Here is a 144179-nt window from a genome sequence, read left to right as displayed (position 1 = left end):
TTTTCTAGTATTTTTTACATGTCCTCATATTCAGTTGCCACTAGCAACATAAAAATAGTGATTCAAATTTTTTCTGCAAGGAGACAGATTAATATAATATATACTATATTTTTATATATATATAAACTATATAGGTTAATCTATATCTTTCTTAATCTAAAATAAACATGGAGATTTTTCAAATAAAAAAGAACCAATCCTCCTCCCTCCTATTCAGTTGGATGATTGTGTTATTTCACTCTTTCTGGGACTGGAAAGCTTGCTTCCCAAAGTCTGTTTAGCAGGATAAGATGTTCTCTGTCCATTACATGGTCTATACGCTGCTTGTTACGGTGTAGCTGATAACTCGAGCTGGGCAAAATATAGTAACGTTTTTGACAAATGGAAAACTTTCCAGTTTTTTTAATGAAAAATGCAAATATTCTATTTCTATCTACTGTTTCAATCCCAAACACGTCTGTGTGGGTGTGTATTTCCAGCCTCCCCGTGGGCATAGCTGCCCAGCTTGGAATACCTTGCTGTTATTCCCATTACACCTGGCTCCAGGCTTCCCAGCCTTGAAAGCGAATACTGAAGTCGGTCATCCCAAAGAAGACTGCTGCAGCCGCGAGGAGAGCAGAAGGGGAAGGGGTGAAGCTTGCACAGAGAGGGGCAAAGGGGGCGATTGCTGACCTCAGGGTCCGGAGCCTGGTACTAGCAGCGCTTCCCTGCGGTCCCAGTCCTTCCCAGAAGCTGCAGCAGCCAGCTGTGCTTGCCAGGATTATCCCACAGGTCACTTAGGTAGCAGGGTTTAGCTGTTGTACACCACAACCACCTCTAACTTCATCACAGATCACAGATTAGTAAAGATCTACTGCAATGCTCTATGGAGATAGAGGACTATCCTGAGGTCATCCAGGAAATGAGCCTATCTCAAATGGCAGTCATTGGCTAGATCAGGCTGCCGATGAGAAGATACATCTTCATCTGAGAGCAAAGTGAGAATGAAGATCTATCCACACACATTGCTCTTAGTACAGTGCTCTCAACTGATTCACATCCCTGTTGTGTCCATACACCTTACTTGTACAGTCTTCTTCAACATCTAACAACTCTTATAAGGACTCCAGTTTTCTGTTTATTTCATTGAAAGTGACCTAAGGTTGACTCAGTCGTACACCTAGTAAGTCTGAAAATTCTGTATTTATTTTCCACAAGATGTAAAATAGGGTATGCTGTGTGTCTTTCTGGCTTACTGAAGAGTTACAGGAAAAAAATCTTTATTATTAAGACTCAAAGAATTTTTCACTTTGACCCCATACTGATTTGCATGCAAATGACTGACTTTCTTTTTGTCATATAGGGCAGTATCAGTCTCTTTATTTATCAAACAGGAAGAGAATTTTGTGTATTTTTTCTTGTTTTGGCTATTATTTATATTTGCAAGAAAAGAATGGGAGGAAAGACAGCTGGCTTCACAAATGATTATTCCACTATCCAGATAAATTTGTTAAATAGCCAGGAACCTGATATGAAAGCATCACAAGGAAAGCATCTTTCCTCTCTGAATACAATACTCTGTGCATCTATTTCCATTTAACGTGGATTACAGATTAAAAGAGAGCAACTGACCATCATTATTAAATCATAGCAGACGCACGCACTAATCTTTCCAAACAAACCTTCTTCTCATACCCAAATGAGTCTGTCATGAAAAAGATGAAAAAAAACCAGTTGCACACAAATCTTGACAGTGAATTTTAATAGGAAACAGTGCAAACTGAGATCAGATACTCCTTTTAGGTCAACAACATAGAAATTATTCAGAGTTTGATTAAAACTCTTTCTCCTGTGCAATCATTCTCTAGTTCTTCCTGTGGGATGCTAGTCCAGTAATGTTGCTGAAGAATATATGCTTTAATTATTGCGCAAGAGAACTATTTTGAAAGAATATTAGCTAAGTTGGAAGGCCAAGCATCAAAAATCTAGGAAATGACAAAGTTAAGGTTGCCTTAACTTATCTTTCCGGATAGTCAATGTGCTGTAGTTAAAGATCATACTGATTGTGTACCATGTGCCCCATTTACACTGCTGGAAACACGGTGTTCATCTGATAAGTACTCAGTAGGCTCTTTGGTGCTCAGTACAGCCTTAAGTCATTTGTACAGCACTCTACTCAAGTCTTGCTCTATTGTCATTACTCCTGACTTCTTTGCAGGCTTTTTCTCCCCCATCAAGACAGAAGATCATATTAACCCTAGTTTAAAACAAGGAGAATGAAAAGAAAAGAGATTTCATCCCATGGCAGTGATAGACTGTTATCCTTTGTGCAGAAGATATCTCATTCACAGGCTTCACAGCTCTTCTCTGACAGCATAGGACCACCTCAGATGCGGGAAGCCCATCTTCTGCACCAGGTCCGAGGACCACGTGCATGTGTGCTGGTCTGGCCTCCTTCCCAGATCCCAATGCTAGCTGGGGCCAGTGAGCTCACTGGGGAGATAGTCCCTGGCCCAAAGGTCCTGGGCAGCCTCTTGCAATGCAAGAATCAGCAATGCAAATCAGTAGCTGTGCAGCGTGGAGTTGGTTCTGTGCAGGCAGACTCCTCCAAGAATGTGGGAGCTAAGGAAATCTATGATAAGAGTATAGTTCAGGAGATTCATGAGGATCCATAACTTGTCAAAATCAAAAGTCTGTAGAGATTGTTGATGGTGAGCAGCCCTTCAGTCAAAGCTTCAATCCCAGTTCCAAACTGTGGTGATATTGATGTTTTTCAGTGAGATTGTTAAAGATTTTCTAACAGAGGCAAAATATTTTCCTCGTAAGTTGTTCGAAAGATTGGGCAGATAGCACCCATTCCTAAGACAAAATAACAGAAGAAAAGCAATTCACTCAGGGGCAGATGTCTCTAATGAAAGAGTCCAGACCAGAAAGTAAAGTCTGGATCCAAAAGACTATAAACCAGAGAACCTTATGACAGAGTGTTTTGGAGGCCTCCTTGTAACATAAGCATTGTTAACTGTATTGCATAATGCATGAATGATAAATATGATTGCCACTCATGATACAGTATTAAAAAAGTTACAGCACCTAGACATCAGGCCTTTCTTTTGGACAAAGGATATTGACTTTCTTTAGCTGAATACCAACTCTTTAGCTCAGACCCATCTCCAAGGTATTTCTCCAGAGGAAGGCAGCTTTTGGAGGAAAGTAGTCACTACAGGAATTAGAGATTTGAGTTTAGTGGTATTTTCTTGTGCCTTTGGTGGTCAGCATGCTACTAATATCTGACTAACTGCAAGACACATAGATAGCTGCTTGATACCGTATCTTGCACTAGCAGAGATACTATTTTATGCAGAAAACTTTTCCAGGAAATGTTTAGCCCCCATTTTTATCTTGGTGCGTTCACAAGAAGAGTATTAGCGTGATACAAGGGTGATTTTGATTTCCTTAGAACAGAGCAGCAAGAAGGGAAATAAACGATACTTATTCTGTATCGAGTAGTCACTGAATCCTATAATATGTTATTCATGAAGGGCACAGAAGAAATGTGACTTCAACTTGCACTTGGCACCACTAGGTGTGGAAGGCCAAGCACCCCCAGGACACAAGATTCAACATAACCTGACAGGATAAGAGAGAAAGAAATTGTTTAAGATACTTAGGCTGTTGACTTAGATGGTTTTCTCCACATGAGGGAGATTCTGTCTTTTTGCTGAATAAATTGAATATCACAGATGTGACTCATGCTTTTAATCTCTCTCCTTCTCAGGCAAATTCTAGCTTCAGATGCACCCTCTTGAAATCAAAGGCTGTGAAGGCTATGTGTGGTGCTAGCTCCCTGCTGAGGTACCAAATGTCCCATTTAAAGGCAGCTCCAGGTATCACCAACCCAGGTAGCAACCGAACTGTGCAGTGACACCCCTCCTCACTGCACAGTGGCAATGGCAGGGAACAGCCCTCTTCAGCATGTTGCAGCCTGTTTTTCAGATCAGTGATGTGATAGATAGATTTGGCTCATCACATTTCCAGTTTGCTCCAGAAGAAGAGCCCTGCACTTCTCTCTGGGGTTGCAAGCTTCATGGGTCCTTGCCCGAAACTGAATTAGATTGTGGCGCAAGCAATTCCAGCACAGGAATGAATGGGTCATAATCACTTTCTGCCTGGGCTTCCCAGGAATCAGGTATTACTTTTAAATCCTTAAATCCTTGTTCTTAAATAGACAATTAAAAAAAAACCCTTCTTTAAAAACATTGGATGCAAAACAAGTTACCTAAGTAGTTTTGGTATTAATGATTTATTTCTTAATTGTGAATTATTTTTTCACTCTTCTGTCTAAAGGATACAATGATGTTTTTGGAGATATATGCAACATATGTGAACAAATACTGTCTAGTACTTACAAGAATTTTGTAACTGGCTGACAAACTGCCAGGCTTCATTGGAGAAAAATCTATTGTAAAAAAGGAACGTACTGAAAATGACAGCAGAGGGACAGACCATACACGCAAAATGGAAAATGAGAAGTGTGTTGTGTTGGGAAATAGCATGCTATAGTTTGCTATATTAATCATCTTGGGATCTAATATTTCTCATTTACATAATCCTTAGCTTTTTAAGTACTACCAAACCAAAGATAGTTATTGCTAAATGGCTTGTACTTGATTTCTTACTGTACATACAAATGTAATGTTGGCAGTTGCTGGATGATTATTTTCTGTTTAAACAAAGAAGCCAGTTTGATACCAAATAGGTTGGTTGCCTGAAAGTTCCAGTTCCCAGTAGAGTAGTATTATTAAACCCTCTTTACATTTTCTATCTAAAAATGCAGGAATCACATGTGTGATAAAGATACTGTACTTTAGGCAAAGCAGGTCGTACTACCTGATATTTGAGTTGTTGGACTCTTCCCAATGTAAGACCTTTTTATAACCCTGTCAGACTTAAACTGTTCAGCTTTTCCATGCAAGAAGCCCAATCCAGAGTGTTTTGGGGTTTTTTTGATTTCATCAAAAACTATTTAGTCACTTCCAAGGAAATACTAGCAGAAAAAATGTATTTCTCTGCTAATATTAACAGAACCTGCAAACTTTTCTAACAGCTCTTGTGCCTCTCTGCCAGTTGAAACATAGTAGTGGGTACACTTTGTGTCATAAGAGCCCTTTTTCCTGCTGCGATGAGAGTCTGACCAACTATGGCCATGACAGGAACATTTCAAGAAATTGTGGCTTACAAATCATCAAGAAAGTGCAATTTGCTTCAATTCAGGAAACATCTATTTTAGTAGGCAAAAAATCTGATGAGCCTCTTACCTCACTGAGCATGCTGCAACCTCTTAGTTTGTCTAGCTCAGAGCAAACCACATATGTACCGTCATGGAGCTCTTGAAGGTGACAGGACTGTGTATGTGCCAGCCTTACAGAGCAGCTAAGTAGTTCTTTCTGGTTCAGGCTCAAATGACAGTAGCAGGATGTTCCCTATAATGGTTGTTTCCAGCTTCTCCAAACTAGGACAAAGCTCAACACTGAACATCCCCCCAGCTGAGACTCATTCAAGTGAGCTGAATTCATTGGAAATAGTCCAGTGAAGCAAGGGGTTTTGGCAGAAACTTGTCAATTTTTCGTGTTAAAGTATTTTGCAGACACTATTTGGCTTTGACAAATCTGCAGAACTCAGAGATCACTGAGATGTCTATCAAAATCTGGCAACTTCCCTGCCACTCATCACTCCCATACTCTCCCCTCATTCGTAGCCACTGAGTTCCTGTAGTTTGCTCTGCTTCCCAGTCTCCCAGGCTGCAACCAGCCCAGCTGGAAAGTGCTCAGGCTGCAGGATGCTCATGTCTCTGATAGATCACCCCTCAGATTCCCATGATACCAGAGGCTCCAAAATTCATGGTAAGTGAGAACTAAAACTGATTTATCTCATTTTCTTGCTTCTCACTAACGATAAAATTTACTGAACTCTTCTAAATTGACAAGAAGACCCTGGTCACCAGCTCTGCTGCAGCCAACCAAGGATGTGTTTCGTGTTGGGAACAGTAGCACTGGCATCTCTGAAATGAGTTATTGCAGGACTTCTTTTCTGTTAGCATTGCCATGTGTTTGACAGTCTGTTCTGATCCACAACAAACTCATGTCTGAAAATCCACCACAACAGTGAGGATTTATTAATTTGTTATTATGCACACGTGAGATACCCTCAGATACTGAAGTGATGGAGCAGCAAATATAAATCAACCAAAATAAATCGTCCAAAATAAATCGACCAAAAGAAGGGCTGAGCTCTGACACTGCAGGCCCTGCTGCACCAAGAGGAGGGAAGTGGTCACTGACGGCTGCTCATGGTGTGAGCGCTGCCTGCACCTGGCAGAGTAGCTGGGCCAGACCCCATTGTGCTGAGGAGAGGGGACAGAGGCATGGTTTGGCATTTCCAGCCATAACCATCCCACAATCCAGAGCTTTTGCCGCACCAGGCACGCCAGTGAGCGTATTCTCAGTCCCCTATTTCCTCCCTCCTTCCTGTGAACTTGTTTTTGCATAGCACATGATTGAATCTTTAAAGATCACTATCTTTACTTTCCTAGCTTGTGAAGCCTTGTCTCAGCAACTTTAAAAATATTCTTTACAAATGTTCTCGGATGCATAATTTGGCAGACTTCATGACTAAACACAGCCTCATGGGAATGGCCTTGCCACAGAAGTGATCTGATTTGACTGATCTTTATTACTACCAGGGAGACACAGTGGGTGCAAAGCCACACATAAAACAGACCTTGTGGGAACTGCAGAGTGGTGCTAAGGGAGGTCCCGTTCCCACCAGGAAACCCAGCTTTGGCGGGCTCTGCTGCAGGCTCTCCGCCAAGGAGCGTTTCTCTTTCAGAGGATCTAGGTGCACCTGGTAACCGAAGCCTTTGAGAGCAGGCTACGGGGCGAGAGCCAGCGAAGCAGAGCCGCCAGCGCCTACGAAATCCCCTCTGTTAGACGGCCATGCAGATCCACAGGGGACAGCTGCTCTGCTGACCCTAGGAAAGCAGCAGGAGAGGAGAGCTACACAGCCCAACACATGCCTCAGCAGGGGTTTTTTTGATGAAAAACTGGAAAATAGCAAGAGAACAATCCCCTTTTTCTTATTATTCAGAAGCAGGTAATAATGATTTGAGTCATACGTTCCAGGTACGGGAAAACACATCTGTCATCTCCTTTCAGCAGCTCAAAGTCGAGTTTGCGATAGTTTTGCTATCTTCACCTTAAAACTAACCAGCATGGTGCTTAGGAGCACATTTAAAATTTTGAAGTCCATAAGAAAGGCACTCTGCACTCAAAAGAGGCACCTGTGTGCAAATATTAACTTTCTTCCAAGATTACACATACTGAGTGCCAAAACAGGTATCAGCAGCTTACTATGTTGAAGCCATAACCTAAGCAGTAGTCACTGGGCTTCGTCATTTCTAATACCTGTCCTCCCACCAAGCCTACTTTGTTTTACTAGTAAGCACCATGAAGGGTTAGCATTTATCTCCATCCCAGTCCAAAATTGCATTTTCTGGGCCAGGTTATACCTTACCTTGTCCTGCACAGCAGTGCACCGTTCCTGGAGGATTTAAGGACTGCTACAGAGGATGGAAATGTTTCTGGTTCGGTGGGCACCACCTGTGTACATCAAACCATGTTACTTCTAGGCTAGGTGCTAGGTTACTTCTAGGTTAGGTCCCACCTAGAGGCTCCCAGAGCTGACGGAGCGAGGCAGCAGTGCTGCAGCAACCCAGCCAGGGCACAGCAGTGCTACTGTCAGGTTTAAAACCTTGGCATGGGCACGAAGGAAATACACCTTATGTGTAAAGATGAGAATTTATTGTTAGTATAATTGAAATCTTAATGGTGCAATCAAAGAATCACTATTAGTCCAGACCTAAATATTATGGAAAAAGAAGAAAAAGAAAGTGAAGAATGCTGTTACAGAAGAAAAGTTTCAATAATAACAGCATGGTTTAAATTGCTATATCCGCACCTCCTAGCAGCTACCCCTTTCCCTCGTGTTAAGCTCAGCCACCCAGTGCCCCTCAGGGTCCTAATGTCAATGGCTTCAGCCATGTGGGCAGGGGGGTTGGTGACATCCCAAGACCTTTGCTGGGAGGTCAATGTTGATGGCTTCCTCTAGGATCCATTTGGGGTCATTTTTATGTCCTACACCTTTTTCTTTCTATTCTGGCCTGCAAGTCCACTACGCATGGCATGTTTTACATTTGTTAGATGCTTTTTTTTGGGGGGGGGGAGGGGGGTGGGTGGGGCCTCCCTGTTATCCGTAAAGCCAGTTTTGCCCAGCTCCAGGTCTGAATTTCTGTAACACACCATTGGTGAGTTGTTCATAACTGTGGGGTTTCCAGTGCCAAGTCTGTGCCCGGTCTCTTATCATCTCATGCCTGCAGCCCTCTGTGTTGCATCCCACATCCCCACTCCTCAAAGACCTCTATTTCTCAACATCAATATCATTATGTTAGAGTCATAAATACCTTGTTCTCCACAGGGTAACTCTTTGTTACTATTGTCTATATAAAACTATGGTCAAGACAAGTTCAGACAGTGCAAGTCCTGAGGCCTTGCAAACTCAGGACAAAACCCGTGGCCTGTTCTTAGCAGTGGCAATACTGTATATACCAGGCTACACTACAACAGGGGTCTGTGTACCAAGGCCAAACGAATGGTATTTCCCCATGCAATCATGAACGTCCTGAGAACAGTTTTGCTGTTACACTGTAGCCCAAGAAACCCCATTCCCACCCCCCACATACCCTGACAAGGCCCACTGAAGTCAATAGAAAGACACCCATTTATTTCTGTTGGCTTCGTATAGCTTTTGACCCTTGGTGCAATAATGGCACTGGAGCGGGAGCTGAATGCGCAGGGCATGGCTGTGCGTCCTGCTTCCCTGCCACTACAGATACGAGATTTTGCAAGAGGTTAGAAAGCTGTGCTGTACATAGGGCCCATCCTGTCATTGCTAATTGCAAAGCAGGAGAATTCAGGTACAGTCATTTGAAAATCACAACAATAATGGTGGTGATGATGAGGACAACAGTGACTATGAGGGTATTTTCATTTTGCAGGAAACTACTGTCTTTCTGCAAAGATGAGTTCTGCAGCTGCTAACTGGTGGGTAGCTTTAGTCCAAAGCCTTTGAACTTACGGTGAGTAATTTTATTATGATGATGAGGCAGGAACTCATTTTCAGTGAAACAGATGATGAGTAAGCTGAAGCAAGGCAGTTTTCAAGGAAACACCTCAGTCATACATGACCTGGTGCAGCCACGAAGGTATAAATGACTTTGCTGGGTTTCTCAACAAAGAGAAATGCATAACCACAGGAAATATGTGCCCCATTTCATGTTAAAAGTTTATTCTTGCTGTGCCTCAAGTCTTCTACAGATGAGGGACGCGCAGGGAAGACCAGGGGGGTATTCTTTTCACAGTGGGTTTTATTTTACAGCAAAGAAGAAGTGAGAAATCCCAATCCAGCAGAAAGGCTGTAGAAAGCATGGACCCTGCCTCTCTACGTTCGGCTGCTGTCAAAGTTACACTTCTTGCATACACCTCAGCTTTTCTTTTACCAGAAGTGAAAGCATTTGAGAGTGCACAAAAGGGTAGTAGCAACATGGGAAAGTCTCAGAAGGAGATTATTTTTTTCATTTTAACATTTTTACTGCAAATTTGTTTGTTTGTTTTTTAAGGAAAACAAGACTGTTGTCCATTTGAAGCCTGTGCCACAGGCTTCAGACACACCCACAGAAATTACTTCCATTCACATGGCAGTTACATTTGCATCACTTCCAAAAGTAATTTCCTCCAATCAGGACCTCACAATCACCATATTAAACCATTAGGTCCCAGTGTGGGTGAGTTTGACCTCCTAGCAGTTGCCATCCCGGTGGGGTGCACTGGCATAACCGGGCACCCGGCTGTATTGCCAGGCTGATATTGCCCAGCTGCCTCTTGTTTAGCTGCCCGCTGCTCAGCTTTCCATCTCCCCTAAGTGACTCCTGCCGACATTTTGTAGCTGCTGGAGGCAGAAATTTATGAGCTGCTTTCTGTCATTTGGATGTTCGCTGTAAGGCTATATCACGCTGGCAGAGGAGAGAAGCAGTGTCCTAAATTTAGTGAGGCTCCCCTCCCATGACCTAGCTGTCACGCTGGCAAATACAAGTTTTTTTCACCAGGGAAATTAGCTTCTGAAAAATTTGGCTCTTGTAGGCCCATGAAGGGCTTGCATGATGGCCAGCCAAGCCTTCTGGCACAAAGGAGGAACATCTTTCTATTCCCAAACTTGCAGGTTTGAAGCGTCACTAGCTCCTGGTAGGAACCTGAAGCAGGGCGGGGGGGGGGGAGCCTCTCGGCAGGTTCCTGGGGTGGGAGGTGTCGGGGTGCTCTGCCCAGTGCCCCAGGGTTTTTGGCCAGTGCCCGCACACGGGGTGGGGGTACCACTGTGCTGGGCGCTGTGCTCGGCCCCCTCTTCACACCAGAGCTCTGCAGTGGCAGAAAACCATTCAGTCTGAAGCGGCTCTTTCAAGGCTTTTTTATGCATTTCCAGGTGAGTTTGCTTGTGTGAACTTGCCTTTTGTAATTCAGCTTAATTGTAATTTTTCATCTGTGTATTCCTTCCCTAACATGCCCTCTGTAAAGGATTGTATGAGGAAAATCTCCTCCAAAGCTTTATGAAATTCTACAAAATCAAATAAATTACACCTGGTGACAGGTAGAAAACTCTTCATTCGTTTTCCTTCTGGAGGAGCCAGAGAGCTTAAAATGAAAGTTGATGCAACAGGTAGGATGTACTTTCCATCTTTCCCTTTCTCTCCTAAAGAGGGAGCTAAAAAGCTGCTGCTGTTGGTTTTTTTTCCCCCCCAACAGACCTCCTAACTGCTGCTTAACTTAATTTGATTAATTTTCTATTTTTTTTTAAATATTGAGGGAGGCAATAATTTTGCACTGAATTACCTTCATTAAGTGCTTCCTTTAATCAAGTTTTAGGCTGACAGGAGAAAAGTTGAGTGACCAAGTGCTAAATAAAAAACATATGAATAGGCGTTTGATTTGTCTCCAAGCTCGACTTAAATGTGGCATATGTATTTTTCTGTAACAGACTTTATGTCTTAAAAATACTAAGCAGAAACAAGGAAAGCTTTCCTCAGTGCCAAGCCAGCATCCCCATTCTGACATTAAAGATCAGATGGTGCATTGCTCTAGCCATACCCTGATCCCCTGTACCACAATAATTCCCAGTCTCCAAGACGTCAGCTCGTTGCCAGAGACATGAAAATCATACTGCCCTCTTATCTTGAGTGTGATACACAGTTCAGATCACTCACTTTCAAGAAAGATATATTAAAATTGGAATATATTCAGAGACTAGCTATCCATGTCCATTGCTCATGAGCACAAAGAAAGGAAAAATACTATTTAAGCTAAGGAAGGTATTGGTGGAAGACCAAGTGGGTAAAACTGTCTTTAAATGTATTTAAATCAAAGATGATTTCTAAATTTTGGAGCAGTCAGGCTCTAGAGCAGCCTTCAAATTGAAGAGCAGAGACAACATTATTACTTCCAAGATCAATATCACCATTCCGAAGCCTTTATGAAGGAGAAGGCAGTTGTGGTTTTCACCAAAACAGGTCCTAGAGCCAATGACATTAGACATGCCATCTAGTCCCCTATTTCTCAACAGGAGGTTTTTTAAAAATATATAATTAATGCTAGTATGAGGATAAATGAAAGCGTCATTCCCAAGAGCTTTGGTTCTTGATCTTTTAACCCTTTATACAAAAGGCCAGTGGTGGCAGCACATGCCACAGGTGAGCCCGCCCTGGGTGGCTGGCAATTTCTTTCAAACAAAACACTGTCTAGAATGTACTAGTATCTAATAGCATGAAAGTCTTTTCTATGAATTTGAAAGGAAGTTTATTAAAAAAGAATATGAAGCCATTTTAATTACTAGCCTTATATTCCTGTATCCTGGGCAATTAAAGTGAATTAAATTTTCCTCTGCTACTCTGGTGCAGATCATGGCTTTTATTAATACAAGTATCTAACTGAGAGATGAAGCTGAGATGGGTAATAAAAATATTATCAATTTTTATTTTGATGGTGGTAATACAGCCTAAGGAGAAAACACGCAAGTTGAGGTACTGACTGAAATGGGAGTCAGCAAACCTGCTGACCTGTTCTACTTGGGCTTTCCTCTACGTCTTTTGCTAACTATTTTACCCTTTTCTATTTCCATTTCTTCTTCTGAAAAGTGGGAGTAATAATCTCTACCATCTCCTATAAAGTGCTCTGAAAACTGACAAAGAAATCTGCTGTGTCTGAATGAGGAGTTTCTATTTCCTATGGCATGTTTGCTTAAAGAAAATCCCACCTGTAAGGTGTTGTAGATGCAGCATCTGATAAAGAATTGCCAAAACTCTTTGGAATTTTAATGTGGTTCAGCATGAAGGAAATTCAGTGGCAGCACAATCAACCACACTTTTAGGTTTCTTGAATAAGAAAGTCAAATACTTCCTCTTTCAGGGATGCAGTATGAACCTACTCTTCTCTCTCTGAGAATCTTCACACCTTCACCTAAAGAAAGATATGTTTCAACAGCTTCTCTTTCCTGTTGAAATTACCTGAGTTATGCAAGTGTTGATTCAGCCCCTAATCATCCTTGATCACTTTCAGTTTCCTATTAGCCTGTTGGTATTTTTGCCTTCTGCAAAATCAGCTGGGCAGTTTTAAAAAAAAAGATAGTAATTTTAAACAGGTATCTCTTGACACAGATACCTTGGGCCTGATTCTGACAAGCAGTGCAGACTGAGAATATTAATGAAAGCAGTTCAGAGCAGTTGTAAGTGAAACTGAGTCAGGCACAGGCTGGCCAACCTGCACTGAACTTGTGCCGTGCCTGAGGGAGGTTTGCTGAGGGCCTTCTGCTGCTGCCCTTCCCTTCAGGGAAGCACATCTCACCACCTCAAAGCCTAAGCAGGCAAACATATTTTTATTATTAAGTTTTTATGCATTTTAGAGCAGCAATCAAACATGATTTTCCCTGGGGTGAGGCTGTGCTTAAGCACTACGGGATGGCAGCCCTGTTGATTTGTACCCGCATAGCCCCGAGGTGGCACCAAGGCACCCGTCTCCACGGGCTCTGCCCACGTGTCAGCTGGGCCAGCCTCTGTGGGAACCACACGCAGATGCCACAGTTTGGACGCACGCCCTGGTTCCCCATCCTTGAGCGAGGGGGGCACAGCAGAGCTCAGTGCTTCACCGAAAGCGCCTTCCCGCAGTCCCCTGCTGGGCTTTCCCACGGCCGCCGTCTTGTTCGTGGCTCTCTGCGAATCGCTCCCGGCAGGCAAAACATTGACGATTGCAACATAATTCTCCTTGCAACTTTGTTGAAAAAATCTTGTAACCTTGTCCCAAAGGAGAACCCAGCCACGTTTCGTTTTAGGAGGTTTTTGGTCAGAAGGCGCTGAAGCTTAGATCTCTCCCTCATTTCTCATGAGGGAACACGGTACTAATGCACAACCTCTTTCAACGTTTTTACTCTGTTAAACTTTCTATCCCTTTAAATGCATTTTTTCCAACCATTTTAATCATTGCCATCTTTCTACCATATCATCTTTCTACTTTGCTATCAGTATTTGAAGTTCAAGCTGCATTAGTCAGTTTGACCAACTGTATAGTTAGCCTGGTTTTGTACTTGTTTCCAGGTGAGTAAGTGTAAATCTTTAAGCCGGGATTCTAGCTCAATGCCAAGGCTAATCAGTTCAGAATTTGCTTTCAGTAAGCACTTTTTGTCTCACTGGAGGCTTGAAAATGGGCTAAGGTAGCTGGATGCCCCGATGAATTTCAGTGGGATTTGAATACTTTATACGTTCCTTTGGAATTAGAGTATTATGGGGTATTATTGAAAAATGAATACAAAACACTAAGAAATACCCAAGAAATATACTTGAAGTCTTCCTGTAACTCAGCTAACTTCTATAACCATTTGTCTGGCAGGCTTTGTTCTCTGTAAATCTGTGGTTTGCGTTGTTTGATTTTATTTACATTTGATTTACTAGAGAGTGTATTTCTCTCAGAAAAGCAATATTCTAACATAAAAACAATATTGGCCAAAAACTTATTGCTTTACTTGACTGCAGAGAAGCTATTGGTAAGCATAGGTGTAGAATTTTTTATACTCTACGCCTATGATACAAATAATACACCTTTTAAATTTAAAAATGAGTTGACTTCTTTTCCATTTTGCTATCATAATGTCCCTGTTGCACACCTTCATTATGGGCCTGACTCAAAGTCTGCAGAAGTAAATGGATCTCTTTCCATTGAATACAGTAGCTACTGGATCAGTCCTTAGCTGATCTAACAGAGATGCAAGACTCTAATAATATTCAGAAAAATAAATAGCTACCATATATGCCTTTTTGTGGTTAATTTTCACACAGTCTTGCTGCCACAAAGTTTGTTCAAGAAGTCTTATTTTTTTCTTTGACAAATGAGCTTCTGTACTGGAATTTGGAATTCTACTTGAAGATAACTGGATGAGATTTCTCCTGGTGACTACCACTGCTGCAGGCAACTTGCCCATTTAAAGCAGCCAAAGAATATTAGAAGTGTCTTCCTTTGGTTGAGAAATTATCCCTTATTTGCAAATGAACTCCTTTACTCCAATGAAGTACAAGTATTTGTATAGTACAATGCACTACCTCATATTAATAAACAGAGAGGGAAAAAAAATAAACTAACTAACTTAAGTGCTAGTACAGCTATCTGATGATGTGAAAAAGCAAAGTAAAGTAATTGCATTCCAGTTCTTGGTGTGTGGGGGCTTTTAGATATTTAGATTTAGAAATCTTCAGGCATGTAGGAGATGGGAATGCTGAGCTCATTTGCAAATGAAAAATAATTTGTCAGTCATGGAGGGAGATCCCCAAAGGCATGCCTGTTTTAGAAAGTCACCCTTTGCATTTCTCATCCCCTTTGGCTGGCTGAGCCTGATCCTGTGATCAGGTGACAGCTGTGGTTATTCTCACATTTATAGCATTTTCTTATGTTTCCTTAAAGAGTACCTTTGAGCTGAGTAATCCTATCCAGCCAGAAAAAATAAGTGCCTTCTTTTGCATGGCATGCCCTTGTCTGTTGCTTCTTACCCCCTGCAATTCTTATACATCTCAGTCTACAGTACACTCACTTAGCTAGACATATCTGAGATCCTTACAATCATAGTATCATTCATCTTAGCATTTTTCTGAGGTCAGGCCTGCTGTTGCTTCTCAGCTCATTAAGGCTATTGCTGTTTCCACAGAGCTAGTGGAAAAAATGCCTTTGAAAAAGTTAGAACTCTAGTGATCTGAGATTTGTGTAAGCTTATGAAAGGGGGAGATTAAAGCATCAAGAAATCCTATTTTCCACTGATGACATTCTGGTACATTACAAATAGCCAAAATGAGACTACTTTTTTTCAGAGGGTTGCATTCCCACAGTCTGCAATGGCTTCATGAGACTGCTGCCAGCACTTCATGGTTGCTCTTGGATGAAGACTTGCCTGTTGTTCATCCTGAGAGCCTTCAGCCCCACTCTTAGTGATTCTGTCCACTTGGGTCCAGAAGTTCTGGCTGAACACGAGGTCTGAGGTGAAACCCCTCGTGCCTGATCGCTCCAGCAGGAGTTTAGATGTCATTTGGATGTTCGCATCCTGAACATCCGTCTCTGAATTCTCTGGTCTTCTCTTTTTGCCCTTTTGCACCCAAATTCTTGCCTCTTCCAAGGCAAGTCTGGATGAGGGAAACACAACTGATCCCTCAAAGTCTGTTGGTCAGGGAAGACGCCATATGTGTTCACCATGGCACTGCCTCTTGGGTGAGACGCTGACAGGACAGGGGTGATTCATGCAGCTTAAATATCAGTGTAAACATATCCTAACACCTGGCTCTAATACTTCAGTGAAGAAGATAGGGTGAGATTCTACTCCAGACATCTAAAAGAGGTCATAGGAATCATATCTAAAAATGCCTTTTCTCTCCCTTTGCTACAGAGTAGTGCTGATGTAGATGAAGTAGGCTCCTGAAGTGAGGTGAGATGAACCTCAAATAGTGTCTCCTCTCTAAACAAGGATTCGATTTAGCACAACCCACTCTGACCAAGGCACAGACAAAAAACTGCCAGAGGAAACGGAGCCCTGGGTAGTCCTGAATGACTTTGGAAAATATAGCAGCTCTGGCAAAAAGTGAGGGAGAGAAACAATAATGTTCATCTCTCCAAAAGGATCCATGTGCCGGCTTGCCGTCCTGGCACCGTGCTCCCACCAGCAGTGCTGTGCCCTGTGGCCAGCTGCTGTCCTGCATGCTCGCCCCCTCTGCACCCCATGGCCTGGCCCGGTGCATGTCCCCACGCACCCGAAGTTTGATCGCACTCACCAGCAACACCCCAGGGAGATTCAGCTTGCAAGTGAAAATAAATTAACTGACCAGTCCAAGGAAGGAGTGGAACAGTTTGGGAGACAGAAATAGGAATGCAGGTTGTGTGCTGCTTCTTAGATCTATCTTGCAATGCCTAGTAAGAATTTAATGTGGGGGTACCTTAATGTAAGCTTGTCTCACCAACCTTGGGGTCTTTGCATTTGTTTTTCTTTACATTGCAACATTTCAAGCTGAATTCATCATATTTGCCTTGATAAATATTCTCATCAGGAAACCCTGAAGTGTGGTTTACAAGGTTCATGGAGAAACTGAAGAAGTAAGCAAACTAACAATTTTTAAGAATAAATAATAGGAAATTTGTTTTTCTTTCCCAGAGTTTTCCATTAGGAGCATGTGTGCTCAGGGCCTTGATCTGTATTTTTCACTCCTCAGCCTGACTTTAGCTCAGAGAGTCAGCTTCAAAAGTGCACACAATTTTTTTGTACCTCAGGATCGGGACCTCAGGGACTCCATAGTCTGTGAGATTTGAGAAGCTGTGTGTAAATAAAAGGTCCCTCCCTCTCCCTTTCATTGTGCTGTTTGTATTAGAAGTTCATATCATTCGAACGGCCAAAGTGACCATGTTAAAAAAGTCAGAGAAACTCTCTGCCCAAAGACTTTACACTTAGTGTAACACTAAGAAAAATGCATGCGAGTGAACACCATAAAGCAGGAAAGCAGACACGTGCAGACAGCAAACTGTGGAGCGCTGGGCACCACATAGGAATTACCTTTGTATGCACGCAGCAGGTAGAACATATAGTATTTGCATTTCACATGGGGGCACTTTGAGCTACATAAACTGATTTCCTACTAAATTAGTCTCACCGAGCTGCTTTGGGGTGGCACACAGTAGCTCCCAACAGGCAGGCGGCCAGATGTGCCGATGGGCTCTGTGCAGAGCACGCTTCGTGCCTGCGAGAGCACAGCCTGAGTGCATGATGTGATGGAGAGGTGAGGATGGGGTGAGGAATGGGTTAGGGAGAGGGAGAGAAGCAATCAGGCCAGAGGAGGTGGGCGACAGTCATGGAGCAACTACTGACCAGCCTTTAATGAAATGATCATGTTGCAGCAGGGGATTAGGAACAGTATACGTCTGGAGAAAGACCAGTGATGAAAAACTGATGAAAGAAATTACTCTGAGGAGAGTACAGGAGGCTACTGAGTGCTTGGCACATACGAAGACAAGCTATTTTAGACATAGTGGATGATGTGAGAAGACAGAGGCAGCACAATCAAAGCAGAATGGCCAAGGGCATGGTAATTAAGGGTGCAAACAGGCATTTATGAAAGAAGAGAGTCATGATGACTGGACGGTGTTGCTTGTCCACTGTCGCTTGCAGGTGACAAGGAGAGCCCTACAGTCACAGCACTGGCAGAAGAGCACTTCTGTAGCTGAGCCACATGAACCTACCATGCAGCATGTGAACTTGAACTTTAGCGACTGCCTGAGTTGTTCAAATCTTATGCTTTTCCCAAGGATCAAAGAGAAACTGTATAACAGCTGCACCCAAGTTTGGTGTCCAAGCTCAGATTTAGAAGATATGTTTTGGTTTTAGGCCCCAGCTCTACAGCTCTGCTTCTTCCTTCAGGATAGCACTACGGCTCTGTGGTGATTGCAAAGGCTTCAGGAACAGCACTTCGTAGCCCCTGCTGGAGGGAAGTCCCCCTAGCTCAGCCTTTTGCTTTGCGTGCTAGGAATAGGCTACATCCCACCAGCCTACAGAGCAGTATAATATAAGGCAGCAAAAAAAAGCATCATTTTTCCTGTAATTTATCTTTCTCTACCATATGCCTTTTTGCCTGTGGGAATTTCATTAGAATGCATGGCGTTGTAGTACAGGTTTTTCTCAGAGTCACAGGCTTAAAAACCTGTGGTAGCATTAGGCAGGTTTATTTCCTGTCATTTATTGCCCTGCTAGTATGAACACTTATTTTTTCTAAAGTGTGTATCTTGTGGTCAGCTGCATCTGGTGCTAATACACAATTACGGTAAATTTACATTTTACCAGCTGAAATTTCCTGTAAGCCTTCTGTGGGCTAGCAATACAAAATGAAACTAAGCAAGCAACTTCTAACAGATGAGAAATATTATTTGATTTGATTTATTTTTCTTTTTTTCATAGCAGTAGCTGGACTGACTGCTACCTGACTACAAGTTGCAGCAAGCATGAAAAAAGTATGTGGCAAATAATAATTTTTAAGATGTTTACAGACATTTTCCTCTGTCACAAAAAAACCCTTGCTGCTCTGCAGGGCATTATGGGTGGAGATGTTCAGCAATCAGTCAGCTCTGGAGGAGCTTGCAAAAGATGTGTTTTGCTCCGTGTATTGTTCTAAGCTGTGCATAAGAATAAGAACCTCACAGCTTCCTACTTGCAATCTCACACTGAGGTGCGCAACTCCTAGCGGCACATCTCCAGATGCAGAGGGGTTTGCTTTCCATGACTTGAATAGAAGTGGACGGTGCCATTAGGTATAAGTAGTATATGGTATGAATAACTATTAGATCGTGTGTGTAGTTCAGCATCTATTCTGTCGGGTTTCAGCTGTAACTGGAGATTCCCTACCATGACGCAAATAAGGAATAATGCTGGTAAAGAACATTGTGTTTTTTCTCCTTTCCCAGGGGAAAAAGAAGGTAATCAGAACTAGCAGCATCCCTATTAGTTGGTCTTTTCTATGCAAAATGCTCCCCTATATCCTCCCCACGTTAGTCAGCCAAAGGAAAGGAGAAGCCAGTTTGTTCAGCCCTTTGCTATCCATCCATCAGACAAGCCAAGAGATGTTCAAGAACTGCCCCTCAGCTAGCAACCTTTCCCCCAGCTGAGTTTTAGCCATAGGGCTGGCCGGGAGCCCACCCCATCTGCAGAGGCATCCTAACAGCCCCCCCAGGTTCAGCGCCAGCTGCCTACACTGACCCATGTCCGGGGAGCTGGGGACCCACCGTTTGACCTTGCATGGCACTTTGTGTTACGGCTAGGTAAAGTGTATGGTATGTGCTCATTCGGTAACCACTCATGCGGGTTTGCCTTGGTATTGCTGAGGCGGGAGAAGACACAAGCTGCATGGCACTGGGTAGCCCCACTTCTCTGCTGAGAAATTTTCTTTTGCTTGGAGGAAATTATTTCTGCAGTGCAAAGGTACCTGGGAACACCAAGTGTTTCCTTTAGCAGGAGGTGCTTCATTAGGAGAGCAGAAAGTCATGTGGCCAAGGCACTAGTGACCTTTCAGGCAGGCTGACAGGAAGCGGGGGGTAAGCAAAACTTTCAAAGTACAAATTTCTGGGGTACATTTGTTTGAGTTTTAGATATCTTTCCAACCTGACCTTTTGAAAACCAGCTGTTTACACATCCCACACACAGCTAGATCAGAAAGCTGAGAGACAGTGATGGGCGGGATACAGTGATACAGCCCCTCGCTGGTGGCGCTGCCCCGCTCACCCAGCGCCGCTGTCCATGGCCCTCAGCCCGGCTTCCCACCCTGGGCCAGGGGTGATGTGGCTCCTGCACCCTCCTGGGGACACTTTTAACTTAGACACCCATCACTGGTAGTGTGGTTCCCACGGCATCAGCAGTCCGTGTGCGGAGGATGTAGGAGACCTTGGGGTTGGGGAGAGTTAGCAGCTGGGCAATCTGGACTTCGTTGCGGTGTCACAGACGTCACGTTTGTCAAAGAGTTTTTGCTAATAGTGTCACCGAAATTGGCCTTTGGTAACAGTTCGAGCCTTCTGTAGTTTTGCTGTATGCCTAAAAGCCCAAAGACAGACAGATGGTCACTGTATGGATATGCATGCATATATGTGTTTGTATGAGTAGCCCAGACTCCTCCCAAACCCTGCAAGCAGTGAGTTTTCTAGACGCAATTTCCAAATTCCTACTGTGTTTTTTTCCCATAATACCACATAGAAACATCTCTAGCTTTTCATAAGGGCCCTACTAACATTGCTCAACTGAGTGAGAAGTTATTACCTATGTAACTACTGAGACACTTCAGCAAACTTTACTTGCAGGGAAAATTTCAAAGTGGGAAAATGACTATGGACATTTAAAATCCAGCTTGGATTAGGACAAAGCTAGCTCCAAGGTTTGCTTGATCTCCAGACTCTTTGCTTTGCTCAAGGTGCAACTTCTCAGCATTCAGAAGACCCGTGCATGTGTGCAAAGCCCTCACTGAAAAAAAATCTGCAAATCAAATTACTCTTGATCTGAGTGGAGGTGCAAGTAGGTAAAGTTGTAGCTGTATTTTTAAATAGTAGTCTAGAAACAGCTTTATCCATCAGAAATCTTTGAAAAGTTTTAGTATTATTATTAAAAAACTAAATGTTGGTACTGACCAGAAAATACCGCATCTTCTTTTGCTGGGTTTGAAATCTAGAAAGGATAAAGCCATGTATTTTAGCCTTTATGAAACCTTGCACTGTCTGAAATCATGTAGCACAAGAGTAGGATTAACTGGAATAGCGAGTTTTTTGTTTTGGTTTGGGAGTAGGGAGGAGGCATCTGTGACAGCTCACTGGGGAAGATAAACTAGGTGAGAGCACATTAGGAAGGTCATGCAGTAAAGACCAACACATCATGAGGAAAAGGCCTAGGTGGGAGAGACAGAAGGTGCCTCATTATTAATGGCACAATGGTCTGAGACCTGGCAGTGGTCTGTTGGCCCCCAAAGTTGGTAAAGACTACACAATAGCATACAGAAAGTGTTCAGTAGTCCTCTCCCTAGTATTCTGCACGCAAAAGTAAAAATGAGCTACTTGTGACTGGAGAGCACAGGTGATTTGCATTGCACCACATGGAGTCTCAAAGGAACAGTTTTGTACTACGCCAACGGCCTCCCCTAAACACAATTCAATGTTCAGCATTAAATCAGAAAGCATGAGTCTGTCGTTTGAACATAGAGCTACAATTTAAAAGAACTAGAGACAAGATCTAGCAGGGCCCCTGTGCCACAGGCTAGATGTGCAATGTCAGACTGACCCTTAAAAAGTGGAATTAGCAAATGTGAAATTCATCTGATCACACCAGTTCTGAATTTCAATGGTTTTATCCTTCCCCATTTAGCTTTCATTTTCACTCACCTCAGGTGATTGTTATCATTCATTCTTAGATTCTCTTTATCTGATATTTGTTTAGTCATACTCTTTACATTGTTTCATGTCACCTTGGTTAAATTCTTTGAGGGTTAAGATTTTCATGAAAAGACAACTAAAGAGGTGATACTATCCACATTTAAAACCCTTTGTTTGCTTTGAAACTTTCCACTTTTCAAATGGTAGACACTGTCCTGTGTCATATTCTTCTTCCTGCACTCCACTGGAACGGCCTTTCCCAGTCTTTCCTGACTTCTCCCTGGCGAGGCTTGTAACCAGTATCCCAGACTCACCCAACACAATTAGCTGCCATTTTTAGTCTTGGTTTCTTGGCTTTTGGGATGCCCAGCTTTCCCTACATAGAGATTCATCTGTTTTTCAGACTGAGGATCTTCCTCATAACCTGCTCCAGCTTTCTGTGGGGGTTTCTCCAGCTGTGCTGGGGACTTCTGTTCTTTCTCCTTCAGTAGTTTATTGCCTTCACTCTTGCTTCTTAGTAACCTCCTTCACAGGCATGCTTTCAGCTGTTATCTGTGTGCTGAGGAATATCCACCTCCCCACTCGAACTTGTCTTTTTTCTACTCGAACTAAAGTCTTTGCAATCTCTTTGTGAATGACTAGCATCAGCTTCAATTTAGTATGGTCAAATGGAATCATAATTTTCTTCCTAAATCACTTCCTTACAAATCCAGGCCAGAAAACCTTTCCTCAAGCCTGTAAGTCAAGTATCTCCTTCAGATCAGCTCTCTTCGGGTCCTCATACCTGAGCTGTCACTGAGTCTTGCCAATTTTACCCATACAATACCACAGAGATCTCAATTTGTCTTCCAGCTACGCAGTTAAATTAACAGCCAGGTTTTTATTTTATCTTCACTTTCATTTTTCACCTTATTCTGTTCCAGCACCCTTTTTCTGGCACTGAGCAAGGCAGTCTTGTCTTGTTTGTGCTAGCTCAAAATGTTTCAAGCTTAGTTTTTTCAGTGTGTCCCATTAACCATGCTGCCATTCCCACTGCATCCCTCAGCAGATTATACTTTCTCCTTCATGTCAAATTCTACCTATATTCATTTGTATGGCTGTTTATCCTCCCTCTCGTCTCCTGTGCACAGTAGAGATGTCTCCTATCTGCAGACCGCTGCTAAAACATGTTTGAGCAATATGTCAATTCTGAAAACACAGACAACAAAAAAATTCCAAGCCTTTCTCACCAGTGACATTTCACTCACAGAGAGAAAAACTAATTTTTCCTTGAGGTTTTTCCTTCCTTCTACCTAAGTGAAAGCTGCTAGACATTAGATAGGACAGAGCAGGAGAAGAGCAAAGGTAAGCTCTTGATAGCACATCCAATCATAATTTGTAAAAATGCATATACGCTGACAATCATCAGCTCTGACTAAGCCTCTAAGCTCCCCCTGCTTGCCTGCCTGCATGCTAATTGGGGATACTTGGGCATGCTTAGATTTTCTAATCCAAGAGATACAGCCAAAGGAATCTATGCTTCACAGACTAAAGTAATAGGTTTTGTTTGCTCATTAAAGGCCAAATGTCTTACTTGGGAAAACTAGGAACCCTAGGAAACATTGCTTTTAAGGTTTTAAAGAACTGTTCTATGGCTGCTGCTTTTGTGTTTGTTATTCAAATGGCAAAAACATTTGAGTTAATTATTTCCATTTTCCTGAAGTCGTAAATTGTGAGTGTCTGCCTGTGTGTGTTTGTGTGTGTGTGTGTGTGTGTGTGTGTGAAAGTGAGAGAGAGAAAGAGAGATCTGTAGCTGAATGCATGCATGCTGGATCCCAGCATTATAGCAGAATGGAAAAGATCAATATTTTATTTTACATTTTTTTCTCATATATTTTCTAGAAAATTTTGGTAGCAGCTCCCTGGACAAAGATTATGGTTATCTGAGGCATCGGTACTGAAAGAATGAGACATTGATACCGATTCATATACCTATTAGTACCAAAGTCAGCGCTGGTCTCTTTGAAGCGCCTTTGACCTCACAGCCTACGGTATATGCAAGAGTTAGGAGCGGCCTGTGGTTTCACTAGCTATTTTTTCTAACAGAAAAACCTCTCTCAGAACTGCAGCCTCCACTATGGGGAAATTGGTTAGCCTCATATGGCACACCCTGATCATGTTTCCCAACAGCATAAGGGTGAAGCATACTACCAAAAGATTTAACAGTTTCTAGCTGAAATGTCCTGTGTCTAAGAGCTGAGGCTGCCTGTGCAAGTGGCACACATGAGCTCAGGCCGTTTGTCTACATGAATTTGAATTTTTATAGCCTGTAGAAATAGCCAGTTCAGCAAATCCATGGTATTTTCTGTAACTTTCTCATTAAGAGGAGAGTAGAGCAGTGAAACTCAAAGCTCACAAGGTTCCTGTTTGATCTATATATTTGTCTTGTAAATGATCCGACCAGCCTTGTTATCTTCACTTTGAGATATATATCTTGCTATTTCAAGAGGAATATTAGTATAATATTAAATATTGTACCCCACTGCATGAGCAACTTGGAATGAAAAAAGTAGGAAAAAAAGCTCCCTTTTTATTTTAATCCTTCCCCAAAATGATACAACAAAATATTGTTACCACAGAAACCATCTGGGAAACTCCAAATTCTATCCCAAACAGAAGTAAATAAGTCCTGCCAGATAAGTTTGGCACGAAATTTAAGTTTTACACAATGTAAATTAACAAACCTTAAAATACTGCAAGACCAATGAAACTATTCCCACAACTTCTGGAGTCCAGTTTGCCATCTCTTGGGACTTCTGTTTGCTCGGCAAATAGGTTTATTTTGAATTGTAACCTGAAGACTGCAGTCATAATGGCTCAAGAACATGAAAACAAGTCATTTCCAGCCAAAATGATACATTCAATTACTGCTCCAGCTTAAAGGCAAACAAGTAAACCAGCTTAGAAAATTAAAAGTTAATTAAGATAAAGGCATAAGTTGCTTCATTAATGCAAGATATTAAACATAGCTAAATCAATAGGTATAGGTTTCTACTTATGCAAAAATGCTATCTTCCTTAGAAAACAGATGGTGGCAGGAGAGGAAGGCTTGAGGAGCTAGGTGGAAGCATTTGGTGAATTGAGCCTCTCCAGAGGCAGCAGGCATGGAGGCAGGAGCTGCTCTGCTCTGCCCATCCTTGTGCTTGGTCCTCAGTGGCAGCCTGTGAAGTTGGGTTAACTCATGCCTCAGCCATGGGGCTGATGATTCAACCTGCAACATTAAAGGAGAACATGGCAATCCCCTCCGCTTGGGGCTGTAACCCCCAGAGCTTCAGGGCTTCCCCCTCTGGGCCCCCGGGAGATGGGGGCACAGACCTGTCCCCTTGAGAGTTCCCATCTCCAGGCATGCTCCTAGGTTCACTTAACGTCTGTGCAGTAAACACTCAAAATCGTTTTGCATTTGAGCATCTATGCAGCGTGCTGCCTTTGCCTTCCAGCCTCTAAATGCCTTTACTCCCAGCCACATTTTCCTTCTTATTCTTCAGCTGATAGAACCTGTTCTCATGACTTTCGCTTACCTTGCCTGTCTGCCTCTGCAGTACAGATGTGCCTGTCAAAAATTGTAGGGTGTCTGAGCAATTTTTAACTACAGTAGGTGATATCCATTCTAATGCAGATTTTTTTAAATCTGATTTTTTTAAAAGAATATGAATCATTAATTTTTTTCTTGTAAAGCATTATCAATTGATAGGTGATATAGTCCATGAATGATGAAATAATCTAATGCCCATTGCAATAATAATCATCCTTGACTTTTACATTAGCCACTCCTTTCCACTATTCTTTAATATCTTGGAAAAGTAACTATAAACTGTTTTTCTTGAACATATCCTTTCAGTTACTTTATCGTCACTTTACTTTTATGAGTCAGCCAGATGTTTGCTCAGTAGCCTTGTGACTAATTTAGTGTATTCTTTCTACAAATATCTACACTGAAGAGCAGATAAATAACATCATTTAAGTGCTACTTTAATGCATTGGGTTTGAACTCTTTGCTCCATTACTGCAAACTGGGCTCACTGCTTAGTTTTGACCATTACTGAGTAAGACCACGGTGATATTCATTCACCTTCTTAATAAAAGCTTGTTCACCTCAAAATTTGTCACAGTAGGCTTGACCATCTCTGCTTGCAAGCCGTCCAGCAACAGCAGGTATGTAATGCTATGTATTAGAAATATGCAGGAAATAATGGCTCCTTGAGCCATACGTCTCTGTAAGCAGTGATATACTCTCCATTTCACAAGGTCTATGGTTTGCTTTTCTGTTGTTTCAGTCGCCTGTGCAAGCTGGAGGCAGGGCAGGGGTCTGAGCTGAGCTGTGTGCAGTGTTCCCAACAGGTCTGTTTGGAGGTCAGCCCAGGGGTGAATTTCTGTCCAGACAGCTCAGCAGTTTTTAAAGTTATGTTTCTGAAGAAAGAAAATTTGACTTGCTCCCAGCAGGCTGAGGCTGAACCCAGAGGAGGTGATATGAAACCAAGCTAAATATCAGATGGTGCTACCGTGTTGGATCTCTTCTGCATTTCATTTCAGACCTTCCCTCATCACAGTCTTCTCAAATATCTGAAAATTAACGATTCCTTTCCAACTGGTTTGTTTAACAGTTAAACTCAGCTGCATATTCCAGGTGCTAAGTACAAATGAATTAATTCTGCTACAGGGAAGACATTTTTCATGCGAGTTGCGTGAGTGCGTGCAGCATCTGAGTAAGATAAAATGTTATGTGGCAGTACCTTGTGGAGGCAAAGCAGGGCCATAGTGAAAAGAAAAAAAATCTTTCTTCTTGGGCTAAAAAAGACATTTATGAGCACCAGGACACCTATCCCCCCTTAGTGCTCTTTGGAGGCAGAAAACAATAACTATGCTTATGATGATACGTCAGAATAACAAAAGCTACTTGGATGCTGAATTTACTGTATGTATGTGCCTTACATATTCCTGGGGGAGGAGAGGTATTAAACAGGAGAACTCTTCTAACTCAAATAGAGACAAACTAAGAATAACTACCTAGGAGAAAATACTTACAGTAAAAAAGCAGCAAAACCCACAGACTTTCCTATGAAGATAAAACCAATTAGCCACAGGTAAGAAATAGCCAGGCAAGAAGTAAACCTCCCACACTTAGTTGTCAGACTTGTTATTTCTTACGTGGGTGAGGAAGAATATCTTCAAATAATGGATATTGCAAAAGATGAAAGGGACAGGACATAACCGTATCAGTTGACTAGATATTAACTAATAATATTTGATAGTAGCTCATAAGGTGCTGGTCCCAGCTAAAAGCTGTTAAATCAAGTTGTATAAAGTGAGTATGATCGAAAGAGCTCTTTCTCACAATTGAGAAGTCAGATGGACCATCCCGTGTCCTCCAAAAGCATCTCTTGTTTGAAACAGGACTTTCAACTAGGTCAATTCCATGGTAGTGAAAATGTCATTTTTATAAAAAGGGAAAAGGACAATATGTTTAGGTGTTCAATCACTTTTAAAAAGGAACTACACATGTTTATTTATGGCATGATAAATGCTTATTTGGATGCAGCTTTCACTCCTGAATAGAAACAATTTAGCTGAGATGACTTCTACTTTTCATCTGAGATTCTGGTTCTTTTTATGAAGTTTAAAGGTACCTTTTTTGACCATGTATGGCTTATTTTGGAGATACAGGGACAAATGCATGGATATTTCTTCTCTGAATTATTGTCCTCTCTAGAGAATATATTCATGTACCATTTGTGCAGCCCATACATGATTTTAGAATTCATAACAAGACTGTGAAAATGAAGAGCTACCTTAATAAAAAGGACAAGGTTTACAACTGACTACTTTTTTCCATTCATATCCATGTCATTAGCCACTTGTGATAAAAACCATCTCACAAGCATACCAAGATATTTTTTGCAGTGTTCAAGAAGCAAATAATTTTTACAATGTCTATGGAAAAAACATTTGCTAGGTAGGTAGCATAAACTTCATCAGCTGGATAGTGTGAGTGGACTTTCATCGTTGCTTGTTTGTTTCAGATAAGAAACCACAAAGATTCGTTGAGTTCATTTACCATTTTTCTTAAATTCCTCTGCTAATCTACAAACTAAGAGAACAAGTATATGAACAACATAGGGCGAATGGTAGTACTTTATATATTTTCTACAAATCTCTGAAAAATACTGTACACATTTTGAATTTAGTTTTTGCCTTGTATTTTATGCTTTTTGTCATTTACCAATAAATACAGCCCTTCAATAAAGTCACAACCATTTTATGCCAAGCATACTTGTGCAGGGCTAGAAGAGGGAAAGGAGTATAACACATTTATTTGTGATCAAAACCAAAACAATTTAGCTTTACAAAGAGTAATCTTTCCAGAATTAGGTACAAGGTGTTCCCAGGGTGCCAGGAGTGGCCGTAAGAGAAGCATGATTCAAGAACCTCAAGACTGAAAGACTGGACCGCACAAATTAAACAGAGCCCATGGTCTGTAGAGGTTTTCTGATTATGTGAAGCTAGTCACATGTTTTATACTTCTAAAGAGGGTATAGTAGGTGCAGATTTGAAGAATTTTGAGAAATATTTAGGGAAAACAGTAATATTATCCTTTTCATTAAGTGGTCACCAATTTGCTTGTACTACTTGTGAAATATTTGATTTTAAAAAATTAATGGAAGTGTAAGCAACAAATAATGTAAACACTGGCATTTATTTCTGATATGAATGTTCAGAATCTATACTGAAGTCTCAACCTTTTTTATATCGTTTCTTTTAATAGACTCATTTGTGTGGGCTCACCACTCAAAGGAAAGAAAGAACCTTACATCCTATTTGCCTAGAATTTGATTCAAATCATTTTGAAATCAAAGAGAATCTTTCCATTGACTTTAGTGAGCTTTGAAATCAAGCAACCCGTAACAGAATCCTCAAGTGGAAGAAAGCTGCACTAGGAATTATAGTTCAAGGGAACAGCATCACACTAGCTTTTCACTAGTAAGACTGAGTTGTTTAGCATTTGTTTAGCATGGTAGCTGAATTTCCAACTCATATATATTTTACATGTTAATTGTACTACTCAATTTAGCATCAAGCTTCCCTGAGGTAATGTAGTTATGTAAATGTAGCCCAGGTGGGAAGGAAATATTTTATAGATCACTGTAACTAAATTTAAAATTAATGAAAAAACATTATTTGCACAGCGTTTCTGTTCAATGATCCCTCTAAAGATGAAGCTAAAATGGAACATCTAAATCTGTTCCAAGAAGAACATAAACCATCAACATCTACAGTCTTTGAGGAAAAGAGAAATCTGTGGAGGAGGGCGCGAGTTTTTGTTACAGGATCAGCAACTACAGATTGCTAAGGCAGGTAGACATGAAAATGGAGTGAGGACAGAGCTGTGCATGTCCTAGACAGCGATTTGCCAGTCAGCAGCATCTGTTGTTTGACCTTCAGGAGCTTATAAGAGGGGTAGGTGTGGGGGAATTTCCTCACCGCTGATGACATTAACAGCCTGAGGATAGCATAAAATCGTGAGTTCTGGAATGACTTTCCTTCAAAGTATCATTGGTTTGGGGTTCATTGTATATAAACCTATGGCAAAAGGGTGATACACTTTTCAAGAATACTTTTCTGTGGAAAAGATTATGCAAATAGATATATTTTCCTGCATCTCATTTTACTTACATAGGTACCATCTGTGATGTGATGAAAATACCTGAGAAGTGCTGAGTGCTGATAATTCTTATTAATGGCATCTTCCAGAAAACTGTCAGCTCCTTACAAGAGTGAACCTATAGGGAGCACGCTGAAAGAACAGTACCTGGCTATGAATACAGAGAAATCCTCAGCTATCCCCAAACAAAATATACCTATATGTATCATTGATCAAAAACTTCACACTGTGTCATACTTGTGTGCTGTTTATATCCATGTACTTGGCAGACGCATGGCTGAAAGGCAGGTCAAATTCTGTACGTACCGATCCCAGGAAATGTTGAATGCAGGCCTCCAAAAGCTGTTGGAGTGGCAATAACTCCCACCCATGGGCTGCTGGACAGACCAGGTTTCTCTGACCAGCTTGTTCTCTATTTTCTAAGATCAAGATCATCTTAGACCTGTGATTTAGGGGGAAACTTTACAAATGACACCTGTTTACCTGCAGGACAGCAGTGAGTGTGCAGTGATGTGGCAGGTTCTTGCCCACATTGAATAAGAGGTAATTTATCCCTCTCTCATCTTGGGCTCCCCCAGCATGACACTACAGCTATAGCCATCCTTGCCACTGATCAAGGCATTACTCTGCTTACTTCTGCAGCTAAATTTCTTGCACAGGCTTCCCTTACTCTTTCCCAGGAAGAGTTTGTTCGCTGTGAGTGGGAACCTCAGAAAGAAAAGAGGAAGCTGGAGGAGGAATAGCCTTATTTTCCTATTGTGCGCCAGGACAAGCTGCAACATAATACACTCAGAAGTCATATCTGTTGCTGCTGCCCGGCAGTTACGCTGCTCCTCGCCTACTTCAGCAGCCTACATACATCCTATGCATTGCCGAAGTTACTGTTACCACTGCTCTGTCCTACACAAGATGGTAGACAGGTGGGAGTTTCTGCATGAATAGCTATTTGGGGCTGAAAACCCCGCACTTGTCTGGCAAAAACTTCCACTGGGCAGAAAATCTTTTCCCTCGTCTCAGGACTTTTTTTGATTTGTTACTCCTGCTTCCTGCTGGGTAAAAAATCCATTGGTCACTGCCTGACTTGTGGATGAAGGTGACGGCAAGGACAGGTTTGAACCAACAGTGCTCATCCCAGGGTCCTGCAGGACTCACGGGTGAAACAGCTGGACTGCTGACTGTGGGACACAAGCTGCCACTTGAGTCTGCCTCTGTACCAGGGATGCACAGGGTGGGCTTATACGCTACAAATTTTCTAAAAGGTGCTGGGGGAAGCCCAGATAACTGCAAGGGAGTAGAGCTGACATCCATACCCAGCAATACCGATACAGAGTGGGCCCATGGATGAATGTGGCACACAAGAGAAGAGCGGACGTGACGTCTGTGAAAGGAAGTCACGCCTCTCCACTAAACCAGCCCTTACTGAGGAGTCAGTGAATATGTAGACAAGGGAGAGCCAAATAACATAAGCAACTTTCATCTCCATAAGAATCTCAGTAAATCTTACGATAAAGGCTTCTCAAGAAGTGATGCTGTCACGTGGTAAGCAAATCTTCATATAAATGGGCAGCTGGTTAAAAGATAGGAAATAAGGGGTAGGAATGAGCATATGGTTTTTGCAGTTAAGAGGGTGCAGTCCTGACTAGGGCTTGTGCCTTTTAATGTAGCCATCAGCAATTGGGGAAACAGGGTGAACTGTGAAATACTGAAGTTTGCTGACGTACTAAGGTATTCAGGGTAATAGAGAGGAGGCCCAGATGCAAACAGCTGTAAAAGGACCTCAAAATGCAGAGCCACAAGGCGATAAGATGACAGATTAAAATCAGTGCCGACAATTGTAAAATTATGCACATAGCAAAAAAGGAGGAACAAGGAACAAGACTTTAGGATTACAACAGTTAGCTCTTTAAAAAGATCAGCTCTGCTCAGCAGCAGTAGAAATATCAGATAGAAGGCTAGGAACACGCGTTAGGGTCCACGACACAGAAAACATCACTATGCCTCTGTACAAACCCAAGGTTCACTTCGTTCTTGATATGTGGCACTGGTTCCCTGTCCCCAAAAGAATATAGGAGAACTGAAATAGTTTCAAAAACATTCAGTAAAAAGCATGGCTTCTACAAGGGAGGCAACTAAATAAACTAGAACCCTTCAGACTGAAAAAGAGACAACCGAGTGGGGATAAAATAAATGTCTCTAGATGGACGGGTGGCAGGGAGGAGGTGGAAGGGGTGTTCCTTGTCTCTTCCAAGGTAGAGGTGTGAAGCTAGCAGGTGTCAGCTTCAATACATACAACACACAACATTGTTTACATGGGGTTAACATATTTACATGTGCTAAAGGTTTACACGGGGTCAAAAAGTAGTCGGACGCCTTCATGGGGGAAAAGCGCCTGGGTTAATAAGCACAAAGCTCCTACCTCTGGCTTTTGCTGCAAAATTGCTGGGGGCTGCGGGAGCACCCTGGGGCCACACCGCTATCTGCTCACCCTGGTCTTACCCTCTTCCCTGTCGCCTGTGCCCGGCCGCTGCTGACTGCCCTGCAATGAATGCTAATTTTTGATCCAGCTACTCTAAACTCATGAATGCCTGCACCTCCTTGTCTGTGAGTGGGAGAGAAGAGGGAGAGGGCGAAAGAGCTATGCAGAAATAGAGAGTAAAGGCAGAATAAATGTGCTGCAGAAGTCACCCATAAACCACAGTGACTTTCTGAGCCAATTTTGTCTTTTCTTTTGATTTTCTGCTTTTCTAAGCTTAACTGTTAGACAGTAGATAATATGTTTTCACTCCCATGCGTACACATCTATTAACTCTCTTCCTCAGGCTGCATAGTTGGAAAAATTTGCAGTGACCATCAGCAAAAATGTTCAACAATTTTGATATGTTTCTGGTTGGAAATATTTAGGAAAGCCATTAGAATTCATTTCACACTGAAATTTAGTTTAGCTGAAAATGGTCCTGTGGATATGAGAGAAGAGATGACAAGCATTCATCTTAGAAATGATTCACCTCATTTGTTTGGTGTACAACTGAGGAAAAAAATATGTGGTCTTGTGGAGTCTGATTTTTATACCGTTCTGCTCTAACGCTATCATCATATTAACAAAGCAAAGCAAGGAATGACTAGTTCAGCAGTTGATCCTATGCACCCAGCAGAAATGGGTCTCACCTACTTACCCTGGATAGGGAAGGCTCAGGGGGAAGGCCAGTATCTGAGACAAATTGTTTGGGTTCTTTTGAGTGGTTATATAACTACGGCAGCGCTGGTGAATCTTTGCAAAATCTGGTGTCGGATTTATTATAAAAGGTTCGAAGATGTTTAAAAACTTTCCAATGGAACATAAGAGCCCTTCTAAATTTAAAAAAAACAAACAAACAAACAAAAAAAGACACCTACTGAAATCAGGGTGTACAAACACATTTTGGCAGCAGTGCCAGCTGCTGCTCTGTCTCCCAGCTGTTATTCCCTCCCTGCATCCCTGCCTCTGTGACACAGCACTAACACAAGCAGTGGCACAGTGAACCAACCTGGGAAATGATGTGGCTGAGCAACAGCTTCCCCCCAGAGCCCTGATATTCTGAGCCAGAGCAGAGCCTGTGTCTGGCTAAGTGCAGGAATACGTGGGACGGCACAGCACGGACAGCGTCACAGACATGGGAACATGCACCTAAGGCATGATATCCATCAGGACAGATGCATATCTCTGCTGGATGTACAGCAGTGGCCTTAGTTATTTTTCCATGGACCCCTTTGGCAAGGTGCAGAAGGACTGCAGGCTGAAAAGTAATAAAGTAGACAACTTTCCTTAGAGCTTCTAACCAGTCCTGGCTCTAAATTCCAAAACCAGAGTATTAATTCAGTCAGAAGTGATGTAGAGACTCAAAGTAAAGATGCTTTAACCTTCTCTGCTGGTTTCTGTTTGTTTTCTTTTCTTTTATGTTATGGTATTAAGGAACAACAGGATAGCAAGCTGCTACAGCTGGCTTTGCTTCCCTGGAGGGCAGCTTTTCCCTTTTAAGCGGTGGCTTGTGAAATAGCCGTATGCAGAAGGACAGGTTGTCTATGCTAAATGCACACAGGAGCTTCTCGTGCTTAGCCCTGGAAAGGGAGAAATCCCACAGCGTTATTTCGCTTGTAATACATGTATGTCTGCGATGAGTACAAACAAGAACAGCTGTTTCCTACAAAATCAGTTCAAGTCTCCAGGATTACTGAGTCACTCGGTTGTGACTGCAAAAGGAGGAGATGAGCACAGGTGCTCTTTTCACAGAGATTCTGGTAAATAAATATGCAAGCATGCTTTATTTTTTTTTAATTTTTTATTTAATATCAACATTTTTAAAAGCATTCATTGTGAAATTCAAAGTTTTAAATAATATTCCAGTACAAAAATATAGTCCCTGAGATAAAAACTTCCATACTACTACCTCCAAATAAATATAATGACATCAGACACATTCAAATGTTTTAATACAAAAAATACAGAACTTTTTAAAAATCAGTGAGTTGAAGTTAAGTCAGTGCATTACAGTCAGTCACATTTCATGGAATTACTATGTAGCCTAGCCTCCTAGTCACTTCAGTGCTTAACAGTAATCGGCATCAATAAGTTATCAAGGCCCCAGTTCAGAAAAGTGCTTCAGCATTTGCTTATCTTTAAGCATGCCTGTTTGCTTGAGTTAGATTTCCATACACTAAGCAAATATGAATGTATTTTCCTGGATAGAGATACTTCCCCAAATTGGTGCCTGCATTTTCATGCCAAAAACAGGTGAATGATGAGACTGATCTTACGACATCCCTCTATCAAGACACCACCAGATGGATAGCCGGGGACAGTATCATGTCAATTCAGTATTTCCATGTGGGAACTGGGTAAACATTGCCTCCTTCTGTATTTTCCAGTCAATAAACATATAACAGACAGGATTTTAAGACAAAGTCATTTCTCACATAGCAGTAGGAAGTATAAATACTCTGGTGTTTCTTTATAAATAATTATTTAAAATACTTAAATATTAATAAATAAATGTATATAAGAGCTGAATAAAAAGGTTGACATGAAAAAAATGTGCATCATAATGCAATTTGTACAATAGCTCAGTACAAAAGGCCGTATGATGTCATTAACATTTGCATCTCCTCTGAGACTGGCTCCTTTTTCTTTTGAAAGAAGCTGGGGTCTCCACTAGTGTTTGTAGGACGCTGAACAGCTCATTCACAGCTTTGCGTTGGATTTTCAGATCACTCATCTGGTTTGAGTAAGAAACAGAATGAAGGTCATGCCAAAAACTGTCATTATTTAATGCTCACATCCTACAGGCTATGCTGTTACCAGGGTAAAACACAGGGAAATCTGCAATTTTCAATTAGTCTACTACCCAGTTCCTACAACGAAGAGCCACCTTTTCACAGATACTGTTTTTTGCAGTTTCCATGTTATTCTGCAACATGCCACAGACCAACAATATTCTGTGAAATGGAGTTACTCATTAATTATTGATTCGTTGCAATGGTTTCTGAGTTACTCATGAGCAACTACCTCAGCCAGAGTATGGGCTGCAGGCCTCTGTGAAGGGCTTGGTTTGTGTCATTAGCGATCACGCAAGTGTCTTCAAAGCTTACAGAGACATGCTGTAACTGACCACAAATTTTCAACCTGATTTAGATAACAAAAGGCTGTGAAATGGTTAACATTTGACTTAAGGTTAAGACTGATAAGTGTGCTGAATGACTTCTAAAAGCCCTTTACTTTTTAGATCATTTAAGCCCATAAACTGGTAATTTTGTGAGTCCTTCTAGAAACATAATATAAATATTAATTATAAATATGCTCTGGAGCATGTAAGTAGTATGTCTCTCCATTAGGGTATTTAGAGTGTGTCTGAATGTTTACAAACCATCTTCATTGCATCAAAAAGTGAAATAATTCTACATTTGACAATCCCCACTACAATAATTTCCCTCATTAAACAAAAGGAAAATAACATGGAGACAAACTGAACTGAAAAATATGTTTTTTCCTGATCTGGGGAGCTGAACCTCAACCTTCATTCTAGGTTTTCTCTCTGTTTTGCTATTTTGAAACCACTGTTGCCGCTAAATGGAAACTGAACCAAAAAAGCTTAATTCTGGCTGTTAGTACAGAATAGCAGATGAAGATCCAGCATACCCTCGCCGGCACCAGTCCTGCCTGGGGTTGGGGTTTGCTTCGTAGACCCATGCCCCATTAAATGCATGCCAGGGCCTTTTGACCTAGGCAGTATGAGTCACCATACATGTCTCACTTTTGTATCCCCACAACATAATACAGACACCGTGGAGGGCAGCAGAATTAAAACTGCTTTGGGCCCTGCAGCCGCCTCTGTCCCTGTCCCGGGGCGGTGGCAGAGGTGGGCAAGATGCAGCAGCCCTGCACCGCGGTGCCGTGGCAGGTGCCAGCAAAACCTCAGGAGACCAGCCCCCACACCAAAGCACCACACCGCAGACCCACTTCTGCCTGTTCAGCTGGAAACATCAGGTTTTCCCATATGAACTAATTTGAGCCCTTGGGGGGTTACCAGAGCGGTTAATGAACCATTATTGTCTTGAGTCAGACTCAAGCCTGAACTGGAAAATGCAGTTATGCAAGCCTTAGAAAGAGGGAAAGTTCCTTACCTGAAGCTTTGACAGGTCCATGAGGTCCTTCAGCTTCTTTAAGCCATCAGGAAGGCTGTTTTTCAAAGTGAAGAGCTCCTCAGATATGCGTCTGACATGCCCCTTCGACTTGTCGGTGTTTTCAAGCATTTCCAGGTACATGGAAACAATCTGGCTCAGTATGATCCTTTTTTCATTTCTCTGTTGAAAACAACCAGCCAAAAGGAAAGGGCTGTGAGTGCCCATCAGCAGGAAAAGGATGGAAACTAAAATCCAACATCTAGGGGTTTTCAGTGCAGCTTAGAACAGGATGATGTTAAAGATGCTTTAACTCATCTCCTGGACTTGTCTGTACCTCTGGATCAGCTCATGGTGTGGTGGCATAAAGCACCTTGATCTTTACAGGGAGCATCTTTATGGGAGTTTCCTCTCTTGCAAGCTACTGAAGCAGCCCCTGCTCGTGTTTGTTCTACCCTGGCTGATTACACGGGGCTGGGGAGTTGCTTCATACCAAAAGTGTCTTGTAAAGCTCCTGAGATGCTTTGTCATATTTGGTTCTGACTCACCTCTGTCCAGTTTTTCAGTTTTTCTGTAAAAATAGGTCCACCATCAGCTACATCTGAAAGACTTGAGTTCTGCAATGGACAATATATATATCTGTTAGATAAACAATATTTATCACAAGGCAAATAGCATTCTCTATTCAAATAAGCAAGTGTAATACTGAAAAACACAGAAATACGTTTTTTGCACTACTGGCTTTCAGCTATTGTGATGCTTTTACTTCTGAGAAAAGTTGTGAACATATTCTCTGAGTATCAACTCATGTTGGATGACTGCACAGTACCAGAAATGTCATTAGTATGCTGTTCAGTGCCTTCTCCACCTATAACTCATCTGAATAGAGACATTTAACATCCCGTATTTTACCAATGATCTTTGCAAGTTTTGGTATTGACAGCTAAAAATAAATTTTAATGGGCACAGCAACTGGCTAGAAAATTGTTAGATCTGGCCTTGGTTTGTTTTCTTATAAGTCTAAGCCCCACCAGCACATAGTCTGCAGGCTCAAATTTATCCAGCCTTAGTAAAATCTCATATGGAACAAGGACAAATTAATTTTATTATAAAACTACAGCTTCAGACAGACTTGTAGATCTGTAGCGGTGGCTACCAAGAGGCTCGCCGGGCCCAAGTTTAACAATCAGGTGTTAGCTGCACGCTGTGGCAGATTATAGGAAACACAGAGCAATACAATTCTCCTACAAAGGCAAGGTAAAGTGAATCATTTCCTTTTCTCTCTCTCTCTCTCTCTCTCTCTCTCTCTGTGTGTGTGTGTGTGTGTTTTTGTATACAACAGTCACTGTTTCCTTTTTTGTCAACTCAGTAATTTAAATATTTGAGTGTAATGGGAAAACTTGCAGGCTGGTGGAAGCCTTGTAGGCTGATTGGCCACCCATGCTAAGCACCTTGCTGAACCTTGTTTTGCAGCTCTGAGAGATACCAAGCACCTGCTGGGGAGCTGAGTTTTTAATTTCAGTGCAAAAAGTTCACCACCTCTCAGGATCTGTCCGACTTAGTTACATTTCTGGAGAGAATCCCTCCAATATAGGCTAATAGCAAATTTAGGATATAATGCCAATATTACAGCCAGTCTCCTAGCAGTTTGAAAACATCCAGTAAGTATCACCCTAGGCTTCTGAGGTCATTTCCTCAACTACTATGTTTCAACTTTTGTATAAACAAGAATTCTGGAGCGTTGCAAATCGCAGCAGACTCTTGTGGTTACTTTAATGCATTTAAGGAAGGAAGCAAACCCTGTTTTGAGAATAAAAGCTATTAATTAGAAGCAACTCTATTCTAGATCTCTTATCTCTATGACTAATCTCAGCTGAAGTCTTCTAAATGAAAATAGGTGAGTCAATATTAGTTATCAAAATTCAGTCTGAAAAGAGCTAATATTGCTTCATATTCCCACAGCATGAAAGCAGGATGGGTGGAGGATGCTAAAGAATAAGCAGTACCAACAACCTGTGAGCAACATATTAATAATAATTATTATTATGTCAAATAATTTAATTAAATATTATTGGTAATAATAATGAAAAGCACCAGATGCAGCTGATAATTCTCTATTCTGATTATACTGGTAACTAATACTAACTATCCCACTAACCTTATTAACCTAAAACTAAAGATGTTTCGGTAAATTGCATCTGAATTGCTTCAAGTTTTTCTTCTTATAAAACAGCCCTTGTAACCAGTGGCTGAATGGAGCTGGGAGAAGCTCTTGTGAAGGAATGAGCGTCCCTGAAATAGACTTGAACTATTACATTAGTTAATAGCATTAAAAAGTGAATCATGGTAGTGAAAGTGATTAGCAAAACCAAATAAATTGTCCATATTCTTGTAAAAAAGTGATACAGTTGAAAAGTTAGTTCTATGATTACCCTCTACTGATACAGTGCTGCATTAAGGTCTATGACAAGCAGTGTTCAAATCTGGATAATATCAAAATCATAAGCAGCAGGAGAAGAGAAGAGAAATGCAATAGAAGATTATACTTACAAAGTCTGCTTTCAGGTCGTATATATCGTTTTGTAGATTAGCAAGTATTAAGCTACTTCCAAAACGTCCAAAATAAATCATGATGATAGACAGACCAAACAATCTGCAAGTCTGGGAAGTCATCTTCTCAATGATGGTTCAGTTAAAACGGTCAGATAATTTCTGGTAGATGTCAGACCTAAAAGCAGTGAGCTTCAACTTCTAATAGTTAAATCTTCTATTAGAAGAAAGCAGACGAATGAACTTCATCTGCCTGTCAGTGGTATTTATACCTGGTCTTGAAATTTTTTATTTCGTCAGCACAGGCTGTGTATATTTAGACAAGATAGTGTCAGATAAGAACGCTTCATTTTTGGCTAATCGAGGGAATCCCTCGAAAGTGTCTTTCTGAAAGCATGGTCCTGGAAAATTTGTAAGTGGTTCGTCAAATGGTAACATTTACGTGACAGATTCTGAAGTTTCTTTTACATGTGATTGGGGAAAAGGGGGAAATTATGATATGAGATGAGGAGTATTCATTGTGGTTCAAGCATACTCTTACAAGCCATCTGAAAAAAATCGTATCATGTGGTTAAGGGGTCAGTACAACTTCTCTCTGGCATTCTTTTAAAGTAACCACTGAGATTACCACTGAATTCTTCAGAGCCACATAGAAATTTAAATGTTCTCCTTACAGCTGTCCTTTTGTGAAACATCAATTGCTTTCTTTTCATAGTCTAAAATGTATTTATGCCTCTTTCTCAGTCTTCATCTCTGGATTCAAACCCAACTCAAGGAAAGTGAGGCTCCAACAACTGATGCAATGATGCATCATGTTAAGTCTTAGCCCCTGTAAATTCTTCCCCAGTTGTCTACAACCTGCAAGAGCAGAGTGTTTATTATTCAGGACACTGCTCTGTGCTTGGCAATAACTGATGTTCCCCACCTGTCCATTCATTTGCCCTTATGTATGTGGAATATGACATCAGAAAGACATGGATGGAAATAAGTCCAGCGGAAGGAGACGGAGAGACGGGATGGTCTCCAAGTGTATAACAGACCCCTGCAACAACTCTCTTTCTAGGGACACAGTTGAGGAAAATGTTATTGTAGAGGAATTGAACCCTGTTTGGTGGATATTGTGGAAAAAGAGCTCACTGCAAAGTGTCTTCTGAAGAAATCAAAGAAATTTTAGGTTTTAGCCCATGAACATAGGGTAGGCAGGAGGCTCATCAGGGAAAGAAGAGGAGGAGCCCAGAGGAAAAAAGAAAGATCAGGAAGAGGATGGGTATGGGCTCAGTTCATGGAGATTACAGTGGAGGATGTCTGCAGCTCATCAGAAACAGATGAGAATCAAATTATCCCCTAGCAAGTGTGATTTGAGCTCTCCATCACAGTCTGTGAGAAGGTGCCCAATTTCTCAGCAGCATCTCCTATTTCAAGAAATGACCACTAGCTCCATCAATGGTTTTTCATCTGCAGCTTGAAAGAGGACCTCCATCTACAGAATAGGTCTAAGCTGCTACCACTGTTGCAAACAGGCAATTGTCATTTTGCAGTGACAACAACAACAAAATATCACCAGCAATTGCAGCCCCAAAAGCTACATGGTAAAATTCCCTGGGAATAGAAGCATAGACAGATGGCACACATCTCACAACAGATGTGGCACTGCACAGACATTATGGCTTACATATGTAAGTGTGCTTAGGGTAGTAGCACTATGCAATGCCCATCTTGTTTTTTTCTTGGAAAATTAAAACCCGGTTAAGCAATGACTTGATTGCTGGAGGTGTCACTGCAGAGGTGATATGATAATGCTATTCAGTGCTATTCCATGATGCTTCAAAGCACTGTAAAAGATACAAAGTCATCACACTAGAAATTTGAAGCAGATTCACAGATGTGCAACACAGTGAACAGCAATGCAAACCTGTCAATGATGTGGAGATATGCGGGTTGCTTTGCAAGGCAAACACAGTCAAGTGCCGTGTCGAAGTAGTAGGCCAAATGTAGGTTTATACATCTATGAAAACCCAGAGATTTTATAAGGTGGGAGATGTGCTGAGGCACATCTACTGGCCCTGAGCCCATGGAGTCAAGCAGGCAGAATATGTAATTCCAGAAGCTGAAAGCTGAAGACGGCAACACTGTCCTCTTTTGCAGAGAACTGTTTATCCATAGTGACTGCGCCAGGTTGAACTGCCTTGTTAAGCCTATCCAACATGCATCAATCAGCTGCAACAGTTTGTACCTCTCTGATGACCTCACATCAGTCTCCCATTACTGAACAGAAATGTTCTGCAAAGCTTTTAAGTATAACAGGAGGTTGAAATATCAGAAAGAAGGGGTTTCTCCACCTCAGCTTTTGTAGATGCTGATTAAGAGCAAACTCCTAGCTTTGGGGGGGAGTGTCATATGGTGCATTTCATCGCTAGATCTCCTCACCTTTCAGAGGAGGCCACTGCCAGTCATCCAGTTTTGCAGATAAGAAAATGGAAGCACAGAGCAATGGGATGATTCATGATCATTCAGCATCCAGGAAAGACGAATCTAGGAACACAAACGAGGTGTCTATTGACATATGCCATCACCCTTCTCCAAATCATCTTGAAACTAGGCAACAGCTGACAGCAGGTGACCAGAACATGAGGGTCCTAGTGTCTCAGGGATCCTGCTTCCCTCCCAGCTCTGTTCAGCTTCTCATTCTCTGAAAAAGTGATGAGACAGATCACCATTGTCTAGTATATGTCTTGTTGGCCAAGGACTGCAAACAGTCAAATTGTGAGGAACACTCAAGTTCAGGTAGTTCCTCTAAACTGCCTTTTCTGGTCATTCAACATAGTTACAAACAAAATAGGGTGTAACCTGCAAATGTCTCCCCATTACTAGACAAAGGCAAGAGCCTAAGAGCATCCAATTCTTCATGCATGTTCCTTAGTACATATCTGTTGAGTGCACATTGGATAGGACTAGGACCAGCAATACAAGCTCTTTGCCTGAGCACTAATCCTAGTCCAGATAAAAGAGATGTCAGAATACATTCAAATCTTGTGCCATGTATCATTTGAGGGGTCCTTGTATGGAGCTCAGCTGTCACAGCTGGGTTGTCATCTGTTCCAAAAGCAGTAGGAAATGAAACCAAGGCATTTTTTCATTGTGCTGCCTGGAAGTCATCTGACTGTTCATGCAAAGCAGAGGTTTCACACCTTTTTGTTCAGGCAACACCTTACACCAATTACCCGATGATGTCCTTGCAAAGTCATGTCAGATTTCATTGCGACCACTGATTGAAGGTTTTTCCCTTTCATTTTTTATCTTATGAGAACTCTTCAGAGTGCTGGCCAGGTGGTTAGCAGGGAACTGCACTTAACAGCCTGGGAGATCTCTTCCAGACTTTCATTTCTGTGAAGTGCAGTGGTTCTCTTACCACTGCCCAAGGAAAGAAGCCCAGAGTTGGAACAACCTCTTTGAGCTCTTGTGCTGACCTTGCATGACACTTCACCTCTTTGTTTCACTTTCCTGTAAAGCAGATGTAGTAAATCCTTCTGTTCCTGCTTCACAATATTGGGGGGAATTAAGGAGTTTAAGAGGTTAAAGTTTGCTTAGCACAGAGTAGCAGTGCTATGTAATTGGTGAATATTATTATTCATGTTACAACTATCTGCAAAGTAGATGTCTTGATAATCAGACTTTATGACTTTGTAACTGACCCAGATGAACACACAACATGACAAACACTTTTCCCTACTGAAAAAAAAAAAAAAAAAAAGACCACCTGTCCCCTGTAGATACGGATGTGTTTCATCAATACTACACACAGTAAAAGGTGGAGCTGTCTACCCCTTGTGACCACTAGGTGTCTATGATTTAAAGGATGTTTCCGATAGCTGATGATCACTGGGCTGAATTTCTTTAGGGATAATGTTGTCAAGAAAACAGCTATTTTCTTTTATTAAAAAAAAAAAAAAAATGAGTTACAAAATCTGTTCTCTTTCTGAGGCAGACAGGTGGAGTTTTGGGGGAATTCTACAAATATTTTTTTCCACTTGAAAATGCTGATCCCTTGAAACAGAAACTTTTCATGGAAGAGAATTGATTTCATCAGTCTTTTTATTATTTCGGGGGGGGGGGGGAAGGGGCAAAGTTCTGAAAAATCTCCAAATGATCTGTTTTGGTATTTTCTAAGCAAAATGTTACATTCTGCCCATTCTAAGCACGTTTTAGAGATGTTGTTTGAGAGAACTGGAAAACCAATTTGTACCAACCCGAAATACGGCACAAGGAAGAACTTTGGCCTCTATTACACACTGTTGTTTGTACACAATCAGGAACGAGAAAATATATATCATAGATTCCTCTTTCCATTCGCTAAATTCCATTCGACTGATCTTTCAAAGAAAGGGAAGAAAGTGGAAGTTAACACCTGGTGGTGTTAGACACCTACACAGATAGATGACTGAAGAGATTATTAGTTAATGGATAGAACTTGAAGTGATTAGAGCGTAAGTTCAAAATTATTAAAAACATGGTACTCTGACTGACACAAAGCATATTTTTCATACTTCTCCTTCCGAATTTCAATGTGGTAAGCCTGTGTGGGATAGAAAAAAGTTTGTGGGATGGGAAAAACTTTCCACGCAAAAAACTAATAATTACTTTCTAATTAGTAAGAGGAAATAACTGCCCTTTCATGGTCTGGGTACTCATCTGCCATGTAAGAAAGACAAATTCGATCCTTTGCCTTGCCTGGCCATGTTCAAACTGAAGACCTGAACACTCACCCTCTTCTCCCCAAGCAAATGTCCCTGCCATCTGTGAATAACTGTTCTGGGTTCGATTTTCTCACACACTGCTGTGGGGCTTTTGATCACTTCCAAATACATCACTGTCGGTTCTGTATTGTCTAGAGACACCAGTAATAGTATAATGTGCCTATTCAAGACTCCAGTAAAAGTAATTTTGTGGAGCATGTGGAGATGACAATAAAATATTTATCTCAGGAGGTCCATCACCATTAGCAGCAGTTAATTGCCTTGTTTATAAAAATAAACATAATATTGTCTTCCTCTCCTTTCTTTGAAAGGCCCTTCCACTAATGTGCGTGAGGAATTCGGAGAATGGAAAGAGGGATCTACAACATACATTTTCTAATTGCCGATTGTGCATGGACAGGAATATGTGATGGAGACCAAAGAGTCTTCTTTGTATGTTGAGCCATATTTCAGGTTAGCAAAATTGTTCTTTCAGCTCTCCAAAAAACACAGTTTGGATGTATATATGAATCATAAAAAGACTGTGAGTTACCAGTGTGAGCTAGCCATGAGAAAGTCAGATGCAAACCTAAAATGTGATTTTCCTTGTAGTAAAGTAAGAAAAACAATGATGGCATTGTAAAAGACAGTGATGGAGAAACACGGTTTGAATTCTTACTCCAGACTTCTATCGTTTGGAGTCTTTTGACATATCTCACTCCTGATTAACGTGGAAGAAAATTCCAAACATTATTCAATTTTAGTTAAAGGTGATGTCAATGGAAAAGCAGCACAATTGTTGGCATAGCAGCAGCCCAAATCAAGGCTGGTGCTGCATGAAATACCTCCTGTGCTATAACCACAGAATTTCTATGTTTTTTTCACATTAAACCTTTCATTTTCATCAGCTCTTCTTCATTCTTTGCTCTTCCAAGAAGAATAAAACATTTACTCTTGAAAGTTTTCTGTTTCCAGTACCATAATATCCTTTGGAAGTACTGACGGTTCTGAACATTATATCATGACTGTGCGGTATTTGTTTCCTTTTCAGAGTCTCAGCTTCTTCCGTTATGTGATTTCATGGACCTTGGGGTTTATTTTAGAGTTTGGGGGTTGACATTTTTTTTCTAATCACTTTCTAATCATCGTGATTGCAGGGAAAAGATTGAAAACAAGAAGCAAATAAAGCAAATAAAACCAATAAGGCAAATACAGCAAATAAATTACTATTTAAACATAAGTATTTTGAAGGTCTTCCTGAAGACTTTTGAATACTTCCAGCTGGGCTTTGTAGGCAGTAATGGAAGCTACAACATTAATATTTTTGTTTTTTAATGTGATCCATACAATGCTATCTATGCAATGCTATCAGTACAATTTACTGACTTCAGATAAGGGACTTTGTGCCTTGAGGGATGTAAAGTCTTCAACAGAAGAAAGATATATCTTACAAATATATTTCTCCTCTAAAAAATCTTCTAAGGTTTTCTGATTCATCCCTAAGAACCCTGCTCTGAATAAGGCTAGCACTCTAGTATTTCCATGAGTATTTTCACAAATTTTTCCATTAGTTTTAAGGCAACATTTTAGCCAATTTTAAGAGAACTAATTCATGAAGAACCTAATTCCACTGTAATTTGGACTGACTGTACTCTGGTTCTGACTGTCAGCTATTTTCTCTGAATATATATGCATACGTCTATCTTTGCTGACATTAATAGAAAAGCCTTCTCGTAAAAATATGTATCTAGGTGTGTATATATGCATGCATATGTGTGTGCATGTAACTCTACGTGAATACCAACATGCATTATTTTTATGTTTCTTCCTATGTCTGTAAGAACAAAACCTCACAGAGAGAAGAGTGGGCCAACCAGGAGCGGCAACACGATTAGAAAGGAAACGACCACAATATCAGCCCCTGTCAAATTATGAGTCTAGGTTCCCTCAGGAGCTCAAGGCATCTTTCCCCGATCCTCAGTAAATGAAAGCATGCTTTCCACTACATGCGATTTCTCCCTTCAGAGACGTCTGTCTTATTTTCACAGTCTACTATTCAGGTTCATTTTCATAGGACCAGGTCCAGTTTCAAAAGAAGCCAGAAAGCCACTTGAACTTCTGCATCCAAGCTTAAGGACACTACCTTGCTGTGCCTTGGCAAAAGAATCGTGTTGTTTTTAGAGAGGGAACCAAAGGATGCAAATCTTTAATCATCTCTCAGTCAGTTATTGTGTGCACTGGGTGAAACCAATTAGGGGTCTCCACTGACCTCATCAACACCTGCCTTACAAAGCCTCCCAAAAGAGCAGGCACTCTTCTGAAAGTTCATTGCAGATTGATAAGGGAGCTATGATTTCCAATGCTATCCATCTCATATTTTCCATGCATTCTCAATATTACCTCCAAATGGCAATTTTTTTCAGACTTTCCACCTGTCAGTGAGGCAGCCCCATTCATCTTCCTATTGTTAAATGTTTACTGACTCGTCTCCATGTGTTGGTTTTTGTGATTCATTCCTTCTTCATATGTTGATTTTGTCTGCTGCTGGCTTTTATTTGTGGCAGAATTTTTTTAAGTTTAATTTTTAGCAAAAAAATTCAGGTTCTCATTGTACAGTTACTTTTTTTCCACAGTTTAAGCATCTTCATCACACAGACGTGTTTCTTGTTGAAAATTAACATGCACATTTAAATTTGGAGTAAAATACTAGTGAAAACAATCCTGTAATACGTTCCTTTCTTATTGCATTTTCTAACTGGGAATGCAAGCATTTGGGGCTAAGAGCTGTTCATTTTCACATGTTAGCCACTACACAGCTTATAACAATTAAATAAGATGTATATACATGTAAGCATAAGTGTGTAGGTGTGGGCATATGGTGGAGGTTAACTCGATGATTTATTGCAAGCATCAATAAGAAAATATCCACGGAATGTTTGAAAACAGCCTACGGAGTGGACATTTCTTGTCATAACCATTTGGAAATGTCCACAGGAGGTTTTCTAGCAGAAGTCTACTGTGTGATGCAATCCTTTCTTCTGAAATGTTCCAGGAGACAGTTTGGTGGGGATTCCCCTTGCCCACCATACACTTTAGTGCCATTCATAATTGTGTGACTAAGCAAACCAGTCATCTCTACTCACAGAAAAAAAGTAAACCAGTATGCAGATTTGATCCTACCTGTTTCTGTCCTGCCTCCAGAACACTTACGAGCACACAAGAAAAGCAGTCCTACAAGCAATCCATTCACAGGTGACATTTTACTTAAAACTGAGAACAGTTTGGTTGCAAAGATTTTCCAGTTAGATTCAGAATTTAAAGCTGAAAGAAATATGCAAGACCCTTGCTCTTTAGAAGCTAGAAAATAAACTAAAGAAATGCTTCAAACCCCAAGTGCATTTCCTCTTCATCTCCACAGGAAATAAGACCGCCTATAAAAAAGCTACTCTGGGTCATGTGTAGATGCACTTTATTTTAAAGTCACACATCTTATTTTTTTCAAAGGCCTAAACTAGCAAATACACAGTGCTCTCAATGGACACCTAATCAGATTGCTTTAGGAGATGTGAAGATTTCATTAGCAAATGAGCTAATAATAAATATTTTAAAAGCTAAAGAAATGGGAAAAGTAACATTCTGCTGTTTTCTTGAAGATGTTATTGAGTGTCTGCCCCAATCTAAAACAAAGCAAGACTCTAAAAGTGGAATAAAACAAACAAAGATAGGAGAAGAACAAAATACAATCCCAAATAGCATGTTTTAAAATAATCAAAAGGCAAGTAATGTGGCAGATTGGGTTGCCAACCCTCTTCCTAAAGAAATGAAACTTGGACAATTTCTCTAACTCTCTATCAATTCCTTCCCCTTCATTAACTTTTGAACGTATTCAGTAATTTGATCCAAACTTGAGAAAGAATCCTAAGTCTCACCGCTAATTTAGCCTTTCAACTTTCATTAAAATTGACAGCTTAGCAGCAGCAAGTTTGTTCTACTAATCAGGGACTACATGTTGATATTTTAAAGTGTCTGTATGAGTTACATATTATAAGGAGTTGAATAGCTTTCCTTATGCAGATTTCTGTGTAAACACTAATGCTCATGCTTTACTTTTTGCCTGAGTAATTATATGAGCCTCTGTGGAACTGCTCACAAGAGCAAAATTAAGCATGAAACTTTGCAGAATCAGATCATGGTTTCCAGAAGTGCTGATCTTTGTCAGATCGTTTAAAACTACTCTCATGATCATCCCCAGTCACCACACTTTGGGTTGCACTGGGGGGCAGTCTTGGAGCCTGCAAAGTGGATTCCTTTTGTATAAAATTAAACTGGAAGATGTATTCAGAAACTCACCTGGCAACTCGCAAAAACTATCAGCTCCAGTTGTTAAAGGGCATTCAGTTCACCAGACTGGTCTAGAGCTTGTCCAAAGTAAACTCAAAAAAAAAAATACAGTGTGTAAGTTGGGCCCTCAACCGCAACTGTTCGACTTACAGAACAGCTCCTACTATACTGTTGCTCCTGCTAATGCAGACTTAGGATATCTTGCACAAGTTCTAGGGTTGTTTTTGAAATATTTTGCCCTGAAGTTGAATGTTCCAATGAACAGAAAGCAAGGAATTAAATAAAATATATCTTATACTAGATCTTCAACCAGATTAATCAGACACAAGTACACAGATAGGGGTACAGAAATTCATGGGAGAAGTGATTGCATATTTAAAAATAGTCACTTCAGTGAAAGTCATGAATCTTCTCTTGCTTGGGCACACACAGAAACCTATTAAAACACTTCTATAATCCCTATCATTTCATCTTGAGTTACACTCAAGAGAGGCTGTGGTGTGATGCATCTGTTCCTCCTTTGCTTCCGAGGAAGTTGGACTGTGTTTTAAAAGGGTCACTGATAATGACATATAAATCATCTGAGTAAGGAATGGATTCACATGGGTTTTCTAATCTTGAATCACAGGGTTCTGCTTCGTTGGGATTCACATGTTTATGTAGTCGGTAGGTCTTTGTGCAGGTCAGACATGCTGTAAGAATAATGAAAACAAAATAGTAAAGTAGCAGCCATGCCTGGAACACAGATGACAAAGTTTAGGAAAAGCCAAAGCAAAAACAGAGATGGTGGAGAGATTTTGTATGCTATTGAAGGAATAAATAGTCAAAACATTAAAAGGAATATCATGATAAAGCAGAATGGGGTTGTGTGAAATACCATAGTAAAACAAGATCTTCTGGAGTTGTATTAGGAGTCTGCTATTCAATTCCGTTTGGATGAAGATAAAATATAATAAAATAATAGTAAGGGAAAATGTATCATTATGGGAGATGTTATTTCTCGGGTTAAAGACTAAATAACAGCATGAGTTACAACTTTACAGGTAAGATAAGTCTGTAGCAAAGGCTTTTTATTTCAAAAAGAAACACTTTAAGTTAAGCAAACTAATCACTGGGTCTGAAAACTTAGGAAAGTGAATGTGAAGCAGGATTGGAGTTACTGCAAGTCAAAAGTGCAGAATTCTTCAGCATTTGCATCCTAAGAAGAAGAATGTAACTGTCTGGAATATAGCACTGCTGAAAAGGACCTGGGGATCCTGGTGGACAGCTGAACATGAGCGGGCATTGCATCCTTGCAGCAGGGGAGGCAAAGTGTCCTGGGCTGTAACAGCAGGAGTACAGCCAGCAGATCACAGGACATAATCACTCCCACTCTGCTTGGCACTTGTCAGGCCACACCTGGTATAGTGCACCCTGTTTTGGTGTCCCCCCAGACACTGAAGAATGGGAGAGGATCCAGCAGAAGGCCGCCAACGTGATTACGGGATTGGAGACCTTGACATATGGAGAAAGGCAGAAGAAACTGGTTTTGCCCAGTCTAGAGACGAGAAGATTCGGGGGGAATCTAATCCTGTCTACTCTGTAGCTACCTTACAGGTAGCAGAAGACTGTAGGTACTCTCTTCACACAGATGCATGGTTACAGGACAAGGGGCAACAGGCACAAGTTGCTTCAGGGGGATCTTCACCATGAGAAAAATGAAATATCAGAAAAGGTTGCCTAAAGAAGTGGTGGAATCTCCCTTGCTGGAAATAATCAGGACTCAGCTTGACAGAGCCCTGGATAACCTAAGCTGAGGCTTTGCTTTCAGCAGAGGGTTGGAGCGGGTATCTCCATAGTTCCCTTCCAACTTCAGCTTTTCTATGATCCTATGCTGATGAGAGCAGCCAACCCAGATAGCCACCTCCTAAAGAATAGAAGGAAATAGCAGAGCCCTGAGGGACAGAAAGAAGGGCTGATCAGCAGTGATAACTGCATCTTGGATGTCAAAAAGTGGTGTGGGGAAAGAACTTCCCAAATTCACACTAAATTACTCCATGTAAAGACAGGCAGGAAAGTAGCAAAACACACCATAATCATGTAAACAAGATGAGCATAAGGAAAGAAGTGAGGTTGGCACAGAGTAAGGTTAAGGTTGGGTTGGAAGACTGTATACAGTGTAGACCCAAAATTATATAGATGCTTCATCTCAATGTTTAATACAGACAGGGATGTTAAGAAACACTGGAAAAGGTAGTAGGTGAGCAAGATGATTTTGACAGCCACTACGTAGAACATGGAGGCAACATTAGGATGGCTGATAGTGATAGCAATGGAAATGATCTTTTTTGAGGCAAAAGCAGAAGCAAAAAGGTAGAATCAAAGCTTCTCCCATTGAGGAAGCAAACTGAACAACTGGGCACATAAAAGTGAAACTGCAGTAGGAAGAAATTTTAATTAATCTGTCAAATGAGGGATAGCACCATCAAACTGGAGAACAGCAAATGTAATAGCTGTCATTAAGGAAGGGAGAAACAACAAGCTAGACAGCTATAAACTTGTTAACTGACAAGAGTGGTGTGCAAGGATTTAGAACGAATTATGAAATAATCAACCATTGAAGACATGGAAATGAAAGGATAAAATGCATCCTGGGTTTATTGAAGACAGGTTGAACTGAGAAGAACTTGATTTACTTGAGAATGGGATTAATAAAATAGGAGGAAATGTGATAGTAGGAAGTGCAAGGTCAGGCATGTGGACTCTACTCATGAGAAGCTGGGAGCATGTCCCTTGGAAGATGAGAACAACTCAGGTGCACTACTAGCTCTTCACAGGAAGTCTCTATCAAGGCAATGTGTGATTGAAATAGAAATTGTGAAGGTAAACAGGGTAAGATATTTCCAGGAGAGGGAGGAAGGGAATAATGCCAATGTACAGTTGTGCATTAAATCAGTGCCATAAAGGTGAGTTCAGTGTAGAAATGGTCCAGAAAAGGAGTACTGTGGTGAGTAAGGGAATTGAGCTTATATTTTATAAAAGAAATCTTGAAGAGTTTGGCTAGTTCAGCTTCGAAAAAGAAAAGACATAAATGAAGTCTAAACTACTCTAGAGTGGAAAAATAGAAAATTCAGTAAGAGTCATTTAATCTAACAGAATAAATGTCTACTAGAAGAAGGGGGTATAAACTGGCCATGAATGAATTTAGATCAAAAGTTAGAAGAGGGTTTCTGGCAATCAGAATGCGAGATTCTGGAATAGTCTTCCCGTAAAAATAGGAAAGGATTCATAGTTATAAAAACTTCTGGAGCATCTTGTCTGGCTTCTTCATAACATCTCATTGCACCACAGGGTTTAGCATCTTGTGGTTAATATAAAATAAAGCTTGAAAGAAACAGACAGTTTCCATTTACAGTCTTAAGTGAAAATTTATACTAGTTGGTCTGGTAAGCTGCTGTCTTATCTCTAGTTCAAGGCAAACTGGATTTCCTGATTTTAGTAACAGCAAGTAGATCTTTTTGTGCTTTTCTCTGTCTGACTGAAGAATCCTGCAGTTTCTTTTAGTGTAACTGCAGTCTAGTTGGTTTTTCTTTCTCCCTTTCACAGGCTTAATGTAGTCTTTAATAGTCTTCAATGTTTTGCTTTTACCAAAAGGCACATTTTCTTATAACTGTTTTTTAAATCTTTTGCAATATTTCAATGTTTTAAAGAAATGAAAAGTTGAAGCAGACTCAGAAAATCAATAGTGAAACTACATGCAGAATTTATAACTTTCTGCTCCCTCTCAGTAGTCATCACTAATAGATGAGTTCAGCACTTGTATTCACTCTTTTTGCCATAGTACGATATTGACTGTTTGTAATCATTCTTAAGTTCTTTTACAGTCACTGAAATATCAGTCTTAGATTTCCAGATCTGGGAATTATTCATTATTAGAATGCAGCCTCCCAGGACATCTGTGTGGCCTCTAATCTTCCTGCTATAAAATCTCCCCCAAAGATTCATTTCTTTTTCCTCTATATAGAGGAATATGAACCACGATCTTGCTTTTGGTGGTCTAAAAACACCTTTTGTTTGTGGGGAACATATTGATTAACTGAGAACAGTTTCTATCAGTGAGATATTCTCCTTATTCATCCTCTGGTATCAACAGGTCTCATGCATACCAATTTTGTATTTTCCTCCAAATCCCAGAGAAAAATAATTAAAGCTGTCAGAGTGGTAATCAATAACCATAGGTCTGCACGTGTTGATATTTCCTCATGAGAAATCCGGTGATGTGGTCAGTCATAAGTTTACAGGTATAAGAGTACAAAATCTATTGCTGGCCGGGAACTGGATAACAAAACTAATTTTGGCAGAAGATGCCAACCTGTTGAATCACTTCACCAGAAGGTGCCAACTGCTGTTGAAGCTTTCTTGAGAGTGAATTTAGGATGAGAATAAAATCTGTGGTGAGATATCACATTACAGCAGGTGATGCAGGGGGCTTTTGGAATATGGGCAACACAAGTCCATGTCACTGGGTCTCAGAAAGGCCAAGCTGCTGACTTGAGTCACAGCCCCATGTCCTAGGCTCTGGTCCCTCTGTCTAGCCATTCGCAACCCATGACTACTGCAATTTTCTCCAAACTTTCAATGCCCACAGCTTTGCTCAGGTAGAATGGGAAATTTTTCAAAAATTCCCAAAAATTTCACAGGGTGGGAAACCCACTTCCATTCCACCTCTAGCTGCAAACGAGCCCATAAATGACAAAAATAGTCTGAAACTGAGAAGTGGTGCGGTGACCCAACGATTGTCCACGTCACAGTTCCCCTCCCTGTAGCTGAGGAAGGAGATAGAGCACAGGAGCCGTCCCAGGAACGGGGGTGATACTTGATATCCGCCTAAAAAATTCTGAATTTAACACTCATGTAGGCTGTTCTTCTCCAGTCATCGTTCTAATTGTCCGCTGGCTTGGAATTCACATCGGCGAGCGATTATACAGAATTTTACGTAAAACACCCTTTCCTCTGCTGCGGGTAGAAAAACAGACTGCCTTTTCCACTGACAGCATGTGGTTTCTCATTCACAAAAAATTTTTCCTCACATAAAGAAGGTTCATTTGTAAATACTTTATCAAGTGAGTAATTTACCACACCTGTGGTTTATCTCTGTGAGCTTTCTTCATCACTTGGAAAGTGCTACTGGTTATTCCCTAATCATTATACAGGAACAGAGAAAAACTTTTACACTGACATGACAAAATTTGTCTAGGAAACGTAAGTCACTTCTTCGCTCGTGGTTAGGGACAACAGGCTGGGTTGGCGCATACCATTTTTTCTTTTGAGGGGAGGGAGAAAACAGGAAATAATCGGTAACATTATAGTAACATTGGTCATGGGCTATCAAGCTTCACCTTCAGTGATAAATCCACCCGCAGGGTATTTTGCTGTAAACTACTGCTAATTGAATCACTAGGAGAAGCAAAAAAACTCCCATCACCTTTGTTTCTTCGAGGAAGTTATTTCCTTCTCATCAGCTCAGTAGAAAACATAGTTGCACCATAAGTACCAAAACGACTTAGATGAGCAGCACTGTGGGGAGCTGGAAGGAAATGTATCAATCAGTTAATGTTAGCAAGTAATGCACGTTAATAAGCCAGACTGTGTTATCATATAAATGTGTCTGAAAGTCACCGAGGCCTTAAAGAGAGCAAAAATATGATGATCAACTAAAAGGCTGTTTGAGAACCAACAACAAATATGCATACACCTCCAAGAAAAATTAAATTCTGCGCGCCTGGTTGACACTGGCCCACTGGTGTTCACCAGTTAACTGCATATGTTGCAGATAAGATGTTTGTAATGTTCAGCTTAGTCAGTTTGGGTCTGGCAAATACTGCAACCACAGCAAATTAATCCACCTCCGCGACTGGCTGCAGGATGCAAGTTGGTGTTGGGATCAGTGCCATAGCCGGGAGGTGCACAGCTCTTGATCCCGAGGTCTGTTAATACCCCAGTGGAATTCTTTTTCTCCATTTTTCAAGGCATCCTGACCTGTGATTTTCGGCGAGTTGTGGAAGGCGCTTCATTCATTGGTGCTGCTGATGGAGAAGCAGAAACTGTGGCCAAAACAAATTTTCTCTGTGGCGACATATTTGTGGTCTCAAAGCAAATTTCAGCTCCCATTGTGATGTCTGTGATGAGACTATTGAGAGCTTCCTTGAAGCTCCTTATTTAGACCAAGTCCTGTAAACCTTGTCCAGTGACAGCACTGCCCTTGCAGATTACGGCCTTGGCTTGGAAAGAAAACAAGATAGCTTTTTGATGCCATTGCCTCAGTGTCTGATAAAAAGTGCTTGAAAAAAGCAAAGTGCATGATCTTCCTCCAGAGTTATCAGCAACTTTTATGCATGGTTCAGAAGGAATGAATTGTCGTTGCTGAACACATTTATGCATTTCCGAGATAATTAAAAGTGCACAAAGTGAGTATAATCATTTCCAGAACCAGAATGGACTGTAGAAATGGCAAGAATCTTCCCCACAATGTCCCTCAGGTTTATTCAACAGACTTTCATTAATTTTATCCTTTTCATAAGAAACATTATGTTTCCCTCTTACTATTTTAAAATTGCAGGGCCTGAGCATTATCACAATTATAGACTACTCTGGACAATGTTTTTATAACAGTAATGAAATTAATGTCTATGTGCAACCTCATTCACAAGCTGTGATTGAATTTTATTCTTTTCTCTGCAATTCTTTGGCTGCTGGAAGCTCCACTCCTTGCTGTCCTTTAATCAGATTATTCTATGTGCAAAATATAGCAACCCATTAAGGTTAAGACTGAGAGCTGAATACTCCATACTCATGTACTCACCTATTATCACTCTTGTTCTTCTATACGCCCACGCCAGCTTCTTCCGTTTCCTCTTTCTTAATAACTTCTCTCTCACTAAACAATGTTAAACTTAGATTTTCGTAGGATTTTTTTTTCTGGTGGATGGATAGTAGGCTCCCAGCATATCGCTGATTATTCAAAAATCAGGGAATAGTAATCAGATAGCTGTTATTTATTACCATTAAAAAACTTAAATTTTCAACACATGAGAAAAAAAGCATCACAAAATGGGATGAGGAGGTGAGGCACTGTGGTGCTCTGGAGCAGCATCTCCAGTCTTGCTGTGGTGGTGGGTGAGCTAGCTGGGCACACGGGCGCTATCCTGCTTCCTCCCCACCATTGCGAAGCACCCAGCGTCCATGGCAGAGGAGCAGGGAGTTTTGCCTGACCCTTTTACAGGTTGCACAAGGAAAAGCTCATCGACGGTGCCCACAATACAAGGCAAGGAGTGGGAGTAAGAGCAAGCTTAAGCATGCTGCTTTCCATGACCCCCAGGGTCTCAGCCCACGTCCCTGACTCTCAGCCCCACTGAAAGGGGAGCTCGAAGGGCTTTGCTCGATTTCTTAACTCTAATATCACAGAGATGGCAGCCTGGGGTGGCAGCATGTGGTGTTACTGATGGGGGTGTTGTATCTTTGCATCTGTATTCATTTCAGATGAAAAATAAAAGCCTCAATGTCGCTAGTGAAGTGACTGCAATCTTCTTCAGAAATAACTTACTACAACAGAAATGGCTGCAATTTCTCATCTATTTTATTTCATAATTCATTTGATCTTTTTTCTCTTAGAAAACCAATTTTTGTTAGATGCACTCCTGCAGTTTCTCTTTCACCTTGCACAAACTTTTTATGGCAAGATAATCGCATGTAGTTTTCCTTTCTTTTATGGAAATAAAGCTCCTTGTCCTTCAGCTACCTTTTCAAGGAGCTGTTGAGGGCCAACAGTGGTCACGGGATCAACTGTATTTGATCTAGTTATATCTGGATATGCAGGTGGGTTTGCCAGGGCGAACTAGGGGACTTCTGGGTATCATGTGCATGGTTTGGCAGCAGAAGAGCATCTCTGAGGCTGCACAGTCCCGCTGCTCACACTGTGGCTCATCCAGCTCTGTAATTCTTTATTTTGCCAGTAAATGATGTGATGGCCTTTCATAGATAGCCTTTTATGGATCAGTCTTGGAGGTTTTCAAGATCCAGCTGGATAAAGACCTGGGCAACCTGGTCTGACCTTGTAGCTGACCCTGCTTTGAGCAGGAGGTTGGATGAGAGAGCTCCTGGGGGTCCCTTCCAGCCTGAATTACCCTGTGATTCCAGGGTTATTGTTGCCTTCAGAGCTGCATTCCCATCCATGGGATTGAAAAAAATTTTATCCATCAAGTTTTGCAAATTAGCATTCAAACCTACTCCAGTCGCATGTTGCCAACTTCTTTGTACCATGTCAGTCTCCAGCTTTTATCGATAGTATATTCCCATTGCCTTCCTTTTCCTTCCTACCACCTGTTTTTACATTTCCTAATCTCTTTTCCATTTGAGCCAATAAAACAGGAATACTGAACTGAATACTGATTTTAAAATGAAAACTGGATGTAAGGCAAGAATGTTTTCTGCATGTGCTAATGCAGAGTGTGTCTCCTACAGCTCTGTAGCTACTGTCAGTTTTCACTAGCAGGTACCACAATAGCAGTCTTTACTTTCAGTAAAAAGAGCTTGGCTAGAGATGGGGAAAAGGGACATGTACCACTCGCTGCAAAGTGACCACAGTACTATCCTGCAAGTGGTAGTGTCACTTTTCATTTCCAGTAACAGCACTTCCTGAACAGACATCCTGCCTCCCTGCAGCACTCTCCCATTGATGCATCGTCCCTGTTGAGGGGAAAGATGACGTGTGCAGTACCTGGGCTCAGTGGCTATAGTGGGCTGTTTTGGGGAGCATCTTATTAATCATTAGACCAAAATATATGCATTTCATCTTTGGTCACACGTCTTTGCAGTGATGAGGTCTCTATTAAAGTCTCTGGAAGCTAGTATCTGTTGTAGCATGAAGAAATGGTGACCAAATGGCCAAATCTAACATAAGTTAGATCAGTGTCCAAATCCCATTCTTATTCCTGTGTTTCAAGAAGAATTATCTTCCTTCTAATGCTGTCTGAAGGAAATTATCACAATGCCTCTTATGGACGATATTATGATACCAGCTCACAGCTTCAGCTATGAAAAACTTGCTGTGAACTGCTCTGTTTACAGCAGAGCTTACTTATTAAGAGATAGCCTTTGACCTGAGGAGTTTGCATTGCAGAGAAGAAAAAAGCAAGGTAAAATAGAGAAATTTTGTACTTGCTCTTATCTTTGATGGAAATTCTGTTGCCTTTGCTGATTGTTGCTGTATTATTTACATAGCACCAGTGCTATATGTACAGCTGCCACTTTCCACTAGGTCAGTGTTTTTCAAGAAGTTATGAGCTAGTGATAATTTTAACACACAGCCACATGTTCTTCATTCTTACTTTTGCAGTAACAGAGTCACAAAATACCCTTTTTTCCCTGTCATAAGAGTCACTATTCCAAAAAGGCAGTGAAAAAATGTGATAAGACAAGCCATGCTTAACAGTATTGACACTGATCAACACCACACTTAGGCATTAATTTCCTTCTGAGGATTTTGGTACCCAAAGCAAAGATACATTAACTTATGCAAACGATAGCTGCTTTTTCCATTTTCCAAATGAGAGCAGTGCCTTAGTAAAGTGACTTGCCTCAGATCACATAGGAATTCTGCAGCAAATTCAGGATCTGAGTTCATGTCTGATATATAACTCCAGTCTTTGGTTGTATGCCCATCTTTCATTTCCTGCATTTAAAATTTCACTTCTAAGTAAGTTTGGGGCAGCTGGATAAAAAAAAAAAAATTTCTGATGCAACAGTATAGCTATCTCAGTTTTACATTCAAAAAAACTACTTGTGAAACACAATCTAACACTTTCTCCATTAAATGAAGAACCAGAAGTAAGCTGGGACCAACCTCAGTCTTGTTTTATAAGAGTGACACCTAGAGTTCCATCTGAAAAATTAAAAGGCTTTTCTTTACTCATCTGATTTTGAAAGGCAATGAGCTTTTGTCTGTACTCATTACTTTAAACTGTCAGTTAAGTTTATTTAATAATTATTATTTTGCTATGTTTTAATGAAGATACCACACAGAATGTGTTGCTGAGTGGCCTGTATCAGGCATCTGTCATTTATTGGAACACTTCTCTATTAAAGTTTTTTATTTGCAGGCCCCATATTTTGCCTGTCATTCAAGAGTGTTTAATTGCTTTGGAAATACTGATTTGTGTTACTGCGTGAAGGCGTGCACCATGCCCAGGGGCATTACTGCTTTCATTTTATAGACAGGGCAACGGAGAGTCTGCGATGTGTCTCAACCCGTACAGAAGATGAGGGCAAGAACCCCCATGCCCTGAGCTCTCATGCAGCGGGACAACCAGATTTACGCATCAGACAGACGGAGGCAAGGGGACTGAGTCCTGCTGCAAGCTGATATCAAAATCCTCAGCTCTGGAAGGTCTGGCTGGCTCCTTGACAGGACAACAGAGCTCACCAATGCTGACTCAGTGCAACAGCCGTGTTTGCCTTCCTTCCCCACACCGCTGAGAGGCACTGCACAAATCCCTAAGGGAGAAGGTGATACTTGTGGGTTGATACATAATTAGGTGAAGCACCTAAGTCCAACTGGAACCTGTAGAAATTAGGTATCTAATTCATTTAGGCTCTTTTCGAAATACCTCTGTCTGTTTCTTTGTGTGTCACCTATCTATGTCTACATCCTGTCAAAAAACAAGCTGATGTGCTCGTTATTTTTAGCCACTTCAGCATTTTAAAGAGCTGTTGCTATTTTGTTCCAGAAACTTCTTTTCGACACCAGAGCTGAGCATGGAGCTCATATCCATCTTCACTCCTTATTTCAGAAGAAAATGTGGAAAAGCTGCACCCACCCATTGTAGAGGTCTTCTAGAGTTTTTCAACTCCGAACATCCATGAAGGGAAACAAATAACAAAAACAGAAGTCCACTGAGTGTATGTGATAGCACAACAAAATTTCCACAAGAAAATCTTCAGAAATCTGAATCAAGTGAAAATATTGCCCATGGATTCTCCAAATTAAAAATAAAAAGTTTTTTTCTGTTTGCAGGTGTTACTTGCTCTCTTCTACTCCAAGGAGCAGCAATTGCCCTTGCTGCTATGGCCATGGGGGCCTCTGTGCTGAGACCCCAAATCCTGGTTACTGCTCCCCACATTGCTGCCCAAGTGCCCTCTGTCAGCAGCAAGGATGGGATGGTGATGACGGATGAAGGCTGAGATGGCTGTGCCCACAGACAGTTTTCTATTCCATATACCACAGTTTGGAAAAAAAGCATTAAAATGAAAAGCAAACCTATATCCCACAAACCAACAGATGAGCTTTGTGGACAAATCCATGAAAAAGGCCACTATTTTAAATTAAAATTATGTCCTTGAAAAGTCATGGTGTTAAATGTGCCACCTTTGCCATTGTCCCTCTAATTAACCATTTTCTTTTTAATTGAAAAGACACTGTGTAAGTTGCAACCCTTGTGTTAGCTAGATATTAACTGGATGCAAAAGCTGCAACCTTGCAGACCAGTACTGACTATTGACTCTCGTTAGGCTCCACAAGGATGGTGGGACTTTCCCACTCTGTGGGATCAGGCAAACCAGAGCTGCTTATTTTTCTAGTTCTTCCACTGCCCAGATCATCTTGAAACGAGCACTGGTGCCTTGGAAAAACTTTCAGGCTCCTTCTCTAGCTGTGCGTGGCCTGGGATGGATACTGCTCCTTCGGGTGCAGAAGTCCTGTGTCTGCCCTCATCTTTCTCTGCAGCCTCAAGTTAAAGATGCTCAGCAGCAGCCTGCTGAGCCCTGTCCCCACCTTGCCTGCTCCTTTTCCCTGAACATGACATTTTGGCAACAAAACTTAATGAAATCTAAAAGAGAGAGTTAGGTTTTCTGCATTTCTGCCTCATTAACCTCCTACATGTCATCTTACTGCAAAAGGAGAGGAGTGTTCCAAAACAGCAAAAAAAAGGAAAGTCAGTAAAGTATAAGTAATCTGAATTAATTTCACAAAATCTTCTCAATCTTCTCACTCTCCTCTTTTCTCCTAACATTGTCACCTGGGCAATCTATTCCCAAACTGTCCTTCACCTTCTACAGCTGTGGAAGCTGGAGAACAAAGACGGTATGAAAATGTTGATATAGATCAAAAAATACAGACTCTGCATAGGGAGGTTTTCAGTCACTGTCTGACTCATTTTGTGAGAAAGAACATTGTCTTATTCTTATCTCGTATTTTTTTGAGTCTGTATACCTGATTTTCCATCTTTGGAATACTAAAGAGAAATGGAATTTACCTGAGAGTTGTCCGCAGCAGATACTGTAGGATTTTTTCCTCCTTTTGGGGTTCTTCATGTTATCCCTCCTTCCCACCAAGCCTTTGGGATATATGTAATCAGATGAAATTATGGTAAAGGAAGAAAATGGTCAGTTACATAACTGTGAGACTAAACCAGCTTCCGTGTTTTTAATGTGTTAACAGGTGTGTCTAGTCAGCTCCTCTGAACTGGGATGCTTAAAATGTGATGACTAAAGTCAACACAGGGACATCAGGAGGCACCTGCAAAAGTGTGTACCCATATCATGGCAGTGATAGCTGAACTCTGGAGTACATCAAGCAAGTGAAATGCACCATTACTTCTGTCTCAGCACCTCGTTCAGTCAGTGCTATTTCCCAAGAGCATTCACCACTGTACTTTACCAGAAAAATATTGTGCATTTTAGCATGTAATAAATACAATTGCTTCATGTTAATTGCTAGAACGCCAGGCTAACAAGCCAGTGCTATGGCAGTCCGTTGCTCATGTTGAAAGACTTGTGTCTTCCTTCCATGGTTCTTTGTATTAGACTTAAATATAAAGAGATTGCATTTGTTCTCATCTAAGATCAACACTTGCATCTGTTTGAGATCATTTGTTATAATAAGCCCCAATGATTAAAAATAGTGTATTGTCGTCAGATGCTGCTGTTGCTGAGATTTGTTGAATGCCTTGGCAGGCTCCTGAAATGATGGCATCCATTTTTTATCTTTTTTTAATAAGTAAAGGGTATTCATGACTAACTTGCAAATTGCAAATTAATATTGCCTTTCTTTGGCTTTTGTCACTTGTGGTCAGTGTCTATAATTGGAAAATCCTGCTGCTGCTGTGTGTTGCCAAGCTGTTGAAGGAGGTGGAAGAGAGCCAGCAATGCTCCAGGTCTCTGAGTCACCAGAAAGGACAAGGTGTACATGGTTTGATCACCAGGGAGGGCTGAGGTGCAGCTGTGGAGCCTGATGGTGCTGCAGGACCTGTGGCCTGGACCCTGCTCTAGCAAGGGCTAGCAGGTAGCTCTGAGCCTCCCAGATGCAGGTCACAAGCTGGATTCACTGCCTGTCTCCTGCTTCCTCCTCTCCAGGGTGCTGCGCAGCGGTTCACAAGCTTAAAGCTGAGATGATGCTCTCCTCATCCCTCACCAGCCATTTACAGTTCAACTGGAAGAAGATTAACAACCTACTGGCAGCAGTTCTGGCCCCATAGAGACTTCAGGAGTCGAGTAGCCAGTTCATCTCCCCTCGCTCCATCCATCGCCTGTATGGGAACCCAGCTGAGTCCCTGAGTGATCTCTGAGGGAATACCAGTAAAGGTGTGCTGAGCGCTGCCTTCAGAGAGCACATGGAGTCACACCCTGGAGCCATAAAATCACCTGTCAGAGATCCAACACCACCAGCCCTGGACTGCAGAAGGCCACAACGTGGAGGCAGAACTGGCTCAGGCTTCCTCCGTGTCAGCACACTGATGTGTTCAATACACCAGACATACCAGTAACTATGAGATCAGAAATTCTGCAGAATTTCACCCCGTGGAAGTTCAAATGAATGAATTAGAAATATTTTTTCATTACCTACCTAGTTTCTTCTGGCAAGTTTTAAAATATGTGCGAAAACTAGGACTCCATCTTAATTCTGTATTATATGAAAAACCTTTTGCAAACCATTACATCATTTGAGTAATAATTTCCCATAAATCTCACTGAAACCAATTCACAATCCCGGTCAATTGCTCTATCCACTTACTGCGTTTTCTGTATTGCACGATCTCTGGTAGATCATATGACATCTGAAAGTCATGCATAAGGAATAGACCAAACTTTTGTCATTAAACAGAGCATTTTTATTAGATATCAATTATTACCTTAAATTAATGATAATGATAAGCAGCATATACTTAATTTTCTTATTTATATATAGAATGGTTTGTGTATACTGTTATATATCTATAGCAAAGACAAAAGATATAGTACAGGGGGGAGGGATTTTTAAAAGTGTTCCACGTTGGTTTGAACCTGCATTTGATAGAATCAGTGTCTCCACGGTGTGTAAATAGTAGACCTGAGAACACCTTGCAGATCAGAGTAGATCTGTGTTGCGATGGTCCGGGGGTGGCACAAGGCATGGCTAGAACGTGCCCACAGCACCCGGGACATTGTGTCTGACCTGCGGGGTAGCAGATTTCAAGTTACACTAGTGTGACGTGTGGAGGGGCTGCCTGTGAGGCAGCGAGGAGGCAGGCAGGACACTAAGTGCATCGTGCTCGTAGCTGCTCTGGAGGTCGCTCTTTCACCGCACAACAGACGTAGCTGATACACCAGACCAACTCTGAAAGCTCTTGAAAATCCCTCTCTTCATGCAGTCGTGGTACAGAGGTCCTCCTTCAGTGTGTTGGAATTACCTCCAGGCCAATCGTACATCCATCCGGCTCTCAGTTCATTTTCAGGTCTTTTGGGTAAGGATCCATTCTTAGTACAAAAGCGGCTTCTTATCTGTCAATTCCTTGTTCTTCATATAACAGTTTGTATGTAGGCCTGAATCCAGGGAAGGAGAATATCCAGCTCATGGATGGCTTTGTAGATTCCCTTCTCTCCAAGCTGTCAAGAAGACAAAGATGTTAGAAAAGAAGCCACCTACAGCTCCTGAAGAGTGCAGCTGGGAGCCAACACCTCCTGCTCTTACCTTATGAAATGTTCTCTTTATTTTTTTGACAGCAGAGGTTAACCTTGTGGATGGAGCACATGGAAGCTGAAGGGATAAGAAGAAACCAAAAGAGCTTGATGCAGCAAAGATGCTGGTGAAAAGACATGGTGATAGGGAAGAGTTGAACCTATAGTGTGACATGATTAGGACTACTGGTAAGATGTGTGCAGTCACCATCGTTTCAGCATCCCCTGCTACAACAGATGTGTTATCTTACCTGTGTACTTATGGGAAAGATGAGTTCACACCACAGAAAACTATAAAACTGGTACCGGTAACTTTTCTTATTAGATGCTTTCTACTTATCTCAAGGATCCTTGTATCAACTCCAGTTACACTTTTTGTACAGCGCAGACTTGCTGCAAGATTCAAGGCCATTTAACTTTGAATCTTCAGAAGAAGCAAACCTAAGGGCAAAAGATCTTTGCAAAGTACAGAGAGCATTTTGCATTTTTCCAAAGACACTTTAAAAGGGCTTACAACCTGTTTACAGAGTTAATGCTTCCCCCTGTTTTCCTGCCCATCCTTCCACTCTGTTTGGTTAATCCTACACCCTTTTATCAAGTCAAATTTTTCATTAAGATCACTCAGAGTTGTGCCTGCAGGACCATACCCAACTCCCCATCATCCCATCCAAATACCTCAGCAATGTCCTTTTTGCAGGGATCCATTTCTGGTTTCCTTCTAGCCCTGTTACAGTATCAGAGTTGCAGGACTGTATTATCACTGCAAGATTTTGGTTGGAAATTGGTTTTCAAGCAGGAAAGAGAAGAGCTATTTGATTCAGTTCATCTTGCAGAAACTGAAGGCTGCAATTCGGGAGGGGGCACTTGCCCGCAGCACTGCTGCGGTTGCTGCGGGGACCCTCAGCAGCCTGCAGCAGGTTGCAGCGCTGGCAGCAGTGATGGGAAACCAGGGCAGCTTTGCACTGCCTTTACAGTCCGATGGCGGCGGGTGCAGGGACACGCTGGTTTTAAACCAGCCAGCCGGGACACGGCTCTCAGTGTTGCTACAGCAGCGCAGGTGGTGCGGGCAGCCGGGCGGCACTGGGTGCTGTGCCGTGGTGCACAGGCCCCCAGCGCCGGCGTGCTGCCAGGAGTGCCTTAGGCACGGGAAAACCTGCTCCAGCCTGAGATCTTCAGGGGAAGCTAGGCTAAACAAGCATGTGTCAGTTAAAACTTAAAGGGGCCGGTCGGCTAGGCGGTACCTGTGGATTTCAGCCGAAAAGCAAACTTGCTCAGAAGGGCGAAAAGCTGAGTTTGGACACGCTATTTCAGAGCACTGGTCTGATGTTCAAAGGGATGTTCAAGAGCCTCTTGATTCCTGTGAGAATCGGGAACCCCCTCCGGGGCACCTGCACCTCCCTGCAGCAGTGACCCGGCCTGGGAGCCCCTCCAGGGTCCCCCCTAAAATAACAAATCCCCCGCCATAGAAAACAAGCCCGGGAGCAGGGGAGCGGAGGAGCGGGGAGCAAAGCGGTGCCGGGCAGGGGAGCGCCTCGCCAGGGAATGCCGCCACCCCGCAGCCGCCCCGCAGCCCGCCGGGGCCCGCGGCCCGTGCGGAGTGGGGTCAGCACTGCGGGCCTCCCGGCTGCACGCCCCCTCGGCTTCCTGAGGCGCGTCTTCGCTACGGCTTTGCTGCTCCCCCATTCTCCTGGCTCACCGAGGAAATGAGTCGTTCTTTCAGGGAAGAAGGAAAAAAATCCAGCGTTTTGGATTTGCAGCCAAAGGGCACTTTTTGAAAACAGAAGCAAAGATCCTGAACTCCTATGAAAAGAGGTGACTCCACTGAAATGGATGGTGTTAGTCCCTGCTTGTACCCCACACAGAGGTTCTGAAAAAGAGCACAAATATCTGTTCTGTCTTGTCACTTCTACCTTTTGCACTCACTAAAGTCACCTTGCAAAATGAAAATAGAAATAAAAGCATCTTTAATTTTCAAACCTTTCAAAATCGTTTATCTGGGACAGTTTGTCCTGACTTGGGGCTTTCTTTAAGGTCAGCTTGTATGAGGCAGGTTTCCACAGAAATAATTTAGCAGCAGAACTAACCTTAAACGACAGTGCTGTCTCCAGAGTTAATACACATTGCAAACTGCTCTTCCTGCGTAAAGAGCAAGTAAACAAATGAGCAAGCAAGCAAGCTTGCTCATTTACAGCTAAGCTACAATCTCTGCTAAAGGCCTATGGGCTCTGTCTTAAACGATAGAGCAGCAATTAAAAATCTTGCAATGGATCTATCAGCTTCCTGCACACCACTCAAATGCAATAAAAAAACTTTCATAACCTCCTACTGATGCAGGAGCCTAAGTCCATCCTCAGAAGCAACTTCACACTGTTACTGGCACGGTGGTGACACGGTAGGGCTCCTAGGCACATAAACAGGCTTTTGCTGAGGCGAGGGCTGCTGCAGGTGGGTGCTCCCAGTGTCTGAAGCAGAATGTACATTCACTTTACTGTGCAGTCATACTATAAACGACAAAGACTCATTTCATTGCAGGAAAGGGATTTAGAGTTTTTAGTACCTATGTGTTTTTCGAAAACACAACTCAGGCTCCTAAATCACTTATTCTTTTGAAAATATCAATGATCTCTTGTTTGGACAAAACTAGGAACCGGCAGGGTAAGAACCATAGTGATGAGATTATACAAAGACCTTGGAACTTGTTTGTTAAAATTTTTAAATAGCATGCATTCCTCTGTTGCTGACTGAATTAGAGTTCATGAAAAAAAAAATGTATATAAAGGTATTAGTGTTTCCTTCAATTGTCTAAAGAACTTCGTCCTTGAAAGATGATAAATTCCTTGTGTATGTTGCCATGGTGGAGATCCCTTCTGATATGCATCTTACATTTCAATTAGATAATAAAAACTAAAGAGCTTATGTAAATGGAAAAATGAGTTTGCTAATTTATTGAGGAATAATGCAGTGGAGCAATCCCAAGCTTTGTATTAGCAAAGGATGCATTATTTTCAATCTGTTCACAGTTTCTATTAACCTTTCATATGGTTTTATACTGCTGTTTTTAAATTAGTACAAATGATTTAAGAAATGTTACAGTTTCCAGAAATGAGAAAAATAGTCTAGAAAATTTATCAAAGAGCTATTGTTTTTCTACTATAAGAAGAAGTCTTTTCTCTCCTACCAATATTTTTTCAATATAGAGGATACAGAAATTTAAATTGTAAGATATTTAGATTTGTATTGGGTAAAAAACTGGCATTAATTGTGAAAAAGAATACAGGAGCTTTGAAAACGCCACAGCATTTTGCCTCCAAACATCACAGAAGTGAATGTGTTAGTAAGTTATGTAGCAAACCCCAGACAATAGTAGTACTACAAAATAGCTGATATTCTTAATTCTGTCACAGTTAATAGCCTGAAGTCTTCAATATGTACTAGCACTTGTATATGGCATAATTGCTTTCTCAGACAAGAATGGAATCTCTTTAAATTTAAAGCATATTGTAGCATACAATACCTGGAATTTTGACAAAAACACAGAAAATTACAACAGCGTGTTGAATACAATATAATGTCTGTAAGTTGCAACTACTGAGCATGCCTTTAAATGTAGAATCTGAAAGCTAGTGGGGTTTTCTCCCATTGAAATTTGAATCTTTTTATATTATACAAATGTTTCAAAAGTGTGCTGAGCTGTAACACTGCAAGATCTCTGAAGCTGCTTATTTCTGAATTGCGAGTATTTGCGTGCATGTAGACCTAATGTCCTTTTCTTACATGCTACCACGCAGTTCAGATTAGACGAAGTTTTACTTTAATAACATTTCCTTGACTTCCCATCTCACTTTCATTCTTTAAAATTACCATAGACATTTGCCTGGACATTCATGGTTATATTCACCCTAAATCACAGTTCACTTTTTGTGACGCTGCAACCTGTGAGACTAGAGGATCTCAGGGAGAAAAAAAATAACCATAGGACATGAAGTTTTAAGGCACACCCTGTTGTCATGTGCATAACCTTAGAAATAACAGCCAGGTGGCAAGACATGGCATTGGTAGGGGGTTCTGCTAACTCAAGTGTGTGTGGCAAGGCTGGGAAGAAATGACCTGTAAGTGACAGTGTTGTGTTAGCATTACCCTGTAGTCTATATGCATATTTGCCTGGGCAAAAATGTGCTTTGTCTGCTGTCCTGGTCTCAGTTAGAGGTGGGATGGTGATGGATATTGGTAAAAGTGCCTCTTCCCTAGGACACTTGGATCCACTCTGGGAACTGGTTGCCAGTGTGCAGTATCACTACCTGACAACCTGCTCCTACTTTGGACATAGCTGACCTTCATCAGCTCTTTCAAAATTCAGTATGGTGGAACAGAGATGACATGTGAGTTAAGATTACACATATCCAGTGGGTATGCTGTTGAAGAAGGAAAGTATAACAAGTATTACACTGTGGAAATACTAGGAGCCACATTTCTCCCTATGTTTACCCTGCCTCTTTGCAGCTTGGTGCTCAAGGGCAGAACCAGGCTCTACCACCAGGAGCAACAGTTGGGTTATCTCCAGGGCACCTCCACAGCCTTGCACACTCCCCCCACAGACTCACTCCAGGAGGAAATGAGTGGTGAGATCTTCCCTGGCTCAGCAGGGAAGTCCTCGGGAAGCTCCATCCTTTGCAGGGTGGAGCACACTGTCACTCTGAATTTCTCCCTCTGCCTGCTGAAAGAGTATGACCTAGCCCTTTTCTCACCTTTCAGATAGACAAAGTTCTTTTAGCTCTCAGGAATATACTCACACAGGTGCTCAGGTTCTCTTGCAGGGCATGGAAGGCACTAATAACGTACAACTGTTCACTTCCTACTCCAAGATGAGTGAAAACATTTTTCGCATAGAATGACAAGAGCTGATCTCGAACACTGCAGTTTGTCTGAAAACAAAGCAGGGGAAAAGTTGCCTAATGAAAAACTCGGAAGCCAAGTTTGGCCTAAAATTTCAGCCTTGTAAAAATACAAGTGTTTAGAAAATGTCCAAACTATGAAAACACTTTCATAAATTTTAGTATCCTATTAGTTTGCTTCCTTTGTTTTTTTAAACAACTGAGTATAACACTTGGTTTCTGAAGGAAAGGCAGGAGGATGCTGTGCTGGCAGGGAAAGGAATACAGGCAAGACTAACCATAAACGGAAGTAACAGCAACAAATCTATTTAATACCCAAAGCATAGAAGGAAGATGAATAGGGGAATTAAGTCAGATCATCTTGGACAAATTGTAAGTGTAATTGTGCAGGTAGCAGAGAACAGGTTGAGGGCAGGGAAACAGGAGACCTGAGTCCAGTTCCTCCACATCAATGTCCCATACCATTCGAGATGCTGACGGGTATCCCACCCGTCCCACAGCTGGTGCTCCAGAAGAGACTGGTCACCCTCTATGCCCTGTGTCATACCTTCCTAGCCTGTGTGATGTTTTGGATACCCAAAGGTATTTCAAATGATTATACGCCTATATTTAGGCAATTGAACCAAGGATCAGGTGTGAAATTCCCACAGCAGTGGAATTCAGCTACGGATTAAGGCATCTGAATGGGAAAGTCCACATGTAGGTGCCCACAGGCATCCTCGGAGCCAATATTCCCATGGCGATCAATGAGATCCAGCGGAGCCCAAAGGCAGATTTAGCTGACAGGCCTATAGGTCTCTATTTAAGGGCAAACTGACTCCATCAGTGCTATTGACTAGATCTCTGTATAAAGGAAGCTAAAGTACCTCACACACTTGTAGTCACCCAAGTTCGGTCTCTCATCCCAAGCTGAATTGCACTGGAGGACTCTAATCTCTCTCTCCCAGGGCTCCGGCAGAGGACGAAACCCACAGCAGCTCTTTGGGCATCCCGGATGCTCTGTGGCATCACTGGGCCATCTGCAGCACTGCACGCCCTCAGCAGAGTGTGTCTCAGCTGCTAGGATGGCGACTGTGGCCCTGGCCCTCATGTAAATTGGTTAGTCCCCAGAAAGCATTGCTGGCGAAGACTGCACACAGCCAAGTTCACATGGGAGCAGCAAGTGCTACACAATGAGCAATGAGCACGCTCCTCCTCAACACGGCAAACGCCCTCACCCAGCTCGCCCAGAGAGCGCCACTGCTATCTCCTAGAGACAAATGCCACCAGCCAGGCTTTCCACACCCACCTCTTTCTCCCCGTACCATGCTCACCTCTCTCCTAATGGCCCATAGGAAAATCCCTTTCTGAAGGGTAAAGGTAACGCTTGTCCTCTAAGCAGAGGAGTTGATTAAGTACATGGCCATCATAAATATAATGTCCTTCACAATTCAACACAGCTGACTTTTGTGTCAACTGTCATTCCCTTTGATCACACATTCATATCTCTACAGACCAAAGGAGAAACAAAGTAAGAAAATGGAAAACTAGTAGTATAACTCTTACCATAAACAGCATTTTTGTTGTCTTTTTTAGCAGTCTTGTGTTCTTGATGACATCCTTCTGTAAAATACAATGCACTAGTATTAATTAATCTTTGAAAAGGAAGGGATTTTTATTGTGGTTTGCACAAAACTTAGCTCTGTGCAGTGGTGATTCATAGCTAGGGTTGCTGGATATAATAATAGTGGTAGTAATGATGATAATAATCTTATTCATATGTATAATGAGGACTCATCAAATCTGTGTTCCATTCCCAGCCTAGCTGCAAACTTCTTCCATGACCTTGGCAAACTCATCTCGCTGCTCTATACATCTTCATTTTCCCATTGTTAAGAATGGAATAGCAGCATTACCCTATCTCTCAGACCTGTAGCAATCGTTCAGCTGTTAAGGTTTCCATGTACTCAATAATGAAGCTGCCAAAGAAGCATCTACAAACAAAATTAACTTTTCAGCTAGTGGGATCAACTTACGGGAACAGATGATTTTAAACTAGTTGCCTTGATATACAGGTTCTCTGTCACTTGGAAGAGGAGTCCTTTTCGGCAGGTATGCTTTCCTGTAGGTGACCTTTTCCCTTCCACAATGAAAAGACAAAGCAGAACAAAAAAACGCCCAGATCTGAAAATAGAATATACTTTCATCTTCGCTCCCAAATCTTCGTGCCTCTGTTACAGTCACAACAGCATATGTGATACAGCAAGACTGGTTAGATGACAGAGGTTAACCTAATTTTGTTAACCCTCAAAGTAGCTTCTGCGCTGAGATGCTCACGTAGATAACCTCTTGCTTATGTGCTGGCTGATCAGTATTGTTGCTGTGCTTTTTTATACATCTTGCTCCACTTTCAACAAATTTGACCACAGTCATCTGTGACGTTTTCTAAACGATAGCTCCATATTTACTGGCAGTAGGGTCAAGGTTTCCCGGAAAGAAGAACTTCCCTCTCATGTGAGAAGTCTTCTTTCTTTTAAGTGGTGGTCAATGAAGAAAAAGTAGTTAAGCTGATTAGTTTGCTTTTGTCATAAAATTCACCAAACGTGAAATCTTTTTTGATTTTTCCGCAAAACTTTATAGCAGCACTTTTCTTAAAGGTAATGGCCCAGAGATTAAAAAAAAAAAAAAAACTTTGCTAATTTGCCCTAAGAAGCATTAAAAGGTCAGTTATCTATAAAAAAAGTTGGACTAAACTGCAATTAAAACTTCACTGTCCGGTCTTTGAGAAGATAAGTGTTTTGTTTCAGGGGCACAGCAGTGAGTAGCAAAGGAGTTTGCTGCCTATTTTGGTCTCTTTAGTTAGTCTTTTGTCAAAGCACAATTTGTCCCCTGTAGAAGCAGCAGGTTGTTAAAGCATGAAGGGGAGGGCTCTGGTCAAGCACTGGGACGTGCCTGGGTATCACGATGCACCCAGAGCATACCGAGAGCCAAGGTTCACTGAGAAGGGACATGGAAGATCCCAGTGTGCCCAAAACAGAGGTGGCAAAATTAAAGCTGTGGAGTCAGAAGGTCACTTTTCTACAGGGATGCTCAGATGGAGTTAGTCAGTCTGTGTCTCTGGTCTGCTTTTGATCCAGACAAATGCTGAGGTCTTTAGGGCAGTCTGAAGTGAAATTGGAAGAATGGGATAAACAATTTCAGGTACAACTGCATATATGCAGCAAACACTACTCCAAGGATAGACTTGGAAATCCTGAAGTAACACCAGTGATAAGAAGCTGTTAAGCCAGGGAAGGGTATAAGTTAGCTGTCAAGACCACCAGGACTGGCTGAGTTGCATGCGAGAGCAGGCAGAAAGTAGCTTTTCATAAGGCACAGCAATACTTCCATTTTTATTGAAAGTAAAAGTAGATTCTTTAAATGTTCACATAGGAAAGAGCTTTTTATTCCTTTAGTGTCTCAAAAGCAACACAGAAGGGCTTAGGCAGACCAGGGAAATGGTTTAAACTATAGCTGAGACCCCTCAAGGAGATGTGGAGTTGCCAGTGGCAGTGGCAGACCTGCAGGCCATTGCCCAGCTGTGCAACCACCATGGCACTGGCAGGCTGCCCCAGGAGCAGGCATCAGCTAGTGCCCCCCAGGGACCTGAACCAGCTCTGGGAGGAAGAAAAGTGAGAAGAGCTGGGTAATAAACTCATCTCTGCCTTGATCCAGCTAGCCGTTTGCACAGGCAAACGTGCATGCAGCCTCTGGACCCAGCTGGACTCGCATCCTGAGCATCCCACCCATAATAGCTCTGGAAAATATATTTTACCACAGGACCATCCACACATCCCAGAAGCTTCTCCAGCACTGAAGTGCTCACAGGGTCCAGGACCGAAAAGAATTGCTAAGGGCCGGGAAGGAAAGCTTAAGCATTTGGAAATAATGATCTGGAGAGGATGAAGAACTGTGTGCATCTTAGTGCTCATTTAAACTATGGTCTGCGCCTAAACACTCTAAACACTGTCACACTTATTAGATGAGTTGTACCAAACCTCACTATACAAGGTGGGCAGACAGCAGATTAGCTGCTTACTCCTAGTTTGTTCCTAGAAGGGGATCTCAGGCAATAGCCAGAACAGAGTCAAAATGCAAAACTGCCTCAGGTTCCCCAAGATGCGGTACTCCCCTGATCAACAGTTTTCCACTAAAATAAATGGGACACATAGCCCAGATGTAATGGCTTTTCACAAGAAAATCAATAATTTTCGACATCTCTGAAACTTCCGATGTTGCTGGAAAACCCTTTAGCCCACAAGTTTCATTTTGTCTGTTCTGTGAGCTCCTATCACCGTGCTTAGAGGACTATAGCAGTAATGCCATTACATTGGGTTCTGGAGATCTCCACGTGTGAATCAGCAAACATCTTAGTGAATATAGCTAATATTTCAGTTAGGTGGTGCAGAAGGGTGGTTGCCATATCTAAAAAAAAAAAAAAAAAGGAAATAAGGCTTCCTAAGGTTTTCCTGTCATAGAAGGATCGTGGGCACCATTTGATATCAGATCTTGCAAAATCAGTTACACTTTCAACTATTTTGAAATGGTAACTTAATTACTACTCAGAGAACCACCTTATACTATAAGCTTCTCAGTTTGTTACCCGTTCAGAGCAAAGATGCTTTTTTCTTTGGGGTCTCATTTAGTGCTTTGTACACTGGATTTGCCTGCCCACTTTGGCACACAGGCATAATTATGGTATAAATAACAAATAATATTGAATACCAACGAGCTGGGATTACGTGGTGTTTAAAGTTATATGAAGCAGTGGAAGAAACAAATTCAAGGTCACCCGCCCATTTGGCGACATAGACAGAAAAGAGCTGCAAAACTTTGTGTGAATGCTAGAATTGGCATACCCAGAGCCAGACTGTGGACAACAGCAAAACACACAATGAAGCATGTTGACTTCCAAACCTAAGCGGGAACTACAGGACTTTAAGTTCGGGAACTGATAATACATGGGAACTTCATGTGTTACAGTAATACAAAATGTGTAAAATCATGATGATAAGAACAAAAGAAAAAGAAAAGGACCGTGAGAAAATAATAAGAAATAAATTTAGAACTAAAATTTTGCTTCAAAGAGCACTAACAAAGTAGCTAACTTACTAGAGAAGAAAACCTTGCCCAATGCACCTGGGCTAGGGAGTAGGTTTCAAAGAAGTCTGTGAGTAATCTACAACTGGGAAGCTCCCATGAATGCAGGCCCAGCGCAAGAGACCACCAGCTTGGAGAATAATCTTTCTTTCATCACCTTATCATTAAGATGGAGTTGTCTTGATCTACATGAGTTAAGTAGATACTGCTAATATTATCTTGATTTATGTAAAATGAATAGATACAACTACTTCTACCAGAAAGCAACATTAATCTGTATAAGGTAACAAACATACCTACTGGTTGTTTTCCAACTTAACTGGCTTTCTGATCTCCATCCATAAAAAGTCTTGACTCGCTTCTCCCTTCTGAGACCTTTCACATTTTCTGATTATTTTATTTCCTATTAGCATAACTAGAACTAAATTAGTCATGTGCTTCCTATAAACATTACTGACATTTGCTTAGCTGCTGCTAATATTATCTCGTGGTATCTCTTAAGATTATTATTTACTATTTCTTTTGTTCCCTTTTCCTGTTTAATACACTTAAGTCTTCTAAAAAACAATAGGTCTACATGAAGAGCTGCAGTCCTAGGGCTCAGAAATGTGATTGGATGAGTAATGATGGAGTCCAGCTGGATTTTCCAAAAGCTGTGGGAGATAATACCCATCCTACTGTATGACAAAAACTGAGCAACTGTTACAGAGGAAAGTTTGGAGTTGAGAGATCCTAGCATCCAAACCTAATTCTGCAATCACCTTAACACAGCTGTAGTGAACGTAGGCACATAGGTAAGCACAAAATGCCCACCAGTGTTTAAACACTGCTTTTTGTAGCCTTCTGTTAGTGTCTGAAATAACAGGAGCCTTTGGAGCTGCTATAGATTTTTCACAATTACTGAACAATTACAAGCCAAGCTTTCAGACATGGGTGCCTAAATTATCCATGCAAACCCTGGGCATCAATGATTCACTGCCACCAGCTTCAATATTCATAAAAGGCATGGAAACAGCTGAATAGCATGAGCAGATGGTACTAGCAGCTCCTGCTTAAATATTGTACATATGCAGCTCTGGTTTGGAAAAAAACCCTACATATTTAAAATTGAGATAGTATAAGAAAGTCTGCAGATAAACATTTGATGCCCAGGATAGGGTATCAGTTTGGTGCCTTTCTCATCCCTAACCATGTAATCACTGCACTTGTTCCCATGGGGCACCCGTGCTGCAAGGTGCCTGCCCAGGTGCTTCTCACCCTGTGTATACCCACCACAAGCAGATTTTTTTCACTCTGTGCCTTAAACAAACTTCACAAAAATTCTAAGGCATTAAGTAGAGCAGCAATCAGACTCACACCTAGGCAAAGAAACCAAACCAAACCAAAAAAAAAACCCCAAACCCAATTACATTTCCTCTGGGGATTTGCATCTCTTTGCACATTATGAGTAACATCTTATGAATAGTCCTCAAATGTGAATTGCTGTAAAACATCCTGGTAATCTTCTCTCATCTTCAGGGAACAACATGGGCTTGTTCAAGTGGCTGGTGTCCCTATTCTACCGGTCTGGTTTTGTCTGTGTTTCAGTTTGGTAACAGATTGCCAACAATTGCCTGTAAGACTAGTTTTATTTCAGCCATCTGACAAGAAGATCTCAGTATGCTCAGTCTTTTCAAGGACAAATTACAGAGTATTCAGAGTCCAGTTTGGGATCACTGAGGTAGCAAAACTAAAACTTTCCTTATGTGCATAGACAATAGACAAGAGTTTAAGTTTTCAAAGCAGTAGTAAATTTTATAGTCAACAATTAGCTGCATTGAAAGAATGCTCAGCACTCCCTGAAAATCTCAAGATGCCTTTCATATATCTCCAGTTGTGTAATTAAAAATCCCCAATCATTTGATGGCTAGACAAGAATTTGAATTTGACATAAAACCTATATATATATATATATAAAGTCTATATATAGACCAGTAAAGTGTGTGTGTGTGTGTGTGTGTGTGTGGACTACAGATATAGATATAGTGTGTGTGTGTATATATATATATATATATATATGTATACTGGTCACATTCTTGTAGTCTGATGACTAGATCTCTATTTGAGAGAAGTGTTTATTGAATACGAAAATGTGTTCAAGCATATTCACATCATTTCCATCAACCAGTTAAGTCATCACACTGAACTACAGTGATTCAGTCCTTCAACTCTTCAGAAAATGTTACAGTCTGCTGCTACCAAACTCACACTAGGAAATCCCTGTACAGAGGTATTATTGCAGTGTTTACAGATATACTCTGCAACAACAGCTAACTCAACTTCCCCACATAGGCAGACAGCTATTCCAAACTCTTTATTTTCTCTTACGAAATAGAGGGACATTCAAGAGTCTGTGACCTGCTTTTTCTTGTAATTTCATTACAACTTTATAGAAAGTTTGTGCTGAAATTATAAAAGGAAAAAAACAAACTGCATGGAAACCCAGGTACAGTTCTGGGGGAGGAGAATGCCCACAGCTGATAGACTGGTAGAAGTGGGTCAGTTTGCATGATACCACTTTCATACCAAAAAACTTCTCTCTCCTGCCACCTCTGTGCCCCATTTTTCACAGTTTTCTCTCTCCCCTGATTTTTTTTTACCCTGCTCACTCCGTTTTTCACACATTTAAAACTGAATTTTTAAAGGCTTTCCCCCCTCCATTCTTTTATCTCCGTATATCCCTGAGCAGCTTGGCAATGCCAATGAAGGATGCCCGGATGGCTCCGTGAGTAATGTCAGCTGGGAGCTGGCCTGGAAGACTGTGAACCTGCTGGACTGACAGCCTCCATTCTGGAAAGGTTTCTTTGTGGTGGAGAACGATATTTAAGATATAAATAGGGCAGACTTCACTCAGACACAGCTTTGTCATTACTAATGTAAAGTTTTGTGAGAAAAAAAATTTGAAATGTAATTTATAATAATAATGAAATGATTGAATTTTCAGAAAATATTCAGCAACTGCCATGTTAATTTACACAGCGATTTAAGTAACCTAACCAGGCACTAGTGAAAAATACTGGAATAGACTCTTTCAGCCAGCATGGCCATGTTAATAGCAGACAGCAGAACAAACTACATTACAGAAAATCATTATAGGTGATATCTATTTAGCAAAGCTAGTCTTTCATTAAAAAAAAAAAAAGGAAATGTTTCCTTGCAGTGTATTTATATAGTTTCAGCAAAGAACTAAAGACATCCATTTGGTCTGGAGCTGAAGGTGTTCTGTTTAATGAAATTTGAGCCAGTTTTAGTCTGCCCTTTTGAACTCTAACCAAAACTTACTTACAGTGTAATGGAAAACATTTGCCAACCCATCTCTTGGGAGACCTTTCCCCTCAGGTGAGATCTGTGCCAAAACTCTGGCTCCTGTTGGATTCACGGCCACTGTACGGCCAGGAACTGAGGACTAGACCATCTTTGTACTGCGTGAGCAGAAATTAGTAACCATCAGGCTGAGTGCTCGTGGCTATGAAATGTCCTCCAGCCTTACAAACATCTCATGCTTGATCCTCCAAAAGTAGCACCAGAAAATGGAGACAGGGAAAGCAACAGCGCAATAGGCAACCAGACAGTTTTTCTAGAGCATTTTTCCATTTTCCATTCCATTTTTCACCTCCTTCTGGTGAGTTTAAACCTGTTGGTAATAGCCATGCTTTCCCCAGTTGCACTCCATGGTGCCCTTGGAGGCAGTCCTCAGGCCCCAAAAAGTCTGTGGTCTTAAGTCAGAAATTACTGCTATGCTGCTGTCTTTCCAGCTCTCATTCAAGAGCTCTTTAATGACTCCTGACTTCTCCACTTCTCACTGCATGTCTGCCTTCTTTGTTAAGTGCTGCTTTCAATGAATCTCATTAGCAGGAGCATTTCATTAGTAGGATAATTTTTTGTGGAATATTTACTTTGTTTAATTAGCAGGTATGATCCTATCTGGCACTTTTTGACAGAGAAGATATAGGGATTGAATAATGATTTACTCATCAGAGGTTCATTTTGCAAAGCATGTAAAATTCTACTGGCACAGGCCACATAAATGAGCACTATAGAAATATCTAAGCATAGAGTAAAATCTGGGCTTTTTGTTGTCAGTATTTATAAAAAAGAGATCATATTGTAGAGACTTCTAAAAGTTAAAGAAAAATAAAATATCATACAATATGAGTAGCGCTTAGAGAGAAAGAATGCATCACAAATGTCAAAATATGCATTGAGATTTTCACTTAAGTTTAAGGAAATCTTGAGGGCTTTTTCCAATTAGGACAACCAGGAAACTTTATGTTACTACCTAAAAGATAGCATTGCTTATTGCAATTAATATAATTAAGTTTAATTCAGTAGATATTAATGATGATAGTGATTAGATCTAGAGACCCAGGAGATACAGTACAATGAACTTCACATTTTCTACATTTATAAGCTATTTTAGAAACATAGGAAAAATACTGATTTTATCCAACTTCAGAGAGTTTTAGTCTTTAGCCTATTTTTAGGCTTTACTCTTTACTTAGTTTGTAGCCTAAAATGTAAAACCATGCACAATATTTTAAGTTACAGAAGAGGTGTTTTACAAAAACCTACTTAAGAGCTTCTTAAATAAATCAGAAATATTCCATATTCCATCTCTTAACATTTATAGATGTAGTAAAGTTATTAGGGAATCCTTATGTGCAAAATTATAGACACCTGGCTTTAGAAACTCCCATGAACCCAAGTAATTTTGTACCTGTGACAAAAGTTTAAACATGCTTGTAGGAATGAATCGAAACTAATTAGAAAATTGTTGTGGTTTTACTTATGAAAATATCAACATTTCATTTTTTTTACATATAACTCCATAGTTTCCAGTGAACAACCAATGAAAGTTGATTTTTTTTTTAATTATTTTTGAATACCAGTACTGGGCCTTTCATTTTTTGAGCTTCCAGGAGAAAATCAACACTTCTGTAGAAAATCAGTAAAAATGTTATTTTCATCACAAATTTCATTTTCTACCTGGGGATAAAAAAGAAGATTCCAACTGAAAAATGTTGCCAGCCTTAACCACTGTTTCAGAACAATCATTCTCTCCAAAGAAAAGAAGAAAAAAGAAAAGAAAAGAAAAGAAAAGAAAAGAAAAGAAAAGAAAAGAGGAAAAATACTTTCTCATCATTCTTGTGATTATTTGTACCTGATACATCAGCAGAAAGAGGTTACAGCTATACCTCTCTGCCCTGGCTGGGAAAATCAAATGTTATAACAACAGCCTTGATTTTAGAGACTTTCAATCTAGCTAATAAAATCTTTCATTGTATTGGTACCCATACGGGGAAGAACCTTTTATCAGGTTCATTGCAAACATTTTGGCCCAATAACAGACACCAGACAAGCTCTTATGGGGTTGTAGAATCATTTCCATGCTTAAATTAGATTATTTAGAAGCAAATTTTTCCACAGGAGAGTTCCTTTTCTTGGGAAGGAATACACTGCCAGTACATTTCTCTTCACTCAGCCTAGCAGGTCTATAAAAATCACGAGATTTGTTGCCTTGCTTTTCAACCAACCTGTTTCAAAACTTTCAGGAGAGCTTTGAAAAGCATCACAGGTCTGAAATGTTAGCCAGACCCCTGAACCAACTGAGGTTTATTCTTACTAATTTGTCACTTTTCTGAAAACAAACATTTTATTTATCATACTCTCCTGTAACCACACTGCAAAGAACAGGAGATAATTTATCAATCTGCAACCTTCCTCATATCTCGGTTCTGATAATGAGGTTACAGCATAAACCCAACCCTCTTGGCCAGAACTTCAGAGAGCAACTCTAAGAAATTCTCTGTTTTACTTTGCAGAAATGCAGAAAAGATGAGTTGCTCTCTTCTTCCTATTTTCAGAGAAACCTCACACATTCTTCTCACACAAAACACACTCTATTATAAGTATTCATTTCCAGTGCTGCTGAGTTATCAGCATGAGCAGTGTTAGTAGTAGAAGTAGTGTTAAAAGTAGCAACGGAAAACAGTTAGGAAATGAAAAACAAAATGTAAATTTACGTTCGTACTACCAAAATGTTTCCAAAGTTAAATAGCAGCAGGGAAAGCTTTTCATTTCTTGTTCTTTCTCATGCCAGTAGCTTGACCCGTGAGCAGCATTGCTCACAGAAATCCAGGGAAGGGGTTTGCAATGCCCGACTCAGACACCTGGAAGCTGGATGTCCAAGTCTGCGCTCATCACCGTGGGCTCCCTCCGTAGCTGGTGGAGGGGAACAGGCCCCCTCGGAGGGCACTTGGCCTGATCTGCCCAAGATCCTCACAGCAGGAGGAGCTGGAGATGTCTGCCTCCACCACAGGCTCTGCGGAGAGCTGGGGGGACCACCTCAGATGGAGCTGGTTCGTTTTCTGACACCTAAGCTGGAGAGATGACTCATACTGCAAGGTGATCATCAAAGTCAGCAAAGCTTTGGTATTTTGCCAGTTTGCAGGATCGGGGTCTTGATCACTGATTTGCTTTGTATTCCCCGCTGTTGCCCAGAAGTCCTTGTCATATAACCACCGAATCACAGACAGATTCAAAATGAAATTGTGACACCGCAGCTGTGAACAGCTCCCCGTTTGGAGCCCTCACCTCACATATCAAGTTAAACGAGAAGTCAGTGTTAAAAAGTTAAATGTCTACAAATTCATCATATTGTTTGCCAAATGCTGTGCTCAACAAAGGCAGTATTCTCCATTTTTGTTATCAGTGTAAAAAGGAACATTATCAGTGTAAAAAGGAACATCAGAGTTGACAATCCCTAACCCTGGGATTATCTACCTAAAATCTCAGGTACCCAATTTTTTGTGCTAAGATATGAACAAAGGGGAGAGAACCAGAATTTTCTTCTCCTATATCAAGAATGGCAAGAGTCACATTATAAAGGAGAACTGCAGGAGCTGGTCAAACTAGAAATTTTAGATATATGTTTGGTAAGAAGTATTAACCCCAAGACAAAGCCTGGATAGTTTTAGTCCAAAATGAAAATATAAAGAAAGGTCTTTGCAATGGCAGACAATGTATAATCTTAATCTTGGAACCTCTGACTCCCAAATAAGTGTCAGTTCATTGGAGTTTCTGGATCATGCCTTCCATCAGAGCACTCTGATTGTTCACTTCCATTTTAACATCTGTATTGAAATCTTTCATCTTTTCTTTATAGCATAATTAACTTAATACACAAATTACAACTCTGATGTTACACACTTTGAAGTCAATAGGAGTTTTCTTTTTATCTTCTGTGGGAGCAGAAGCAGGTACATGATGAGCTAATTCATTGGGGAGCTCTTACAAACCAAGACCTAATGCAAAAGACAAATCAGAAAGTCAATCTTCAAGACTGTGTAGCTTTTAGACTTTATCATGGATATGTGATTGACCTTTCACAGCCTAATGAACATCATCACCACTCCATAACTGTACCATAGGAGTTGGAAGCTCCCCTCTTTTGGAAAAGTATTGGACCAATGACAGTGGAATTTGGCAGTTTTTGGAAAACAATATTGTTTTGCACTCAGTTATATGAAACTAGGGCTACAATTTCCATTGAAGAGCTTTACTGGTTCTTGTAGACACAACCATACCACAGTTTCAAGTCAGTTAGTCAAAGACACATTTTTCACTCCGTGTCTTCAAAATATTTCATTTCATGTCGTTGTGAGTAAAATAGAAAATGTTTTTAGTTTGAAAGATTTGCCGCTTCTCCTTATTCAATCTTAAAGAAGAAATATGGCCTGATCTTGTAAATATTTAATGCTCTGCCTTAATCCTTCATAATCAAAAAATGTTTATATTTAGGTGTCATGAGTTAATTTGCTGAAGACAAGTGGACAGTTCTTCTCAAGAGAACTTTTTCATCTTCTGCTTAGAAGAGGAAAGGGCTAAAATACCATCCTTTCTAAATCATTCATCAGTGTATTCCAGATGAAAGGACAGCAATCGATATCTGAAAATTTGGCCAGGGATTTGGAACTCAAAGGCTAAGCTGAGAGAGATTTCCTAGACTTCAGAAGAACTTTTCTCACTTACATAGTAGTTTAACACTTTTGCTAGTGGTGAAATTGGTACAGCTCATCTGATAAGGTCTGAAGCTGCATGTTAACCCAGAAGGTGTTACAAATGGATATGCATGAGTTAAGAACTCTGTGTGGCCTCAGAAATGCCATCAGCCTCACCATAGTTTGCCTTTGGCCATTCGCCTCTCACCCAAATAAAGCTTCTTAAATGACATAGAATCCTGGTCTGGACCCTTCCAGAGGTTACATTATTTTCCAGCCTGAAAATGCTGGCTTCTGTAGCATGTCATTGAATAGCTGCCTGTCAAGAACATCGTGGGTCCCACCAGACTGTGCTGTAGGTTTTCCTTTTTTCCATGGTCATAATCTCCCACCTGGCAGCATCATTCACAAGCCTGAGATTGACTTTAATGTCTCTGCTAATCCTGCTTCACATTAGCAGCCTAATTCTGCTCCATATTACACCAGTTCTACATATATCCATTGGCTACTGACCATGGCTGTGACTGAAAGGGTTGTCAGGCACATACGGTTGTTCACTGCAATTCACACCATCTTCAAAGCAGGATTTAGCTAACTGTTTGTGCTTTAAAGCATAGGCTGACATAATCGCATGCTGCTGGTTGACCACCAAGATACTTTCAGCTCTTTACATTCTCCAGAAAATATTTCCAGCAGTAAATTAGAAATATCAGCACCCTCTATTCTAGGTCACTTGAAAATATATATTCAGATGCTGAATATGTAAATCTCATAACTGAGGAACACTCTTCATTATACATTTAAGAGACGTTTCTTAAACTGTCACCAATACTTACTCAGCAGGATGTGGAAATTTCTCTTCAAGCTTTGGATTCCCCTGTCTTCACAGTATGAAGTTTCAGAGTTAGTTTAAATGTTTTAGAATTATCTATGTAGAAAAGAGTGTCTGTTCTAGTCACCTAATGTGAGTGAAGGAGAGGGAAAGCCAACAAAAAGCAAATGAAGGAGGCAGCTCTGGCAATTTTTGCTCTGGGAGAGGTCTTCCAGCCTCTAGGATGGAGGTGTCCTCAAGTAAGGATGTAGAGCAGGTGCACTCCCAGCTAGGTCAAGGACCCCTGGGAATTACAACTATTAGTCCATGACTTGGGGGGAGAGGGGGTGAAGAAAGGAAAATAGGGCAATGGAAATCAGAATCGTGTGAATAACGGAGTTTCAGTTTGGTGACCCAACAGAAAAATTAAACCAAAAAAATTCATTTGGGGTCAGCCCAAAGCACTTGTCCAACTCAAAATGAAACAGCTCATTTTGCTTTCAAAACTTTTTTCATCCTTTGAAAGAAAATGTAGGTAAAATTCTAAACAAAAACACTATTTTGAAAAGTAAAGCTGAAATATTTTATTTAGAAAATGTCAAAACGAAACATTTCAGCATGGTTTCCTTATTTTGCGCAGTAACTATTCACTGAATTGAAATCGAGCTTGCCTGATTGAAAGTACATCTTTATTTTCTTTTGGTCAGTAGCTGTTTGTCCCAGACATTTCCCTTGGTTGCAAGGGAAATCTCCGACTTCTACTTCCTTTGTCTGTTCAGAACCAGCCACCACCCGCAACCCTTCACACACTCACAAACCACATGTTCCTTGCAAGAAAATCTGTGAAGTAAATTCTGCAAAATTTGTTGTGTGGCATTTCCAGGGCTCCAGCTCATGCGGTTTCCATGTTAATGTCTTCCACCCGGTTGTTTTCAAGGTTGGACAAGTTGATAAATAGGTGACTGTTTCTTACCCTTTGGTGGACAAAAGGGCTTTCATTTGTGTTTAGCCCCAGCATGGTAAGCTTGAGAGATTGATTCAGCAGTTCTGGGTAGAACAGCTCAGAAAGGACAAAGTGGAAGGGTCCTAAAAGAAGTAGAAGAAGGAAATATGCTATTATCAGTTTGTGAAGAGGTGGTATCAATGAGGAACAGCAAGTGTGATACATTCATAGTCTGATCTCCATTTTCAGCCAAGGAAGAAAATAGGTACTTTTAGGGCACAGTCATCCCATTCTGTCCAAAGACACAATCTTTATAAACTTCTAACATAGGCCCGATGAATCACATGTGGGTAATTCCTATTGCCCTCCATTGACTATAAAGGGAGCCTGGAGTGAGTAGCTCTGGGATAGGCATTTCCCCTGTAGCTGTCAAAGGTCAAGTGAGATGAATTTCCCAGTGGGTGTTTAACCTCCCTCCTTTTGCTGTCAGCTATTGGAAGTTTAAGTGATAAGATATAGGATGTCAGCCAAGTGTTCCTGACAGTATCATCGCTTATTCCACAAGAAATAAAATAAATATCCCATATGATATAGTAAAAGGTTAAACCCCTAACACTGTAATGCATTGTCAAAGCCTGGCTGGCTGTCACTGTTGGGCCACTTCTGCCTCAGCTGTTAACAGACACGTAATTCATATGTTGTGAGATAAAATATGAAAGAGTGCAGAGCAAAGCCAGCCATGCTGATTGTGTCTAGTTTGACATGTAAGAGACATCTGTCAGCCAGATGGATCATATCTCGGTTTAGTACATGAGTTCCCACAAGAAAGTGTTATAGTCTCTGTTCACCATAGACCTTGTTCAAACTGGGTATAGGTGGATGCTTGTATCTCAAAATCACTCTGGTCCAGGACCAACATGGGGCAGTTTAATCCTGTTTTACTGCCACCTCACTTCAACAGCTGATGTGAGACATGTTGATACTAATTGGTTTGGGGCTGTCTTTCACTTCTGTTTGAAAGGAAATGGTGAATCTACCAAGGCAATAATGATTTCCCACCACCATTTCTCCCAGATATCTCTTGGCTCAATTCATAAGGCTTATCACTCTCAAGCATATGGAAGCTCTTTTTTTCTATCATCAGAGGTGAAGGATTTAGTTTTATAATTTACCTTGGAAGACCAATAGTACTAGAATTTCTTGAGACATCTCTGAAAGTCTCTTGTTCTGCCCATCTCTCTACCATATCTCTACTGGACCAGTAGGAGATTGCAGTATCTAATCATCAGGTGTCTTCTAGATACCCTTCTAGCAAACATTTTTCACACAGATCATCCCGGTTTATGGATGATCTGTAACAAAAGAAGCAAGAGGTAAGACAAGTAGAGGTAGAAATTTCATGCCAAATCTAATTTCTGAAATTTTTAGCTGTGGTTGTGCAAGAATCAAACCAGACAAAGTCCTCTTTTCCACCATCATAGCCTCTTCAACATCTCAGTTCATTTTCTGAGTTGTCAGTTATGCCCAGGCTATTTCGAATTAGCAGCTGTTTGCCAATAAAGTCAATAGGACTAAAAGCTTACTCTGCCAAGGTGGTGGCAAAGCACAGTTTTGAGGGAGAAAGTGTCTCATCTTCTGATGGGCTTCTTTCAGTCAGTGGTTTCCCTGAGGTGCTGTATTTGCAGAACTTCACCCCCCACACCTGCACTGTTGCCTCAGCTGCATCCTTTATTTGAGGAGACTCAGGTTTTTGTTTTTTTTTATTTTAGAAAAGGACAGACTACCTGTTGCCCTGAAGGAGGAAATGGTAAGGCTTTACTCAAGCAATCACCACTTGCTGACAACCCACTACTACATCTTTTCTCTGTTTTTTTCATTATTTGGATGTCTTTGACCTCTTTAACCTTGATTCAGCCACTTATGGAGCTGGCTGTACCACAGCAACTCCTCTGTCAGTGCTCCTGTCCTGGCAATGGCTTCATCTGGTTTTCTTAGATATAGCTGCTGTCTTTGTCCAGGGGACTTTGCTGACTGACTTGCAGATCCTGATGATGATGGATGAAACTGCTCTCCAGTGGCTTTACTTGTTTCTGTCTAGGAGATTGTATCAAGAGCAGGCACCAAGCACTTCTCTTCTGAAGTGCTCTCAAACCCCTGACGCTGCTTGGTGTGTCTATGCGGCAGTGAGACTCAGCACTCTGCCTATTCAGTTAGCAGCTACTACTTGCCTGTTTCCAGCTCACCTGACCCAGGGGAGACAGTGTTGGACTTTTCACCAGTGTCTAGTCAAGACAGGATCTTGTCTAAGGGGATACTGAGGCAGAATGAATGAACCAGACCAGTGACTCCAGGTACAGTGCCTGGTGCTCAACTCAGATAAGATGGCAGCGAATTGGGGATAGCAGGCAAGCACAGTCACTGTCAATTTTACCTCATCAAAGCTGGACAACTGCAGTGCGCTACTGGCAAGAGTTCAAAATGACCTTTTCATTAGAGCAGGACATCCTCCAGTGAGGCTGGGAAACAGTGACTGTCACCTTCTCCAACCCCTCTTAAGTCTCACTCATTGGTCTAGAGTAGTTCCACAGGGGACACAGTGACTCACTGAGCCCAGCATACCCAACTGAGTTTCAGAAGAGGCCTGAATTAAGGTTTTTGAGATGATAAAGCAGTAACTGTTTCCTGTCTAGCTAAGTGAAGAATTAGTAAAGTTTAATGTGACTACTTCTCACATGATAAATTGCATTAGGGCCATTGCATACAGTCATTTCTGTCATTTTAAATACAAATGCAAGCTGTGTCTGAATACATCCACATCCTCTGGGAGACCCTGCTGCCCCAGAAGATGTAGGACTGGTTTCAGCCTTCATTTCTGTTTCCATAGGTTGGGATAAGCTTGCACTGACTTCACAAACACTAATGGCTCTTCCACAATGTGCTACCAAAGAGCAGGGTGTAATTCAGCTTTGCAACATATGGAGCTACACAAACACTGTAAGGCAGCTTCAGGTCCCCTGATTAAGTCTTTTTGATACAGGGAAGAGATACAACCAGCAACCTCAACCGACACATCCAAATGTCCTCTAGTGGAAACTTTCAGAATAGGTGGGGTTCCTTCACTTTGGCTCTTTCCTGCTGCTTCAATGAGCAGTGTTTCATTTGATCCAGTTCCTCTACTTCCTGCCAATACAAGGTGAATTGATCCAAACCGTCCTTTAGTAAGAAGCTGACCCAGGTTCCTCTGTAACATGGCAGTGATGCTTTTTCTCCCACCACATGCTATAAGACAGGCTGGCCCACACTCTCCCTGCTAAGTCCTGGCTGGTGATAAGCTGAATTTTCAGCCTTATGACGAAGAAGCATTTCACCAGACTGAGCTTGCATCCTTCCTGGATACAAGCATACAGCCACTGGCCCAGCAGCCCCACAGGCACAACATATGTCATCTCCCTAGCATTTGAGTAAAAGAGAAAAGCTCTATAACACAGCAATATTTGAGGACCAAAATATTTATTATAATAAATTAAAGAATAAGCATTTACAAAACAATCCACCTGCATATAAATATTATACAGCAGTTTTAATTTCATAGTTCATTTAAAAGACTCAAGTGCAGTTTCATAAATACATTTCCTTGACTATTTTTCAGCTAATCTGTATAAATAAAAGCACTGAATAATTATTACCTTAAAATAAGTTACCATTAAATATGAATGACAAGACTAATTTTAAAATGAGTCTGAAATATCTACTTTTCAGGTAAAGGTCAGAAGGGGGCAATATATGCAAGGGAGGTTTCCAAGTTAAAGGCTCAAAACATCCCGGCTATGTATCACTGCCTACCTTGAACAAAGCTGATTCACAGCTGTCAAGTCTCAGCCTACAAAATACAGAAACAGTTGCCTCATTCCAACAGGGATTAGCAGGACAGAAATGTGCCTTTGAAAATAACTAATGTGCTTAGTTGAAATGAAGCTGCAAACGCTGTTCTGGAGCTTTCTTCTTCAAAGAAGGCACCAATATGCATCCTGTCTGTGCCCACTTTGCTTGCTATTTTTGGTACTGGTAAAAATATACAGCATCTAGGGGTGTGGGTTTTTTTCCATAATAGTTAATCAATTTGTTTCATAGTAAGAGTTTCTTCAAGCCCCGTCTTCTGGCCTGATTCGCAATTCTTTCAGTTTTTCTTCTTGCTCCCTCCCTTCTTTGGGATGTCAGTACATGCATTTTCTATGTAGTCAAACAGTAAATCCAGTTCTCCAATGGCTTTATTCTTTCCATTCGCTCCCAACTGGAAAAGAGCAGAACACAGATTTTTACATGTCATTATTACTCAGAAGACTTAAATATGCATCTAGGCTTGTCCCAGTAACTGAATCTAGAACTTGCTCTCCTTATTCTCACAAGTAGTTATATTAAACTCATTATACCATAATGTATGAACTAACTCATCCAAATCCAATGTAGTATTTATATTTACCTGCAGCCTGATTTCTCAAGGCCAATTTTAAATTACTCTAACCTTTGTGGAAAGTTAACAGGAGCAGTGGACTGGAAGTGGAAATATCACTAATCCCCTCTTTAATGCCACTACAGGCCTCACCTCTTAAATAGACTCCTGAAGTTCATTTCATAATTAGGTCAGTCTTAACTCAACTGAGCGACTGGGGCTTGGAACTGCCATTTTTAAGTGTTGAAAAAATGTACCTGTTTCATTTTGCTTTTCATTTCTTCCAAATTCTTTTCAACATGCTCTCTGTGTCCTGAGAATTTCTAAAAAAAAGAAAAAGAAAACATCCAGAGGTATTATTGGCAGCTATATTCAACAATATGTGGTTTTTTTCCCTTTTCACACCTTTCTATTAAGCTCCAGTCAGATGTCTTTGATCTGAGGTTTCCTTTCACATCACTCACTGCCTTTTGCCACTTTTGCAACATTCTGAGATTCAGGAGCAGCACTGAGAATCTCAGTGAACCCAGGGGGAGGGAAACCCGACACTACTTACACATCTGCTCAGCTCTGAGGTCATGGATGCCAGGAACTGTGCTACCTCCTCTGTGTAGGGATACTGATCCTTGGCCTCAGACAGGAGGACATCCTTCACGATAATCTCCACAACTCTCTTCATCATGTAGCAGCGGTTGTTTTCCTACATATGCAAGTATGAGGTCATGTTAAATCATTATAAGAGATCAGCGAGTACTGCGGAGGGATGCAGAAAGCCTCTTGGGTGCAAAACTTACCTTGATGTTAACATAGAGTTGCTGTCCAATGAGCCTGTTGTCTGTGTCCTGGTCTGAGACCCTGGCCTAAGAGGAAGAAAGAAAAGGTCATATGGGGATGGGAACCTTAACTAAAATTAGTAATAAACCCTAAGGTGTTCATCAGAAATAGTCCAGATGAAACAGATGAATGGAGACCGTAGAAAGACAGTCTGTTACAGGTGGATAAACTTGGGCAATATGACTGTTTCACCCTCTAATTGTGCGAGACTCAGGGTCAGCATCACTGGAAAATAAATAAGCAGAAGTCTGAATTCATGTCCCTCTCATAAATGTCAGATGTCATAGTGGTTATGATGACTAAATCAGATGTCTGTGATGGCCAGCTTCATCATGGCCCACAGTGCTGCTGGAGGTGCTGCGGCACTCAATGGTTGCACATCAGTGTGAGGCACACATGGGCAAGAGCAGGCCAAGAAACCTAATGAAGTAGATCACTGCAAAATGTCTAAGGGCATTTCCGGCCATGACTGTAGTCACAGCCAAACCTAGCTCTGAATGGACTGGGGGAAAAGAGAAATTTAAGCTCATGTTTCACAGCTGTTGGCTCAAGAGAAAGGGCTGTGTTCTGCCAGGATGTTGCCTTTCCCTCTGGGATGGAGAGGAGGTGAGGCAGCAGCTTCCCTGGCTACACAACTAGCAGGCAGCAGACCAGCTCCCTGTGTGTAGAGTTCTGCCTCACCACAAATATGCGCTCTGCTGGAGAAGGGTGTGAGGAAGAGAAAGAAATGCTGCGGACAAGAAGCCTGGGCCATAAGAGGAGAGGAGGTTCTCAAGTTCTGCCATGAAGGAAAGGTGGGTTACTGTACCATTTTAGCCAAGGTGTAGGTGCGATTCCTGATGTAGGGCTGCTGGAAGTTGATCTTCCTGAGTCTGCAGGCATGATGGGCAGTAATAGCCACTCCTACCCCTTTTGGAGGCAGAGGGCTGGTGAGAAGAAGAGGGAGACAGCAACAGCAGCAGCAGAAGATCCATCCTGTGAAGCACTTGGTCCAGGTCTGCAGGGAGGCCATGGATCACGACCCAAAGTAGTCAGCACCAGTGGGCTGCAGCTACGGCGTTCAACGCTGATGAGAGAGAGCAGTGTTAGCATCAGAGAGCATGGGCAAGGCAAAGCGAGAGAGGCACGTAGACTGCAAGCCTTACCTTTGCTGTGATTCTCGGTGTGCTCTGCAGGAGGTGAGGTGCACCTTATATAGGCCCATCATCATCCCTCTCAGCTTTTTTTTTTGGGTGCTGGTGGTGAATTAAAAATGACATCAGCAAGTCTCTTACTTTCCAGTATCCTCTTCTGAGAACTACCTAACCACTACAAAACCCACAAATACAACTTCAAGGCCATTGTAATCTTTAGTTTCTTATAAAACAAACCAAATTTTAACACAGGGACAAAGCAGGGGCTTTTACTGGGGTAGGAATTCTGAATCCTTTTTACATGAAAATAATTGTGAAGTTTATGGTTCTGTGCCTTCAGTCTTGATTGTAGCATGCTAATTGGATCAGCAATTTGAAGGCAGATTTTATAATTTACATTTATTTCTGTTTGTTATCTGTGGTATAAGACTGGTGCCCCACTGGTGCTGACTGATGTACATGAATGGTCAAAGACTGCACCAGACCTAAAGAACTAACAACCTACAATTCCTATTCTGCAGATACCCTTCCCACACAGTGGTCCACTGAAGTCACTGGCCATCTGCCCATCACCGTGCAGTTCTCTTTGAGAGATCAGAAACTAAGCAGGACCGCATTTAACACCCTCCTTGTCTCCAAATTCCCATTTTCCAAAAAATGACCCATATTCCAAGCTGTTACCAAGTCTAATGACCAGAACTGTGTTCATGCACTCACTTATCCTGGTAATTTCCACGTTTCTGATCCTGTGTTGCTAATGTAAAGGCTTTGCAGTAGAAGAGCTGCACCCTGAGCCCAAAATACTGTGTGTGATGTGAAAGGGAAACTGCACTCTTCAGAGAGTAATGTGCAGCCCAGCTGAGATGGTGATGCATGAGCACATAGAGCTGGTACAAATGCAAACTCACGGTCATCCAACAGCCACAGTGCAGGAAAGTTTCAGCTCTGCAGCTGAGTGAGAACAGGGCATCCCTGGGGCTCTCGGCACAGGCACAGCTCAGCTGCAGCACCAGCTTGTGCCTTGTTATGTGCAGGAAGGTAGAGCAGGAGGAGGACTTTCTGGAGGTGACTTCTAGGTAGGAACTGGGGAGAAAAGGAAGGGAAGCCCTGGGGAGGGGCAAAATAAAGAGGGGAGAACTTGCCTCTTACCTGTTGTCAAACTCAGAGGACATGGACCTCTCCTGTGAGCTGAAATACCCAGCTCTTCTCCTTATAACCAAAAGGAAGCAGTTAAAAGCCAGTGGGCACCAGACTTTTACACTTCAATCTCCCCTGATGCATCCATGGGACGAGGTCATCTCCATGTGCCTCAGTTGCCTTCACATACCCACGAATGCAGCTCTGCACAACTGCATGACCTTGCCCTGGAGCCACTTGCAGCAGAGCTGTCATCACCATGTCCCTTTCCTTGCCTCTCACGAGGTATCCCACCTGTTTGCATGCTGCCTGCCAGCCTCCAACAGCATCTGGAGTGCGGCAGGCAGCGGAAAGGGAGACCAAGGCTGGGCCCAGGATGTCAACAACCTCATCTGGGCTCAGAAAGTGCCCCAAGGACATTCAAGAGTAACTCTATAAACTCCTTCCCACGAAATTTTCATTTGTCAGGCTAATAGGCCCATGGGGGAGTAGGTTAATGAGAAGATGGGAGGCTGAGACATACTTAGCCAAAAGACAGACACTGAAGACCAAACTTGGAGAAATCTAGATGGAGGGGCTGTTTTGAAGGTTTGGCCTCCCCTGAAAAGCGCTTCCATGAACTCCTCCCCAGGTGTTAAACACAGTCCACAACCAATATCCATTTCTCTCACTTCTCCACCAGCTGATCCAGCAGTGCGCAGGTCCCCATCCCACAGCAAAAGCTGTGGCTGGACACTCAGTCTTCTTCCAAGGGTGGCAGCACCTCTCCCTGGTCCAGCGCCGGTGTCCTCCAGCCACTCTGGATCCCTCCTCATTCAATTTGGTCACTTGCTTGTGCCCAGCATAAATCCCATTTTGCCTGACCTCTTCTCTCCGGTTCAGATCCTGTGGAAAGGGTTTGTGGCCTGCGTAATCCAGTGCTGTGATCTTTGCATCTGCTCAGCCCATAGGAGGAGCTGATCCGGTTCCAGGGTTCCTGCACTTCCTGAGAGGCATTTGAATAAGGTCAGGCAGAAGGCTGAAGAATTACATGATGAATCTTTCCTTTTACCTCTTTTATTATACAGTGATTACAGGATCTTTTCTGTCTGTTTTCTCTAGCACTGCAAACCGTAGAGAGGAACATACCTGTATTTATAGATGTCGTGAGTCTCTCTCCCATTTATATTGTTAGCCATCTCTCTCTGTCATACTGCCTTTTGGCTGTGCTGTGATGCCCTTCTGAGGCTTTCTAAAAGGTTTTGTCTCATTTGTTTAGTTTGCCTCCCAGCTTCTAGTATTTATCTTTATTTTTCCAGACACTGAAATGCTCTTTGTACATTATTTCGTATTTTACAAATTCCCTTTTCATGACATTCTTAAAGCCTTTGCATTCTTTAATCTTGGAGTTTGTAATTCTGAGTTTTAACAACCTACCTTCCATCTTTCTGGCTTGCTGTGAATATGGCCCAGCTCAAAAATGAACATTCAAAATCTTGCCAACCACTAGTTTTAGCAGTATGCATGGTTTCCCTGCTCATCAGTGCACTCTGCCTCTTTCCAGCCACCACCAGCCATCGCCAAGGACTGCTGGTTCTGGGTGCGCCATTCAGTTACAGTACAGTTATAGCTATGGTTACAGTTATTCCCTGTAATATGTCAAGAAAATTACTTTGGAAATAGAGATATGCCTCCCCACAGTCCGCCACTTCTTTTACGAGATTGCTTTTAACAGGGATGTGACTAGTCACTGCTATTGCCTCTTCTGATCAGCTCATCATACCCTAGATAAGAGATATGCATTTGGCATTTCATCTTAGAGAAAGATGGGGCTAAAAAGCTATGAAGCCACACCACTGGATCTCACTCCAGTCCTCAACTCAAGTCCAGAGAGGAAAGGAGGAATAAGAGGCTTTTCTGTTGCAGTTCAGAAAGAATTTCTTTCTTCTTGGTCGAGGGGGAAATCCAATGAGCCTCTAAGGGCTTGAGCCAGGAATGAAGGTGGAGCTTAGGGAAACAGACCCTTTTGCTTACTTAGGACCCCACTCCCTGCACAGGCTGCTCTGAACTGAAGCAGCAGCCTGGTGGAGAAAAGCTGCAAATGCCACATTTGATTTTAAAATGGGGGACCCTGGCTGAAAATAATCACTGGTGGTAGAAAGAATTAAGTGAAAAATGTTCTCTAAAGAAGGCACCTTAAAGAAAAGCAGCCTTTCTCACTAATTCTTTGTTATGTTAACATTTCCAAGTATTCTAGCAAGTGGTATGGCAGCTGATACTTTTCTTAGAGCCTGAACTAGTGATGTCTTGTGATACACAATACACTCAAGCTTTTCTTTATAAAAGTGTTTTCCAAAAAAAAAAAAAAAAGTTGAACTCTCCAAGGTCAGGGAAAAAAAAGTAAAACAAAAAAAATCAAAAGTCAATTTTTATTTTTATGATTTTTTTGTAGGTTTAATGTTATTTTTAATGGCTAGCGATAGTGCTTAAAATACAAATTTCTTGCAAGAAAATGTACCTGCTATGGTTCTTTTTTAATTCAAAACCACCAAAGAACTCTGACGTTCTTTAAAGTATCCTCTGCTTTTTTTAAAAAACTAATTACTTTAAAAAATAATTCTGAAATTGTTCACAGATTGTATTTTCTCCGCCGTGATGCCCCAAGAGTTAAACGTCTATCCCATCACTGACCTCACTGATAAATGTTTAAAGTGCAACTACATGGAGTTTCCCCAATTCATTAAAAAACCATAGTGGTTGAACATTCTCGACAATGACTTCTTGACCCATATTGAACACAGAGGATTTTTAGAGGAGGACTGGAACTCTGCATCACATCGGCCTCAAAAACCACAGACACTTCCTTCTTATTTTGAATGAGGCCGCAGGTGAATAACCAATACTGTACTTGGATGTTCACCTGTTATGTATCACTAGCACACTGGCATGCAGAGTTTTCTTGAGCTTTGATACATTTTTAATTAGCTAGGATTATATTGCGTTATTAGAAACATCCTCAGGATCAAACACTGGGCTAGAAACATTGTCATGAGAAAGCACATGGAAGAAACAGTCTGTGTATCTTTCTATGGTGTCTATTAGCTGAAGGTGAAATTCTCTCCACTTAAATACCTGTATGAATGAACCACAGATCACACAGTGCTTAAAACTTGAAACTGCTCAAAATCTGTCTGGAGACATCCCCAAGTTTCAGGTCACCCTCTTCCTCTTCACTTTGCTGCAACCCATTTGTAAGCTAACTCTTTGCATTTTATCTGAGTTCTTCTATGCCAAGATTTTTCCTAGACTTTCAAGCTTGAAAAGATTAAAGCAGACTTCAAAAAATCTTTCAGCTCAAGCTCAAGAGCCTTATTTTAGTCAGGTCTGCCCAGCAATGAAAGCATCAGCAATGGAAATTGATTCTTCTTTATCCATCTCAAAAAGAAAGCTTTTCCATAACAGTCATTCATTATGGAAACATCCTAGTAAGCAGGCAAGTTTCTTCTGGGCACAATCATTAGAGAAGGCATAAGGGATTAATTTGCTGTGGGGGAAATGATATCAACACAGAGACTGCGAGACCTTTATATTTTTGCCTTTTTCATGATAAACTTGTAGAAGACACTGAGAATTTTTTGGAAGGAGGAGGATGGTGTTATTAAAACTGTTTAGCCCAAGAGTGTCAAGGGACTTTGGAAGATACTCCTGTGTCAGGCCTCAGCACAGACGCTGCTGACTCAGGCTTTTTGCAGAGGATGTGCGATTCACCTATTCCCCTTGACAGTAACACTTTTGTTACACCATCAGTAACACATTTCCTCTGACAGTAACACTTTTGCTTATGTATCGGATATTCCCCTGAACATCTTTGCTTCTGACCTTCACTTGGTCCTGTTACATAATTTCTGGGTCTATAAAGTAAAAGATGCTACATAAGTATAATAAGGGTCATAAAATTGGTATTTCATATCATAAAAAGGCTAAGTAGAAAAGAACTATTAGTTCATTATGGTCTCAAACTTAAGTTATATTACGGGACAAACTTTGCTTTAAATAATTTTATTCTTCCATCAGAAATACTGATGTAGCGGGGCTCCAAGAGAAAGCCACTCAGAAACAAGCTGACAAGCTGTATACTGAGACAACGATATACAGTTGCAGCCGACATTACTGCTCTTACCCCAGGAACACTGATGTGGTAACTTCTATTGCAATGCCAGGAAGATTCAGTGCTTAATTTGAAAATAAAACCAAAAAAAACCCAACAAACCAGCGTCAATGGAAGTGCAACAGATGCTAGTCCAGTGGTCCTGCTTCAGCTGACAATCAGTAAAGCATAAACAAAAGTTGCAACAGGACTTGCTGCAACAGGAGGCATCACAGCTTATGCAGAAGGGAGAAAAGAAAATTCAGACCATCTCAATGTACACAGCTTCATGCCACCAAAGGTACCACTGTTAACCACTCCACCATATTACTGGTTCTTTTTAATTCAGAAATTAAAATCAAGCATATATTATGAGACTCTGTTGCTTTATGCAGTGACCTACATATATCCAACTATGTCTTGAGAACAGTCAGATCAGGTGAACTGAAACTTCTGTGCTTCCTGTTAATGTGGTGTGGTTGCAGAGCAGTGACTCAGTGACATGGCAAAGTGGAATTATTGACATATGTTTAAAAAAAAAAAGAAGAATTTTGCAAGCTGGTTTATAATCCAAAATTCAGTTATGCACAATTACTCAGGATAAGAAATAGTCTAAGCATTACACACTTTGATTTACTGAGTACAATCAGTTATAACATCTACAAATCCACAGCATCTTCATTAAGTAAATCATTCTGAAGGGTAACAATGTCATTTAAGGTGAAATACTTCTGTCCAGGCACTACCCATAGTAAGGGTCAGGAGTGGCCACACACAAGCACTTCCACCAAGGTTATGAGTTTGCCATCCTCTGCTGAAGATAAGTCCATAACTGTTCAGTGATTCTGCATAACAGGGCTGCTGGAGAAGGAGTGCTAGTTCCCGTGTTGTTAATAGGAGTCTTCTAGTGAGTATCCTTCTCTAGGAAGTCAACAGTCCATGCCCTGGCCCTGCTCCATCCTGAGGTTAAACTCTTGCCCATCTCCCAGGAGAGAACCTTAGTCAGCAAGTTTCCTGTTCAAGTGGGACTATTGTCAAGAATGTGAGATTTACGGGACCGAAAAGAGACCAAGCAAAATAGTCTAGTGATTAGGATGCTGTTTTCCTGGGTTATCTGTTTTTAGCCACATATTGTGTAGCTAAAATACATAAACAGGCTGGAGCCAGCTTCCCACTGGAAACATAAACAGCACACTAGTCACGAGAGCACAGTTCTGGGAATACACAAACCCACCCCAGCTTGGGAGGGCACAGAGTCCTGCTGGATTTCCACCTTGTCTCACAACAGCCCTTACGTGAGAGCTAGGCACATGGTTCTCCAGATCAGGGTACATCCACAGATGCCCATGTGTGTCACAGAAACTCAGTGACCAGAAACAGATGCACAAAGTGATACTTCAGAAGCATGGGCTTCTGCATCCTGTCCAGGCGTTCCTATTCTACCTCTGGTCTTAAAGGAGGTGCTTTGGAGCCACTGCAGTGGCTGTCTACACTAGCAAGGATTTGCTAGCACAAGTGTATCACCAATCTCCCCCTGTAAAGAGATAGCTCTTACCAGCAAATGAGTGCTTTTGCTCTTACACTTTTATTCCCATGAATGAAAAACTAACCCCAGCACAAGATATGTATGTGTAGCTTTAAACACTCTTAGGCCTTATTCACCTTCAAGTTTCCAAAGGGCTGTCAATCTCCAGGAGAATCTTGTGCTGTTCTCTGCCCTCCACCCTAACAAGACGTTGAAGGACTACCGAAAGCACAGGTCTCCTCAGTTTCACCAGACTTTTCCCACGTATAGCACATCTGGCACACTGAGCTCAGACCTTAAACACGGGGCTCAGTCCACTCCACAGGATTTTCTAGAGCAGAGCCTGCTAACAAACAGAGTTCAGCTTGCAACACAGAAGCCTCACAAGAACCAGCTCACATATCATGCAGATTAACTGTAGTAAACATCAGACTATTTAGGAAACTCATTTACATTTTTAACAGGAAACTCCAGATGTTCTTCTTCAACATATTATTAAACTCAAAACAAAAAGCAACTTGGATTTCTGTGAAACCATATTTTTCTTGGTTAGCTCCAAGCAGCTGATGAACCAAATATTTAGCTTTTGCTGTGATCAGTGGTATGCGATGCAGCACTTTCTTACTTAGAGCAAAGCCAGCCTGTGTCTGCACCTAAGAGAATTTACTATGCCCCAAAGTGCTAACCATAGTTCCGCAGAGTCCTCCCCTCTCTTCCTGAGACTCATATCTGTAAAGGTTTGAATAACTGCTGGAATCAGGACACTAATTTAGGTCACTTCAAATGAATCAGTTGAATCAGTTTGTTTTGTTTTGTTTTAATTTTCAAAACAATTTAAATTCTAATTGAAAGTTTTCTTTATCATTCATTTGTGTGTATTTGGGTAATGGAACTGTTTTGCTTCAGGCCGCTAAAAATTGGTCAACTAGTGCAACAGCAGAACTTCCACTTGCATCAGTTGGTGAAGGATTGGGCTCTTTACTGACAAATTTTACCACACAGTAAAAACTGCCTTGCTACTAGAACATTTCGTGTCAACTCAGCCTTGCAGTGGGAACAGGCATGTGTAATTAAAAAGCAGAACAGCATTACACAAATAAGTGAACGTTAGCATTTTCATAGGTGCTGTGTTTCCTGACCCATCTTCAGTTGTTTTAACTTTGTTCATCGAGTATAATGGATAGCATTTGAAAAACACTTCTTCCTCTGCAGCTATCAGAAAACAGTAACACCAACAGTCAGATAAAGAAAACATCTTAGCATGTGGACTAGAAAAATTTGTCAATGAAGGAGAAACCCAATGACTTGTCTTCACTTCCTCTGACCCTTCCTCAATATACACTGGTTTTCAACCAGCCCTTAGGTCCAGAGGGAACTTGGACTACCTGCAAGGCAACAGCAAAGGCAAACCTGTTTTCAGGAGGCTGTTATTGACTATACAGGGGTCCCTATGAGCCATACAAACCACTTAAGGATTTTTTTTTTTTTTTAAATCAAAAAAGACTGAAAATCCCCATACAACAACATAGTGACTTGTTTACCAGCATTCCCATCGCTGGAAGAGCACTGAGCAGCCTTGGGTCTTAATCCAGATTTTATGTCCCAAAAATATGCCTTGTTGTCTACACTTTCATCAAAAATAATCTCACACTGGTGGCTAAAGAAACTGACTACTTATATCTGAAAGGTTAATAAGACAAGTATACTTCACATAACATTTCAGAACTCACCTCGGTGAGGCAAAGAAGCTTGAAAGTAACAATAAAATATCAATGCAAAGCTACTGCATTTTAGCAGGATTTTTTTTTTTTAATTGGGTGGAATCATCCACAATCCCAAATTTTCTCCCAAACTTTCCTGCATGGCTGGAAAGCCCCAACTGATCCTTCACAAAATGTCAGCCCCAGCGGTTCAGTGATAACTTCAGCATTGTATGTACAGAAGGCTGATGCATCATGAAAGACACTGGAAAAGGAGAGTCTGAAAAGAAATGAACACCCAGGGCCATAAAACGATGCAAGTGTGTAAATACTACCTTGCTGCTACTGTAAGCACTTCACTAAATCTATAAAACTCTCATCATGCCCAGAGGTAGCCAAACCTAACTACAGAGAAAGGTGGGGCTTCTCTCCTGATGAAGTCATTTCACTGTGATTTGGCCAGAAAGAGGAGGAGGATGCTGGAGCAAGCACAACTCTCTACCTTAGTGAGAGAGAATCATTTGAGAACAAGGTGATCTTTGTTCCAACCCCTAGGCCAGCAACCGTTTTTTATATAACATAGAACAGAGTCAGCCGAAGAAAGTGAGAGCCTGTTTCTCATTCACACAGATAGATAACAGGCTTATTATCTGGCAAGTTGGGAAATCTTTTGAGAAGTGGCAGATGGGAATCAAGCCTCCTCTTTGTTGACTTGTTCAGTGAATATTATATTTGCAGGAATATTGGGTAAAAGAGGGCACTTCCTCTGTTAGCAACATTTTGTGAGGAAAAGCTGGCTTATTCAGTTCTACAGGTGGTTCAGAGCTGTGAATCCCAAGCAGTGAGATTCAGTCAGTATGTATTCCCAACTTGGGAACAGGAGCTGAAGACATTCAGTTCCACACTTCTTATTGATTGGCTCCATTGTTAATACGCTGACTTTGTCCCTGATTTGACTGTCCCTTGAATCCTGTCCCTAAGTCAACCAGCTCCCCAAGCTATTTATTCCTTACATGTATCTCCTATTGGCAACTGCCATCTTCTTTGTTTAACTTACTGGTCTCTCCACTTCAAGGCTTCTAAGCTTTCCTTGACGGAAAACAATACACATTCACTGCACAGCACACATCTGTAATTACTAATAAAGGGTGCACTTCTGAACTTTTTTCCATGTTCAGCTTGCTGAACACACAACAGGAAACATCCTTAAAGGCTGGTCTGAGAAGTTCAGAAAAACAAAGCAAAAACTCCCTCTTGAAGAAATAAACAAACAATAATAGCAAAAAGGCATAAAGAATTTTGTGTCTGCCTTGAAAACTATGGAAAAGCATTCCTCAGCTTTGCACCAGTGTTACTCAGAAAAGGCATTTTGTCTACATTCCCCTTAAATTCTTTCCAAAAGGAAATTCAACCAGAACATTTCAGGCAAAAGCTAAAATCTGTTCAGATGGGAAATACCACATGATGATGTGTGAGAGGCCATGAGCTTCCACTATCATCTCTAAATCGGGTTTGCACCCTCATGCAACAAAAATGTCTCCCTCCTTTACAACTTCTATTGTCTCCTTGGCAGAAATAAATATACATGTACCATACAGCACACATAATAAACTCAGTGCTACCCAGATGCACCACATTCACAGTGCAATACTGTATAGTAAATTGGCACATATGCTGTTGAAACATCTATGACTTCCAGGCCTCAAGGTCAAGCCTACACAGAAACTCTGACAGAGCTGCCAGATAGCCAGGAGTCCCAGGAAAACTTAGAAAGCCAAAAAATAATAAAAAAAATGTTTAAAGAAGAGGACAGAGTTCTTAAAACGTAGATTACAGGTACCACAGAGGAGAAGCAACAGATGACACGTGTTGAACTACATGGTTAAACAAGGAAGTGGCCCGTAATAAAGAATCTGGACAGAAGATGACCAAATTAACCCTCCCACAATACACTGCAGCAACATTTCCACCTTTAGCCATTAAGCTTTCCATTGAAAAACTGTCATTTTAGAGGAAAACTGGCACTTTTCATAACAAGTTGTTTCACACAAAAACCCTGTTTCCCTTTCAGTAAAAATTTTATGACCAATTATAACTGAATTTTGAAGTGCATCCCAAAGAATAATCCTGAAAGTCCTTGAGATAAAATAGAATAGCTTGATTTGTTCCAAACAACCCTACTGGTAGGAAGCTATTGTAATGCAGAACTTCTGGAGAAAGCAAACACTGATCTCTACCACAATCAATGCTGGACATCACTCACTCTTTAAATTATCTCATTTGTGGAGGACTCGTCCTTTGGGGACTGCAGTCTTTCATCCTGTGAAGCACCCATCTGCTCTGGGTGTAGTCAGTCATGATTCCATCTATCAACATATCCAGCTTTAGTAACTTATCCTTTCTAAAGAACAGTTCTAAGTGGAAGTATCTTGTCTTCCAGAAGTCCACAGAGGTTCCAGCTGAACAGCTGTTCCACTGAACAGAGAAGTGCCAATGCAATAAGCCAATCTACCAATTTATCTGTTGTAACTTGAACAGAAACAAAGCAAACTTGATCTTTTTTATTTTCAAATGTGTACAAAATTGAAACTGGTCTTGTACAAAATTTTAAAAACATGTATTATTAAAGCTTGAAACTATGTAAAAAGAACCAAACCACTGTGAGAACCAGCTGCTACCCACCTATTTCTCCTATTTCGTGTTAACTTGTTTGCATCACTTGGACAGATAAAACAGGCTGTCAGCATAAATCACAAACAGTTTTTGCTGTGACAATGATTACAGTATTCCAGTCACCCAAAAACAGGCAATCAGAAGAAGAAGTAATTAAAATGTCAAAGCCAAATAAAACATTCTTCCAAGTTTACTTTAAGACACCAACTACTCCTAAATACCTGAGCTGAAGCAGGGCAGGGGAATACCAGTGTTTAGGTATTTGAGACTGCTTTTTCTAGAGAAGTTGAAATTATGACTAAAAAATGGGTCTTGCCAACAAAAGACTTATGTCCACATTGAATCTTCTGACAAGCTGTGGTACTGTATACATTGAACTTTCACAGTCATCCTGGCCAAAAAGCTGGGGCAATTAACAAAACCCCAAAACTTAATCTTCTTTTCTCAAACTCTTGTATATTCCATGTTAGCTTTGTTAAGAAACAGGAGGAATTTTTTGGCAGCAGCCTAAAAGCAGTAAGTAACACAAATAACAAAGTTTATTATAGCACTGTGCTGTACTCACAATTCAGACAGCAACAAACAAATGTACCACAGCTGTCTAATACACCTGGTTAACATCAAACAACTGAGGTGTTTGGTGAACAATGCTATCGCCCCTGAATACTGTCCCGGGTCATACTGCATGACTGCAGTAGAACAGCTTGAAGAGTAATACACAGGCTGCATAAAAATAATTGTTTCAGTTTCACAGTTTCAGGAGGGGCCATTGTAAAAACAAACAAACAAACAAAAAAAACTCAGCACAGCTGCTGTAAAATAATGAATTAGGACTGAATTCTTAGAGATATCAAGGACCTAGATTTTCAGCACTGGTCTAAATATTGAAATGTCAAAATTGGGCTGACAAATCTAAAAAGTTGGACCTTCTTAGTGACAGGTAAAAGGATACTACATGACACCTACAATCACAGTTTGAAAAAACATACACAACTGTCAAAATAAATCATTTTACAGAACAGTTTCTATAAAACATGAGAGACAGATTATGTCTTGCCCCAGAAATCCTCCTTCCTCTTCTGAGCTCGTTCCAGTACCTGAGATGCCAGTGAGCTAGAAGCTGCAGAGCGAGCAGAAATCTGAGACAGTCTGTCATCTGCAGGGAAAGCAACAAGGAAAAAATACATACATAGATTAAATACACATTTTAAAACACCGCTAACATTCACAGGCTTTGAAAGTGCAAATATTTTTATGCCCTCTATTACAGAGGATGCTAAAATAATACCACAATACACTTGAATTCTATTAGTTGGTAACTGACACGCTGGAAAAGAATCTAACTAGAGAGTCACTAAGATACTAGGTAAGTTTAAGGGAATTACATACCCAGTTCTTGACAAACTCCAGACTGAGATCTCCTACTCTGACTTTGGCAATTCTGAAAGCACTGCCCATTTATCCAACTCATCTCTACACTTACTCTCCTTTAACAGGAGACCTCAAAAGTCATTCCTCTGCCACTGAACTCTGTCTAGACTAGATTCTGATAACAACATATTCATGAAAGCAACCCACCACTTTAAGCAAGACAGACATCCTCAGAATACCACGAATAAAATATCAGAATCTATGTTGCTGAAAGCACCCTTCTGTGCCAAAAACAGTGTGCCACAAGTTGTTTAAGAAACATGTGTCTTCTGAAGAAAACAGGAAGATTAACACAAAGACAACAACAAACATGCTTTAGAAATGTACTTTAAAGATCTTTCTTTTGAATACAGGAACCATTTCATGTCCAATGGAACTTTTAAAATTACACAGTCTGGAGGCTGCTTCTCTGAGAAAAAAGCACAATGCCACACCTCTGTAACATCATTACTAAAATGTTGCCACAGCTTTATCAGGATGCTCTCTATGGATAATGATCTTATATACACCAATTCTCCTGCAATGGAGGCACAAAACCATACCACTGTTTTCCAAAAAAAGAACACCCTCTCCACCCCCAAAAAACAATAAAGATTCCATGACTAAATCCTAATGGGTTCTGTATTTTGTGAGTGTTGCAATTAACTTTTCAGCAACATTTCTAAATCCTTGAAATACAGAGATCCAAAAAGCCCCTAACAGGCTTACACACAACACATACAACAATATTCCCATGCATGAGAAAACTGCTAACTGCACTTCTGCAAACAGACATGTGGTTGGAATAACTCCCAGTTTTGTATGTACACAAACAAATATGGGCATATGAAATATCTGTGAGCTGTCACACTGTGCCCGTTTCTGAAAGCTCATATACCATCACTCAGCTCATAGTAAAAAAAGGCAGTTACAGCACTTAATCTGTGCAGCAAGCTTGTGGGAAGCTGCAGAGTACTATAGGATCTTGCATGTTTTAAGTAGATATACAGATGCTTGGCTGAGCCATCTGCACAACCCACACATTTTCCAGGCAACTGTAATGACTGAAACAGAGAATTGGCCTGAACCTTGGTTAAAACTGAGGAGCAAACAGGCGTGAAAGGGTGCAGAAAAGACATTTTGGTTGTTCTTGGGTTTATCTATAAATATCCTGCAGTCAGACATAAGCTCACATTGCCAATACACTAACCCCATAAGACAGGTGATTGCGGCTAGCACAGCCCCACACCAAGCTCAACCTCATATGCCATGCTAAAAAATAACATATTTTAGCTCAAGCTAATGAGGATACTGTGTCTTTGCTTGCCTCAGAATAGAGAAAGAGTTTATTTGTGTCTGCCCACAAAAGGGCCGAGACGTACTGCTGGGCAATGTGCTGGCTCCTCCCCTGGATTAACTTTATTGTAAACAGAGAAAAGGGCCAAAACAGCAATCAGAAAAATGGGATGCCAAAAGCATCCCTAGTACACTTAGCAGAAAAACAGGCGTAAACATTAAAGCCAGGGGAATCATTTTGTGTTAAATATCTAGTGGTGAAGCCTCACAAGCAAGAGATTTATCTTAAAATTTTTGATACCTTTTAAATTGCATCAAAAATTACTGCAGATGCAATCTGGGCTGTGATCATTTTGCAGTTTGCTTCTGTTGCTGTCAATACAAAGGCTTAAAAAATGTGCAGGGAGGAAATGATTTCAGGTATGGATTTGAGCAAGCTATATTAACCATACTGAACCACATTGGTCTGTTTAATTTTCAGCCACATTTAATGGTTTATTCATATTGGAATACACTTTCATATTTATACTTCAGATTACTGGGATGAACATTTTTGAATTTCTTTTGATGATATGATGGGGTAGTTACTCACGCAGACACATAAACCAGTATTACTACAGTAGTCAGAGACCTCCCACTTTAGTGCAAAATAAAAGTTAGAATGAATCTATGTGATGTATATATGATATACATTAACACCTTGGGAAGCAATACCTTCATCATTATAGTTTCTTTCCTGAAGTGGGAACTGGAAAGATCTTGTTTTGGGACTCAAAACATTCCCTAAAAAAAAAAAAAAAAAAAAAAAAAAAAAGCAAAGGTATATTTTTAATCATTTTGAAATGCACAAAGGATAATAGTTCATTTGAAAAATCTTAAAATGTTACAACATTATTTCCAAAATCTTATAATCTTATAAATAACAAATATGCCAAAACCTCAGTGAGACTCTTCAACTCTGAGATGAGGTTAAATAAACTTATTCCATTATATTCTTCTCAAGGCATCTGTCTATGGTAGATGCCACAGTAGTTACATAGTGAACTGCACTCCAGATGCAGAGCTAAAACATAAGCATGTTCTCTGAATTTCACCAGTTCACTTAACCTGACCACTACTTGTTCCATTATAAAATGGAAATATTACCTTAGTCTAGCTGTTCCTTGTAATACAAGGACCAAGAGTACTGAGACCTTAAGAAGCTGTACAAAGCCTTTCTGGAATTGAGACTTAAGCACATAAACTTTATTTTCACTAAGGGATGAAGGATTCTTTTATTTATCAGATTTACAGCCTCAGTGTATATTAACAACTGTTGTTTAAAACTATTTTGAAATGCTACAGTACAAATTCCTCCTCAGCAAAGAATATTCTCAGGGGACAAAAAACTCTAAATGGTTTTTCCGAATTTCCAATACATCTTTTATAGATGGCTTTTTTGTCCCCATATCCTGCAAAATATTTAAGGAGCTTAGTTCTCAGAAATCTACAGCTCCTGCAAACTAATACTGTACTATAAAGGTCCCCAGTTACACATCACTGTGGGTAGCTCCAGCTGGGAAAGTGTCAGAACATCCAGCTGTAGCTTAAAGACGAAACATAATTGTTGACACTACACCAAATTATTCTCATAATTAGCAACTGCTTATTCAAACTAATAAGGCAAAATTAGACAGCAGACCACTAGAATACAATCATATTCGCAGAAACTGAAACTAAGAGTTGTGCACATTTTCCTGGTAAGACTGAACATACAATATAGGAAAAGCTTTTGCTTACAAACAACACATTCTCTGTAGTCACTAAAGCAGCAAGCGCAGCGCACTTGCTTCTGCAAGACTTTGCAAGGTAGCTATTCCCACCCTGTAACACTTTTTAAACACAGCCAGTTAACATGCAAAACCCACTGTTATGCTGAAATTCTGGGTCCTTGAGAGTCCCTTGAATGCGACGAGAGGGACTCCAATAAGGCGTAGAGCGGTCTTCAGCTGCCTTCAGCATATGAGGAGGAGAGGAATGCTCTTGATGTTCTGAAGCAAGAGAAACTCGCTCATCATAAACACTATTACCAGGCCACTGATCCTGCCTTAAGGGCAAAGGATCCAAAGTTCCCAGCCCAGCAGGTGGAGAGGTAAGGAGTGAAGCAGCTTCCACTTCTACATCAGGCTAAGACACAATAAGGGGAGGAAAAAAAAAAAAAAGGCAGCTCATACACTGCTACAAATATATTCACACCAGCCTTCCTGTACAGATCCTCACATACGCAGCAAATGTTGGGTGTGACACTTTTCATGAGGGCATTGGAAGAATAAGCATTTAAAGCCTCTGAGACAGCTTTATGGAAAACTATTCCTAATAAAAAGTTTTTAACATGATCTAAAAGTAATCTAGTCAGGTCAAACTGAAAGCTCATTTTCCCACAGCAAAAAACTGTGAACTTAGATTTAAAACCAAAACAACCAACATTTCATTTAATTGTCTCTGTGTCTGTTACAGATCTTACTACAGACAATACATATGAAATGAAATTATAGCTATCTTTACAGAACATAGACTAAACAACTTCACAACAATGACATGATTTTAAGATGAAGATCGCTAAACACCCTCTAAACATTTCTTTTTCCTTTTGGTAACTATGTAAACTTAAAAGTAAAATGAAGAACAAAAGTAAATAAAGGGCGAATTAAACTATTATGGCACATTTATATACCTTTTACCATTTAGACACATTTACCATGGGTAGCCAACCTATCTTTATTAAACTCCTTTCAAGTGATGGAATCTGAAGCTGCGCTCCATGTCAAGAACAAAAGCTAAAGTAACATTAAGGGGGGGAATCAACAGCTCCCAATGGGAGCTTTTTTACTGGACCCTGTGCAGTTAGCAGAAAAGCCAACATGGAGCTCATCCAATCTCACTCCAACAGTCTCACTTCTTTGCTTGATAAAAAAAATAAAACACTTGGATATCAGCATTTGTCAATCACAGATACTGAAAATTTTAGAATAGTAAATGACAACTCAAAAAAGAGTTATTAGAAAAATTATCCAAAATGACTTAAAAAGCACATTCCTAAAAGGCATGATGCTAAGTCCCTTTTCTGGCTCACCCAGCAGGATCTTCTTTTTGAAGCTTCCCTTGCACCTTGCTTAGCTGGAGAAGGGTCTGTTCCTAAACCTCTTGTTCTCCGCTGTGGAGATGAAGACTTGGACTTGGGAGGAGACACTAAAACCGCACCTCCTAAAGATGGAAAAATGTTTTATTACATTAATTTTTTTTAATTAATTCAAACATGTATTTTTAGTTCTTGAAGTATTGCTTTGCATTCAAAAAAGTCTTTACCAACAGCCGGAGTGGTAAGATCATGATGAGTCCTCTGAGCTCCACCAAGTGCTCTCAGCTTTGGAGTAGGAAGCCTGCCACCTGTCCTCGAGGATACAGAAGAAGAATCTGATGAAGCCACAGAAGAATTCAACACCAAGGCATTCTCGCTGCAAAAATGAAAAATGATTACAGGATTAACTAATGACTTGGGAGTCTTGCATTCAAGCTTTTGGTTTCTAATACACTCCTATGAAGCCTAAGGCAAGTCAGAGAGGGCCATAAAACACCAAGAGCCTGCAGCTAAAGCATCTGCCTGCAACGGGGAGTTCTGGATTCCAGTCCCTGTCTCCCAGTTCTTGTAATTTTTATATTGAAATATTAACTGGATAAAATACACACAGTCTCAGGTTACAAATTCAGGCTCACTTAGGGCCAGCAAACCTTGAATGCTTTGCTGCACAGTGGCACAGACTCAACAGGAGGGCTGGAAAGAGTTCTCACCCAGAGTAACTTTGAACCTGGTTGCTGATAGACACCTCCGAGGTGGGAATGTAGGTTTGACTCTCTTCAGTCAGTGTGGTGGAACTGAAACCAAGTATCCCACATGTAGACAACCGCTCTAGCCCCCAGGTTACTATATAAATCAGCACCACCACTTCTGTCTCCTTCCTCCAGATGCATTTCACAAGGAGGTGGCGGCACGCCCACACTGTGCAAAGAACCTGATCCTATCAGTGCATGCTAGACACACTCTGAGCACACCTAGGCAAAGAATGCCTCATCTCTACATCTCAACAGGCCTCGAGAGCACGCAGGTACTGAACTGCTCTGCACGGCCAAGCCCAGAGGAGATCTGGCCACACACACGACCACATTTTTAGATGGCAAAAAAACTACAATGACCATCACAGACGCATATATGAACTATATCATCTCTGGCGTTAAGCAAAAGCTAAATGAGGTTTTCAGGATGACAGTTTTGAACGCTGAAGCCCACACTTCATATCTTTTGGGTCTAGCTCTCAACCTTTCTTTGCCTGGGTTTCACATACAGGATATTGCCCCTAAATGAGACAGTTACAATTCCTTACCTTAGACAGATGTTGCAACACCAAAGATAAAACACCGAAAGGAATGCAAAATGATTAGACACTACAGTAATGAGAGTCAGTTATTCAGATTTTTTTTATATATATACACGTGTGTGTGTATATGTGTGTGTGTGTGTGTGTGTGTGTGTGTAAATACATACACACATATCTTCCAAAATATTTGCAAAACTTGCATAGTAAAAAGCCCAGCTTTGTAACTAGATAAAATATGGATCTTTCAATTACCAGATACAGTACTATGCAATACACTATGCACATACTGAATCGAACTCTTACTATTTCTAAATGCCCCTCCACATTTTTTTCTACCTGGGCTCAGTAACAAAAGCACTGGTGATTACTGGATGCTAGTTATTCTTTTCCAGCAAGACCTTTATATTTGCCTACGAGTTTACTTGAGAAAAACAGATCCTTAAGTACAAGATTACAATGTATTCCATCCTTTCAATCATATTAATCCCACACTGCCAGCTTGAAGTAAATTGTGAACTTTAATTTTCAACGTACTTGGCTGCTGTGTAATCAGTCTGTTCCGAGAGGCCTACACGGCAAATTTTAATTTTTTTTAAAAGCAATCATAAGAACTCTTTATACTTTTACACAAACTACAGATTCTGCCTTTCAAGCTAAAAATCCAGTATTCTTAAAAATGGATCCAACTCCACCAACCAGCTCAATATCATGAAATTTTTCATTCCTTATTCAGCTATTGAAAACAAAACTAGTGTCACGCCAAAATTACCACAGTCAAGTAAGTGCCCTCATAAAGAAAGCTGCTTTAAAAAAAATAGTTATGCTTTAAATTGTTGAGATGTTACAAGAAAGAAATTATATATGCCACAAGAATGCTCAGTTTTACCCTTCAATTTTTTTATCCTCGGTGGCATCCTTATCATTTAACTCCTGAGTCACGACTGCAACCTGCTCATTTTCTTTTTCTTCCTCTTCCGTTGATGGCTGATTGTCCCTTTTTTCAGTACCTTCCTGCTCACCCCAAACTAAACGCCTTTTGACTGGAACAGTTGAGGCATCTGACAGGCCTTTCTTCTCAGTGCTGTCCTGGTGCAACTCTTCTCTTGAGGCAGGTTGGTGTAGCGCTTTGGGGCTTGGTGAAGTCTCTTTTTCAGAAACTCTAGGTAACAGAAAGAAAGCACTGTTTCACACTGCTGATTTGAAGGATATGCATGTATCTAAGTAGAGCACATTCATCCAATTCAGTCCTTTGCCAAAAGGATAGCTCAGATATTAAAAAGTGGAATAGTAAATGTGAGGTATGGTTAAATTTCTATTGAAGTTTTAACTGACATTTAAGCACAATCCATTTTCAAGCCAGATTCTATGAAAAAATCCCTTTGGATCACTATTCCCACAAATGGAATGTAAAGTCAGGACTCTATTTCCTATTTAAATGACAATTAGAAGTGCTCAAAAGATAACTAGTCCCATGCATAGGACTGCATGTGTCTGATGGTACAAAATTTTGACAGCTAAGCAGCTTAGAAGACTGTCCTTTAGGCACTAACTTCTGAAAATCTTAACCTCTGAACTGCTCACAGAAACCAGTCATTTACATGCAAGTTAGCCCAGTGCACATAAATGAAATCAAAAAAGCAAATCAGCAAACCAAAATGTTTACATTGTACTTGACATCACATATTATAGTGTAATAAACAGTCTTTTAAGCATCATCTCCCTAACCCTTATTACAGCTACAGCCATGCAAATGAACAGATCTCTCCTTCCCACACAAGACAAGTAGCATACATAGAGCAGTGTAAGTGGACTGTAGACAGAGGCAGCCTAGGCATTGCTTTTAAACTTCAGATCTCAGAGGAGGAGACACAATTTTTTTCCCCTTTCTTGGGCAATAGATGTCCATACATTTCACTAAAATACTATCTTTGGTTTTTCCTAACCGAAGTAAAAGTTTTAGTATCTATCAATTCTTAAAGCCTACAAAGAAAGGAGAAAACTGCTGTACGCCATTCCAGTTCCTAAATCTTCATCTCAGATGTAAGCAGAGTCTAAGACTCAAACACAAGATTACTAATTAATCCTGACAAGAACACTGATAACATTTGAGTAGGCAAAACATATTTCATGGCATTCCAGTGGAGAGAGAATCTTACTCCCATCTGACTCAGTGATAAATTCCCACAGGCTTGATGAAACCAAGATTTCCACACTAAAAATACAGTTGTGGAGAATTATGAAGGTGCAATACTTCTTTCAGAAGACTTGACCACACCTGGTTTTCAATTTGAACACATATCAACTCATACACCGCATATCAACTAATATAGTAAAAAGGTGTATGCCCTCATACGTTCTAGTCCAAAAAACACTAAAGATCTCACAGCTCAGCTAAGCTCACGATCAGCATTTTGTTCAGTTTCAAAGCCACAGAATAACATGCAGGAATGACTACCTTACCTGGCAAGATCTAGCGCTCTGATGTTGTTGCTGATGCCTTCTTCTGAACTGGAACTTGAGGACACATCCCAGAGACTGTTATTATCGGACAGAATCTGATTGAGATGGTATCGGGAGAAGTGCGTTCCCTCTATTCGCTGCCTGTAAGCCTTTGCTCTGGCTCGAAGTTCTTTCACCTGCACATCAAGGTTTCTTAAGTTCCTGCATGTCTCTTTCCAATTCACTAACATGCTATTATGAAGTATTTGCACTAGCTAACGGCAGCTAAAGGAGAAGGGCAAGTTATATATAATACAGGACCATCCACAGCACAAATATTGCATGCTGCAGTAAATGCAACAAAGGAGAGCAAAAATAACAAAAGTTTAGATTTATTAAGCATGTTTGAGCTATCAAGCCAAAGCAAAATTGCCAATTACTTATTCAATGAGCACAAAAAGCAGCAATGATGAGTAAGTTGAGTGCTGGATTCTAGTTCTTTATCAGTGTTCAGACACAGCATAGTGCTCCAAACATTAAAACAAGAACTTAGATGCAACCAACCTCCATATACCACATGGAATTTAGGGTGTTTTGAGATGCCTAAGGAGAGGAATACAGAATTATTTTAAATTTCTTTATTTTTCTCTCAACACTGTATGTTAATATCACCACTGTAACTACATTTCAGTCTAAGTAATCAATTAAATACTTAAGAACTTGTCAACATAGCTCTATGCTGCCTCCCAGAGATTCAGTAAAAAGCTGTAAAACAAACACCTCAACACTTATACTTCACCATTTTTGGAAATGAATTTAGATTTAGATTTTTAGAGAAAATGAATTTAGATTTCTAAGCCTTACAGTCAAAACCACATTCACCACATATCAATTTATGACCTATGTGCATGTGTAATACTGAGTTTGTATGCTGTGAACACTGCAACTGTCTCTTGCTATACAAATCTTAGTTCAGTGAGGACTTGATGATTACATGAGATCTCTTGGTGTACTGTATTTAAGTCATAATGTCTGAATTATTCCTTCCTTCATCAATCACTGTACGAATGAGATATAAAAAAAACCCAATGAAGTCAGTTTTAGCCTTAAAAAATAAAAGTGGCAACCCCTCTCTTTAGACATTACACTGCTAATTTTATACTATCACTTCTATTCCTGAAATTATCTCCACACTCAGTCTTGCATCCTTCACCCAAACACAATGAAAGCGTAAGAAGAAAAAGCAACAAAAAACTTTACTTTTATTTTTAAATGATTAAAAATAACTTTGTGATATTGTTGTATGAATCCTGGCTCACTAAAAAAAGGTTCACAGGAAATAAGCATTTTACCAAAGAGCAGGAAAGTAACTTCCTTTAGCACATTTTTATAGCTTGTTTTATTTATTCTTCTTTCATGATAGACTTAGCATAGTTCTTCCTGCAAGGAACAGAGATACATGGGCCAAATTCTGCTAATCCCACTAAAAGCAACTGAATGCAGCAGACAGAAATCTACTCATATCACATCAGCTAATATCCCAGACTTTGACCCATTACACCCATTAAGCTTCCAAAGAATATCCCATTAAAAATATATACTTATCATTTTAAGAGCACAGTTTAAAGTCTGAGGTGTAAGTGATTTACTGGACTATTCACTTTAGGCAGAAGAATGAAAAATTAATTATGATAGCCACCACAGAAGGAATATAAATCCAGAGCAAGAGGACGCTGCAGGGGGAGGAAGAATACTATGTCTCCAGTGAATTATGAAGAAGTACAAAGGACAACCAGCCTCCTTCAGTGACTCAGCCGGCACCATTATCTCAGCAGGACACAGACTCCAGAGAGGCCTACTGCGATTATGAATTGCCCGCATTAATTTTTCAAAAGCATAATTCAAAGAGACTTTTTTATTCTACTGCTGAAAAGCAACCCTTAATAATACATTGCAGAGTACAGAAGTAATCACTGTAGCTAAGGTTATACCAGGATTCTATCAATCTTTGCCTGTTTGGACTCAGAACTTCAGAAAGTATGTTTTGGGCCCAAAGTTATCTACGTGCGGTCTCAGCTAAGTGGGAAATCAGACTGGATCAGTCGGAGCTTATCATCAATCACTTATGTTAAGCAAGACAGGTTTCATAGGCATCTCCAGCAGAGGTGAGTCTCAAAGAGCAGAGGCAGTGGCTGTATACACCTTTGCAGAATGTTTCTCTTCACACCAATGCAACCTATATTTTACATAGCCAAAGTACCTTTGCTGCTTTACAATAGAGCCAATTAGCTTGACACTTTTTCAAGTAATGCACTCTTTCATTAAACTGCAGTAATACATTTCTCAAATAAATAGATTCTTTCTCATGTCTCAGCCATGTCTGAAATATTTTATTCAGTCCCACTCTTTTAGCCATGCTGGATCCCATCCTGCAGTCCTTACCTCGGACAAGAACATCGGTGAAATTGAAAAAGGGGGGGGGGGGGGGGGGAAGAAAAGGAAAGGCCTGGCTAAGAATCATGCCCATTGGGATTTTTTATTCTTGCATTAACAGAGTTTTTAAGAATTAATCTTGGTTTTATTCCAGCATTTCCTGAAAACTGGAAAATTCCCAACTTTAAGGTTACTTTTCGCTTTTACTACAACCACATTAAACTTCCTTTTAAGAAGGAATCCTCAACAACTTATATAGAAATACTAACAAGACAATAGCAACAAAAAACCCTCTATGAAGAGAAAATACCACACAATAACATATTTACGTGAGCCAAATATTGTTCTTTGTCTACTAGCAGAGCTAGTTTGATATGCTCACAGGCTAAGTGTGATTTGAAGTCTGAGAGGAGAAATTTAGATAATTCTAACTATAAAAGACTTCTAAATGAAGTCATACTAGGATCTAATGTATGTATGTATATGTGAACATGTATATATAATATAAGCACATTTGTAATCAATAAAACAATGTCTTTATTATTATAATTTTAAATTGGATTTGGCTCTTTCAGGTACCCAGCATAATTCCTTCACTTCAAAGGCCCTAAAAAATCCTAACATTTTTTTCCTCCGAGTTCTTCGTGTCTAGTCCCAAGTGACTTCTTTCTAGTTTCCTTTGCAATTCCCTTGTCAGCAGGAAAATCTCCATGGAAAAGTAAGACACAGCCAAAACACACATCTACAGTGTGGGAATTTGCTGGTTTCCCGCACAGTCTAATTAAATGCCACATATATTTACTTCCTACATCTTTCAAGCACATCCCAAAAAGGATCCTGCCTGGTAAAGCAGAACACTAGTCCTTCACTTGCAGTTTCCTCATGCTTTCCCTGCATTGAACTGCAGTGACAGCTAGCTGTGTAGCAAACAACATATATTCCAAGGCAATAACCCTTTCCCTATGCTTGGCTACCAGTCAGCCACCCTTGAAGCTGAACGCTGCTCTGTACTGCCCACTCAGGTTTTGAATCTTACTGACACAACATCCAGGCTCCAGACAAAGACCTTACAAGCTAGAAAAATTCTGTGATATTCTATAGAAACATTCTGTGTACTACTTACAATCAGGCTGTGTGCAATAACTTATTCTATAGCCTTACTGATGGTAAGACTGCATATATGTACACATCAATATATATCAAAAACAAATACTGCTTGTTTTTAGTCCTCTAACATCCTCACAGAGCTGTTTTCACAGAATGGGTTATCTGACGAACAAGTATGAGAAATCTTATTATGAAACATCCCAAACTATGATATACTTGAAAAGGCCTGTTTCTCATTCAGTTTCTTTCATATATATTCAGTATATATTTCTTTTTGCCCAAAATAAAGACTTGCTAAATCAAGTTCAGTGAGAAAACATAAAACTGAATGCTACCATGCTACTCCTGTCTTTTCCAAGCAATGTTATTTGCAAAAGCTCAGACCCCAACACCCTACAGCAATCCACTCCAGTTCTACCTTCCACGTCAGCTTGGTCCCGAACGATGGAGCAACTCACATCTGCCAGGTGTTTGCCACATATTTAGCAGCACACTGTCTCACGAAGGCTCCCTCTATCAACTGAGAGAAGCCGAAGTCTCTTTGGTGAAATCTGCCAGTCGTAGAACTAGCTCTAGCAGTTTGTTAGCACACTATTAAAGGTTTTTATTTTCTTGACTAATTCAGAAAACCATACTCAATAATCCTGCTAAGAAGTTCTGTGCTCATCAGGCCATTCAGCATTTTCAGAGTTGTGTCAAATGAGTTCCCATAGAGTACGATACTGAATTATGAGCTAGCACTTATTGAATAAACTGCAATAAAATACTGAAGCTTACCAGAGAAATTCTGAATTTTGTTATGTATGTCAGAATTCAACTGACTACTTTGAATGGATTTGACTCATGAAGTTTGGCTGACAAGTTGACAAACTGAGTCTGACTGACAAGCTGACGTAGGCTGATACATTCCCTTGGAACCTCCCATCATTCAATCTACACGCTGAAAGCTTTTGCTTGTTAAAAATGAGCTGACCATCAACACTGGGATTATCTGGTCCAAGAGACTCTGTTCTAGATGATTCTTAATTGTAAGGGAAACAAAGTTCCTCCCTCAGTTTCCATGCCATATTAATTAATAGATTCTTTAAAGCACACTGTCTCTTCTCCCTTCTTACAACACATTATACTGCTTTGTCCAAGCTTAATCTCCTTTTTAAACTCACCTTCAGGAGCTTGAGTTGTTAGCATTACAATCTCAAAACTGTATTTTATAAGCACCACAAGTTAAGTTTTTTGCATATAAAAATCTTTATACAAAGCATGCCCAAGCATTAAATTTTTTAAGAATACTAACCTGATTGGGAACATTATTCCTGATACGAGACCAAGCACCATCTTTGTACAAATACTGAGCTGGAGACAAAAATTTTGATCTATATTCAGTGTTCATCTTCCTAAGACATCAAAAAAGGGGGGGGGGGGGGGACAGAAAGAGTAAAGCTTGATATCTAGAAGACTCTTAAAGAGCATTTTTAAAGTTATAGCAACAATCATAAGTGTTTTTGCATCTAAATTCCAGGGCTGAGACTTGAAAAATACATGTTCATCCCTTCCAACACAGCTCAAAAAGCTGTGAAAAGCTCATTCACAGCTGGTGGCTCTTGAAGTAGTTACCTGTGTTGGCTTCTCCTCATAGCTCTTCTGCCAGAAGCTTTGGCCCTCACAGCCAAATCACAACATAACACACGCATAAATCTCAATTGCTTCAATGCAAAGTGGAGCATCTTAGTTGTTGCTGAAGGTGCACTTAAGCAAATATGCTTGGTTTTGTATTAAAGCATCCAAGCCATAGAGTAAGTTAGACATAGAACTATGAACTCCACCATAAAGGCAGTATAGTCTGACAAACAGGTGGGAAGGACTGTTGGGGGCAGTAACATCTGAAACTACCAGAACAATGTTTAGTATAACTCATCTAGCTATTTCTTCCTGGTTTTGATCTTCAAAAGCACTCAGTACTCTGGAAGATTGATTCATTTTCCCTTCTGCCACACACATACATACGCAGAGAAATTAGCATGATCTAACCTAAAGCAGGCAATACACAATATTACAAGTCAGAACTCCTCCTTAAGCACTGACCCGTGGATTTATCAACTTAAATCCAGACAAGTTTTTGTCTTCAATCTTGCTTCAGAACTAACTTTATTTTCATATATTCAACATAAGTTGAAAAAGTCCTCTTTTTCGGTCCTTCTTCAGAAATAGACCATAAAGCCTAAAGTCAGAGAATGAAACGCACTTTGTAGAAAGAAAAGTATCAAGGAAAAACCTCTATATTCAGAACTTTTTTTCTTTCCTTGTGTCCTTTTTTTTTTTGAAACCTGAGATAATTCTTTAAGTTTTGCTTGCAAAACTGACAAATTAGCTCAGAAACTGTGCATCGATCCCACTCATTGTCACAAAAACACAGTGTAATGCAAATTGCATGCAAAGTGCAATTCCTGTCTCTGCATATTGAGAATTTGCACATATTCACAATTATTTGTGTTGAAAACTTTTTGACTTGCATTGCCACATTGAAGGTGTAACAGGCAGAAATCTCTGTCCTTAAACAGAAGTCATAACAAACAATTGAGAATTTTTCCCCCAACTTGCTGCAAAATTAAGTCCTATCTACTGTGTCTAGGAACTATGAAAACCAAAGAGTTAGAGGCTTTCACTACACTATACCCATTCACTTTCTCATAAAGCAATCTTATTTTATAGTATTTTGGTGTTTGGGTGTTTATTTTTTAACTACCTCCCAATATCCGAAGGTAATCAGACATGGGTTAAGTCTCCTCGCCTGTCTTTAGGCTAAATGCCTTAATATTTCAAGAAAACCATGTGAATGAAAGTAACTACTGGAAGATGCATGAAGCATGAAGATACCAGAGATGGATTAGATTTATGCATTTTTAACTTATACGTATTCTGGGCTTTTACGTCTCTGACATCTCAGATGTGCAGAAAATGGAAACATGAGCTCAGTCCCTGCAGTGTAGGAATGTGGCAGAAGTAAAAGATACCTGGATACCCCTTAGTAGCAGTCTGATTTCATTTTACTTCCTTCCTTGTCAGATTATCCTAGATGGGACAGACTTATTTATTTCCCTTTACCTTTTGTGTTTACTCTTGTTACTCTAGGGGACAGAAAGTGGTATGGACTAGAAAAAACAGACATCAACCAAGTACTATCTTCATAATTTTGAGATGTGTGCAGCAAGCAGGAGAGAAGTTTGAAAGGTAACTACAGCTTCCAAAGCACTCACTGAAAGTTCAATAGCAGTGCTGCATTACTTAAATTTCATTCGTGTTAATTTTATTAATGGTAATATTATTGCATTAAGAGGTTCAACTGAGGTAAGCTTCTACTTCACAGCCCAGAGAAGGGGACAGAAATTAACACCAGGTTTAGATGTACCCACAGGTAGCTCCATCCCAACACTGATGCAGACATCTCTGCAAGCGGGCAGAGGCTACATGTGCCCTGTGACCGTAGCATCCATCACATGGTTAAAGGTAGTCTTCCACCATTCTAAATATTAGGGTGCTTAAACACCTATTCACTAGGCTAGGTTTTCCTGTATTATACATACCCACGACGTGTATGTAAAGAGAGGGGGTTTTGACTGATATGTTGCTTTTTTTTTTGTTTAGGATGTTTCTGTTCTGATTTTTTCCCTTGTTTTGATGCATCTTCTGTTGGCTTTTGAAACGGTTCTTTCCTTTTATTCTAAGGCAAAGATAATTTTAAAAATATCATATTAGCTAATAAACTAAAAAACCTTCACATTCCTTTTGACATCAAACTTTTGCTTAAAAGTTAATTTTATTTTAAAATTTTAACTGTTATGCATATTCAATACAAGCAAGATTATTACATTCCTTGGTTAATACAAAAATAAAATGGCAAAATGCCAAAGCTAAGATTCCTAGTGCAACATTCATTTCGTTAGATGACCCATTTTGTACACTTCACAAAATGAATTTAACGTGAAACACAGAAATAAAATTATATGATACCTGTGCATTCTAACCCGAGTTGCATAAAACTTAACCTGTATATTTCTGGAATTAGTAATTAAAAAAAACCTCTTAGTATTATATTAAAGCAATATAAGCAAATTTATACTAAACAAAAAAGGGCTATTTTAATTTTTTGCCACTCTGGTTTATAAAGGGTCAGATTGATTTGTTTTGTTTTCATATCAAAGATTTTTCTTTCCTGCTTATTTTATCCTCTTGGAAAGCTCAAGCATTATTTCTGATTCTGCTGGAGCTCTTTTCAGAATTTTTTTTGAAAAAAGAAAAAGAACAGGAAAAACCCACACCAAAATCCAAAAATTTATCTTCAATATATGCATCAGAGAAGATATATGGATGCAAGCAAAAAATGTTTTAGACGTTTTCATCAAAAATTCCCTTCTCATGCCTTCTCTTCCTTTTCAGACACCTTCATTTTACTAATTCTCTTGGGAAAATAAAACCTGATTTCCAGTGTTAAAACCAAAGAAGCGTTTCCTGAAAACCTCATGCCCTTCAGGCTTTCTTCACATCTGCTAGAAGAAGCAAAAGGGAACACAATAGTTGGCATTTTGAGATCAGATTTAAAGCACTGGGCGGGTCCAGGTGCTAACTGATAAAGTGTCCAAGCCTACAATCATCTTTAAAGACCTCAAAAGTATCAATGGCTTAAACTGAGCCACATGCACTCCATGTTTAGTAGGTAACAGTCGTACTGAACACGTCTGACAGTGGCTGTTTCTGCTTTATCCTGGAAGAAAGACGGGCACTGAGGAGACTCACACACGTTCTTGAAGAACGGTTAAGCTAACCTGCAAGAATTTAGACAACACTACTTGGTAGCTTGCTACAAAAGCAGCCATTCATCTTTCCACCTGGCAAAACAGGTTAGCTGCGATGCACTTAGAGCTTTATTTGTTCTCTCCCATTTTTACGAGGTCTCGGCTTGAAATAATTTCATTTTATTAAATGTATTTGCTAAAACAATTATAATCATGTTTCCTAAAATTCCACCTGCGTTTGCCCTAGCCAACAGTGAGACAAGGGAATGCATGGCCTCAAACAGACAACTGGTGCCTGTGTTTTACAAAAGGCATTTTAATGTTTTGAACTGGGCAGAGCCTACACAGGTTACACAATTTGCCATTATAGGCCTGTATTTACCTATCAGCTTACTGAGGCAACAGGAACTGAATTATAGCCCTGCCTCCATGTCTCTCTCAATTACAACTGCTGTCTGAAAATCAGTTCTAACTGTGGCATCTCTCATACATCAGGATTTCTTTGTTTTTAATTCATTCTATGTCTGACTTCTAAGCTATAAAATTATAAATCTAAGTGGTAGTAAAAGCAAGAGCTCTCCCATAGAGGGCTGCATAGTAAGAGATTACATGGGTACCAGTGAGAACATAAATTGAAGATTTAGATTTCAGAAACTCTACCCCAATGTCTAAAAATAAACTTCAACTTAAAAAAAGGCCACTCAAACTCAGAATCAAATTAAGGTGACAGGAAAAACAACACTTAAAATGTCTCTGTAAACTGAACATATGTATTACAGAAACCACTGAGAGCAAACAGAGCTCTGCAGTGTTATTTTCAGTCTTTTAAAACAGAACCACTCCCAACTCAGTCCAAATTCATTAACAACAGCTACAAAATGTAACCAGAAACTACAAAAAAAACCCCACCCACATTATAGAAAAAAAACAATCAAAATTGTAAAAGTAAACCAATGACTTTCTTTTAGGGAAAATATTTACTTGTTCACAAACCAGAAATTCTCTCTCTTCTGAATCACATCTCAGTTGTGGACTCTTATCAGGAGAACCTTTGAAATTTCTCTCATATTCCATTTCAGAAGTAATTGCAGGAGATTTAAATGGAGGGATGGATTTACTCATATTGTGAATAACCTTTGAATTAAAAAAAAAAGTGTATGGGGATTTGCTTACCTTAATACTAAATTTTCAAAATCAGTTAACCAATTCATGAAAATATGCTCACATATGAGCAGAGTCAGCTATGCGTACAACTACAGCATGTGCAAACTAATGCACTTCTAGGAAAAAATCAATGAGAAACTTAATTTCAGAAAAATGCATTTAAAAGTGATTACTAAGTCAGATACAGTTAAATACACTCAAATGCTGTTTTTATTGAAGTTTGCAAACAGAGGTTTTATTTATTTGGGGAGACAGTGGGGAATTTTGTAGTTCACTTTTAGACTTGTATACAGGATCATGTTTTTTTTAAACATATGCCATAAAACCCAGTTTCATATGCTGTCAAAGTCCTCAATATAGGTGCTGTCTATAAGTAAAAAACAACTGTTCTGTGTTTTAGAATCGGATGCTTAGGGTTTGGTAATTTGATCTCTCCTCCAGCACTTTCCAATTAACATTGTGTTACAAGCCAAGGTACAGAATTTGCCTGACACGTGGTCAGGTATCACCTCCTCTCAGACTGCTGAGAGTTAAAAGATCATGCCATATGTTACAGGCATAAGTTTTTCTCAGCTTTGCTCACGTGACGGATAACCTGAATATTCTCACAGAATTTGTTCAAGGGCCAGCTACTGTCATTATTCAGTATTCAGGTATATTCTCCATCGCACAAACAGCAGTCGAAAGAAAACAGTTTGCTAATACTTTGAATTTTTCACGCGAAATTCTAATCTTAAACTTAGAACCTGCAAACATTTAAGCATATTTAGATCTTCTCTAAGTTATATTTATCTCAGCATTTATAGGGCCTATAGCATGATTTCGTATGGCTTTGATATAAGCTCTGGCAGAAAAAAAAAATTTGCTATTTTAGATCCTACATTCTTTCTTCTGAAAAAACACAGTGTTCACAAGCATCAATAATGAGCGTATCAGACTGATTTCTACCACAATCAAATGGAATTCTCTACGAATTTCCATGAAGTGACATCATGGGACCTGCCCCTTTCTGAAACGGTCCTTTGGCTTCTACATAATTATCATGAATTTCAGTGAGAGTTTTCCTTGGACAGGGGACTGCTGTGAAACAGACATCTCAAAGTAAGTCCACCTGCTTGGCATCACAAGAGAAAGACAGGAACGGGCTTTTTAGTGATTGATGCTAGTTATCAGCATTTACTACCTTTGAAAGCTGTTACTGAACAAATCTGCTACCTATGGATAAAAATGGAGATAGCACCATCTGTAATAATCCCATTAATGTAAATACTCCCAGTGAAGAAACAGAATACAAAATAAAAACTCTTTTACAAAAGCATGAGCAAAGTTTAAAATCCAGGATCTTGCACAAGTGCCCATTTTATTATGACCAAAAGTAGGACAGTTCCCCTGTTTCTCCTGGGGACCTTAATCCTGATCCCAGAAATAATAAATTGACAACACAAAGTAGTCCTATAGTCAGAGTTGCTCTTCATAGCCTGACTAGAAAGAGCAGCATTTCCAAACCTACAAAGTCCAAAAAGTCATGAGGAATGTCAAAATGCCACCAGACTGTCTTAAAATCAGGAGGCTCCACTTCATTTTTCAATATAAGCAGTTCTCACGAAAGAAAAAACACAACTGAATAACTATGGAGGGGCATTTTTGGGCCTAGACATGCACATACAAAAAGATGGAACTTGAGAATAATTTTTCTATCTGAATATGAGGAAAAACTTCTTTACTGTGAGGGTGACAGAGCCCTGGAACAAGTTGCCCAGAGAGGTTGTGGAGCCTCCTTCTCTGGAGATATTCAAAACCTGCCTGGACACGATCCTGTGCAACGTGGTCTAGGTAATCCTGCTTGAGTAGGGGGGTTGGACTTAGATGATCTCCAGAGGTCCCTTCCAACCTCAACCATTCTGAGATTCTGTAATAAGAAACTGCAGTAACCTACAGAAGACCATGAGAATAAGGAGTGAAACCTGAATGATTTTAGTGGCAAGACATGATTAAGATAGAGGAGACAGAATCTAAACATTCCTACGTTATTTAATGTAAGGGCAATCAACATGAAAACAAAGGGGTAATACTGGATAGGATCTTACAGGATCTTAAAGTAAACTAGTGCAAACAGAAGAAAATGGCCATGTTAGAAAGAGCTGAATACAATATGGGAGAATGACCAATGCTGTCTACAGTCTAAACAGTCTGGGAGAAGGAGATCAAGTAAATCAGACTTGACTACAATAAGGAACCACAGGGAAACAAACCTAATCATACTGCACTTTTGTATATTAGAAAAAAGCATATATGCAACAGCATGCCTGTTTGTGCCAAACAAACAAACAAACAATCAAACAAAACCAAACAAAAACAATAAAGAAATCTTAGAAAGTAAGAAACTTCCTGACACACAAAACAAATTGTTCATCTACTTTTTGGATTCTTTGAAGTTACCTGTTCAGCTGCAAGTATTGGAGACTTTTCATGAGGACTCTTCCAAACAAACTGGCTTTGATATTCAGAATTTCTGGGAAAAGTATGTAAAGGTGAAATATTCATGCTTGCTTTCCTCTGAAGGACTCTGTGAAGCTGATAGCACAAAAACAGCAAAAAATTTAACACTGATTGTTCCCTCCTATTTATCATCCTTATGATGTTTTCAGTGCACACGTTCAAATCCATTTTGTTTTCTGTTTACATTAATTAAATGAATGCAAATTACATTTTCTCATTATAGACAACAACATCAAGTAGTTTAAAAATTATTGGCTAAATCCTGGTTTAACTGAAATGAACAGAAATGTGCTGCAAAAGGCAAAATTCCTATTGATGTCAGAGGAACCATAATCTGGTCTTAAAAGTAGTATTCTCCCAACAGAGAAGCTACAGTATAGAAAAACATCAAAATGCAGAAATAGAGTGAGACAAAAAACAGTGTTAATAGCATTAGTCACAGAGGCTAGTAAATGTGCATTAAGTTACTGTAAATATCAGATTAGTAACTTATATACTGGTCAGTAAAGAAAAAAAGAAAAAGAAAAAAAAAAAAACTTCCCTTACCCCATTATCCACTTTTAACAACTCATTTTTTGGAGATACAAATGCTTCATTTTGATTTGGTGGAGCTGCAGGCGGTGATCTCTTCACATTGTTTTCTGGAAGAGCAAGAGTTGTTTCAACCCTAGAATCTGCAGAATGTGACCGAACTTTTGGGGGGAGCCCAGGGCCTTCTGGCATTTCAATCTTTTCCTGATTCATATCATTGTTATTGTGGTCTCTGTGCAATTCTGCAGTCCTAAGAGCTTCAGTTTCTAGCGGATCGTTCAAATCACAATCTGCTGTCCATTCAAAGGACTTTGAAATCTGTGGGTTACGGTAGGGTACCCTTCTCTTGGAAATGAACTTTGGTTCTCTTGAGATTCCTAGAAAAGACATACTAGGTTTAAGAAAAAACATTCTACTGAAGACATAATTGTTCTATTACAAGAAAAAAAAGAAAGTTTATCATACAAATGATTACTAGAAAAGGTTATTTTCATTATCTCTGAGCAATGACAGCCTATGAATTATGAACACCACTGAAATTCTGGCTTCTTTCACACACATGCTGAAGACCTCTCATTTCCACTAAAACTCCAGCTCCATGTTGGACCAAACCCTAAAAGCCAAATATGGCCACAGAACAATCTTTTGCAACACAGCGTAGTTGATTCTAAGAATGGAGCAAAAAAGCAAAAATTAAACACAGCCAGTGAAGTTAGTTTGGCTAACATAGACACAGAAAAAAACAACCTGCAGTGATAAAGTAAGCCATGAACACTCCTTATCACGCATGCATTAAGTACCTTGCTGCATAGGTTCTCACCTATTTTAACAGGACAATGACAGACCCCTATGCATCTACTACAGCTCTGGACCATGAAAGAAGACATACCTGAACTGACTTTCACTTTTTAAATATGTTGCAGAGTGGACTTAAAACCATCTCAGATGACTGATGACATTTTATTGTACAAGCATGAAAATGCTTCCAAAATTCTAAAAGGACCATGTAACAGAACACAGTATTAGCTTCCTTTAAAGAACTGCTAGCATCTATACATGCATATGAAAATAAAATTACCCTGCCATTTTAAGAAGAGGAATGAATGACTGAACAGAGGTAAAGCAGGATTTCATAATCCAACTGCATAGTCCTAAACAGCAGACTGACAAGTAAGTGAAGGCCCCTAACTGGCTGAAAGAAACAGTTTCTCAGAGAGAAAAACTAGCTCATGAGAAAGCAGTGTGGAAAGAGAATACGCCACAGTAACAGGCATGCAGAATGCCTGGATATTTGAGTACATATGTGTAGGAGGAAATAATTCCAGAGGAGAAACATGGAAAGAGTAGCAGAAAGGAACTCGGAGCACCAACACCTATCACCTTTTTGTGGTAGTGTCCTAAGCCACTCTTAAAACTGTCAGCTGTGTGTATCAGCAGCAATCTGCAGAGACAGCAAAGTCCTATTGCATGTCAGAGCGATATTCAAAGCCATGCACACATGGTTAAATGGCCGAAAAAGAACTGGGAGAGAAAACGAATGCAAAGCTGTAGGAAAATTACATCAATTACACAAAAATCCCACAGGTACAATGTGAGGATGAGAAACCACTGTATTGCTAACTCATGATTTTACTGCAAATCTGGTACTACGTGCAGTTTAGTTTGAAGTTTCACTGCCCCACACATGTGACTGGGAAAGAAGCTTAGCTTACAATTTTAAAAATAAGTTGATGTGTTTGGAAGTTTGGGTGTGCAGGAACTTGTGGAAGTTATTTTCCTAAACCCACACCTACAGGTACCCATACATAGAGCTGTGTGCTAGAGAAAGCAAGGTTAAAGAAATATATTGCATTAACAGAAGAAATCAGTAAGTGGAAGGTACTTCAGCAAGATTATTTATTAAAATGACTGATGTCTGAATTGAAAACAAACTGTACTCCCAGGAGCTGATTCTTAATTACTAGGCCAAAATATTGGATTCTAATTGTATAACTGCACTAAATTGTGCAATTCTGGTAATGTCTGGTGCTCTGCAGTAATTCCTACTTTTTCCTGCTACTTTTCAAAGCACCGCAGTTGTCATCACTCTGCGGTTTCCTCCTTTTCCTCAGCTCCATAGTGGCCTTTCACCCCAAGTGCTATTTCCTTCACCTTCTACTTTCCAATCCCACAAATGCCTGCCAAAATGCCTACAAACCCTAACTCCTAGACTTACAGCACTGCGAGCTCTTCTAATGCCCATCAGGTTTTTTGCAGCCAGCTGCCCCATAACAACTTTATTTTGTATCGAACTTTGCCTCAAACCAGGCTCATCTGAAATGGGGAATGACACGTTCCCATGCATCACCACTAACCCTGCCTGGGTCCCTGCTGCGCCTAGTGATTCTCGTCGGGAATCTAGTTCACGCTGCATGTCAGGAACCCCGTATTTTCGGTTTTACACGAATAACACTAGCAGCCACAGGAAACACGGCATTCAAAGACACGTTCTTCCACGCGGTGACTAGGAATAGGCTTTTAATCGGATACACATGGCAAGCGCCGCCGGCTCGCTGCGGCACAGGGCCACCACGGCCGGGGCCCGTCCCGACCGCGGGGGGGGCGGGGGCGCCGAGGCCCCTCGCCGCGGCCTCACCCAGCTGGTCCGAGCGCAGCCCTGCCCACGAGGCCTCCTGCTCCTCCTGCTGCTGCTGCTGCTGCGAGGGGCCGCACGCCGCCGCCTTCCTCCATCGGAAGCTCCTCTTGTACTCACTCAGGCCCTGCAGGAACGGCACAGCGCTCTGTCAAGCGGCTGGCACGCGTCGCACCGCGCCTCGCTCCGCGCCCCGCTCCGCGCCCCCCGCCGCCCCCGCCTCACCCTGAAGCGCACGGGCATGGCGGAGCGCGGGCCGCCGCCGTCAGCACCGCCGTTGTCCTGGCAAAGCCGACGCGGCCTCCCGCCGCGGCGCCTGCGCGGGGCCGCCCCGCGGGGCGGGGAGCTCCGCCGCCGCCGCCGCCGCCGCCGCCGCCGCCTCCCCTCGCGGCGCTGCCCTCGGCCGCGCCGGCTCCCGGCGGCCCCGCCTCCCCTCTGGCGCTGCCCTCGGGCCGCGGGGCCGGGGCCTGCTGCCCCCCGGCACCGCAAGCGCCGCTGGCCTGGGTCGGAAGAGGCCTGGCTAGCGCCGGCCGCTGAGCAACCCCCGCCTGTCGTTGTTACTACTGTAAAAATACACGCACAGCTGCCAGCGTGAGGATGCTGATACTGACCCCGAGGAAGTGTGAGGTGGACCCCGCAGGTGTACACTGAAGCTGCAGTCTTGAAGTGCGTTAGCAGTACTGAAAGCCCTTTCCCCAGCCTAAGGGGGCATAACCATGCCGCGTGGGGGTACGGCGTGTTTCTGAAAGAGCGGCTGGCGAGGGTGCGCACACCAGTACCTTAATCAGTAGCACTGGGGACTCATAGACTCATATAACACAACGGTAGGAGGATATGGGACTCACACTTAAAAAATCACATCCCCAATCTGCCAGTATTATTTTGGTACAAAAGTAAGTGGTTAGAGGAAGTAAAAAATAGGTTTCCTTGCCTTTCTGGAGCTTGTCGGAGGACGTGTCAGCTGCCATTCCTTCTTCACCACCTCACCCGACCTCTTGGTGCACTGAGTGGACTCAGAAGACCTTAGTCTGTCTTCTTTTTCCAAATCTTTCCTCAGGGCTCACTTTTTTGACTAACTTCCCACTGCTAATCTCCATCCTGGCACCATCTCTTTGACTATATTGAATCGAAAAGAAAAGAGAGGGTGAAAAAAGCAGTAAATTAGAAATAGTAAACAAAATGGCTAAGGCAATCAGTTTATACTCTCTCCGTCCTTTGCTGTTGACCCTCCCTATCTTCCTTCTTAGTACAGTCTGCTGCTGTTCACTGATTTGTCTAATTTAGACTAAGCCCTTGAGCAAGGACTTTGTCATCTATATGTCTGCAAGGCGCCCTGCTAGACATTGGAAAAATGATTCAATGCAAGTTCCACTGATTTAACTGGAATTTAGATCAGATCAGACCCCTGTACAAAAGGTAAGCAACGTTTTTTACTGGTGATGGAAGAAAGGAGTAATAAGAGGCTTATAACAAAATAAAATATTCTTACGCAACATAAACAGTAGAAAAGTTAGAGATTCTCTTCTTTGCTAGTGGTTTGAAGTTTCACACATCTTTATTAATGAATGTCAACACACTAATTTTGTTATATTACAGTTTACCAAATGGTTACACTGGAAACCATGAGGTCCACCAAATAAAATAGTTTGTTTTGCTATTACAGTGGTTTATTTTGTAACGTTCTACCAGGTCCAGTTCAGTACATTATCTAAAGTAACCCATTAACTTGTTTATAGATTATGAAAAGCTAGCTGGCAAACTCCTTGTTCAAAATACAGATCTCCAGATTTGCCAGGAATCTCTCTTTTGTGATATCTATTGAAATCAGGCCAAACATAATTTCAGTATATTTTTAGGGTGTTTTCCAACTAACCAAACTATAATAATAAACATATAGATTTGGGGGTCTCTAGATTTGGAGATGAGTTTGATTCCTTTCATGCAAACTAACATGCATCCTAATATGGCACCACACCAGCTGGAAATGCACGGTAGTATATTTCTTCACAATGTCTTTCCCTGTTTTATAAGATAAAGCAGAATAAGTTATCCTGAAACAATGGAATACAAATTCTTCTATGTGCATTTATTGCTTTAAGTTGTGCTTTAAATCTACTTCTTATACTTAAGAGATAAGAATTGCTGGTTTGGAGGAAGTACTTCAATAAATATATCAACCACTGAACTACTAGGATCTTTCCCTGCTCCTTTTCACCACTCCTGATGCATACTAGTACTTCAGGTTCAATGTATAAACATTACTGAACATAAAATTATTCAGCATAGTATGATGCAAGAATGCTAAAATGCTCAGACTGATAAGAATATTTTCATGACTGCTGCATAAATAATACAATCATAAAAGTGGTTCCAGAAGTATAAAATTTTACAGTGCACTCACAAACTCCTGGTACTGAAAAGAAGGAAAATAGGATGTCCCAAAGCCTATAAAGACTTTTCTGGAGTAAATAATAAGCTGGGACTGATGTAAATGTATTATTTAATGGATTTCATTGTTTAAAAATATATATATTTAAAGCTTATATGATGCTACATGACACAAAGCTATTGTTTTGAGCCCAGGTCAAGGTACTTCAGATTTCCTCAAAATCTGAAAGGTTGAACATCTTCCTCCTTTATTTCCTATACAGCAAACATAGGTAAAGCAAATACAGATTCATTTTGCCTTATGGATACTTATTCCAGATTTTGATCCTGTTCTTCTTCTTCAAATGAATCAACAGATGTAAGTCCTCTTGCTAAAACATGTATGAAAATTCTTTTAATTGTTTGTGTGTATAATTTCAAAATTTCAATACCCAGGTATTTTTCCCCTCTCTTTATTTGTTTGCTGGTTAGCTTCACTACATCTTGCCACATACCTTGACCCTTGTCTTTGTCTTTCTCTTGCCTCCAGCCCTCTTGGGTCCTGACTTGAAGTGTTTGATTAAGTTAGATTTTCCCTGAGCACCTTTCACTTGAACATTAGTCTGTGAATAGCTATATGTTCATTACATCTAAGTAAATGGGGACCTCTTTACAACCCATTGTTCACACTGCTTGTAGACTTATAATCAGTAACCTAGAATCTTTTTCTTTTCTTTTGCTTTAACACTGATGGTGTCTCCTGCCAAAACTCGAAGTACCATATATCAGCAGTCCTCCCTCCAGCCAAAGAAGGCTAGACACAGCTTGCCATAGAGCCTGTCAACTCTGCTCCATGTGTCAGCCTGAGGGGATAAAATGAGAGCAAGGAAACGTTTGCTACCTCTGGAATCTGTAGCCTCTGGCATCTACCAGTACAGGAGCAGAGGAGAAGCAGTAGCACAGCTGGCCTGGCTCAAGTCCCATAGTTTTACACTTTTTATAGCAAATATTTCTCTAGCAAACTTGTTCCAGCTTATTTTACAAGTCATTTAGAATCTGCAGTGTTAAAACTACTTTAATTTTACTACCCATTTCAATTCCTTTTTCAAGTTACGGAGCTGATCCAGCAGTCATTAAAGGGCAGTGTTTTGCTGCTTACTGGAACCTGTATTCAAAGATATCCTGGCTTCATGCCTCAGTAATGATTCTTGGGATTTGGGTAAGCATTAACTGTTGTAATCTTAAAACAGTCTGTCAGTCTGATAGAGTTTCATTCTAAATTGCAGAAAAGCCTGTGTAGTCCATCTTTCTAACTGAAAAAGAGGTCATAAAATGAACATGAAGTGTGGATAGGCAGGTCTTACTCTCAGCCTACCATCCACTTTTTGTACAATGTGAGCAATCATTTGGGGCAAATTATTATCAAAAGTGACTGCTGTCTTTGAGATCTTCATTTTTTAGCCACCCAAGGCCAAACACATAGTACAGACCACTAAGCTTGCTTTCCGTAACCAAGGACTACCTGCCTCAATGGGAACAGTGGGTGATCTTGAAATTCCACAGTGTCTCAAATCAGGCCACTTTTGAAGTCTGAATCCTTAGTCTTTCTGTCATTCCTCCTTCTCTAAAATGAGAATAATATGACATTCCTAACCATAGTTTTGTGTCTGCTAATCATGAGCTTATTTTGATTATAAAAGCTCAAGACAAAAAAAATAATGCAGAGTTCAGGTTCAGAAACAGAAGAAAGTATCTCAAATGTGTGTGGCTGCTGCAAGGGCAGCAGTGGCTATCTTCATTTCTTACATTAGAAGAGAGAGGAAAGTAAGAGAACATATGTTATTTTGGTCTAATTTTGATCTAATGTTTGCCTGGAGAGCACAATGAAACCACAGCTGCTCATACTTTAGCAAAGAAACATATGCCCACTTGTAACTATAAACAAGTGATCCCTGTTTCTGCAGGAAGCACAGGGCATTATTTTGTGATATTCATGCAGGTCATTACCAGTCTACCTGACATAGCAGTAGTCATATAATTTCATAGTTAGGTAGTAATAATCTCCTTTTTGTTTTTAAAAGTATGTAAGATTTATGGACTTTAGTAGCAAAACTGTACAATGCTGGCATAAATACTATGTTATGACAACCCCTTAGGGAGTAACTCCTGTTGGCAGTATGTGTGTAATCCCTGGATAGTCTGATGCATTGATAACGGCACCGTAACAATGGAAACATGAACCTGGCCTCGGGTATCTCACGGCTTGGGTTGGTGGGCTCAGCTGTGCTGACAAGGTAATGCAGCTGAACTGCAACGGAGAAGGAGAAGTGGCTAATAGTCACTGTAGAGGGCCATCTGCTAGATGACTACAAATCTTTATGATATATTAAAAGGTTCTGTAAAAGGCATGCTGAACTTTCTGTTTAATGAAATTTTTGTCATTTCTCTTGTCATTTCTCATTTTGCTCTGCATGCTATCTGTAACTATAATGGGCTGTCACACTGTTGGTGCTCTATGCATACATTAACAACAAATCACACTTCTGAGATTCTGACTTAAACCAACAGCATAGCCATTTAGAAGGGGAAGCTTATTAAGGGAGTGGAAATTAGCCAAACTATATGAAGGAAAGTGCCCTTTAACTTTCTGGTATTCAAATGTGAACAGCTCTCCTTCTTCCCAGGTAGTCCTGGTGATGTCCTTCAGGAAATGATAAGACAAGAGTGTATTTCAACACCCTGTAGGACATAGAGTGAGAGTGTTCAAAACTAATTCAGGTTTTGTACACCTAGATCACCACAGAGGCAATTTTTTCATCTAGCAACACTGTGACAAAGGAACCTCTAAAAATTGTTCTTTTTTGAATAAAACATATGTAAAATTGCTGTCTTTTTTAGTACAAATATGGAAATAGACAGTATTAGTAGCTTGAAATACACAGAACCAGTAGGTGTAACAGTATTTAGGAGTATGATTTCCCAGACAAGGAAGGGGACAGTAGGATCCACAGAGAAACAACTTAGGCACCCAGTTGCAGAAAAAGTCATTTGTGTAGATCGTATATGCCCTGGCTCATTATCATGAACTGGTTCCCTCTAGGTACCAGGGGTACCTGGCTCCAGACAGATAGCTCTTTTTCCCTTACCAGTGGGATCTGAAGAAGGAGTTGCATTTTCCTCTGCAGCATGCACCTGGCCTTTGCCAGTTTCTTGGGTCACCACAGCAGTGCGTGGTGATGGTTTCCTGCAATAGAAATGCACAGAATTATTTTCATGGAGTCAAGCAGTTCTCAAGATCCTGAGTCCTACTGACTCTTTACTTTATTTGTTGTTTTATCTATTAAGCCTCCAGGCACTGCAGTGTAAATGTCCTTGTTATTCTTGTTTTCACTTTTTGTTAAATGAAATAGCAGATGTCAACCCAAACTTCACTGGTACTGCTTGATAACTTAACTGTACTAAACACAGACCAGAGTTTGAATCTTTAGCCTTTTTCAATGGCTGTTCCTTCTTCCTGACTCCTACCAGCCTGTAGTATTAAGAATAATGCTCCAACAGATATACATCCAAACATTTATCTACAAACTACAGAAAATATTAGATACTACTGTGCCAGCTACATTATGTCCAGCAAAACTAGATTTGATGCGCACAATTACTTGATTAGCTCCAGTATCTTCTAATAAGCTTATTTCAAGGCACTGATTATATTAGCTTAGTTCCCAAAACTAAGTTCCCAAACTGTGTTCATGCATTTTCCCCCACTACGCACACTTCGCGGGCCAGTTTAGGACATGCTGTCACTAGCAATGGTAATGGCCACCACCACTGCTGCTGACAGTTTTCCCTGCCACCAGTGTCCCTGCCAGTGACCATACCCAGGTTTAAAAGTTTGTGAAAGCCAGATTTACAACTTTTTTCCCCTCAAGCAGTGCCAGTAGATACAGTAATCCTGACATCTAAATGAACTGTGCTCTAGCTGCCTTCAGTAGATAGCCCAGCCTCAACTCTGCGAGTAGCCAGGATCTCACAGCTCTGGACAATGGCCAGTTTGAATAGCTTTTTGTTCTCCTGGCTTTTGTCTGCATTAGGTACGCAGAGCAGGTGATATAAATATGCCTGCCAGCCATATTTAGTTTTTGCAAGGAATCTGCTTTACTCTCTGTCTGATTCTGATGGGCTGTACACAAGGACAAGAACTCTGAACACTGTAGCTAAGCTTTTGCTTACTGCAGCTCAGCTTTCAAACTCATATTACAACCAGAAACAATTATTTCCATCATAGATTCTACCAAATTCTTTATTTTTCTGGCAGTAACCTGCAGAAAAATGTGCAAAAGGCACCATTCCAGACTAACCGGACACTCTGTCAGAGTTCTTCTGGGAAGAAAAGTGGGCTCACTGTCCCTCATTTGGGATTATGTTAGGCAATAGTTATGCAACACAAAAATGTTTTAGGACACTTGGTGCTGCACCAAAACACTGCAGCCTTATGGTGCAAAGTGCTGCAGGCACAGGTTTTGAATGTGCTAAAAAAATTCTGATTGGGGTAGCTTTCTTGCTTTATGTTGGTTTGAGTATATTCTATCCATGCCATTCCATTTTTATGCCAAACTAGATAGTGCCAGTTCTCCCACAGACAATATAAAGCTAGCATAAATACTATATTGTGTACTCTGGATAATTCACCAGAAGTGCAATCGTGCTCATGCCCAATCCATTTGGACTGCTCGGTGATCCAATACCACACAAATCAAATCTTAATGGTCTTGTCAGTATGTCCTTACTAAAACTGAGGTTTTCTAATTGTCTCAACCTCTCTTTTGTCTGGCATATATATGAGCACAAAGAAATCTAATATTTACCAGCACAGCTGTTTCCTACCTCCTTCCCGGTCTGTATCCCCCCAGGACACCATTTTACTACAGTTTTGTGTAAACAGCAGTTGGCAAAAATCCTGAAGTCCCTTCTAAGGCAAATATGACATCACTGTGACACATGTAGCTCAGATTTCTGAAGAAAATTATCTCCTCAAAACAATACCCACCAGAGAAACTGAAAAAATTGAGGGTGTGCGTGGAGGACCTCATCTATCTCTGGCTGAAGATAATGTCGGTGTCTTCAAGAGAAGCAGGCATGGAGTTATACTGAGAGCTTTACCCTGCTTCTTGCCATCTTTGAAAGAGGCCAAGTGGTCACCGGTGCTCTGTTTGGATCTGTTAAGTTGAATTCAGTGAATGTAAGCCTTGTGCAGTTGATTGGGACTCCGTGCTCTCCCAGTTAAAGGAAATCTACCTGCAGAGCTGCGGCCTCTCTCCCCTGCCGTGCTCTCATGTACCGCAGCTGTCATACAACACAAGAAGCATCTGATACGAGGGGCCATGCATGAGGGAGAAGTCATGTCACTGCAGTGCAGCTGGCCTCATTAGATTAATAGCGTCTTCCTCTGACAAGATCTGACTCACCAGATGCATGTCAAGTCTGTCTCAAAATGTCTGGAAAGAAATGACCTGAGACTGCACTCCCACCAGACAGGAACGAAGGAGCCAATGCCTATGGGTTCATGGCCAATTCGTTCTCTTATCCTTCAGAAGCAGTGGCTAGACTAAGACAGCTGGTGTTGGTGTGGCATTGCACCCTGTCCTGCCAGGTCCCACCTCCTTCCAGGCCAGGCAACACAGGACAGGGGAATTGCAATTTCTGTTCTAGGAAGAAGAAGGTCCCACTGCTGGCTGCCTTGCCCAGCCCCAGTGTGGAGACTGGTCTGTGCTGGGCAAAGTTTTCTCTGAAAGCGGCTGCTCTTAGAGGAGGCCTGATGTAAACAGAGCTTTCAACAGCGCATGAGGCCTCTGCTAGCACTGGTTTCCTAAAGAAAGGGCAAGATGTTATTTCCTGAGGTTAGTAGCGCTCTTCGGGTGGTTTTAATTTAAAGTGAAATGTGTCAGGGAGCCACTGGCCTGGGGCCGGCGACTGGTAGCAGTAAGGTCTCTTGGTGGCAACAGGGCAGGACCTCACAGCCAGGGCCTGTCCCACCACCCCACAAGGGAGCAGGGCAGGCTCCATCCTAGTCTGTAGTGTCGAGGTCAAGCCAGGAATGCAAGTCAGCAAGTCGGGGTCTGGTGAGGGTAACTGGGATCAGACACAGCCCCACAATGGCTGAGCAGGGCTGTGGGACTGGGCCAAGGCCAGCCTGGGCGGCTGGCCCATGGTCAAGTCAGGGCCAGGCTCAGCAGGTCCGTGGCTGGGCACGGGCACGGGTGCAACACCGCCAGGGCCGTAGCTCAGGCAGGGCCCAAGCACGAGAGCCTCAGCCGAAAGCAGCTGCCATGGGCCGGGGATCAGCCCTGGCTGCAGCCTCCCTGCAGTGCTGCTGGGGACCTCTCCCCAGAGGGAGGGGGGACACCTGGGCTGCATCGGCTCTGCGCTGGCCCCAGGCCCGGGAAGCCAGGCCTCCCGGAGGGGGGATGCTCATAGGGCCCTTACAAAATGGGTGCACTGAGTCTTGCCATGTTTGCAACTGCTTTGCACGAACATGGTGCTTTCTAGTATTTTCTTTGTATCTGTAGCAAAATCTGAAGTTCCCATTTATTGTTGGAAATGAAAATGCCACCCAACCAGCAATCTGGTCCTTATCACAGCTGCTCAGTCTCTCAGTGCCCAAAAGTCAAGTTTCAATTAATTTAATCTTGGATGGCTTTTCAATTTCAGATAAACTAGAGCATTCAGCACTTCACAGCTTTGAGAAAATACATGCAATGAAATATGATAAGTTGTATTCATTTCAAAATACCTGACCTGCAATGGTACGTTTTCAAAGCTAATTTCATTAGGGTCTTTTTTTTCCGTAACAATATGTGGAACCAAATCCTGCAACTTCTTTCTCATAAGTAGCTCCCACTGAAATCAATGCAGAGATCTCACAAATACAGTCTGCAGAAATTCTCTCTTCTTTCCATAGACCAGATCAACTGCTTTGCACACCAGATCCAGCCATAAGACCAATTGTTGATCATCTTTGCTAAGAGATCTAAAAAGGATTATATATTATAACCTTCTAGTCACTGGCTTGAACTTGGCCCATGAGAGCAGTGGCTTGATGTCATTCACAGGAGTGATCTGCAGCAGTGAGAATTCTGGCAACACTTTTCCTGAAATAAATAGGAGTCTCCCTGGTAAAAAATGGATAAATTTTATAGTTTTTTTTTTTTAATATGAAATCTGGAATGTCAGCACAAGGTTTTGTGAACAAAACAAAGATTTCCCCACCTGCAGATGTGCTGGGTCTCACCCTCACCAGTCAGTGAGCTTTCAAAATCCAGTCCACTTGATACAATATCCAGTGAAGAGAGAAAGTTACAACTACTGTGTCCAGAAAAAGCACCATCCGCTCCCACTGAAATAAAGAACAACATTCTTGCTGACCTCAGGCAGAAGAACAGTCCTAATATAAAGAGATAGCCCCAAAACAAGGATGCTGAAAGCATCAATGTAAGGAGCAATATCACAGTGAGTTAAAACAAACGGTGGTGGTACTGTTTTAAAGATTAGTTCAGGCAGATGTTCCAGTACTCCTGGCAGTCGAACCAAGTTGAAATGCTCACAACAGAACAAAGCAGTTTTTCATCCCAACAGGGATGTGGAAGTTGCAGAAAAGAGCCATGTGAATAGTAGGTAGTTTTTTTAATATCCATTTAAAAATACAAATGTATAGGAAAACCTCATTCCATTCGTAGTCTTATGCTGGAAGTTTCTACTTGGCTTTGTATTTGAGCATCCAGAAAAAATAGGGTCAACATTTTCAGGATATTCCATTCATCCTCAATTTTTTCCATGTGTGAATATCCCTTGACCTGCACATTTTCCAGTGTAGCAGCATGGTAAAGACAGGCTAATAGTGACTAATTAACACCTATCTGTAAAACCTTTAGGGCCACCAAGCCAAGCTGAAAAACATATCCTGCCTTATGTTTGGAGAAAAGTGTCCAGGGCAAACCATTGCTGAACAGCAGTAAAATCCTTAGCTATGGACAAATCCACAGCCTCCCGTGATGTTTTTTGTCCGGTAGGTACAATACTGTGTGGAAATGATTGGAAGTTAAATATTTCACGTGCAATTACCTGATTAAAAAAAACAAAATTTTCCAATTAAAAAGCTTCAGATTTTCCCAAGCTTTAATTTTTGTTGGAGAAAAAGAATAAACAGGCAGGAGAGTCTCAGTCTGGTCTGATCTTATCAGAAATTAGGCTTAGTAGAAATAATATCAGAGAAAAGTTTGACATAATAATTGCACAGTAACAACAGGATCTAAGAAGGGAATCCAGCTTGATTCCATTATCACAACTGGTGATTGGTCTAGTTTGAGAAAACGGGTATTTTTAGTTTTCTCTCCACTTTGGGTCTCTCCTTTAAGCATGGGTCACACTGACAGTCTCTGTAAAGGTGCTGCCTTGTCAGATTTAGAAAAATTATTTGAGATTTAATGTTTGAGGGTTTTTTTTCCTCTCACAGCATTATTTCCCTCCTAAAGGCCTCCTAAAAGTTCATCAGCATGGTATTAAGATAGCTTAAAGAAGGCACAGATTTCTCAGTCCTTCTGTCTATACAATATTTAATTCTTAATAAATGGTGCTTTTTTAACCCATCTTTTACCTTCATTGAGAGCTATGGCTCATCTCTGAGACATACGTCTTGTTGTGTTTTGAACTGGATTATTTAAGAAACAGTGATAAAATACCTCAAATCCTTTGTTTGCATGATGTCACTTCTATTAGACTAAGAAGTCATATTTGCTTCCTGGGCACTTTGGCTAATCCCAATGGCAGAAAGGCTTCCTGGAAGAAGGACAGATGACAGAAAATGAGAGCAGAGCCCATCACGAAGAGAGCAGGAACAACTATTGAGCTCCTGGGATAAAGGTTAGATACTAATGAGACCTTCTATCAGCAGCTTCAGTCAGAAGAACTCATAGGGGATCCCAGTATTAATTTAAAACTCTTCTCCCAACAATTTCCAGAAGAGAATGGCAGAAGCACCATGTTTTTCTGTTCCCCTGGGGAGTGACTTCTAAGGCAGGCCAAGGTTTCAGATTGCTTCCTATCTCCTCACCAGGGCAAATCAAATCTTTAGTCTCAGACTGTGAGCAATGCAGATTTTATGGCACCACAGTTTCTCTGAAGACTCGAGTGCTGACTTTCTTTTCAATATTGGCCTGAATCCATTAAGCTGCACATGAATATATAATACTAGAAATTTTCCACTGCAATCTATTCATTAATACTGCAGTCTGTTCAGTGACTTGTTCAGTGCAGAAAGGTTGAAGTCAACAATTTCTTCTGCTGTGTTTTGATCAATAAATATATTGGTCCAGATTCATTCCTGGTGTAACTGCAATGCTGCAATGTGGAATAGATGTTTTTTCCTTCCATCCCTGAATTAAATCCTACAACTAAAGTGATGGTAAGTCTTCAGAAATATTCTGCTTAAGCTAGGCTGAAAGTGTCATAGAACAAAGGCAAATGGAGGAATTTTAATTTAAAATTTACTGAAGGTTTGCTGACAACTGGTTGTTAAGCAGATCTATTTAGAGTTCAGTTTAGACAATAATCATGAACCATACTGAAACACAACAACATCAGTGAAACAAAGCTATTTAGAAACATTTATTTTCTAAGATAAACCTTTCAGGGTTTCAAAACAATGTATGGACTGCTGAAAGCTGCATTGTGACTTGGGCAAGTGAAGAAAGCTGGAGAAGTGGCAATGAGTGAGTGTGGCATGAGTAAAGCACCTCTCTATTTTTCTGTTTTTTTACTGCATTGCCTCTGGCTTTAAGAACCAGGCAGATGCCAGCTGTAGTGAGCAGGCAAATTTTCAGATGCTAAAACTTGCCTTTGGCTTTCTCTTTCACTGAGGACTAATGTGCAACTTGGAGGTGAAAGGAAAAATTTCCTGAACATACAGGGTATGGTTTAATAACCTAGGACACTGTGCTTTATCATTTGAAAGTACACTTTTTTTTTTTATGAAGGAGTTTATAGTCCACCATCTGTATTATCATTAGGACACGGCGTAATAGTACTATCACCACTAGGTGGCACGAACCTGATACAGCCGAAAACACTTTGCATGTCATTGCTGAAGCATTTAATGCTCTGCTGAACAGCTGACACCCAGTAAGTGAAAAGAATATCACCACCACAAAAGTCATCTGCATCTAGAAAGCCCACTTTATTTTGATTTGCAAAACACTCCTCTAGATAATAGGGGAAAGAGGAAAGTGTTTGGACTAGAACCATTGTGTTGCCTCCTCTCTCCAAACAAAACAAAAATCCATTGCAATTAATAAGTTTTTTCTATATTTCTGCAGCCAGGTCTTTAAAACACACACTTTTTTTCTGCTTGGAGTTACAGTGATGTGGACAGCTAGGGCTGCACCATAAAAATTAGACTGCCATTGCTCTGTTCTGTCCCCTCTGGCCATGCCCGCACGCCTCATTTGGTACAACCTTGCTTTTAGGTCACAAGGTTGTAGATTGGAGTCTCACACCCCCACTTTGCCTCCAAGCCAGGGCTGACACTGCACTGCAGTTCTGGGAGAGCCACTCTCGCAGGGGAAGTGTCCTCTGGGCAAGGTGTGGGTCTGGCAATCGATGGCTGGCCAAATAGGTATTAGAGATCCCAGGATACTTTCTATTTAGAGCAAGTGATGCTCAGGATTTCTTTAGGGATATGCATTCTAACATCTTATGCAGCTGATTTCTTATTCAGATTTGCTGATATCCAATCCATTACTTTATAAGGCATTTTAGATAATTATGGTAATCAATCTCTTTTAAAATACAGGAAAGCTGGCCTAGCTGTTTACAGTACAGGAGACTGAGAGTTACACTAATATCATCTGCTTAAGCTTACAGCTGCTGGTTAAGATTTTGTAACAAAATTTTATTTTCACAACATAGATGTGGAAGTACTTTAAATAGAGAGAAAATGGTAGATCCTTGTTTTAAAATAACTGTGCTTCAAAGGTAGTATCATATATGCAGAAGGCACTTGAAAGAAAGAGAAAATGGAAGGTCCTTGGAGCACCTACACTTTAAATGAGATTAAGCGCAGGATAAGATGACAATAAACAAAGGGCTAGATGAAAGGCTGGCAATGGTGAACAGTCAGACTTAATAATATGACCATATCTTATTTCCTCTTTAGTTTTTTTTTAATACAGTAAATTTATTGTAATAGGATTTCTGGACGGCATCCACTTTGAAAGCCTGTGTAGAGGTTAGCAACAGAAGATTGGCTGCAAAAAAATTGAGTCATGTCAAAGGATTTAAGGGAGTCCGAGGTTGCAGGGAGTGAAAGATCAGAGAGGAGTTCTTTAAAAACACTTTTAACAATTACCATTCTTTATACAGACAGCATGTTTTAATATATTACTCTTATGCAAGTTCCTGAGTCATTTGTGTCAAATGTGAACTTGGTTTGATTTCCTGGAAGTGTGAAGCTACGTTCAGATGCTGCAGTGACGAACGTTCTATACACGAAGCTAGTCAGAAATTGCGTGCAGGGGTAAGAAAGATTTTCCTTACAGGAAATTTGATTCTTTTGACAGAAATCTGAAAATGTTGTCAATTTTGGCCAGTAAGTTAAAAAGGGGGAAATGTTCTTTTTGACATATCATAGAGGAAAGCAAACTCTTCCTGAGAAAATCTTCATTTAGCCAAAAAACAATTTTTCATCAGCATAAGTTTCAGTCAACGATTCTCAAACATTTCTAAAATATGTATGTGGATTGTCACACTGAATGTCCCTTGCCTTAGAAGGACTGTAATTTACTTGCACTTGTCAATTATAGGTAATTTAAGCAAAGATTTCTTGTGGACAACATTTGAAAACACATGATAATAGCTACAGAGGCCTTGAGGTTTGCAAGGGAGGGGGAAAGGCTGCTTGAGGGCCTTTGCTCTGAGCGGGCTTTTCTGCACAGGCGGAGCCACTTCGCCATCCATGTCCCCTCCTCTGCGGTTACACAAGCTAGGTTTGCAAGACGTGCCCCTGAAGCTGAGTTTCAACCCAAGGCCCAGCTCATCCGCAGGAAACAGCCTTTCCAGAGCTGCTAGCGGCAGCTTGTGCCGCACGACCCGATGGCAGCGAGGGCTCGGTCTCACCACACTTCCCTCCTCGCAGCGCCCAGCCCATGCGAGGCACCACGTCCCCCACAGCAGGCCCAAATGTGCAGCTAAGGGCAGGGCACCAGCCCAGGGAGCAAACTTTGAAACACAACCTACAAAGGCAGATACTGAATTACTGCAACTCAGTCTGCCAGACCCAAAAAATCAACATACCAGCTCACATGAGGGATGTCTAATCAAAACTCCCGAGCTCAGAATACACAGTGCTCAGGCTCTTCCTTGCTAGAGGGAGGCCTGAATTTGTGCCATTTCACACACTGTTGGTGTGAGCTATTGCAGAGCACCGACAGAAATTCAGGGAGAGGCACTCACCCGTGCAGCCGAGCTCCCGGCCTAGGCTTCCTCCTAAAAACGTGCTTTGCCCCTTCCCAGTTCCAAGCCTTTGCTTGCCTCCATCCGAACTGCAAAAAGATACAGCATTTCTTTTGTGCACAACATACCTGAGCAAAACAGTGTATTTGTTTGTTATTGATGGGCCTGTTACCTTTGGATCTGTGTTATAATCACAGGAACTAATTTTGACCAAATCTTCCTGGGAGAATCTCCCTGCTTATTAGATCTTATTTTACTCTCATTTCTGTTCCTTCTAAAAATACATACAGATGAGCAACTGGAAAGCTGTTGTCCTAGTAGTGGCAGTGGTATTATTAGTACTTTGTTTTCCCTAAGGAAAGTGTTTTCTTAAGTCAAAACATTTCATGATAGTGCCATCTGAGGTGCTACAAGAAACGTGTGTACTTGTTGTTTCCCTTAACTGCTAAGGTGCTGGATCAATATTCAGATGCCGTCCCTGTTTCCTTGTGATACTGAGAAGCATCAAAAAACTCTTGCTGAAAACTGGGTAGTTAATGTGAATCAGGCATTTTTAAATAGATCAGCCAGCCCACCCATGATTATAAGCCTGAACATAAGGGAGCATGCTTTACAAGGTCAGTTCCAATTAAAGCTCCTCTCCCAACCCAAATATCTTTAATCTCTAAAGACTACTTGTACGCATCGTTTCACTTATGTAAGTCTGTTTTGTGATTACTTCCAATTACTTCCCTGCCCACGTAGCTTTCTCATCCACCACAGCTATGAATGCGCACGCAAAGCTGAAACTGGCCCCAGCTTACTACAGCGGCTTTCCTCCGATGCTTTTTTGTGGGGCAGTGTTCTCTTAAGCATTTAATGCTTTGGAACAGCCAAGCCAGTGGGGGAAGGGGAAACAACTGCTCAAATGATGATACTTAGCATATCATATTCCTGCTAATTTAGCTGCTAGTTCTACTTTTTTCTATAAGGTTTATCCACAAGCATGAAGTTGAAAAGATGCTAAAAAGAGCATAGGGAGGTTTTTTGATAGCAGAAATAGAATGAAATTCAAGTCTTCAAATTAAATATAGATGAGAGTCAAAAATCCTGATCTAAACTGGAGGCAGGTTCAAATGTCAAGGGCAGATTTGGATCTCATTTATCTGTGCATAAGCCTGCAGTAGCTCTACACTTTGTCCAAATGTACTGTTTTGTTAGAGACCTCACTGAGAATACAGTTTGAATCAAAGTGTGTGTATTTGGTCTTCAGTGTTTGGATTTGGGTTGCAAAAGAAATCCACATTGTGAACTCTGGTGCAATCCAGGACCAGGAACTGAAATTGGTTCCAGCCCATTTTAATTAAAAAATATGTTTTAGAAAGTAAAAACAGAATGAAAATGTATTTTTCTACAAACCTTACCAAAATATACGGATTTCTTACTACTTTTCAATAGGCTTAAGAAACGATGGGTTTCTTAACTCTTTTATGCCAGGGAAGGGGAGTGATTCTGTCTGATTCAATGGTGCCAATTTGCTTCCGGGCTTTGCATCACCCTGGTGGCACGCGGGGAGGTGGGAACGGGGCCGGTCTCCCGAGGCGGCTGCCCTCCCGAGGCGGCAGCTCCCGGCCGCTGCGCGCCTCTCGCAGAGCGGGAAGGCAGGCGGGGAGGTGGCCCGGCACAGCGTGCTCCCGTCCCAGCTGCCGGCCGGTGCGGCGGGCCTCGCTCCCTGCGGGGATACGGAGCAGCCTTCCGACTACCACTGGCTTTTCCGTGCAGCTCTTGCCAGCTGGGGCGTGCCAGAAAAGCAGGCCCAGCGGAGCTACCCCGGTATGCGCGGGAGCAAATTGGGGCCCTGGCTCTTTAGTCTCATTGTTTCCTTTTGGTGATGCAATGTGACTAATTTGCTAGGAATAATAAAACTGCAGTCAAACATGTCCCTCTCGGAAAGTACTTCCCCACAGTCTAATTAAGAATAACCTTTTTAAAAAACGAAGGCATTTGCATCAGCTCCTGAGAGCAGAATGGCTCTTTAAAGTCACATATACTCATGTGTTATACCACCCCTTTCAACTAAACCATCTTGCTGATGCATTATACAAATGTATTAGATGGCACCATGCTTTGTGTGGATAGTGCTTTTGGACAGGCAGTTCCTCTATCCCCACAAGAAAAAACTTCTAAAAACGTATTTTTTAAGGGAAATGACCTTCTTTCTACCATACATTCACTCCATCACCAACACTTGGTATTTGCTGACAAGGGACTGTCAGCACACAGTATGTTTGTAGCACCAAGACCTTTCATCTGAATTAAAGAAAGCAGATGTTTAATTGAAAGGAGAACCCAAACATGCACAGAACATTTCTAACCAAAGTCCATAAACACAACTGATGGTAAAGGTATCCTGCCTTTGAATTGATTGTTCCGATCAGATTTCTTTTTAATTGAGCTCAGATGTAAATGGTTTTTAAAAAAGGTAGTATTGTATAGAAGCGATTGATTTTTATGTACTTTCAGCTGGGATCAATGGTGAATTTTGACATTTTACTTATCTATGAAGATTATGTCTTAAGTATATCCATTTCTAGCATATTTTTCTTTCTTTGGAGTAGAAACATGAGAATATCTGGATTAGCATACCTCACCCAAAACATAAAGCCAGAAAGGCCTTACATACTAGTGTCCTATAGGTTCAGGCTCAATAATCTCAGCAGTTCCAGCAAATCTAGCCCTGAGTTTTAAGTCTGGGTTTCCTGGGAAAGATAGCAACTGGATGAACATGAGTAAAAACAGGATAAATTGGTTCAAGATAAAAGGAATTCCTTTGGACATGGAAATGTTTTGGGAATGCCTGAGGAATTTTCCACTGCCCTCATACCACTTAATCTGTAATCTCTGCCTCGTTGCTTCCCACCATATTTCAATTTGAAAGATTTATAAGGTCAGACTAGAAGACAAGATGTACTAGGAAAGATGTTATATTGAACTGATATATTTATTACATATACCTACACAGTGAGTTTAGGTTTTGAGAAGAAAAAGAACCAACATATACATTTGAACAAAGCAATATAGTGTAAATTTATCAGCAAAATTTGCTGCATTGAGCATATATATATACTTCTTATAGAAAATCTCCCAAAAGAGGTCTGATCTATGGCAGAATTTGCTACAATAAGTGGGTTAGCAAGCAAACTGTACTTGAAATGTAATTCCCAATAATTACACTTGATTGGACACTATGTCTGTGCTTACCTTCTGCAGGAGTTGCCCATGTTCTGAGAAGTCGGGAATTATATCAGTTTGACTAAGCTAGACCTTTTGAGCAGATGTTGTATCGATTTCTAGGACACACATCACTGTAGAATCCAAGGCACCTTAGGCAGCATATTTCAGAGTTACGTATAAAGAATATTGATTTTCGGACTCCTGTTTCTAAACACAGCAAATGCAACATCTGCATCTTTCTTCTCCCTGAATTTGCACGTGGTATTTTCACTGCTTTCTGTGCGGACTGGTTGTAAAACACTTTCTTGTGTCATTCCCTTTGCATTCCCCCTGCATGTTTCTAATACCTAATCCCAATGAAGTCAACAGCAGCCATCCTCATTTGGACAAGATGAAACCTTAAAGATACAGATTAAGACAAAGTAAAGGAGAGAGATCTGCACTACTTCTGCTTCACTGTTTCACACTGCAAGCACCATTCCGCAAGTAAGTTGTATATTTAAGTGCTTTGTCCAGATAAAAATTTTTTAGGAGAAGCCATCCTGTTGCAAAAGATTGGACAGCAAACATCTCTACTTCAGCCTTTACCCCTACCAGTTTGTTCTGAACTGATTCCCAGATTAGGAAGTGGGGAATCAGCACAAAACAGCAGTACACAGTGAAATAAAATAATGATCCTGTGAGAAGAAAGGAGAAGAAGGAAGCCCAGGCCCTTCGACCCAGAGGTAGAAGCAAAGGGTTACTTTATTATCGGCACCTCCATAACCTTGCCCACCAACATTCAAGAGGGTCTGACTGAAATTTATTTTCTTCATGTATCTGTGCAAGTACAACTTGCAAGTGCAAGTGCAACTTGCAAGAGGAAGCAAAACCATGACCACAGAATAAGCTTAGGTTTAAATTAGTGATAATAACTCTTGTCGAGTGGAGTCCAGTTGTTAGCTTGTGGCTGCTCAGTGACTATTGTGGAATTAAGATGGTGCCCACAGGCAGCAAACATTGCACATGGCAGCATGTAAGACACTATGCACTGGTTCTTTGAGCGCTGTAGGCATGGCCATCTCTAATAAGCAGACACAGGTCCAAAGAGTGGGCCCAGCTCACCTCTGAAAGGCATATGACGCATTTGAATTTATGTCTCAAGCTTTTATCCTGTTTTAAGAACTTTAGACCAACTGCTCTTGCAACTAACACTGATAGAACACGGGGGACCTGCATTAAAATGTTGACCTGGTTGACAAATATAGACTATTCTAAAAGTCTAAGTGTTAGTACCACTGGAATTAGATGATGTATGACTAAGGTGATTATGGAGAGAGAGAGTCTTTATATTAATTGATTGGTTATCTTCTCTGTTAATGTAGGGAGCTTATCCACTGTGTTTTAGCTAGACATAGGGAAGGTTTTAAAAGTGCCTTTGGCATTGGGATCTAATATGAAATATACTGCAACATTAAGTTCCTTCAGAAAATCTAGCCCCTATGGACGTTAGGAAGTCAGTAAGGGCTATTTTTGTGAGTA

General features: G+C 40.9%; 4 protein-coding genes across 10 annotated transcripts; all 4 read right to left on the bottom strand.

The window, feature by feature from the left end:
* Nucleotides 1-34364: 34364 nt before the first annotated feature.
* On the bottom strand, nucleotides 34365-38565 carry IFNG (interferon gamma). Its single transcript, XM_013947368.2, has 4 exons — nucleotides 38443-38565; nucleotides 36441-36509; nucleotides 35896-36075; nucleotides 34365-34490 (listed from the first exon to the last, which is right to left on the bottom strand). The coding sequence occupies exons 1-4, from the start codon at nucleotides 38563-38565 to the stop codon at nucleotides 34365-34367; spliced, it is 498 nt and encodes a 165-aa protein (XP_013802822.1).
* Nucleotides 38566-62324: 23759 nt separating this feature from the next.
* Nucleotides 62325-69561, bottom strand: IL26 (interleukin 26). Its single transcript, XM_067289938.1, has 5 exons — nucleotides 69391-69561; nucleotides 68921-68977; nucleotides 67274-67405; nucleotides 62497-62562; nucleotides 62325-62411 (listed from the first exon to the last, which is right to left on the bottom strand). Exons 1-5 carry the CDS (start codon nucleotides 69559-69561, stop codon nucleotides 62325-62327), a joined length of 513 nt encoding a protein of 170 aa, XP_067146039.1.
* A 16902-nt stretch (nucleotides 69562-86463) lies between these two features.
* On the bottom strand, nucleotides 86464-88582 carry IL22 (interleukin 22). Its single transcript, XM_013947409.2, has 5 exons — nucleotides 88379-88582; nucleotides 87531-87596; nucleotides 87293-87436; nucleotides 86994-87059; nucleotides 86464-86577 (listed from the first exon to the last, which is right to left on the bottom strand). The coding sequence occupies exons 1-5, from the start codon at nucleotides 88580-88582 to the stop codon at nucleotides 86464-86466; spliced, it is 594 nt and encodes a 197-aa protein (XP_013802863.2).
* Nucleotides 88583-99738: 11156 nt separating this feature from the next.
* On the bottom strand, nucleotides 99739-124848 carry MDM1 (Mdm1 nuclear protein). Of its 7 annotated transcripts, none has more exons than XM_067313784.1 (15): nucleotides 124803-124848; nucleotides 124581-124704; nucleotides 121961-122322; nucleotides 121355-121489; nucleotides 118733-118885; nucleotides 116543-116679; nucleotides 114256-114355; nucleotides 109986-110024; nucleotides 109443-109618; nucleotides 107869-108141; nucleotides 105916-106064; nucleotides 105683-105813; nucleotides 104478-104736; nucleotides 103285-103353; nucleotides 99739-101020 (listed from the first exon to the last, which is right to left on the bottom strand). In XM_067313784.1, exons 1-15 carry the CDS (start codon nucleotides 124818-124820, stop codon nucleotides 100911-100913), a joined length of 2235 nt encoding a protein of 744 aa, XP_067169885.1. In that variant the 5' UTR covers nucleotides 124821-124848; the 3' UTR covers nucleotides 99739-100910. The 7 variants fall into 7 exon arrangements, with proteins under 7 accessions (XP_067169885.1, XP_067169892.1, XP_067169900.1 ...); XM_067313791.1 differs by having other exon boundaries at nucleotides 118745-118885; XM_067313799.1 differs by lacking the exon at nucleotides 109986-110024.
* Nucleotides 124849-144179: the final 19331 nt, after the last annotated feature.

The sequence above is a fragment of the Apteryx mantelli genome, chromosome 1 (genome assembly GCF_036417845.1).
Source record: "Apteryx mantelli isolate bAptMan1 chromosome 1, bAptMan1.hap1, whole genome shotgun sequence".
Taxonomy (NCBI): domain Eukaryota; kingdom Metazoa; phylum Chordata; class Aves; order Apterygiformes; family Apterygidae; genus Apteryx; species Apteryx mantelli.
Note: the sequence above shows the minus strand (reverse complement) of the source record. Positions and strands in the feature narration are given on the sequence as shown.

Coding starts and splice junctions, on each gene's coding strand:
- IFNG (XM_013947368.2), bottom strand. CDS start 38,565: ATGACTTCCCAGACTTGCAGATTGTTTGGTCTGTCTATCATCATGATT. Junction 36,076..36,440: donor AACTGAAAAACTGGACAGAG/GTGAGTCAGAAC, acceptor TGTTTTCAACAG/AGAAATGAAAAAAGGATCAT. Junction 34,491..35,895: donor TGGACCTGTCAAAGCTTCAG/GTAAGGAACTTT, acceptor TACTCAAACCAG/ATGAGTGATCTGAAAATCCA.
- IL26 (XM_067289938.1), bottom strand. CDS start 69,561: ATGAAAGTATATTCTATTTTCAGATCTGGGCGTTTTTTTGTTCTGCTT. Junction 62,563..67,273: donor AAGAGAACCTGAGCACCTGT/GTGAGTATATTC, acceptor TTATCCCTTCAG/CTTCCATGTGCTCCATCCAC. Junction 62,412..62,496: donor TAAAGAGAACATTTCATAAG/GTAAGAGCAGGA, acceptor TCTTCTTGACAG/CTTGGAGAGAAGGGAATCTA.
- IL22 (XM_013947409.2), bottom strand. CDS start 88,582: ATGGCCTCCCTGCAGACCTGGACCAAGTGCTTCACAGGATGGATCTTC. Junction 87,060..87,292: donor CCTCAGAGCTGAGCAGATGT/GTAAGTAGTGTC, acceptor TCTTTTTTTTAG/AAATTCTCAGGACACAGAGA. Junction 86,578..86,993: donor TGAAAAGCAAAATGAAACAG/GTACATTTTTTC, acceptor GCTCTTTTCCAG/TTGGGAGCGAATGGAAAGAA.
- MDM1 (XM_067313784.1), bottom strand. Junction 114,356..116,542: donor TCTTTACATACACGTCGTGG/GTATGTATAATA, acceptor TTGATGTCTTAG/GAAGATGAACACTGAATATA. Junction 106,065..107,868: donor GAGGATAAAAAAATTGAAGG/GTAAAACTGAGC, acceptor TCATTTTTGCAG/CGAGAATGCCTTGGTGTTGA.